The 106,463-nt window shown below is 41.6% G+C and overlaps 2 protein-coding genes and 1 long non-coding RNA gene across 10 annotated transcripts in view; 1 reads left to right on the forward strand and 2 right to left on the reverse strand.

Annotated features, from left to right (window-relative positions):
- SERPINB1 (serpin family B member 1) overlaps positions 1–5,909 on the reverse strand; it is an 8,217-nt gene extending 2,308 nt beyond the window's left edge. Inside the window, exons 1-6 of the mRNA XM_027040173.2 lie at positions 5,776–5,909; positions 4,399–4,574; positions 2,485–2,622; positions 1,356–1,473; positions 190–332; positions 1–104 (exon numbers count right to left, since the gene is read on the reverse strand). The exon at positions 1–104 is cut by the window's left edge and continues 64 nt beyond it. Coding sequence (XP_026895974.1) covers positions 1–104; positions 190–332; positions 1,356–1,473; positions 2,485–2,622; positions 4,399–4,566 — 671 coding nt within the window. The 5' untranslated portion in view covers positions 4,567–4,574; positions 5,776–5,909. The remainder of the gene's footprint in view (positions 105–189; positions 333–1,355; positions 1,474–2,484; positions 2,623–4,398; positions 4,575–5,775) is intronic.
- A 36,773-nt stretch (positions 5,910–42,682) lies between these two features.
- On the forward strand, positions 42,683–49,479 carry LOC113593911 (uncharacterized). Of its 2 annotated transcripts, none has more exons than XR_003414269.2 (3): positions 42,683–43,037; positions 43,361–43,516; positions 49,338–49,479. It is a non-coding gene; the product is annotated as an uncharacterized LOC113593911 (long non-coding RNA). The 2 variants fall into 2 exon arrangements; XR_008298683.1 differs by lacking the exon at positions 49,338–49,479 and adding an exon at positions 43,830–45,481.
- SERPINB9 (serpin family B member 9) lies at positions 45,063–103,996 on the reverse strand. Of its 7 annotated transcripts, none has more exons than XM_015073568.3 (7): positions 103,858–103,996; positions 54,092–54,269; positions 51,969–52,106; positions 51,516–51,633; positions 49,845–49,987; positions 47,524–47,679; positions 45,063–46,182 (listed from the first exon to the last, which is right to left on the reverse strand). In XM_015073568.3, exons 2-7 carry the CDS (start codon positions 54,257–54,259, stop codon positions 45,778–45,780), a joined length of 1,128 nt encoding a protein of 375 aa, XP_014929054.1. In that variant the 5' UTR covers positions 54,260–54,269; positions 103,858–103,996; the 3' UTR covers positions 45,063–45,777. The 7 variants fall into 7 exon arrangements, 6 of the variants coding, with proteins under 6 accessions (XP_014929054.1, XP_053079045.1, XP_053079046.1 ...); XM_053223070.1 differs by lacking the exon at positions 103,858–103,996 and adding an exon at positions 56,922–57,164; XM_053223071.1 differs by lacking the exon at positions 103,858–103,996 and adding an exon at positions 56,810–57,164.
- Positions 103,997–106,463: the final 2,467 nt, after the last annotated feature.

The raw sequence follows: 106,463 nt of genomic DNA on the forward strand, positions 1-106,463 counted from the left end.
TTGCCTCGGTAAGGCAGTTCTAGCACGCGGCACTTAAGGTCCTCGATGTAGCCATATGGGAATCTCTTCTTTTGATACATCATTTTCACCATTTTTGTCTCTTTCTGGACAGTTGAAAAAAAAAACACTCACTTTTTATCTGCATATCCTTAGAGCAAAGAGGAATTTGAGCCAGTTACATCACCTTACCTTATTCAAGCGGAAGGGCTTATTGTCAGTGGCTTCCTTAATGAACTCCTCCTCCCAGTTCCCTTTGAAATAGATGGCATTCACTAGCACAAGCTTAGTCATGCTGTCAACCACACCTGGAGCCAATAGTTCCAGGATTTTCCCTAAAATGATAAAGTTAACTTTTAAAAAAGATCCACATATCCGAATTCCAAACTGGAACTGACATTTGATTCTCCCCAAAATGCAATTCAAAAGCATAATTCTGTACTTAACTTTCCTTTAACATGGTATTAAGTTAGGAAAACCCTACTAGCACGTTTGCACTTTAAATATGCCAAATAAAAGGGTAAAGGGCCAAAACAAGAAAATTCTCATTTTCTGGAGTTTGTGGTAAACAATGAGGCTGATTTTGTGAATGGCCATTCTTTTTCAGGAAAAAAAAATCCTTGATGAAAATATTTTGAGTCACTAGTAAATCACTTTTTCAAATCCTCTAAGCAGAAGCCTACTCTCTCTCTCTCTCTCTCTCTCTCTCTCTCTCACACACACACACACACACACACACACACACACACAACAAAACAAAAGATTTTAATAAATATCCAAAAGGTAGGACAGCTACTCCACTGAAACACAGGATCCACCTTGACCACAGCGTGGCCATGAACAGTTCTTTGTATGGAAGACAAGTGTTCGGTGCCCTGACTCCTTCCATGACTAGACTAGAGAGAGTTGTACCAGACAGTCCCAGCTACCATCCCTGATTTCTTAGACAAGAAGTTCACAAAAATTATTTATGACCACAGCAGCTTGTAAATATTCATTCACAAGTATTAGGATATTTCTTTCCATATGTATATTAACTAATTGGGGCCAGGCTGGATTTTCCTCAAATTTTTTTATTCCTTTTATTCTACAGTGTGAGTTTTAATTTTAAAATGTAGCTTTGGGAACATATGGGGGGAAATGTATTTAGCTATTTCAGTTAAATCATGTTGAAGTTTCCTCTTGGAAGAATTTCTACACCCAAACGCTGTCCAACTGGGCAGTGCAGAGCTCATTCCCAGGATGAACTCCTAGATTCCCAGAGTCAGGATGAGGGAACAGGAAAAAAGAAGGGGGAATCAGATGCAGGTGGGGAAGCTGGCAGGAGGAGAATGATTAGGTTCTGCCTGGTCTCTCACCTTCTGTCTGCCCTTTGACCCACTCATTAATCACCTTCCTTGCTTCTTCAGAGGCTTGCTGAAAATCTACACTGGCCAAGTCAGCACCATACATTTTCTGAGTTGAAGCTAAGAATTCCTGTTTAAAAAAACAAAAACAAAAACAGGAAATGTTTGTTTCCTAAAATAGTTCAAAGCAGAAATGGTCCCAAAAGGTATAAATTTCATTGTAACAAAAAAATTCTAACTTTATATTTTTTCATTATGGTAAAAAAACACATAACATTAAGTTTACCATCTTAACTATTTTTAAGTACCATAGTTTTTAAGTACTGTAGTACTGCTGTTCAGTAGTTTCGGTATTGTATAAAATTTACCAATTCTTTTCCAACCTTGGCTAACATTTTCATAAATAAGAACATACTGATTGTACTTGGAAATGAATTGTGGAATTCATGGTTTAGTAAAACAGCCAGGGTAAATCTTTTCACTGTGAAGATTATAAAATTAAACCACATGGATTAATAAGAATTCTGACTGTCATATGTTTTCATTCTGTACCATTTTTCTGGATTTTTATAACAATTAAAACTGATTTCTATGAACTTGATTATGCTAGAAAAAAATCTGCATTGTCTAGTGAGTATTTTATTGTTTTTATTTATTTATTTTTTTTAATTTTAGAGGCGGGGGGCACCTAGGTGGCTCAGTCAGTTAAGTGTCCAACTTCAGCTTAGGTCCTGATCTCACCGCTTGTGAGTTCCACCCCCACAATGGGCTCTGTGATGACAGCTCAGCGCCTGGAGCCTGCTTTGGACTCTGTGTCTCCCTTTCTCTGCCCCTCCCCTGCTCGAGCTGTCTCTCTCTCTCTCTCTCTCTAAACATCAAAAAAAAAATTTTTTTTTAATTTTGGATAGAGAGAGAGCATGCATGAGCAGGGGAGAGTGGGGGAGAAGGACAGAGATAGAGGTGGGGGCAGGGGGAAATCTTAAGCAGGTTCCAAGCTCAGCACAGAGCTGGACATGGGGCTGGATCCCACAACCCTGGGATCATGACCTGAGCTGAAATCAAGAGTTGGACACTCAACCAACTGAGCCACCCAGGTGCCCCTGTCTAGTAAGCATTTGAACATGAAGTGCAAAGTACTCACAGGGAGGAAATTATAGTTCTTGTCTCCATACAACCTATTAGCAAGTTTCAGAATATAGGAGGCTCCGCGTTTGTTGATATCAGCATTCAGACTCTGAAATCTTGAATGAATCTCCTCAACTGTATCAAAATGAAGAGCCTAAAATAAAGAAAACATTCTTTCTATAACCATTTGGTTTGAAATTATAAAGTGATTCCTTGGCATTTGCTTCCATCATATTAAATTAATGGGTTTTTATTACTGATTATTCATGATCCCCAGCCCAATATTGTATTACTTTCTCATTGGAGAACAAATAACAGAGAATCCAAAATGTATAGTTTTGTGAGACACAATAATTACAACACTAGAAACTGCTTTTACATCACTTTTTGTTAAAATTATAGCTCTGCAATATGAGGGGTTAATAACCTAAATATTTATACAAGTCTGCTTTTTTATCCAAAGAAAATTCTAAATGGTATGTTTATGTCTTATTCTGAATCTAATATAATTTCACTGAAATTTCTCAGAAATAAACAGTAAAAATAAGAATCATTACCTATGCAGGAACACAAAGATATTACAGATAGAGGGATTTTTTTTTCTTATACCATTAGCATCAGTAACTCACTTATTTAAAAATAACTTCTTTAAACTTAACATTTGGCAAAAGTTTAATCCCCCATGTATCAGTTACAAATCAAAAGTCCCTTTATGGTTTTATGAGGCCTGGGCTGGATCCTTGCTCTTAAGACACAAAGAACAAACCTATACAGTGTACAAAGTCCATTCAATCACCAAGATATGGAATGTTTGCATAGTTGCTATGCGCAATCTGCTTCAATTGAAATGGGGGGGTGGCGCTTAAAACTATTATTTACTGAAGTCATAAAATCCCTGGAAAGCCTCAAAATGAAGCTGATATTACCCTGCAAGAGCAACTAACAATTAGTACCAGGGGGGTAAAAAAAAAAAAGTGGATTTTTGAAAATTTTTAAATGTTGTCATATCTGCACTGATAAAGATGACTGGTTCTCCATAAAGTACAGCAGTAGAAGCTTTGTAGCTGGAACAGGTCCGTCAGCTTGAATCCAGGGCTGGACTGTCCCTAGCTGCAGGTGCTGTGCACTTTGTGACTGGTATGTTAGACCACTTTCAGCATTCCTTTTCCCTAGATTCCGAGCAAAGCCAGAGTTCCCCTCTCAGAATTAAAGACTATCTAGTACAGAAGTGCCCTCCCCACCCACTAAGGACAGGAGGAGGGCGAGGCACTGCAGCTGCTTCTCCTGCTGTGCTAGTGACCTGCCCTTAACAGCTGCTACGCTTCACTTGTCTCTCCCTGCAGGGCCCTCCGGCTCACACAGCCACGTCACAGCCCAGTGAGCCACACTTGGTGCCAGGCACAGGTGCCAGCAGAGGGAATACAGAATCTCACAGTTGCCTTGTCCCCTTAAAAGCTGACCCCTGCCAACTTCACTATGTGTGTTTCCCATGTGTCATTATGCTGGAAAGTAATGTTACATAATAGACATTACTTATGAGGAGCAGGGCATCACATGCGAGGCAGAAACTGGTAAATCCTAGTTCAGGAAGAGATGCGATGGCTTACAGGAAAGCCCACTGGACTACAAGGGGCACACTGCAGGGGCTTTGTCGGCTTTCTTCCCTGCTGTTCCCTCAGCCAAACAAAAACCGGTGGCTGGCACATAGCAGGTGCTCTGTAAGGACCCGATTGTGAATGAAAGCCTACATACAAATGGATTGTTCTTGGGGATTCTTCTGATATTCTGACCTCACAATGTATAGTTGTGGAACACAGAAGTACAGTTTTAAAAACACACTGTAAGAACTCAAAGGCACTTTTCAGTAGAGACTAGCCATCAGCAGGGAGATGGAAGGAAAAGCAGGTTGTCATTGGGTGTTTCTGCTGACCTTGGACACCTGTACTGCAGTAGCACCTTGAGTCCCCAGAAAGATCATGGCCAATGCTGATGAAATGCTTAAGGGAGAGAAGAATATATTCCCAGTAGGACTGTCCTCATTCATAGCGTGGAACATGTCCACCGCGAACTGGGTGTTTGCTGTGCTCAGCTGCTCCATGGTGAAGACTGCAACACAAAACAGAGGCCCCAAGTTGCCCACTGCCCACACCAGCAAATTAGGCAACCGCATTTCCCCATGTCCTCCTCAGGTTGTACCAACCGCCATGAAACTTGCACTTTCTCTATCTCTCTCTCTATTTTCAGGAGAGCATGTGCACAAATGCAGGAGTAGGGATGACTGGCCAGGGACTCAGCAGGGACACAGGATCGGGACCCGGGTTACCCTAAAAGGCTCTGAGCTTGCAGACTGGTGAGCCTGAGGAGGGGCCCACTCTGGGCCTTTCCTAAGTTTAGGAGCACACACATTTCCATGCTCCTTTGGTTCAAGCCTCTCAATCCTTTGGGCAATGAATCCACCGCCCATATTTACCTGAAATAAGAATGTTTCTAATTAGAAAATCATAACTACCTACCTATGCACTATAGCAAACTCCACTAAAGGAGATATAATTGTCCTCATTATTGAGATTCAGTCTAACGTTTCCAGAGGTTAAGAATCCCAAGTCTCATAGCTAGCGTAGGATGTGGGAGTTGAAAACCCCAACGCAGGTCCAAGTTAGGCAAAGCAGCCCGACAGGGACAAGGTGACAGGCTACTCCTGCGAGGCAGCGCACAAGTAGGTGCACCTGACCTCTGGGACCAGCCACCCACTTAACCATCGTGACTTCTATCAGAGCCTCAATGTCCCCGCATGTAGGCAGGGAAGACTACTAGCTGTGCCGGCTGCTTAGCGTGTAAGTCATTAACTACATTTTTGTTGTTGATAAAGAATCTCTAGGATCGCACTGGTCTCCTTTCCCCTCCATCCGCAGAAAGGAGAAGCCAGAAACAAGCATCAGCCCGGGCCGCCTGGAAACTGTCACAAACAGACCAGGGAAAAAGAGAGAACAGGAAGGAAAACATTCTGATCTCAGGCTACGGTTCTGCCGGTTCTGCCGACAAGCCCGACCTCAGTCTCCAGCTGGCCCGCCTGGCCTGGAAGCCCAGCCGCGGTGGAGGGTGATCGGTGGCCCCCGGGGGCGGGGCGCACGGCTGGGGGCGGTGGCGTCCGGGGCGCAGGAATGCCGCGCCGGCAGCGGTCGGCGCGGACGGGCGGAGCCTGCGGAGATCACTAGGCATCCAGAGTTCCGGGCCCTTCGGAGCCCGGGGCTGGCCTGTCCCGCCCGGCCCACCTCCCCATTGCGCGTGCCCCTGGCCCTGGTCTTACCGGCTCCGCACTGGACGGGCTCCGGGAAGCGGGGCGCGAGGTGTAGGAAGAAGAGCCGCGGCCAAAGGCCTTTATAGTTGCGGAAGGGGAGTGCCGCCGGGGTGGGCAGGGCGTTGGCTCTTACCCCAGATGACGTCCTAGGAGTCTGTGTGCTTCCATAGAGGCTGAGGTGACTGTGGGCCCCGCGCCAGGAGCAGTGTCCTCCCCAGGGAATCAGCATTTCTCTGAGTTGTAGGCAATCTCAGATCCCTGGCAGGGATCTGATGGGCCATTTCTTACTAAAATATGAATGACTGAGATGATTATAATGTGTCACCTCTTAGAGGGCAAATTTTGGAGTCCCATCTATGTATGATATACTCCAAACTCTGAGGTTATTTGTTTGTATTTATTTTTTGGTGTGGAGAACAAATTTGGGACCTCTTGCCTAAGGGAAAAAGGGGGCCTCCGGGATAAGAGAAAACAGAAACCGCTCCAAACAGCATCCTTGATGTCACTCACTGTCTTTCTAGTACCAAAGTGAAAACTCAGCCCCAATACTTCCTCACAGGTGATGACTACACCAACTGAGTCAGCTCACATATCACACATAATGACAACTCACATCTGTTTGAATGAAGTATTTCTTAGCCACTATGCTAAAGTGTAGACTCATCAATTTTTCTTCCTGGACTGTTAAAACAGACTGGATGGCTATGGTTGAATAGTAAAGGCAATAACTATTTCTGTGGGGCTTTTGTTTCTCCCTTTAAAGATCTGGGTATGTAGTTTCACCAAAATTTATAGTATTGAGGGTATGAAATAATTCTGCATCATGGAACTTCTCCCCTGTTTTTTGTTTGTTTGTTTGTTTTTTGTTTGTTTGTTTTTTGTGTTTTGTTGGTTTTTTTTTTTTTTTTTTGGCAAATCTCAACATGAAAAGGGGGCAGAGGAAAAATCCTATTGTTTTGTTTTTTTTTTAACGTTTTATTTATTTTTGAGACAGGGAGAGACAGAGCATGAACGGGGGAGGGGCAGAGAGAGAGGGAGACACAGAATCGGAAGCAGGCTCCAGGCTCTGAGCCATCAGCCCAGAGCCCGACGCGGGGCTCGAACCCACGGACCGCGAGATCGTGACCTGAGCCGAAGTCGGACGCTTAACCGACTGAGCCACCCAGGCGCCCCCTAATTGTTTTATTTAGTATGGATAATATAGTGTGAATGGATTTGTAGATTTTTTTCAACTGTGAGAATTTATTTATAATGAAAAGGAACGAAGAAATCACTGTATTACAGTAATGAGTAATAAAAATACTCTCCCTAGTAATAAAAAAGCAGCGAGAATTTAATAATTAAGATTGTAGAGTGCTTTATAGTTTATTAGAATAAAGAAACCAACATTTATTGAAACCAGTCACAATTAAGTTGAAATGATTTGATCACATCTGGTAACCTGTCCATCATTTCATACAGATTTAAAGAACCACTTATTAGCTTCTGCTAAGAGGTCAATGTAAGATAGTCAAGAGTGCAAAACTTCACTGAAAATGTGTTAAATGACAATCAGAGACACATAAACAAACAAAAAAAAAGTTCTGAATTTTTTTTTTCTCCTGGTATTTTGCATTTGTACTTACCTGGAGTTAGTAATCTGGGTCAAATATAGAAGGAAACCATTCCTAAATCAATACATTTACTATCTAAGGTCAAGACAAAGTAACTATTCTGTTGAATAACACTGGAGTGTTCTACTTGTGGCTTTAAGCTGTATGGCCACTACCAACCAAAGTTCATGTAGAGATACTCTCATACACTCTGATGGTATAGCCAGTTTGGACAATATTTGCCATTTCTACTAAACCTCAAACATGTTTACCCTAACTGTGATCCAGCAATTTCACCCCCTGGAATATACCCAGTGAAAATGTGCTGTGAGCACGTGCACCCGGAAATATGTACAAGAATGTTTATAGCAACATTATTTATGTTAGACCCAAACTAGAAACCACCTAAATGCCCATCAACAGAAGAAGAGGTAATTTTTTTAAGTTTATTTATTTCTTTTTGAGAGAGAGAAAGCACGAGTGGGGAAGAGGCAGAAAGAGAGAGAGAGAGAGAGAGAGAGAATCCCAAGCAAGCTCTGCATTGTCAGCACAGAGCCTGATGTGGGGCTCGATGCGGGACTCAAACTCATGAACCCTTGAGATCATGACCTGAGCCAAAGTTGACCTGCAACTGACTGAGCCACCCAGGTGCCCCAGAAAACTAGATGAATTAACACGACAGAATAATACACTACATGTATACACTACATGTGGAAATGAATACACTACAGCAATACACAACAACATGACTGAATCTCCCCCATACACTGTTGAACAAAGGAGTATAAGCTATATGGTTCCAGTTATGAAAAATTCAAAAACAGGCAGAACTAACTCATGGTGTTTGAAGTCAGGAAAGATGCTCTCTCTGGGGAGGAAGGAGTATTATATTGACTATATTTTTCTTATTTTCTGTATTCTTGGTGCTCTGGCATTTGAGGCCCTGATCCTGGAAAGACTGCCCCAACCAAGGCTAGCTAATTTCTAGAGATTGTGAATGATTACCCTGAGAGTGAAACTTTGGCATACAAACCAACCAGTTGGGTGACCATACTCTCATCTATCTTTTTTATCAAACTCCCACACCCCAAGCCAGGGCTCCCCCTGCCCTAAATCACCCCAGGGCCAGGTACCAGATAGCTAGAAACCACCTAAATAGCCCAGAGCCCAGTAAAATGATTTAAATTACCCAATCCTTAAGTTTACTTAGAGTACCTACCTTGCCTTGCCCGTTCCTTCCCATGAGAACCCCAATAAAGGCTCTGGGCCATGCTCTGCCCTCTCGCCTTCTGCCTCCTGGCCCAGGTCCTACATGGTCTGGCGTGGTGTAGCCTGGTTTGCCTTTTATTTCTAGGGATCTGTGAGTATAAATTTCCTTCATGATTATCATTTCCATACCAGTGGTCTTACCATAACTGACAAAAACAAATCGCAGTTTCATGTTTAACACAAGGGTGGTGAGTGGGAGCAGCACACGGTGGGGAGGGTTCTGGGGTGCTGATAATGTGGCATTTCTTGACATGGGTAGTGGTTACACAGATGTATTCATTTTGTGATAATACATTGAGTTCTACACATAATTTTTGTGCTTTTCTGCATGTATGTTATACTTGAATAAAAATTAAAAAGTAGCAATGAAAAATGTTGGATGTTACTGATTATCTTATTTCCTGTCTCCCCTTTCTCCCCTGCCACAGGGTCAATCAGCTTGAAGCTGGCTGGCATGTCATCCAGCGTGTCCACCCCCTAACTGTGATCAGTGGCTTGTGCCCAAGGGATGAGGTGTAAGCCGCATGCCCTTCCTGTTCTCCCACGTCCAGCAACCACACAACTCTCCAAATCCAGGTAAAAAGCCCTTCCCGTCTATGCTGTCATGTGGGAACACATCAACCACTGGTTCAAGGTGCACAATAAACGAGATGCAGTATAAATTTTTCAAAGATACACAGCCACGTTCATAAAACCCATGAGAAAATCTCAAAGCAGCACCAGTAGATGTTTGAGAACTAATTGTCTATGTTATTGACTCCTAGGTTAATTGTAGTGTGATTAAAGAACATGATCTCTGTATTATTTTAATCTTTAGAAGTGTTTTGAGACTTGCTTCATAGTCCAGGATATGGCCAATTTTTGTAAATATTCCTGTGGATTATAAGAAAAGATATCCTAAATCCTTTAGGGGCAGTGTTTTATATATGGCCATTCTGATAAGTGCACTAATCATTTTATTCAGCTCTATACTTAGATTTACCAAGCATATTTAGCAAGACAATGACTAAAATATCAGTATTTCTATTGACTAGCAACAGACAGGAAATGAAACTAAAAGAAAAATACCACTTAAAGCACCATCAAAAAATCAAGCAAAGGGGTGCCTGGGTGGCTCAGTTGGTTAAACGTCCAACTTCAGCTCAGGTCATGATCTCAAAGTTTGTGAGTTCGAGCCCCGCATTGGGCTCTGTGCTGACAGCTCAGAGCCTGAAGCCTGCTTCAGATTCTGTGTCTCCCTCTCTCTCTCATCCTCCCTCACTCATTCTCTTTCTCTCTCTGTCTCAAAAATAAATAAAACATTAAAAAAAATATTTTTAAATCAAGCAAAGACTGTTGTCTGTGTGTGTGTGTGTGTGTGTGTGCGCATGTGTATAACTTATACAGATCACAATAAAAACTTTTAAAAAGGCAAATAATTTGAATAAACCCTTTCAAAGAGAAAAATCCAAATGGTTTATAATGCATAAAAAGGTGTTAAATACAAATTTTAGTGAAATACCTTATATTGACAAAAATTTTTAATTCTAACAATTCCAAGTATGGGCAAGTATATAGAGCCACTGGAATCCTCTCACTCCTTGGGGGATTATGAACTGATAATAGTACTTTGGAAAATAGTTCAATGTTATTTAAGAATGTTGACCTGGCAATTCTTCCTTCTTCTAGGGAAATTTGTTCACATTTACATCAAAGACATGTACAGGAGTGTTCAAGGTAGCTTTACTGGTGAGCTACAAAGATCAATAGTACAAGAATAGATACAAGAACTGATATGTCCATCCAGTGGGATGTGAAATTATTACTGGGTTCACAACAGGGATAAAATTCCAAAACATAAGTTGAGCAAAAGAAGATCAATTCAAAAAGACTACATTTCAAGGGGCACCTGGGTGACTCAGTCAGTTAATCATCCAACTTCGATTCAGGTCACAATCTTATGGTTTGTGAGTTTGAGCCCCAAGCCAGGCTCTGTGCTGACAGCTCAGAGCCTGGAGCCTGCTTCAGATTCTGTGTCTCCCTCTCTCTCTCTCTGCCTCTTCCCTGCTTGAGCTCTGTCTCTCTCTCTCTGCCTTAAAAATATATAAACATTAAAAAATGTTTCAAAAGATTACATTTCAACATTATTTCACTTATATAAATCTCAAAATCAAGCTTAAAGCAAATTGTACTGCTTTAGAGAAAAGCAAGGAAAATGATTTCAAAAGTCAGAAGAGTTGTTACCTATTAGGGGAAGTGGGGGCTGTTATCTGGAGGGGCCACTTGGAGGGAAGAGTATTTGATTTTTTGACCTGGGTTACTTGGGTACATGCCTTATAATTAACTTTTCAATTATCCTTATGATCTGTGCATTATATTTTACTATAGACAAAATAATGTCAAGTGATCTAACAGACTAGTGTACCTCCAAATGCCTGACAAGTCACTGTATTTATAATTACAGAGTTATATTGAGAAAGGAGTAGAACGTATGAGCAAAAGATAAAGGAGTCCTGGGTAGGGACAGGGGCAGGTGAGCTAGTTTTCATGACGACTCTTCTCCCATGAGATTTGTCCCTTGTGCTATGTGACAAGTGGTCCCGTGCTGGAGCACTCTCTGATAGACACAGCCCCAGCAACGACTGTAAGGAGTCAGTCCCCAGCGGGCTGGAGGAGACATTGAGGCTAGTCCTGTAGGGGCTTTGCCAGGCGGTGGTGGAGTTGCCTGAAGACGAGGCCAGCCCCTGTGCTCTGAGCTGTCTGCCCAAGTTGGTAGTACCATGCAGTAGTAGCTGAAATTTTTACAGTCTTTTTCATTTTGTGCAGAAGTTTCCGGTCAGATAAAAGCCGGGCTTGAGTGGGGAAACACGTGCTGCATTCATTGGAATAAGTATAAACGAATCCACAAATTTGGCATTCTTATGAAAGAGTATGAAGACTCACCTGTAAAGACCACCAGACTTGAGTAAAGTCATCTGAAATGCCAAGTCACTGTATGAAAAGCTCAGTGCTCCCAAATCTATGCTCCAAAGCAAAGTAGAATTTCTAGAAAAGGAACTGAAAAAAGTGAAAATCAGATGCTCAAAACAAGATGGACTGATAGAAGGCATTATAAGAAGGACACTGTCATTGAAAGTCAATCAAAGTCCATTAGACTACAAGTGCCCTCTCCACGTAGAATGCAAGGGACTCCTTCCTCGGTTTGGGTTTGAAAGGAGAGCTTCCCCGAGTGTTCACACAGATTTCTCCAATGCTGTGTGCACGCTTCTTTCTCCCAATCTGAGGTCTCAATGCTGGTGGGTGAAAGGGAGCTCTTCCTAACAAGAAGACGTCTTCATGCCTCTCATCTTGGGTGCTGCCAGCATTACTTCCCACCGAATCTTCCTGCCCCAGCTTGACCTACAACAGTAAGGAGCATCAGTCCTCCATGGGGTTATCCTCATGACCCTTCACCTGCACTTGAATTATTCCTCCTGCCCCACATCCTGAAAGTAGAAGGGAGTTACTCTTACACTTGACCTTCAAACAAGCTGATCATTGATCATCCAGCACTCCCACAAAAATCTTGATTTTCCCCCCTCCCTCTTTTCAAAAAGCTAATTTTGAATTAGCTTGTTTGGCCATTCAATTTAAAAAACTGTGGGGTGACTGGGTGACTCAGTTGGTTAAGCATCCGACTCTTGATTTCCACTCAGGTCATGATCTCACAGTTGGTGAGATTGAGCCCCATGTAGGGCTCTTTGCTAACAATGAGGAGCCTGCTTGGGGCTCTCTCTCTCTCCCTCTCCCTCTCCCTCTCCCTCTCTCTCTCTCTCTCTCTGCTCCCTTTGCCCCTTCCCCAAGTGTGTGCTCTCTCTGTCTCTCAAAAATAAATAAACATTACAAAAAATAAAAAGAAACTGTAATTAAAGCAAACTGTTATACTTTTAATCAACATGAAGCTTGAAGGAGTTATAAGTCTCACAACAGTGTTTTGTGAATATGTTAAATGTGGTTCTTACAAGTAAATTATTTCCATGTTATTGTGCTCTCTGGATATTTTGTTTTAGATAATCAACCTTTAAAGACATCAACAAAATTTACAGTATTCCATGAGCATTGAAACATTTTAAACTTAAAAAGTTAATTTTTGCATACCAAGAGCTGTATTTATTTTAAAAGAGAAATGTGACAATTACTATCTACCTAAGGAATTATTAAACTTATTTCAATAACTTATTTTTAACTTGTTAAAACAAGCAAAATGACTCAAAACCACTCTGCAAATAATGTTTTCCTATAAATGGTGTGACAGCTTTAGGTGAGACACAGCAATTTCATGACAATGAATAATTTTGGCCCTTGGGCTGTGGCTGCAGGTGTCTAGATGCTCCTGAGAAATTCTGCATTAGCTACATTTTCATCTCTTGGGCAGCTTAACGATTGAGATTAGAGACACAGATAAAATGACCTATGAAAATTTCTTCTAGTCCTTTTATTTTCTGACAAATAATGACACAAACCTAGTGTTAAAATGTCAGCTGTGTAACATAACTTTATCCACTAGAGGGCCAAATGTCATCATTATTTTAAAAACCAGTCATCTTCTAAGATGTTTAATGCCAGGAACACTCCAGTAGTTCTCCTTCCTCATGTAAGTTCAGTTCCCCTTACCAGGATAGCAGAAATATTCATAAAATTAATTTTCTCTTAGAAGTATACCTGTCAGGGGGCCTGGGTGGCTCAGTTGGTTGAACATCCAATTCTTGATTTCTGCTCAGGTCATGATTCTGGGGTCCTGGGATCAACCCCTGTGTCAAGCTCTGCGCTGAGTGTGGAGCCTGCTTAAGATTCTCTTTCTCTGGGGTGGCTGGGTGGCTCAGTCGGTTAAGCGCCCAACTTCTACTCAGGTCATGATCTCTCAGTTCATGGGTTCAAGCACTGTGCCAGGCTCTGTGCTGACAGCTCAGAGCCTAGAGCCTGCTTTGGATTCTCTGTCTCCCTTTCTCTCTGCCTTTCCCCCACTAATGTTCTGTCTCTGTCTCTCAAAGGTATGAATAAATGTTAAAAAAATTTTTTATTTTTTTTTTTAATTTTTTTATCTTTATTTTTGAAAGACAGAGTGCAAGCGGGGAAGGAACAGAGAGAGAGGGAGGCTCAGAATCTGAAGCAGGCTCCAGTCTCCAAGCCATCAACACAGAGCCCAACATGGGGCTCGAACTCTCAAACCATGAGATCATGACCTGAGCAAAAGTTGGACACTTAACCAACTCAGCCACCCAGGTGCCCCCCCCAAAAAAATTTTTTTTAAAAAGATTATCTCTCTGTCCCTCTGCCCTTCCCCCTGCTTGCGCCTGCTCTCTCTCTCTAAATTAATTAATTAATCAATTAATTAATTTTGAAAAACAAATATACCTGTCAGTCAGTGTTTTTTTGACCTCACCAACCCCCCCCCCCCCATTTCCTGGATCTGTTTTCAATATCTCAAAGATATTGAAAGATGTCCCACTTTCTTCCATATCTTTGTTGCTGCTACTACCTCTTCCTGGAATGGCTGACTTCTTGTAAGTCTGGTCTTTGCTCAGTGCCACCTCTTTGCTGGGACCTAACCTGGCCCCTAGGCCTCTGCCCTTGTTCCAAGTTACTTTCTGTTTGCTTTCCAGCCCCCGTTGCCATCACAAGTCATCATGTTTATGAATGCATTGTGTCTTTTTCACAAATTGTCACGTGGAAACAGGGCTTTGACCCTGTTTTTCACTGCCCTATCCCCAGTATACAGAAAAACACAAAACATATAGTAGATGTTTAACGAATATGGTAGAAAAAAGCCTGGATAGATGACTGAAGTTTATAGTCCAGAATAAATCAAGCTGTGTGGACAGATGACATGATATTCAGTAAAGTTTCTTGATGAAAGGTGAGTGGAAAAAAAGCCTTTTCAAAGCAAAAGTTAGGCTAACTCTAATTTAAATGGAAATGGAGCCCAAACAAGAGGGGTATAAGTCCCAGGACAATCAACTGGAGCACAGAGAGGAAACGATATACATGGCAGAAGAAGGTGTAAAGAAATTGGCCCTGGGAACTTAGAACTGAGAAAGAGGCATTTACCAAAGCCTGTGATTGTCATGTACACCAAAGGAGTGTTAGATGTTTATGGAAATGACCTAAAAGCTGGCTCACTTGAGGACTGAGGTCTCTGGAGGTGTGCTGCAGGGCTCTGCCTTTGGTATGGTCCTGTCTTACTCCCTCATAAACAACTTCGGTAGTCACAAAGGAGCCAAAGAATACATTGACAAAAAGCACAAATCTAATGTTTATTCAAAGGAACTCCCATGACTGAAATGTTGTCCCAAACCAATATGAAAAAGTGTAACAAAGAAAATATAGATGTTTTACATTTAGATTTTAAGAAATCAATTTTTCACAAATACCAGAGATAGGAGGCCTGTTGTAGTAGCAGTTCACATGAAAAAAAAATCTGAAATTGTAACTGACTGCAAACTCAGTGTTCGCCAGTGAAGGTCCCAGTAGACGCATAGTCCTCATTCAGTGACAGAGAGTCCCACTGTCCCATGCTCTGACCTGATCTATTTAGAGAATGGCTTTAGATGTGCATGCCACAGATATCCAGAGGAAGATGAGGGTAACACTCCGCTAAGAATTTTGGAAGGAATTGTGGCACAAGAACAGACACACAGATCAATGGAACAGAATAGAGAACCCAGAAATGGACCCACAAACGTATGGCCAACTAATCTTTGACAAAGCAGGAAAGAATATCCAAAGGAATAAAGATAGTCTTTTCAGCAAGTGGTGCTGGGAAAACTGGACAGTGACATGCAGAAGAATGAACATGGACCATTTTCTTACACCATACACAAAAATAAACTCAAAATGGATGAAAGACCTAAATGTAAGACAGGAAGCCCTCAAAATCCTCAAGGAGAAAGCAGGCAAAAACCTCTTTGATCTTGGCCGCAGCAACTTCTTACTCAATACATCTCTGATGGCAAGGGAAACAAAAACAAAAATGAACTATTGGGACCTCATCAAGATAAAAAGTTTCTGCACAGAGAAAGAAACAATCAGCAAAACTAAAAGGCAACCGACAGAATGGGAGAAGATATTTGTAAATGACATATCAGATAAAGGGTTAGTATCCAAAATCTATAAAGAACTTATCAAACTCAACACCCAAAAAACAATAATCCAGTGAAGAAATGGGCAAAAGACATGAATAGACACTTCTCCAAAGAAGACATCCAGATGGCCAACTGACACATGAAAAAATGCTCAACATCACTCATCATCAGGAAAATACAAATCAAAACCACATGAGATACCACCTCACACCTGTCAGAATGGTTAAAATTAACAACTCAGGCAACAACAGATGTTGGCAATGATGTGGAGAAAGAAGATCTCTTTTGCATTGATGGTGGCAATGCAAACTGGTGCAGCCACTCTGGAAAACAGTATGGAGGTTCCTCAAAAAATTAAAAATAGAACTACCCTACGACCCAGCAATTGCACTACTAGGTATTTATCCAAGGGATACAGGTGTGCTGTTTCGAAGGGGCACATGCACTCCAATGTTTATAGCAACACTATCAACAATAGCCAAAGTATGGAAAGAACCCAAATGTCCATCAATGGATGAATGGATAAAGAAGAGGTGGGATATATATACAATGGAGTATTACTTGGCAATCAAAAAGAATGAAATCTTGCCATTTGCAACTACGTGGATGGAACTAGAGGATATTATGCTAAGCAAAATTAGTCAGAGAAAGACAAATATCATATGACTTTACTCATATGAGGACTTTAAGATACAGAACAGATGAACATAAGGGAAGGGAAACAAAAATAATATAAAAACAGGGAGGGGGACAAAACGTAAGAGACTCTTAAATATGGAGAACAAACAGAGGGTTACTGGAGGGGTTGTGGGAGGGGGGATGGGCTAAATGGGTAAGGGGCATTAAGGAATCTACTCCTGAAATCATTGTTGCACTAAATGCTAACTAATTTGGATGTAAATTAAAAAATAAAAATTAAAAAAAAAGACAAAAAAAAAAGAATTTTGGAAGGAATTGGATTTGTTCAATTCAAAGAGAAAATGGGCAAGAAGGAAACTTGAGGGTGATATAGGCAGTTCAATATGACATCTTTGAAAGAAGCCTGGTGGTAAGAGGACCAGTGCTGCCTCTTCCTGGCTGAGTCCTTGAGGCAAACATCTCATACCTTCAGGGGCCCCAGCTACATTATCTGTAAAAGAAGAATCATAATTGCAACCTCCTAGGGTTTTTGCGTGGATTTATTGAAATGTCTCTAAATGTTAGAATAGATTCAGATAAGGCACAGAAGGTGGCCACAGCAGGGCCACCTGTATGCACACAATAACTGGATATTACAGTTAAGAATTAGGACATCTAAGGGAGAACCTGGGTGGCTCAGTTGGTTAGACGTCTGACTCTTGGCTCAGGTCATGGTCTCATGGTTTGTGAGTTTGAGCCCCACGTAGGGCTAGGTGCTGCTGGTGTGGAGCCTGCTTGGGATTCTCTATCTCTCCCTCTCTCTCTGCCTCTACCCTGCTCTCTCTCTCTCTTTCTCTCTCTCTCTCTCTCAAAATAAATAAGCTTAAAAAAATTTTTTTTTTAAAGTTAGGACATCTAAGGCTGCGCAGGTGTGTTTAGGGTATGGTGACAGGAAGCTTAACACAGATGAGAGCCTGTCCCAGGAACCACAACCTCTAATTTCACCCATAATGACATTAGTACAATTAATGGCAGACATTCACCAGTCAGACCAATGAGCCTCTGGGATCCTGGGTGAGGAAGACTGGAAGTGCTCACTCCAGCTCTGCCAGGTGGGAGTGTGGGGATGGGGACACCCAGCCAGCCTTCCACAGTGTGAGTGCTGTTCCAGCAAGCACGATCTCAGGGAAGACAGGCTCGTTCTCAGCTCTGGAAACTAGTGGATTGGGTGTTACAGAAAAGTAACTGTCAGTGCAACATCAGGGACTTTCTCCTCCACAAATGTAAAGCCCTCATGGAAAAGTGATGCACATTTTGTCACTGCAGCCAATGTGGTCATCTACTCAGGGATAGTGAAGAGGAAATTTCTACTTTGAACAGAGTTTGATGAGTTAACATCAGAGTTCTGATTTTTGTTCTGAGTCTAAGTGTCTGAGAAATCAGCAATTTGGGCTGCACTTTTTGTCAAGAACCCAGAGACTACTCACCACTCTGGATTCTGACAGAAGTAGAGGTAAGGAGCAAAGTAGAGATGGAAGCATCTGCTTCTCAGAGCGGACAGGGGCCCAGTAGTGACCGCATGGGGTGCTGTGTAAGAGCTGCCTTGGAGGGGTGGCTTCCCCCTGAGCTCAACACCAGAGCTCCCGCCAGGTGACACCTTGGCACCCTTCCCCCACCTCTTCTGACATTCCCTTCACAGGAAAAGTAGCACAAAGTATGTAACTTCTTTCATTTTCCTCAGCACTCTCTTCTTAGCATATTTCCATATTGCCAACCATGGCTCAGAAAGATGACATTTTAAAGATGTTTGCACCCCACAGTCATCTACACACAGGGAGCTTCCACCAGCTTTACTTTCCAATGCAGCAATTCTGCAACACCAGCTGGTGTCCTGCCACTCAGCCCCTTCTGACACTAACTACCTGGACTTAGTGCAGATGCCTCAGTCCCACAAGACTGCCCCACCACTCACAAGTTCCAAGTGGCCACCTATATTTCTGACCAACCATCTATATATTCAGGAGTTCCCACAGCCATGTCTTCAGGTTCAATCATGGGCTAAAACGACTCACAGAATCCAGGAAAGCACTTAGCTTACTATTACAACCCAGGACCAGCTAAATGGAAGAGCAGTAGGATGGGGTCTGGGGGTGGTGGTGAAGCATGGAGTCTCCATGCCCTCTCTGGGCACACTACCCTCCCAGAACCTCAGTGTGTTCACCAGACTCTCCAAATTTCATTGTTTAGGGTTTTTATCAAGGTATGACTGACTAAATCATTGGTCACATGGTTTGAACTCAATCTCTAGTCCTTCTCCCCTCCCTAAAGGCCCATTATGAGTCACTTCATTAGTGAAGTGCTTCATAACTTCAAGCAAGTTTGAAAGACACTATGAATCACCAAAGACATTCCTTAACACTCAGGAAATCCACAGGTTTTTGAAGCTCTTTGCCAGGAGCAGGACATAGGCCAAATATGTTTTGTTGTATCACGCCTAAACCCACAGAAAACTCAGCTCTTACAGGCATTGACCTTCTGGGTCAGACTGGATCTGTTGGGGAAGGGGCTGAGAACCCAGGAAAGTATAGACTTGCAGATCCATGGTAGAATTACAGATGTCCATACCCAGCATGCAGTTCAGCTCATTTTGAGACACCTGGTACACACAGAAGCTCAGAGACTCTTGCCCAAAGTTGCCCTGTTGGTTAACAACAAAGCATAGTAACATCACATACAAGCTTTCTCTGCAGTAGGTCATAGTTTCACAGCTCTGCCATCACGGAAGAGATTGTTCTCACACAATCTGGTGCCCATCCTTTGTAAAGAAGCTGGTATGTTTAATCTCCAAGCAAAACCTCCTTGACGACACCATTCCCAGGAACCTACCTTAGCTGAGAGTGCACTCTGCGTCATTGACAGTTAAATAACCTGGGAGGTAGGTAAGACACCTCCTTGAGTTACTTGGGATGGGAAGTGGGAGTGGGTGAAATCCCCAAAGGGCAATGTCAAGAAACAGAGAGGGGTGCTTTCAGAAGAGGCAGATCCTATCAGGAAAGGATTTTGTTGCTGTTGAGGTGAGCATGCCTTGTGTGGACGTCATATGTGAGAAGGGCTGAATTGTCTTGCCGTCAGAGCAGCAGGGAATTCAGAGCTGGAAGGGCAGCTGGAGAATACAGAAGAGAGAAGAGGAGATAAGAGGCTAGCTCCTGACCAGGTGGGGGAGGGAAAAAAAAACCCAAAACACTTCTGTGGGTGTGGCTAAGGTGGGATTTAAAAGTCAGGGGTAGGGGCACCTGGGTGGCTCGTGGCTCAGTCAGTTAAGCTTCCGACTCTTGATTTAGTTCACGTCATGATCTCATGGTTCCTGAGATCCAGCCCTGCGTTAGGCTCTGTGCTGTCAGCACTGACAACATGGAGCCTGCGTGGGATATTTTCTCCCGTCCTCTCTCTTTTCCTCTCTCCTTACCCCTCCCTCTCTCTCCCTCAAAAATAAATAAAAATAAACTTAAAGAAAATGAAAAATAAAAGTAAGAGGTACAGCCCTACCCCCCTCCCTGTAGCTCCTTTCCCACTTTCTTAACTCTCTCCCTCAGTCCCATCCTCTCCCCTCCCCCACCTTCTGCTACAGCCCCTCCCTGTTCCCCTGACCCCCTCTTGCATTTTCTCTTAAACATCTGCTGCTACTGATCTTTTGTGCGAGTGGGGTTTTTTTTGTTTTAATTCCCAAGAGCAGAAGTGTCTCTCTGACTCCTAGACACTGTTTTCCAGGGCTGAGCTGATTTGATTAGTTCTGTTGAAAAGACTCTTCCAGCTGGACTAATTCAACATAAAGTTATTAGGGCTCTTACTAATGTGTCTCAAATATCCCTTTTCCTTTGCCATTTAAAATAGCATAATCATGGGTGTCCCAGCCCTCATGGTTGCTGGTCCCACCATCATTCAAGGGGATGGGATTTCATCGGGTCTGGAAATGTTGGGGGCCATCTTAGACTTCTGTCCCCCCCATCAGCTGAAGTATCACTTGCCATTTTCAATCCCTCTACATCTTCTCAAAGTACCAAGAATCCTTAACATCTGTAATCCTTGGTTGTTGTTTTTTTTTTTTTTGAATATGTAATGACCCTATTCCTCTCTTGCTGTACTTTCCCTGTGTCCTGTTGCGTTGGTCACTATTCTTGATTCTCAAGTTCTTAATCTACCTGAAGATAATGTAAGAAAAATCCTTGTGTGCCACAAAGGGGATACTGTAAATTCCTTGTAATTATAGGATGTTTAAGGGTGTTGTCTCCAATAAAAAGCCTGTCATAGCTTCACTAAATGAATGCTTGTAACATCACTGTTTCATAATGGACCCCAACGGAAATGATGTAAATATCTATCAACAGTAGAATCGACAAATCCATGTGGTATAGACATACAATGGCATTATATGTTGCAATGAGAATAAACTATAACTGAACTAAAAATTATAGAGGAATTTCTTGCCTAACATATTTAGGGGAAAAGCCACACACAAATTTGTGAAAACAGTAGGATTACATTTAAATAAAGTTCAAAAACAGGCTAAGCTAACTATCAATGTTCAAAATCAGCATAACCCTGGAGGGAAGAGTAACAATGATTAGAAGGGAAGTTCTCTGGTGTGTATAGTTAATGTCCTATTACTTGGTCTGAGTATTTTTTATATGAGTTAGTTTAATGAGTGAAAATTCATTGGACTCTATGAATTGTATTATTTTCTGCATGTAATTTATATTTCAATAAAAAGTCCAAGGATACAAAGTAAGTGATAACCACAAGAAAATATATGGATGTAAAATATCCTCAAATAAGTTACAAACAAAAGATTAATAAGACTGTCATTCACCTAAAAAATATGTTTGTGATAATGTTTTCTGCATGTGCGATGCTATTGACTTTGAAATTATTTTACAAATGAAGTCAGGTTACAAAGAATTTAGAATTACCTATCAACTTGTACATATTGGAACATAAGCACATTTTCCAGAATAAAACTATCCCTTTTGTCTCCCACAGATCAGGCAGAAGTTCTGTCCTGAGGCTTTTGTGCTGTCACATTCACTTTTTTTTTTTTTTTTTTTTGGAGCCCAACATGGGGCTTAAGCTCATGACCCTGTGATCAAGTCAGACACTTAACAAATTAAGCCAACCGTGTGCCCTGGTCACATACACTTTAACACAGAGGTTTAGGTTAATTATGGTGGAATTGCTATATGTCCTATAGCATCTGAGCATATTTCAGTGGGCTTGGCATTTTTGTTTGTACGTATCATTATTAAGGTGCAAAAAGTAAGTATTTAAAATATATAACCTCATAGTTTATTTCCAAACATTTTATTTATACAGAACAAAACAAATTGCAGCATACCACATTTAACATAAGAGTAATCTTCCCTAAAGATGTGTGTGAATGACATTATGTTAAGTGAGTAGATATCATGAGCACAGATACATGAATATTAATTGTAATATATCTTAGAATGGCATTGATTTTATTGATTTTGGCTTGAAATCTACATTTCACATTTAATTCGGGGAACTCTTTGTTGACATAATACTTTCTTTTATCTTGTGTATGTATCAATTACTGGTGATAGATTTCATCATATCTGTGGTAGTTTTGTGTTGAGATGGATTAAATACAAGGTAGTTTAAACCAATGATATCAGAGGTCTTCAATAGTTAATATATTTACATGTTGTCCTTCCTGGTTCTGTCCTAGATTTTGTATCTTCTCATTTTATATATCCTCCCTAGGTGATCCATTGCTGTGCTCTAAAAAATCTACATCTACACTCCTGACATTTTTTTTTTTTATTTTAGGGCACCGCATATATGTAGACAAATCATGTACAAAATTCACGAGTTTTCTATCTCTGCAGATGTCAATAACCTTGGAATATTTGTCAAAGACTTAATTACTGCATTGCCCTTATTCAAAACATTTCATACGTTATTGTGTCATATTGATTTTTTCTTCATAAAAACTCTCCAATCCATCCTTTTTTCATGATTCTGGTGACCATTTCTCTATCTCAAGCCATTTTCTCACTCCTGAAATAAAGCCATATCTGACTTACTCTCCCGGATGTCAATTTTGACATTTTTTAATATCTGATCAAAATATTTCAAAGATGATCTGTAAAACAATATTTTTTCTATTTGATTCTCCCCCCACACACACACACTTAACAACACTTTAGTGTCTCTCTTACAATAAGACAGAAACTTCTTTTTTTTTTTTTTAATTTTTTTTTCAATGTTTATTTATTTTTGGGACAGAGAGAGACAAAGCATGAACGGGGGAGGGGCAGAGAGAGAGGGAGACACAGATTCGGAAACAGGCTCCAGGCTCCGAGCCATCAGCCCAGAGCCCGACGCGGGGCTCGAACTCACGGACCGCGAGATCGTGACCTGGCTGAAGTCGGACGCTTAACTAACTCCGCCACCCAGGTGCCCCAAGATGGAAACTTCTTAACAAGGCACATGGATATCTCTCTCCACTTAGCTGCTGACTAGCAACAAGCCTCATTTCTTTCCTCCTTCCTTCCTCTCTTTCTTTCTTTCTCTCTCTCTTCTTTCTTTCTGTTTCTTCCCTTCCTTCCTTCCCTCTCTCTCCCCCTCCTTCTTCCTTCCTTCCTTCCTTCCTTCCTTCCTTCCTTCCTTCCTCCCTTTCTGTCTTTCTTTCTTTCTTTCTTTCTGGTATAATTGACATATAATATCATATTATTTCCAAGTGTGCAACATAGTGATTCAATATTTGTACAGTTACTAAAGCTTTTTGTGTGATGATTTTTCTTAAGATTTTATTTTTAAGCAATCTCTACACCCAACATGGGGCTCAAACCCACAACCCTGAGATCCAAGAATCACATGCTGCACTGACTGAGCCAGCCAGGTGCCCATGATGAGAACTTTTAAGACCTGCTCTCTTAGCAACTTTCAAAAATACAATACAGTATTATTAACTATAGTCACAATGTTGTATGTTACATCCCATGGCTTATTTATTTTATGACTGGAAGTTTGTACCTTTTGACCTCCTTCACTATTTATACCCATATACCTTCACCCCTGCCTCTGGCAATCACCAGTCTGTTCTCTGTATCTATGACTTGGGGTTTTCCTGGTTGTTTTTTGTTTGCTTGTTTTTTGTTTGTTTGTGTATTTTTTGTGTTGTTGTTGTTGTTTTTAGACTCCACATACAAGTGAGATGCGGGATTTGTCTTTCTCTGACTTACTTCACTTAACATAGAGTGCCCTCTAGGTCCATCCATGTTATTCCAAATAGCAAGATTTCATTCTTTTTGTGGTTGAATAATAATTCATCATATATATACACCACATTTCTTTACCAGTGCACCCATTGATGGACACTCAGGCTGCTTCCACATATTGGCTATTGTAAATAATGCTGCAGTGAACATGGGGGCATGTGTATCTTTTCAAGGTGGTATGTTCATTTTCTTCACATAAATACCCAGAAGTGGAATTACTGGATTGTATGCTATTTTTAATTTTTGGAGGAACCACCATGGTTATTCAATTTACATTCCCACCAACAGTGCACAGGATTCCCTTTTCTCGACATCCTTGCCAACACCTGTTATTTCATGTCTTTTCATTCTAACAGGTGTGAGGTGATATCTCATGGTTTGGATTTGCATATCCCTGATGATTAGTGATATTGAGTTTCATGTACCTGTTGTCTGTCCATCTGTATGTCTTCTTTGGAGAAATGTCTATTCAAATCCTCTGCCCATTTTAAACTAGATTGTTTTTTTATAGAGCCATATGAGTTCTTTATACATTTTGGATATTAACCCCTTACCAGACATATTTGCAAATGTCTTCTCCCATTCGGTAATTTTTTTTAATTTTGTTGATGATTTCCTCTGCTGTGCAGAAGGTTTTCAATTTGATGTAGACCTATTTTTGCTTTTGTTACCTTTGCTTTTGGTGTTGAATCCAAAAAATCATTGCTATGACCAATGTCAAGGAATTTATCACCTGTTTTCTTCTAGGAGTTTCATGGTTTGGGGTCTCCCATTCAAGTCTTTAACCCACTTTGAGTTAACTTTTATGTATGGTATAAGATAGTTGTTCACTTTCATTCTTTTGCATGTGGCTGTCCAGTTTTCATAGTACTATTTACTGCAGACTGTCTTTTCCCTATTGTATATCCTTGGCTACTTGGTCATAAATTAACTGAGCATATATGTGTGGGTTTACTTCTGGGTTCTCTATTCTGTTTCATTGATCTATATGTCTATTTTTGTGCCAGTCCTTGACTGTTATGGCTTTGTAATAGAGTTTGGAATCAAGAAATGTGATGCCTCCAGCTTTGTTGTTTCTCAAGATTGCTTCGGCTATTCAAGATCTTTTGTGATTCCATAAAAATTTTTGGATTGTTTATTCTATTTTTGTAAAAAATACCATTGGAATTTTGATGGAGACTGCATTGAATCTGTAGATTGCTTTGGGTAATACATACCTTTTAACAACATTAATACTACTGTTAATACTAACATTAATCTACTGAGCCACTCAGGTGCCCCAAGTTGTCTTTTAGTTTTTTTGTTTCTTTCATTGTGCAAAAGCTTTTTATTTTGATGACATCCCAATAGTTTATTTTTGCTTTTGTTTCCCTTGCCTCAAGAGACATATCTAGATAGAAGTTGCTGTGTCCAGTGTCAGAGGAATTAGTGCCTGTGCTCTCTTATTGGATTTTTATAATGTCAGGTCTCATATTTAGGTCCTTAATCCATTTTGAACTTATCTTTGTGTATGGTATAATCCAGTGGTTCAATTTCATTCTTTTGCATGTAGCCATCAGTTTTCCCAGCACCAGTTTCATACCATGTTTTTGAAAAGCCTTTTATTTGAAATGATTACAGATTTATAGGAAGTTATAAAAAATGTACAGAAATATCCTGTACACCCTTCACCAGTCTTCTTCCTGGTACTGTGGTACCATCTTGCATAACTGAGTACGATAGCAAAGCCAGGAAATTGACATTGGTACAATCCTCAGGATTTATTCATATTTCACACATTTTATACACATGTGCTCATGCACGTGCCTATGCATTTGTTGTTATTGTTGTGAGGGTAGATGCAAATAAAATCAAAAGATTAATTTTGCATGATACAAAAAAGAAAAGAGACTCTTCCCTCACCCCCTTCTCTTTCAGAGCACTTTTTTAGAAAAATTGTCATTATACATTCTTTCACTATTCCTTTGAGACATTTGTAAACCTATTTAAAATCTGAATGAATTTCTCACCAGCTTTACAACCCAGGACTTTCTCTCAAGGACTTAGGAACCATATCTTTGAAATGCAATCATCAAAGAAGACAGCATTTCTGTCTTCTAGTTCCTATGTGAGAGCAGCAGCCTACCTTCAGTGGGCATCTCCTTCCACGTTGCAAACCTACCTCTAGCTCTTTTTCCCTTTTAGTCATTACAGATGTCCACCCCACCTACCAGGTGAATTTAGAATGAACTATGTGTAATAAATGGTACTTTTAGGTCCTTCTATTTGAGGACTACTGAGTTATTGTTTATCCAAGAACCTGTGTGTAATGGATTGTACCTGCCAGGTTATGACTTTTACATATAAAAGGCTAAGCTATCTTTCTATCTTTGCAGTCTTTTAGTGGATTACCTGGGATGCATATCACATTCTGGTTCAGTAATAAATTGTTTTCTTTCTCTTCTACCTTTGTAATGATGTTTTCTAGATTGGCAGGAGATTTTGTTTTTAATTATATTTCCTCAATAATGTATGGTTTTGTGCAATTTTATTTATTTAATTACCATACATACATAAAGGAATTGTGTCAACAATTCCTTTACCACAAAGCTCTCTCTTGCTGTCCTTTTATAGCTACCCAGAACACCCTGTCCCCTTCTCCCAACCCTTGGCAACCACCAATATATTCTCCGTATCTATAATTTTATAATTTCAAGGAAATTATATAAATAGAATTAAACAGTATATAACACTTAGAGATTGGCTTTTTTTTTCACTCAGCATACTTTTCTTGAGATCCATCCAAGTTGTTGCCTGTATCAATAATTCATTCCTTTTTATTGCTAAGAAGTGTTCCAGGGTATATGGCTTTTTAAACAATTCATCTATTGAGATTTTAGGTGATTTCTAGTTTGGGGCAATTAGAATACAGTCACTATAAACATTTGTGTTCAGGTTTATTTACAAACAAAAGTTTTCTTTTCTTTGGAATAAATGTCCAAGCTACAGTTGTTGGGTCATATACTAAGTATGGGTTTAATTTTTGAAGTTTGCATCCCTACCAGCAATGATGTCTGAGTGATCCAGTTTCTCCAAATCCTTGCCAGCATTTGGTGTTACAACTATTTGTTATTTTAGTCATTCTGATAGGTGTGGAGTGATATCATATTGTGGTTTTAGTTTGCATTTCCCTAATGGCTAAGGATACTAAACATCTTTTCATGTGTTTATCTGCCACCTGTAAATCCTCTCTATTCTAATGCTGATCGTGACTTTTGCCCATTTTCTTATTTAAAAAAATTTTTTTAATGTTTATTTATTTTTGAGAGAGAGAGAGAGTGCCAGTAGGAAAGGGGCAGAGAGAGAGAGGGAGACACAGAATCTGAAGCAGGCTCCAGGCTCTGAGCTGTCAGCACAGAGCCTGACACCGGGTCAAACTCATGAACCATGAGATCATGACCTGAGCTGTAGTTGGATGCTTAACTGACCAAGCCACCCAGGCACCCCGACTTTTGTCCATTTTCTAATTGTATTTTTTGTTTTGTGGTGAAATTTTGAGACTTTTTATACATTCTAAATACAAGTCATTTGTCAGACATATAGTTTGCAAATATTTTCTCCCAGTTTGTAGCTTGTCTTTTCATTCTCTTCACAGTCTTTGGCAGAGAAGAAAATTTTAACTTTGGTGAGGTCCAATTTATCAATTTTTCCTTTTATGGATTGTGCTTTTAGTGTCAAGTCTAAGAACTCTTCATCTAACCCTAGGTCTTGGAGATTTTTCCTCTTTTTTCTAAAAGTTTTATAGTTTTACATTTTACATGTAAGTCTATAATCCATTTTGAGTTTATTTTTGTATTAGATGTGAGAGTTAAGTCTAAGTTCCTTTTTATTTTTATTTTTTGCCTATGGATGCCCAGTGTTCCAGCATCATTTGTCAAAAAAGCTATCCTTCCTCCATTAAATTGCTTTTGCACATTTGTCAGAAACCAGCTGAGTGCATTTGCATGCATCTACTTCTGGGTTCTTTATTCTGTGCCATTGATTCATGTATTTAACCCTCCACTGATACCACACTATCTTGATTACTGTAGCTAGATAATAAGCCTTAACACTGGGTAAAATAATTCCTCCCATGTTAATCTTTTTAAAAAGCTGTTTTAGCTATTCCATGTCCTTTGCCTTTCCATACAAATTTTAAAATAAGCTTTCTATGTCTACAAAAAACCTTGCTGGGATTCTAATAGGAAGTCTCCAAAACCTATAGATAATAGAGGAGAATTGACTCTTTACTAAGTTGAGTCTTCCAATTAATGAACATGGTATGTCTATCTATTTATTTAGACTTTTGATTTCTTTCATCAGCATTTTGTAATTTTCAACATACAAATCTTACACATGTGTTACTACACTTCAACCTAACTATTTAATTTTATTTGGAGTGATTATAACTGACTTCAAAGTGACTGAATTCATTTATTAGTTCAGGGAGGGCTTTCTTTCTTAGATTCCTTTATAGTTATTACACAGACAATCATATCATCTGTGAAAAAAACAGTTCTATTTTTCACTTCTAATATATATGCCTTTTATTTTTTCTTGCCTTATTACACTAGCTAGGACTACTATCACTATTTTTAGTTGACATGTCTCCTAAGTCTCTCTTTTAAAAAAACAAAACAAAACTTTTTTTTAGAATAGTTTTAGATTTACAAAAACTACTATAGAAAGAAACTACAGAGGTGATTTTACCCAGGGAAGGGAGCAGTTTGATTTCTGTAGCATTGTAAAGATCTGAAAAGTTGTAAAGATGGTACAGTTTCTCTTATTCACATCTTACATTAATGTGGTACATTTCTCACAACTAATGAATCAATACTGATTCATCATTAAAGTCAATAATTGATTCATATTTTCTTAGTTTTTACCTAATTCTCTTTTCCTATTCCAGGATCCCAGACAGGACACAACATTATATTTAGTCCTCACATTTAGTCCTCAGGCTCATCTTGGCTTTGACAGATTTGCAGACTTTCTTTGTTTTGATGATCTTACCAGTTTGGAAGAGTGCTGATCAGGTATTTTGTAGAATGCCTCCTCAATTGGGATCTGTCTGACATTCTTCATATGGTTAGATAGGGGTTATGGGCTTTGGGGAGGAAGATCACAGAAGTAAATATGTAAAGTGCTATTCTTATCAAATCATATCAAGGACACATGTCATCAACATGACTTATCCCTGTTGATGTTGACCCTGGTCACCTGACCAAGGTAGTGTTTATCAGGTTTCTCCACTGTATCTCTCCCACTCCAACAATGAGAAACCTGTTCCCACCATCCACCATCTATGTACTTAATTGTTTATTAGTAATATTACTTTTAATCGAGAGAAGCATGCAGAGAGTCCCTCAGATTCTTTGATACTGAAACCAGGCAAGAAATGTCTAGGCACAATTCCTCAAGTGAAACCCCCTTGGTTTTCCCATAGTTTCATTTCTTTATCTTCAATCTACCTAATATCTGAGGCTGCTTAGTAACCTCGGCAGTGAGAATACATACGGCTAATGTTGAAACTGGAAAGTTTGTGTGGATGTCAATGTTCAAATTTTTTGACATTTCCAAAAAATTCACACAATTTCCTGTTCAGTTATAAGGATCAATCTGAACTTACACTACAGAACTTACACTACAGAAATCAAACTTCTTCCCTTCGTGGGTAAAATCACCTTTTGTAGTTTCTTCTTATAACTTATAGTCTATTGTGCTTATGTAGATGTGCAAACAGTCTAAAATTCCGTTGTTTCTTATTCTGTGTAAAGCTGTGTTTGAAGATCCTGTGCCTTACAGAGAACCAGAACAGATAACCAATGCCAAACAGAAATCTTGGCCAGTGGCTTCCCTCTTGAGAATTTACTGCAGTATGACCACATTGCAGGCCAGGCTGGTAAATAAGGACATAACCACGGGACAAATTATAATTACTCCTGAGAGAAGAATCAGAGTCCAGCCAAGTGAACCAATGGGTCAGGAAGTTCTGTTAGGTTTTACAGTTCCCTTAGGTAAGAACCTTCTCAAAAACAGGTCGATCAGCCCTTTTATCTTTCCATATATCAGAAGGAGAGATGTTTCAAGTGCATTTTCAAGCTGTTTAAAAGGGTCAAACAACAGGGACACCTGGGTGGCTCAGTCAGTTAAGTGTCCAACTCTTGATCTCAGCTCAGGTCTTGATCTCAGTGTCGTGAGTTCAAGCCCCACTTAAAAAACAGGGAGGTGTGGGGGAGGTCAAACAACAGAGGTATCTTTATTTGTGATCTTTATCCTGAAAGCAGAGGACATAAAGTGTCACTACTGAGATGAAACAGTAGGTAGTTTGAAGCTTTGGAAGGCCTTGGAAGAGTCAAGATTGAATGCCAACAGTTAGGCATTGGAGATCTACCCTTTGTAGAGAAAACTGTGAATAGCCATTTGCTCCTCCAACCTGAGAATAGGCATTTTCTTTCTGAACCCAAATTAACATTCTGCTCTAATAATGCTCTAATTTCCAGTGTACCCTCAGAACATCCTAAAGTTGTTGAAAATCACAGCATAAAGTGTAAGTGCACATATTGTTAAGTTCTGAGCTCAGAATTTCAGTTTTTTTAATGTTTGTTTTGAGAGAAAGAGAGAGACAAAGCGTGATCTGGGGAGGGGAGAGAGAGAGAGGGAGACACAGAATCCGAAGCAGGCTCCAGGCTCTGAGCTGTCAGCACAGAGCCCGATGCAGGACTTGAACCCATGAATTGTGAGATCATGACCTGAGCTGAAGTCAGACACTTAACCAACTGTGAGCTCAGAATTTCAAATGAGCTTCTTTATTAAGGTGTTCTCCCTCCTGTGGGGCTGAGGTCAACACAGGTATATTGTAAAGGGAAAGAAAAGGATAACAGAACAGCAGCCAGAGGGACTTGGCTTATGGAGAGGAGAAACTTCCACAGAAGAGAATCTTCTTTGTTCTGTGATGCTAGACAGAGAAAAAGGAACAGGTGATCAGTATTCAGACTTTAGGGTTTGTGCATTTTGCAACCTTGACCACAGAAGCCACTTCTGTGCCTTCCTGATTGACCTCCACAAAAGACCTGTGCACAGACTTGGACCCAGACCGTTCTGTCTTGGACAACATGCCAGAAAAGTCAGGCATGCTATTGTCAAAAGCATTAATTCCCTAACCGCCAAGAACAGATCCTATACCACAGTTTTCTTTGTTGTCCATTGCTCTTGACTTTGTCCACTTGCTGAGCTTTTCATGTGTAAGCTCATTTTCCACCTGGAAAATAAGAGGAGACAGCCCAAGGGTCCATTTGGTAGGTCTGCACTGCCACCCACCCCCGTCCCGTGTAATTACTCAGGACCATGGCATCATATATTCCTCTGCCCATGAGGTAAAGCCTCATAGAGGTTTAGACAATGCCCAGGCCAATATCACTTTTTGAGTCTCCTGGTTTAATAAAAAGAATTTTTTTAATTAAGAAATACCAAGCATTATGGTATGTTTTTAAATTTTATATTTAACAAATGGATGCTTTTAAAAATGCAGTGTAAAATTGTTGTGCTATCCCCAAGTTAATTATAGGATTTATAAAACATTTTTATGGAGCACCTGGCTCAGTCAGTTAAGCGTCCAACTTCCACTCAGGTTATGATCTCACAGTCTGTGATTTCGAGCCCTGCATCAGGCTCTGTGCTGTCAGCTCAAAGCCTGGAGCCTGCTTTGGATTCTGTGTCTCCCTCTCTCTCTCTGCCCCCTGCCCCTGCTCATGCTCTGTCTCTGTCTCAAAAATAAACAAAAACATTTTAAAAAACATCATTATATGGTTTATTTTATGGGACATGAGCTAAAATTTTATGATTAAAGTATTCTCCATCTATCTTTTCAGTGTATCTCTGTGACTCTACATATAATGACATTAGAAAATAATTTTAACAGTTCGACTTTGAGGTAAGTGGCCCCCCATCCCAGGCTCTGCTCCTGGCATCCCAAGGCCTGGAAACTGAACCAGGTCCCCGAGTACCCTGATGTTAGCTCCCACCCATCACCTGGGCCCTGTAGGGAGGTGTTTACTTATAAGCGACAGGTCAAAATGGAGTTAAAATTCAAGAATATGTGAATTTCCCATCCCCGACAGCTGGTTTAAGATGATGGTCAAGTTGATTTCAAATTACTGTATTTTGCTTGTACTTGCTTGCATTTTTATATTTTATTGGCTACTCTGAATCTATTCATGAATTACTGTAGAACTGACAGTCAAGAATTTCTCATCCCATTGCAAAGAGTTTAGCCTACATCTTTGTGCATGTCTGGAGTTTTTTGGTTTTTTGGTTGTTGTTTTTTTTTTTTTTTTTAATTCCAGGGTAGTTAACATACAGTGTTGTAGTTTCAGGTGTACAACATAGTGATTCAACAATTCCATGTATTACTCAGGGTTCATCATGATAAGTGTACTCTTAATCCTCTTCACCTATTTTACCCATCCTCCCACCCTTCCCCTCTGGTAACCATCTGTTCTCTAGAGTTAAGAGTCTGATGGGGTATCTGGGCGGCTCAGTCGGTTAAGCATCTGACTTCGGCTCAGGTCATGATCTTGTGATTCATGAGTTTGAGCCGCATGTCAGGCTCTGTGCTGACAGCTCAGAGCCTGGACCCTGCTTTGGATTCTGTGTCTCCCTCTCTGCCCCACTCACACTCTATCTCTCAAAAAAAAAATTTTTTTAGTCTGTTTTTTGGGGGCACCTGGGTGGCTCAGTGGGTTAAGCATCCAACTTCAGCTCAGGTCATGATCTAGCAGTTCATGAGTTTAAGCCCCACGTTGGGCTCTGTGCTAACAGCTCAGAGCCTATAGCCTGCTTCAAATTCTGTGTCTCCCTCTCTTTCTGCCCTTCCCCTGCTTGCTGTCTCCCTTTCTCTCAAAAATAAATAAACATTAAAATTTTTTTTTAAAAAGAGTCTGTTTTTTGGTTTGTCTTTTTTCCCCCTTTGTTCATTCATTTTATTTCCTAAATTCCATATGTGAATAAAATCATATGGTATCAGTCTTTCTCTGGCTTATTTCACTCAGCATTATATTCTGTAGCTTCAAAAGATTTCATTGTTTTTATGGATGAGTAATGCATCATTGTATATGCTTACATACTGCATCTTTTTTGTCCATTCATCTATGGATGGACACGGGTTGCTTCCATAGTCAGACTATTGTAAATAATGCTACAATAAACATAAGGGTGCATATATTCCTTTGAACCTTTATGCAGTTTTGCATCTGACATTTGAGTAATTTTGAAGTGTTAGGATGTTTTGTTCTTAGTATATTTTCTTTCATTCAAATGAAAATGAAACTTGATCCAGAAAGTTTGTGCTATGATAAAATAGTCAAATAATGTACACAAGGAGGGAGTTAACTGTGTACTATTAAATTTTCAGAAAAAGAACAACTAGCTTTTATGAGTTAAACCCATAAGGCACTTCCATGGAAGGTAGGGGTAAGAAGCCTTATTTTCACTTGACTTACCTGAAGAATCTTCATAAGGAGGCCAGCTGTTGCATTCTTGAACAGTCTGTGACAAGAAATCCCCTTGGGGTACAGAGATACCTCAAGGAACTCTGACAGACACTGGGGCCAGAGGAAGACAGGCCAGGGGCAGACAGCAGGTCCCAGGATGTCATTGAAAAGGGCACTGGTTGTGCTGTCTCGATGTTTTGGCCAGGGCACAGGAGGTAAAGGCTCTGGGGTAAGTTTGGAGAGGGAGCAGAGAGGAACTGCCTTGGTGGAAGCAGAGAATGGGAGGTGGTGTGGAGAGTGGGTCTGCTAACAGCCTGAACCAGGCTGGAATGATCCCTGATCCCTGGAAAACTGAGCAAAGGAGAAGCCCAAATACCTTTTTTTCAAACAGGGTTCCTGAGTGAGGATGTGGAGAAACTGGAATCCTGTGCTCTATGGGTGGGAACGTAAACTGGTGCAGCCACTGTGGGAAAGAATACGGAGGTTCCTCAAAAAATTAAATATAGAATTACCACATGACCCAGGGATTCCACTTCCACGTATACACCCAAAGAATTGAAAGCAGAGACTTGAAGAGATACTTGCACACCCGCGTTCACAGCAGCATTATTCACAACAGCCAAAGACTGGAAGCAACCCACGTGTCCTTCAGAGGATGACTGGACAAAATGTGGTGTGTGTTTATACCATGGAATATTATAGAGCCTTAACCAGGAAGGAAGTTCTGACACAGACTACAATGTGGATAAACCCTGAGGACATTGTGCTAAGTGAACAGAGAGAGTCACAAAAGGACAAATACTGTATGATCCCACTTACATGAAGTCCCCAGAGTCATCAAAGTGGAAGGGTGGGTGCTGGGCCTGGGGGAGAGGGAGGGGGGGGACAGTGATTAATGGGGGCAGAGCTTCAGTTGGGGAAGATGACAAAGTTCTGTGTGTGGACGGTGATGATGGATGCACAACAGCATGGATATTTTCGACCCTGAACTGTACACTTAAAATGATTGAGATGGTAAATTTTACGTTGGGTGTGTTTTACCACAATAAAAAAAAAAGGAAAAAAAAAAGATTAATAAAAGAGTTCCCAAGATGTGGCCTCAGCAGTATCAGCTAAAGCACACCTTTCTTGCTTTTCCTAAAAAATGTTATTTAACACATAGATGGGTGGGCAAGCTGGCCGCACTTTGTGTCTTTGCTTCTAACTGTTCTCACCTGGGTCCTCTGTGAAGGGCAAGGCTGGATGGCGGACAAGTCAAAGTGCTGATGTGGCTGTGGGGCCACTCAAACCACGCTCCCCATGCCCCACTCACTAAGGGCTGTCCCTTCCACCACATTTAGTGGCAGGAAATTTTGTGGCCCAGGTGCTCATGGATGGGAAAGCACCTTTCCTTACATAAATATAGAAAATGGAAACTGTAAGTGCCTAAGGCATCATTTTAGGTAAGAGGGGAAGTGTTAATTCACTATTGATAAAAACCTTTTGTGTTAAGCTCCACTTTGGTGTTGGATAAGATGGCCTCTGAACCCTCATAGAGCAAGTGGGTGGGAATTTAAAACTGTGGGTAGAACAGAGCCATTTGAGAATTGAGGAGGAGGGCCAGGGGTTATGGGAACACACGGTGGGGTCCCAGTCCAGCCAGGGTGTGCCTTCCTGAGAAAAGGGGAGTTGAGACTTGGAACAGCAAATCAAAACAAGTGGCTATCAACTAGTTTCTTATCTGCATGAGGGGTGACCTGAAAATAGTCTGGAATTAAATTCCTGAAGTAGGAGGGGAAATTCCTACTGTGGAGGGGGGAAACGGACAGGAAAACTTCACCTTAGTGGGGCTCAGCTGTTTATAGTCAAAAAGGCCAGGATAGAGAACAGGCCTTAAGAATTTTACCTGCCTTCCCTCCTTCTACCTTCCTACGAAATGGAAGGTTCTACAAAATGGAAGGTTTTTCAAGAAAGAGGGTGGGGCAAGAAAGTTGCTGGCCAAAGGTAAAGATTGTTCTGGGCAAGGGCCCTTTTCCTTAAAGGGAAAACTAAGGAGTCTTATCATGCATATGACCTCATCTTCCTTTGGGGATGGAGAAGGCCCCTGTGATGGAAAATTTTCTGACTGGCCAGTTAAGACAGTATTTCTAGGGAAAAATGAAACTGCAATTAAGTCAGGTATTGGGACACCTTGGTGGCTCAGTTAGGCACCTGTCTTCAGCTCATGTGATGATCTCATGGTTTTGTGAGTTCAAGCCCCGCATTGGGCTCATTACCATCAGCACAGAGCCCACCTTAGATCCTCTGTTCCCCCCCTCTCTCTGTCCCTCCCCCACTCATGCTCTCTCTGTCTCTCTCAAAAATAAACAAACATTAAAAAATATATTATTAAGCCCCAGTTTGGGGACTCAGCCCGAGTAATGCCATTTGGGGCTTGTGGTTTTCTTTTTAACAAGGTCCATCCTTCTCTCTTGTTTGTCTCTTTGATTACACCTACATTTTATTTATTTATTTTTAAATGTTTATTTATTTATTTTGAGAAAGAGACCATGCAGTGGGGGGGGGGGGGGAGAGATAGAAAGAGAGAGAGAGAGAGACAGAGAGAGAGAGAGAGGATCCCAAGCAGGCTCCACACCGCAAGTGGAGCCCGACATGGGACTCAATCCCATGACCCTGGGATCATGACCTGAGCTGAAATCAAGAGTCGGGAGCTTAACACTGAGCCACCCAGGTGCCCCACACCTACATTTTACTCCCAGTGCTACCACTCACTGTCTATGCCATCTTAGACAAATTTCTAAACCTTTTTGTCCTAAGTTCCTCATTTGTAAAATGAAGATAATGGTTCCGGCTTTGCCTGCAGCCTAGAGCTGTTATAAAAACCAAACACCCAAATGGATTAAAAGTGTTTTCTAAATTGCAAAATTATTCCATGCACATATTCCATTATCACATTCTCCCTTGTATTAAACATAAACTTGTTTTTCTTTCATCCATGGTTAACTCCTTGCAGAACAGGACCATGTCTGAACTGTCTTCATGTTTCTTACAGTCCCTCACACATTTCAGCAATGCCTCAGGTCTCAGCCAGAGGGCCAGGGCCACAGGGTTCCCAGGTCTGGGGAGGGCACGGCTGGCACATTCAATGTGGATGGCTTGCTCTGGAGTTTTGCAGACAAACGAGGCCCTCTCCTCCCCCAGGAGAGGAGCCTAATGTCTCAGAAAATGAGTTGTCCTTGCTCTGCCACAACCTAAGTTGCATTTCATTTTTAAACCATCTTTTTCTCCCAAGAACTGGTGCTCGGGCAACACTGAGCACGCAACGATGAACAATGACTCACAGCGTTTTGAGCTCCATTGATGTGAGGGAGCGGAATAGTTAGTTGGAAGTCTCACCTGAGGGGAGGACACTCTGTCCAGGACCCTCAGTCAGGACTGTTCACTGTGGGGCTTCCTCAGCCAGAAGGTTGGATGTTGTGAGTACCCGATTTGATAAATTAAGCCTTCTTTTTTCTCTACACTTCTTTCCCTCTTTATGTTTACTCTAGTTGTTTGATTCCTTATTTCCTTTTCCCTTATGATTAAAGTTTTCCTCTATGAAACCGAAAGAGTGGCTATCATGAATTATTCAGAACCCCCACCACAGGATGCTAAGAGTAATGGAGCTTCTCAGAGCTGCCTGCTGGAAAGCAGGCTTGAGCTGACAAATGTAGGAGGACTTTCCACTTGTAATGTCAAAGACCACAGCCAAGGTGAAGTTTGGGTTGTTGTTATGTTTTTTGTTTTGTTTTGTTTTGTTTTGTTGTATCCTCATCTTCTGGGCCAAAGTCAACAACATTCTTATTTTCCTTAAACTGAGCTGAACCAAAGGAAGCTGCCTCAAATACCTCAGATATTTTGGCTGCCACGAGCACATTACTGAGCTATGAGACACACTGCTGCTCATTAAATGGGAAATGCAGAGATAACTAAAAGATAAATTATTTTCTGATGACTATTGCCATAAAGCTTGTTTTTATAAGTCTCCTGGATTAATAAATTCTCATGAGAAGAAAAGAGCTATAAAAGATATTTTCAAGACCATAGGGAAAGTTGAATAGGGATTGGATGTGAGGAAATAACTGTTCATTTGGTAAGTGTGAATGTGGTATTATAATTATGTAGGAGAATATCTTTTTAAGAAATAAATGCATACTGAAGTAGGGGTAAAAGTCGTAAGGTATTCATTGATATTTTTTGTGGAAATGTCTAATCCACTGTTAAGACCATCTACCAAGTTTTTTATTTCAGGCTTTTCAATTCTAGAATGTTCTTTGTGTGTGTGTGTGTGTGTGTGTGTGTGTGTGTATTTAGTTTCTGTTTCTCTATTGGGTTTTCACATCTGTTCATTCATTATGCCATGTATTCCTCAAATTTTTTAACATATTTATAGCAGTTATACTCTTTGACTGTTAATTTCAACATTTGTATCATTTTTGTGTCTGTTCTGTTGACTGCTTCCCTCCCCCCTCGTGGTTATAAGTCATATTTACTTACACTTTCATATAATTAGTAATTTTTTACTCATTCTAGACATTTTTTATTAGGTTGCCTTCTTTCAAATACAGTTGAGTTTTGTTCTTTTTCATTTTTTTAATATTTAAAAAAATTTTTTAATGTTTATTTTTGAGACAGAGAGTGAGTGGAGGAGGAGCAGAGAGAGAGAGGGAGACACAGAATCCAAAGCAGGCTCCAGGCTCTGAGCTGTTGGCACAGAGCCCAGCATGGGGCTTGAACTCACAAACCACGAAATCATAACCTGAGCCAAAGTCAAACGCTTTACCGACTGAGCCACCAGACACCCCAATTGAGTTTTGTTCTTATTTGGTGGCTCAGCTTGATGTTGCAGAGGTTAGGTTTCTAAGGAAGGGTCTACATTAACCCTTGTTCTTGGGCTACGTTAGCCACAGTACTAAGGCCTGGGCTTCCTGGACTCTGAACTAGATGCCCAAGTTGTTTCGCAGGGGTTTCTTAACTCTGTAAGGTCAGAAATCTAACAATGCAATCTAATTGCATTGCAGCACCATGCAATCTGGAATCTTGGTTCATCCCTCATGACCCAGTCTGGCTCTGCCAAATCTCACAGAATCTTGTGCTTGCAGCTTAGTATTCATAGACTCAAGGAAACTCCTGTGTATGCTTTAGGAGAGACTTTGTGTTTCTTCCCCTTCCGTGGCACCATGTTCTGCAAATGCAACTTGCACCAGCAACCATGGACTCTGATCTTTGTCCCGCCCAGAGGAGTTTGGGCTCCTCTTCCTGTGCTACAGTTTGGAAAGTACACTCAGGCAGAATATAGATCTCATATTAAATGTTGCCCTTCTTTCAAAGATCACAGACTTGCACCATCTACCCAATACCTGAAAGCAGCTAGTTCATATATATTGTCCAGTTTTATGGTTAACTACAGTAGGAGGGGCAGTTCCAATACTTGTTACTCCATCTTGCCTTAGAACCAGAAGTGACGTCAACTTGCCTATTAACCTCTGAGCTTCATGTTCATCCATACCTGTGGCATGAGGAGTTGGGCTAGATCAACGATTCTCAAACTTTAGTATGCATCAGAACCACCTGGAGGGTCTTATCCTCAGAATTGATGAGGTCTGGGGTGGGGATGCATAAGAATTTGCATTTCTAACAAATTCCCAGGTGATTGCGATGTTGCTTATACAGAGACCACACTCCAGGGAACCACTGGACTAGATCTATGTGTTTCAACCCTGGTAGTACATAGAGGTTTTTTTAAATACCATGAGGTACCAACCTAAAAGAATTAAATGAAAATTCCCAGCAGAAGCTAGGCATGGGATGTTTTTGTGTTTTGTTTTTTTGTTTGTTTTTTTGTTTAATAGTAGACCTGTCTTTAACCTGTCCCATCCATCCTCACTCCTTATCCAGGAAGCCAAGGAGAACTAATTTTATGTACAAACTTCAATGTGCACATCATTATTATCTTTTTACTGATTTAATTATGTTTATTGTTAAAACTACATTTATGATAAAAAGTCAAACACTACAAAGGAGTACTCTGAAAAAAAGGAAAATATCCAGGCCTAGATAACATTAATAGCTCCCCAGGAGATTTTCCTATGCAGCCAACATAGAGAACCCCTAGTCTAGATGTTTCCAGTGGCCATTCCAGCTCTGACTTTCTGGAATTCCATGACATACAGGCGGGAACTTGAAGAGCAGAGGGAGGGACAAGGAAGTTATTCACCTAGGGGAGAGAACACAAGATGGTGAAACAAAGAAGTCTTGCCAAGTAGAATCCCCAACTCCAAAAGAGGAGACACATGAGCACCTGAGCAGAGATGACATCCAAGAGAGGACTCTCAAAATGGAACCAATGTGAATGAGGCAGAAGGTCCTCACACTCTTAAAGCTGTACATCTGGTGTATAATTCTGTCCATCTTCAGAACTATTTCTCAGGCCAGCCAACACTTTCTCCACCTACAATATGGGTTTCCAGTGTAAAAATTGGATTTGTTCTCTTGAAAAACCTCTTCTGCAGTCACAGAAACTTTTTGAACTAGAAAAATCTTCAGGTGTTATACAATCAACATTTGTATGGCTAATATAAACATTATTAAACAGTTTATAAAGCAGTTTCACATACATATTTTACTAGATTACAAATGTCTCATGAGGCAGTAAGCCACACTGCTGTTATCTCTTATAAGGTTCTGAAAAGTTATGTGTCTCAGGAAAGTTCTTTAGTGGATCAGAGGCAGAGCCTAGACTTAAGAGCTGATTGACTTACTCCAAGCCTCGGGCCTTCCCATGAAACAACACCCCTGAGTTTATGTGAAAAGTGAGCCATGGAGGAAATTATCTTCAAGGTCCTACCACATTTTTCAGTTCCTTTCTCATTCCAACAGTACTGGAAGAAGTCCTCGTGAGCAGCTCTATGAAGGTATGAAAAAAACTAATGTGTGATTGTATCAGTCAAGATAGGCTTGGTTACACTGTGGTAACAAATAATCCCCCAAATCTTGGTGGCTTAAAATAAAAAAGAGTCATTTAATCTTCAGACTGTATTTCCATTATGGATAGGTTGGTGGTAAACTGGGGAACCCAGGCCAGTAGAGTAGCTGTCATCACAAATGTTGCCCATACCAACATTGGACAAAAAGAATTCTAGAGGACCTCAAACTGTTGGTTAATATTCCTGTGTGTGTCCCTTCTACACATAACCCAGAGGCCAGAACTGGCCATTTGGCCCCACAAGGGAGCCAGAAGAAAACAATTCTGCCATGTGCTAGAACGGAGGAAACCCAGACACTTTTGGTAAATGATTCTAATGACAACACACAATTCCTCCTCCATCTGCAATTTGGGCAGTGGTATTTCCTTTTGCCCCCAGGAAGATCATGGCCAAAGCAGAGGAGACATTCAGGGAAGGAAAAAAACACATGGTGTGAGGGGTTTTCTTCCCATAGTTTCTTTAAAAGATGGATAGCAAAGGCCATTTGCTTCAGAGAGGGTACCTGTGGTGGGGGGTTCTGCAACCAGAGCACAGAGAGAAATGTGTTTTCTGTGTTCAACAGTTGGTTATCCTCAAGGGCAGGTGGCTCCTAAATAGAGTCAGCAGAGTGTTTAAAGGTGTTGGAGGGGAGGAGAAGCTTGGCTGCTATACTGCCCAGGGAAGTGGGGGAGGAGGGGGGTCTTGAGTAGCTGCCTCTTCCCTTTTCTACTCACTCTCACCCAGAAGACTCTGCAAAGCAGGGTGATGGCCAGGGAAGGTTGGGTGGCAATGGAGCAGACAGTTATGCCTGCCAAGGGAGGGAGCTGCCACTGGCATCACTCAGATGTCAGAGGCCATCTGACAAGAAGGAGGGAACGTCTGTCTGACCTAAATCACCGCTCCTTTTTAGCCCCTTCGCTTGCAATCACACTTCTCCCCTGCCCTGCCCAGCCCTCATGACCTTCCCTTACACTGCCTCTGGTTGTCCAAAGATGGCCCCATAGGGAGCCCCAGGTCCTTCCCTGGACCTACTTCCCTGGATCTTACATTAATTCATCAATAAAGGCCCATCTCTTCCTCCTTCCATTTCTTTCCTTCACCATCTGCCCATAAAAGGTTTCATTCCCCATTTATAGTGGCCTTCACTATGCATTAAGAGGAGAACAATCTGATTAACTTGAAACAGTAACAGAAGCTAATATTTACTGAGCTCTTACTGCCAGTCACATATTGTCCCAAGTATATCACAACGCTAATTTGTAAAATACCCTTTGAGATAGGTATCCTTCCAGATGAGGAAATCCATCATGGAGAGCGGCAGTCACTTACTTAAGATGTTCCAAACAGTAAGTGGCACAGTAAGAGTCACACCCAGGCTGTCTGGATACAAAACTCAGGCACCTAACCACTATGCTGCCGTTGGGCTCTGCTACTATGTAAGACTGATCAAAACAGTCTCAGAGGATCTTGAGTTTGGAATTTCAGGCTACTCGGGGGCAGATTTATGCTCGGCCCCCAGCCAGAGCACTCCTAAACCAGGGTCTTCTTGTGGACCCCACTGGGTCCTCCTGCTATGCCAAGGCCCCTCCTCTCCTTGCCCTGGGTAAGTCCAGAACCCTGTCCCAATTCTTGTCCCTGCAGGACTTGAGTCCCTCCCAGACCTTGCCAAGAGAACCAGGATGGACTTGAATGCCTGCCTGTGAGCTCTGCTTCCTCAGGCTCTGGACTGAGAGGAGCACAGAGCTCTCTCCTTGGAACCCAAACCTGGACTGGGTTGCCATCTTCAGCTTACCTCTGGGAAGCCCCACTGACCAAGGAGAGGGTGCTTCCTAGGAAGTGGGGGGAGGGGGTCATAGAGCTGACCTTAAGGCAGGTCCCAGGCAGTGGTGAGAGTATCCTGGGCAGTGGCCAGTCCGAATAAATGCTGGCCAAACACAACCAATGAGACCACACTGGTGCATATTTGTTAAATATTAGTCTCATCAGGCTTCTCTCCCCAAATCAGTGACTAATTCCTATCTAAAATCAGTGCTCATATAAGGACATAACGTCCTGTCTCTCAGAGCCTGCCCTGCTGACCCTCCCAACTTCTACTCTGAAGTTCTCCCTGAATAGGAATCAAGAGCCCTGGCCTTCTCAAGAAAGTGGACAGTGAGGGCTTGTCCCTGCTAGTGCACCTGCAGTTACTAAACAACGCAGCCCGCTGTTTTCTATCCAAGCACACACCAGATGCTTAGATTCTGGTGTTCCTTCTTTGTCCCTTCCCAAAGCCAAAATGACTCCCCTCGGGCCCCAGGTTCTCAGGGAGACAGGAGCCAGCTGGCGGCTGAAAAGCGAAATCAGACGCCCAACTTTGCCTTTCTCCTAAAGCTTCCAGCAGCTCCTTCCCCTCCTCTTCAGTCCAGTCCCAAGGGCGGGAGAGGAGGGCGGGGGGGTGGGGCTTCCGGTACGTTGAGGGGGCGGGGCGAGGGCGGGGCCGAGACAGAGACTGCCCCGACGCGGCGGGTGGGGGCTAGGAGCTGGGGGCGGGGTCGCGCTGGACACCCCAGAAAGCTCGTCCACGTCACAAAGCTGTTGTCCCCTCTCCCCCATCACAGCACCCGAGGTCCGGACCAACTTGGCCTCACTCCAGGGATTTTGCTAGACCGTATACCGCTTCATGCTATCCATCCAAGGGCTCCCAGAATGGTGGCACGGGGCCTGGGGCACCAATGAGCCATCCTTCCTTGGAGAGATCTGGTTTGGGATCCCAGCTACTCTCGCCCTCCAGCCCGCCTCGCTTGAAACTTCCGGCAATAGAGACTCCTTTGACGTTTAAAGAAAACAAGGACAAAACACTGGCAGCACAACGTTTCCACTGTGGAACAGCTAAGCTGCTGGGATGGCGTCTGGGCAAGGCGGGGTGAGCAGTGAGCCTGTGCATCTTGGAGTAGAGGGCGTGTGTTTCACAGAGGCTCTCCCCCTCTGGCCTCTGGCTTTGGGGTCTGAAAGCTCTGGCTTCATTTCCTCTGCCAGTCTCCTACTAGCTGAATGAATTTGAACGAGTTGCCTAACTTCTCTGAACCTCAGTTTCCTTATCAATCTTCCCAGGTTGATAGGAGGATCAAGTAAAATAATGTATCGTGCAGTGCCTAGCAGTCTCTGGCACATAGGATTTAACAGATGCTATTTCCCCCTTCCCCAAAACGAGGAAGGGATTACTAGATCTTCTTTTCTCTACCTCAGTTTTTCAATGGAGCCTGCCTCTCTTTGGAGTAGGTGGCTTAGGCTGTGCTGATGCCATCTTTGCCTGGTTGTCAAAAAGAGATCCAGAAATATAGGCTTGTGGAATGTTGGAGCTGGAAGTCTTGTCCAACTGAACTTATTTAACAACCCTGGAAGGTGAGTACCCAGCTCCCACAGCAGAGAGTGGGGAGGGAAGTATTAGGAGTCAGCTTTCAGGGTTAACATCATGGGTCTGGGACTGGAAACTTCACCTTGTCCTGTCTACATTGTGCAAACAACCTTAGGTCCTGGGAAGTCAGAGAAGCAGTCCAAACCCCCGATAACAAAGAAGAAAGGCTGTTGGTCCCAGCAGTCAGCACTCCCTTTTAGAAGCTTGGCAATATTTCCAAGTGCTTTTGCCCTTCACTGTTAAGTGGCCCAGCTCTGTGAACCTTCTGCACCCTCAGGTAACAAACTGTTCTTTTTACAGGCCAGAAGCTGAGCCCAGAGTGGCCAGGAAACTCTAGTTTGGCCCATTTTGGTTTGTTGGAATCAATATTTGCATTTCCTGGACATTTCTCCTGAGCAGTATCCAAATGCCTGGTATATCCAGGGGACGCGAGTCAGCTCACTTACAGAGTCTCTATCTCTGTCCATCTCTGTCCCTCTCTGTGTCTTGCTCTCTTGATGTCTCTCTCTGTATGAGCCAAGCTCACTTAACAGACTCTGTCTCCCCCTGCTTCCCCCCTGCACAGGGGTTGGGGGAGTGGGTACTAGCACTACCACAGCTGTCTTAGGAAAATTTTCTCCCAAATACCCTTTTAAAAGCTTCTCGCTAATCCCTCTTTTCTGGGAGAGGTCTAGAGATCTGGGTGATTTCCCTGGGGGAGAGACATCAGTCACACATTCCACATGAAAGAAATTTCCCCCTTTCTGCAGCTTGCCTGTACCTCCTCTTATAATTCATCACAGCTCATCACAGTGCCCTGGCCAGTGAGGCTGATAAGGGTCCTTGAAATCTTAAGTGACCGTCTCTGAACTCTAGGGAGAAGAGAATGGGGAGGAACTGCTGAGTGGGCACAAGGTTTTCCTTTAGGGCGATGACAATTTTTTGGAACTAGATAAAAGTGATGATTGCACATGTTGCACTGCATTGTTCACTTTAAAATGGTTAATTTTATGATATGTGAATTTCACTTTAATAAAAAAATTTCTTTGAAAAAAAAAACAATAATGGGGCACCTGGGTGGCTCATTAGGTTAAGCAACCAACTCTTGATTTTAGCTCAGGTCATGATCTCAATGATTTGTGAGTTCAAGCCCCACATCAGGTTATGTTCTGACAGTGCGGAGCCTGCTTGAGATTCTAACTCCCTCTCTCTCTCTGCCCCTTCCCCACTCTCTCTTTCTCTCTCTCTCTCTCAAAATAAACTTTAGTAAAAAAAACAAAAAAATAATATCACTGACATCTAATCACTTTTTTAAAAATTACAGAGTTCGTGTGTGATCAAATTACTTCTAACTGCATTGTATGTGGCACACACACATGTAAAATACATTCCCAACCCCGGAGGAATTTAAGACCTAGCTGGAGAACAGAGATGACTAATACATCAAACAACTTCCATAAGAGCAATGCCCTTCCTCTGTGTGCAATTGAGAGTTCGAAGACGCACCTCTGCTAATGCAGAAAAGGAAAAAGTTCTTGGAGATGACATTGGAAATGAGCTTTAAGAGTTGAATGAAATTTTTACTGTTAGAGTTGGAGGTGGAGAAATATAATTAACAGGAAGAATGTCTGATCCCTACAAGGGGGTCACATGATACATTTAAGGACATTACCTAGTCCAATCTGGCTGTCATAAAAGCTACATCATTCCAGCATGAGTATTAAAGACCAGATGTCAAAAGACCATGACTCTGCCCCTTTGTCTCCAATGCCTGATGCCCTGTTTTCCACATACTTGATGATGCATGAATGTCAAAGATAAAATAAAAATGTGCATTAAAGAAACTCTAAGAAGCACATGTACCAGGAAAACTATAAAACAGTTGTCTTAGCTAGAAGCATGTACTACTACTGAAATAGGCTAAGACAAGTATGCAACAAGTTTTGAGGTACAAGGCAGAACATGGTGTAACTGAGTTACATGTGGAATGAGTGGGGAAGAAGTCTGGAGCCATCTAGGAAAATTTTGTATGCCATCCTATGGGATTTGGACTACATTTTAAATACAACAGGGAATCATTAAGTTCTATTGTCCCATGATCTCGACTAAGTAGGGCAAATGAGTGGTCAGTATGGAGAGAGCTGAGTGTGGACAAGCATGAGATTCAGATGGATGAGGAATCTGCCCTCATCACCTAGGCACTTGGCTTTAAAGACCCATGTTCACAGGGCTGTGGTACAAGACAGGAGGACACAGGAAACGCTCACCCTTAGGGAGCAGAAAACCTGCCGCAGAACAGAATGCTGTTGGCTGCATTGTGCCTAATGAAGAAAAGGAAGGGATGGTCAGCACAGAACCTTGGTCCAGATACCATGCAACACTCCACGACCACTACGGCTGAGGCAGCCGCGGCCTCTGTGCCTTCCTCATTCACCTCCACGACACTCCTGTGCACAAACTTGGACAGACACAGATCTCTCTCAGCTGACATTGCTGACAAGTCAGCCTTGTCCCCCTGGAAGGCATCAACCATTCCCAAACGCTGAAGCACAGATTCCATGTCATAATCCTCTTCCAGTTTAAATCTTGGAAGGAAAACTTCCACTTCGGTACTCTTCATACAGTCTGACTTGGTCCAGGCTCTAAATTTCTCATAAGTGAGATGTTTTTCCACCTGAAAGACCAGAATTCGATTTTAAAATTCATACTTTAGTACATATTTACATACACACCCACATACTCTTCCTCCTCGCATAGATGGGTATTGATTGTCACGCAAGACCAGCAGGCACCGTTATCTGCCAGGAAATCTGTGAGATCTCATACTTGTGCTATTAAATACATGGGTGGCTTCCTTGCCAAGCAGGGAAGACTTCAAACAGCCCAGAGGCACAAAGACAGTGGCTGTTCCTCTTGTTGCCCAAGAACGTCTAGGAGACAATGCCCAGCTGACTATGATTTTCTTTTTTTTTTTTTTTTATAAACTGTGCTTATTTTTTGAAGATGAGGCATTGCTGGTAAGAAAAATGATTGGGAGGGGCCCCTGGATGGCTCAGTCGGTTAAGCATCCAACTCTTGGTTTCAGCTCAGGTCAAGATCTCATGGTTTGTGAGATTGAGCCCTGCCTTGGGCTCCATGTGCTGACAGAATGGAGCCTGCTTGGGATTCTCTCTCTCTCCCTTTCTCTGCCCCTTCCCAGCTCGTGTGCGCATGCACACACTCTCTCTTTCTCAAAATAAACAAAATTTAAAAAAAAAAAAAAAACCTTAAAAAAAAAAGAAAAATGGGAAAAGGCTCCTGGTGGAGTCCACCCAGAAGAACAATTTGCCAGAGGCGCAATCCTGCAATCCTGCACACATTCTGAAGAAGAGACACGGTGGCGGGGGGGGGGGGGGGGGGGGGGGGGGGGGGGGGGCGGGGATGGACAGAGACACAGCCAATGGCTGCAGCTCTGCTCACACAGGCCCCTTAGGTCATGGGAGCACCAAGTGCCACTTAGTGCCTGTCCCTAGGAGCTCCTGGGCTGTGGCTGACTCTCATACTAGGTAGGGATCCATGCTGAAAGGAAGCAGAGTGAGTGGGGAGTGGCATTTCCAGCTGTTTCTGGCTCTGCCCTCCTGAGTTTCAGGTTCTTAGTATTTAAAATATAATGCTAACAACAATGACTATGATAATAATAATGAATCACATTTATTCAGGGCTGATGATGCACCAGACAATGTGCTAAGCTTGTCCCTGAACTATGCCCATTTTATCCTAATACTAACTCTATCAGGAGATATTATCACCATCCCCATCTTAGAAAACAGAGTAATTTGGCAAGGTCACATAGGTAATAACGGGAGAAGTAGGTCCTGAATAACAGTTTGGTTCCAAAGCCCGAGTACCTGAATACTCTGCTCTGCTGCCTGGTTGACCATATCATCAACTTAAAAGGTAACACAAATGTTGGAAATGGTGCTTGAGTTCTATCCTATCAGGAAGGATGTGAAGGTTGTCACTGGATTCATCTCACCGAACTTAAATCCACGTTGTCATCCGGGAGCAGAATGAGCATGCTCAGCTCCTCACCCACATAGGGCACCTCCAGGACCTGGGCCTGCACCTCTTCAATATAGGCAAGCTTAAATGTAGCTTCCTGAAACATCATCTGCACTGGCCTCTGCTCCTTCTGATGGGAATAAACAGAGGAGCATGGAATTAAAAACAGATTATTGAAAGAGGCGATAAAAGTTTCCAAAAGACGTAGAGTTGACTCCAGGAGTGTTTTCAGTACCCGTGATGGGAACAATATTCATATGCTAATTCTGACTCTTTCCTGTCACCATTACAAGGCATCTCTTGTAAACAGGTATCCTAAGAAAGATGTTCTACTCAGCAAAATAAATGTGATACTCTGCATTTTCCGGAGGAGGAAATCAGATTGTCCTCATTTAAACTATATCTAAGGAGGGGTGTCTGGGTGGCTCAGTCAGTTAAGCATCCGACTCTTGATTTCAGCTAAGGTCATGATCTCATGGTTTGTGAATTTGAGACCTGTGCCTGGCTCTGCACTGACAGTATGGAGCCTACTTGGGATTCTCTCTCTCCCTCTTTTTCTGCCCCAACCCTGCTCGCACTGTGTGCACTCTCTCTCTCTCTCAAAATAAATAAACTTTAAAAATATATGTATACAAAAATAAAATATATCTAAGGAAATGATACAGTCACATAAAATTAAATAGAAAATTATTTCATTTTAACTAGAGAAAAGTTTTGTGATAAGGTGGGAAGAAATTTAAAAGTTTCACAGGAATGTCACAGGTAGTGTATGGACACACCCTCTCAGAAAGCAATCTTGCCCGCAAGTAGAAAGAACTAATATCTCTTCATGTATTTAAATCCAGTTGTTCTGATTCTGATACTCTAATCCAAGGAAATAACTTTTTAAAAATGTAGAAGCGGTGGGGCACCTAGGTGGCTCAGTCAGTTAAGTGTCGGATTCTTGATTTTGGCTCAGGTCAGGATCTCATGGTCACAGGATCAAGCCCCACATCAGGCTTGGCACTGAGCATGGATGGAACAGCTTAAGGTTTTCTCTTGCCCTCTGCCCCTCCCCCACTCTCTCTCTCAAATAAAATACAGAAGAGGTATATGCATGCAGAAGTTAGAGTATTATACTTATTTTTCTTTTTTTATACTTATTTTTCAAATTGATACAGATCAGCTATTATACAAATTAGAAAAGTTTCTAAAATCAATGCTAGAAAAGTTCTCCCCCTCCCACCTTTGTACCTCAAGGGCTGATTATGTAAAGTACACCTTAAGCCCCCCAAACACCTATACAGTGTGTTTCCAGATTACATTAAAATGGTATTTTTGTGGGGGGTGGGTGGTTTGCTGGGGATTTGGCAAGCTATTTTAATACCTGGCTGAAGTTACACCTCAATATCAAGACTAAGATTTTTGTCAGTTTTAATATTAGAAATTTATAAATACTAAATTAATAATGATTAATTAATATTAATTCAAGTCAATACTCATTTTAATTTTTTAAATATCTGATTAAAGAAATATTCACTCCCAGGGTTGATGGGGGGGTGGGAGGGAGGGGAGGGTGGGTGATGGGTATTGAGGAGGGCACCTTTTGGGATGAGCACTGGGTGTTGTATGGAAACCAATTTGACAATAAATTTCATATATTGAAAAAAAAACAAATAAATAAATCATTAAGCACTTTCTGTCTTTAAAAAAAAAAAAAAGAAATATTCACTCCCTCTATCCACTCCCCCAACACACACACATATCACACTTTCTTTCCTTAACACTTGTTTTTTGCTTTCTGTTTAGCAACTTGGGAATAGAAGAAAGTCTTCTATGAGAGTTTCCAGAACTAGGTGGCAGCAATGAAGATAGGAGAGATTATCAGAGGCAGAAGGAGCAGTAATAAAATGCAAAAAATTATAGACAGCAAATAATTTTTATTCCTCTGTTCTTTTCTACTGAGTTTAAAATTCCATTTATAAATATGTTGTTTCAAAATTTTTTTAATTTATGTTTATTCTTTTTTTGAGAGAAAGAGAAACAGAGCAGAGTGGAGGAGGGGAAGAGAAAGAGGGAGGCACAGAATCTGAAGCAGGCTGCAGGCGCTGAACTATCAGCCCAGAGCCTATTGCAAGGCTTGAAACCATGAATCGTGAGATCACGACCTGAGCTGGAATCAGATGCTTAACCAACTTAGCCACTAGGTGCCCTTCAAAATTATTTTTAACCAATCATTTATGCTTTTACAAACTTAGTTTTTTCCATTCAATTTCTTCTTGAAACACTAGCAGGATTTCTGAAAGCTTCTCTCACCTGGTTTATTTTAAAAGGCATTTCACTTGTGTACATTTTGTTGAACTGTTCATTCCACCTTCCTTTGAAGTAGATGGCATTGACAAGAACCAGCCTGGTCTGTGCATCAATCGAGCTATCCGGCAACAGGTCTTGAATTTTACCTTCCAGGAAAAGTAGAGAACACATTCAGGTGATTTTTATAGAACATGGGATGAATAAATCATGATAAGGTTTATTGGCAGACCCTTGGTTACTAGTCAAGAACCAAACATTCTTTTCATTTTTCAAATTTGCTCAGTTTGGATTGTTATGTATAGAAATCAAACACAACACATACACATGGTGTTCATGGTCAGGTCACTAAGGCCTTTCCAGAAAGCTGAAGACGGCAAATGATTTCTAAATCACTCAAAGAAAAACACTACATGCGGTCAGACAACGAGGCAAGCAGGTCTGGAGGGCTGGTCTGGAGGGACCTGGGTTATCTCAAGAGGTGAAATGGGATTGTTTGGTTTAGTGCAGCAAAGTTGTAGCCAGTGCTAACATTCCACAACTACATCCACATGTCAGAGGCAGCCAGAATGAACGGCTCGACAGGGAAAGAGCTGATAATGGGCAGTCTGGGTGCACTGAAGAGCTCCTGGAAGCAAGTAGAAGAGATTTTACTATTTTGATCCTCTAAACAAACAGCAGACATTCCTGGAAAAGGTAAGGTGGGCAAGTGAAAGATACTCCCTTCTTCCCCTGGATATCAAACTGCCTTTCTGATGAACTAAGAGCATCCCTGTTAATTCGCTGCCTCCAGATAGCATAAGTGGCAAATATTCCAAGAAATGGTGGCAATAACTGCTAACTCTTTAAAGAAATACAATGTCTATTCTCAATTGTCTGATTTATTGACAGAAATAGGACTGCTCCTAGTGGTACTAAGTAGAAATGGTACAGAGGGTCCTGAATGGTTCAAACATCATACATCATTGATCATGGCGGCCAAGATCAGAACGTGGCACTCCATAAAACAAAAGAATAAGGCTCAATGCCAAACAAAGGATGATTTCGGTCTGCAGGATTGATCAGCCCTGAGAGACAGTCTGCAGTTGACCTATCAAATCTAAGCTTACCAAATCTAATTAAGGGAGTGGAAGTGGAAAACATGAAAGAAGCAGAATAAGTAAGCTTAATGTGTAGGATAAAGCTGGTGGTAGGTCCACATAGAATTTAGAAAGAGGAAGCCCAAGTGTATGACTCAGGGGAGATCTGACCAGTAGTCTCCTTCCTATGGAGGTGATGAACCCACCCAACATGTGAACATCACAGGCCACATGAAAGTACGCTTCAGTGTAAGTTACTAAACTGGAAATCTGGTCTATGAATTTCTTTTGACATTTGTATCAGTCATTCTGGTCCCCGGAGAATGGAAAAAATTAAGTCTCCGTTGTTGAAAACCTGAGCTTCTGATCAGAACCACTGTGAGTCCATTAAGGTCCAAATACGCCATGAGGCCCAGCCTGTCAGCATGACTCTGACCATCTGAAACACTAGTAAAATCTGAACAGCAGGAAAAGCAAGGGGAGGAAGAGGGAAGGGAGGAAAAGGAGGGGAAGTAGGGGAAGGTGGAGGGAGCAGGAAACAGAGAAGGGGGAGAAGGCAAAAAAAAAAAAAAAAAAAAAACAGTAACGTAATTCTGACCTTCAGTCTTTTTTGAGACCCAAGTGTTGATGTGTTTCCTGGACTGCTCTGCAGCTTTGGCAAAGGAAAGCTGCTCGAGTTCAGCATGGTAGAACTGAAGACAGGATTCCTTAAAGGTCTTTGGAGAGAAAAGTGTTCAATGTGGCTATATTCCTAAATAAAGTTTCCAAAAATTTGTATATACTTTTTATTAAAATAAGTATACATCTCTTAAAAGTGATATCTTAGCCTAATAGGTACTAAAATATCAGAGTTTATAAATAAGTCCTAAGCCATAACCAACCAGAAATGGAAAAATGAATTTTATAAGTAGTCAAATTTTAAATAATTCAAGGCACAGTCGTAGAATTATGAGTTTTAAAAGTGTCCACCATTAATTTTGGTTCTCCAGGATCTTTCTTTCAGACTCTATATTTTAAATACAACTTTTATTGTTCTGCTGACTCAACTCACTGAGAGGAATTCACACGTCTTTTCTCCAAAGAGCCTGTTGGCTGTTCTGAGCAAGTACTGGGTGCCAGGTTTGTTCACTTCAGTAAGAAGTAACTGGAAACTCTGATGAATATCTTTCTCTGTGTTTAAAGAAAGCACCTGTTGAGAAAAATAATTTTAAAAATTATCAAAATGGGGTGCCTGGGTGGCTCAGTCAGTTAAATGTCTGACTTCGGTTCAGGTCATGACCCCACGGTTCATGAGTTCAAGCCCCACATTGGGTGCCACACTCACAGCATGGAGCTTTCTTGGGATTCTCTCTCTCTTTTCCCCTCTCCCTCTGCTCTCCCCAACTCACACTTTCTCTCTCTCTCAAAATAAATAAACTTTAAAACAAAAATCAAGATTGTTCTTTGATCTCAAAAACTCTTTATAGAATTTTATAGAGAAAATTCTTTCTCAAATACTCTACAAAATTTTCCTTTAAAAGAACACTGTTCTCATTTAAATTGCAGATTTAATACATACTAGAGCAATACTATGTGGAGGTGGGGAGAAGATACAGAGAGAAAAAGAGAGAGAGAGAGGGAGAGGACAGAAAACAGAGGAGTAAGAGTTGGCTTTTCTGCCTAAATAGATCTGTCTTGTTTAAAAATAAGTAATAGGGGGGCACCTGGATGGCTCAGCCGGTTAAGCATCCAACTTCAGCTCAGGTCATGATCTCACAGTCCGTGAGTTCGAGCCCTGCGTCGGGCTCTGTGCTGACAGCTCAGAGCCTGGAGCCTGCTTTGGATTCTGTGCCTCCCTCTCTCTCTCTCTGCCCTTCCCCTGCTCATGCTCTGTCTCTCTCTGTCTCAAAAATAAAGAAAAACATTAAAAAAATAAGTAATAGGAAGAATGACAAGGAGAAGAAGGATTCAGAAAAGGGGCTATTATAAAATCTTGCATCCCAAGAAAAACATAAGTATGAAATATGCCTAATAGAGGAAAATTTGCTTCTAAGATTTAAAAAAAACAACACAGTTAAAAGCATGATAAGTTCAAGAAGAAATGGGCATAAATACAATCAGTGGGCAAGGCAATCTTTGTCAGTTTATACAGAATCCAAACACTAGTTCTTTAAAAGAACTTCCCTTAATGCTGTAAGTAGCAATGCATATTCAGCATATTGAGTGCCATTACTGTCTAGTTGAGCACAGAAGGATAAGGAACTTTTGATGTCTCTGAATACAAGGTAACTGAACAATCTTGAGGCTCTCAAAAAAACCCAAAAGAACAAAAAAAAAAAAACACAAAAAAAACCTCCCAGAAGGATTCATCAGCTAGCTTAAAACACAGAAAAGTTCGGTAAGCCCAAAGAAGCCCCTCTCTACACATAAACCTTCACTTCTCAGGTCACAAGCTGAAAAATGATTCAGATAAGCAATTACCCCAGAAAGGGTTGTCAAGAGAAAAGAAAGTGGTATTGAAACAAAGAGCCACACCAACCCTCCTGTAGTGAAGGTGTGCGCAGGGAGCATGAGATAAGCTTGTAGGTTTTATCTTAGGCACATGTCCTCTGCCTGCTCTATAAAACCCCCTCAGGACAGGGATTGATTCTTAATCATTTTCAGATGTTTGCTGAATGTTTGTTAAACTAGTCCACACACAGTCTGTATATGTAATAAAGACATGCCTTTTCATCCACATTTGCCTATTTTTGTTCATCCCCTTACCAGGAAGGCATGTTGGTGTATTAATGACTTGAAAGAGATATTAACCTACCCTTTGTTACCAAAGAATAATTACAGTTATGAAGTCTTTACTTCAAAAATGAGAGATCTTAACTGCTTAGATTTCAAATAATTTCAGTTTCATTTTCTAAACAAAGATAAGATGCTAGGACAAGATTTTAATAGTCTTAACCAAATTATTAAAGGACTTTTCCCCAAAAAAGTCTCAGCAAAAGAGACTCCCAGCCCTGCCCTTTGCGTCTTGTTCCCCAGGCAGCCCCGCCTGCCTGATATAAGCATGTACGTGTGTATGCACGAGGACCCCTCCCCATCCTGCTTCGTGGCAATTCTGCAGTATGAGGTATGAAGCTGGGTGATGGAACATAACAACTGAAAGGACAGTCCCTTCTCCTGAGTGACAGGTAGGTTTACCTGGGCCATCTGGGCAGCAGTGTTTCCTTTTGCCCCCAGGAAGACCATGGCCAGGGCAGAAGAGATGCTCACAGGAGAATAAAACACGTTGCGTGAAGGGCTGTCCTGACACAGCATCTTTAAAAGGTGAAAGGCAAAGGTGCCATTTGCTTCAGAAAGGGCATCCATGATACAGGCTCTGGAACCAGAGAATAAAGAGAAAGGCTGCCTTAATACACCTCTGAAGGCTATTGATCAAATATCTGGCAATCTTGGAATTGTACTTGTTTTAAAATAATAAAGCTCATAAACATTTTAAGTTGGAGGAAAACCCATTTATTGTTGCTCCCCATCTGAAAAGTGAGTCCCCATTTTAAGGTAAATAGAGAAGTATGGTACTGGCAGAGATCAAACCAGCTTGAGAGCCTCAGGAATTAACAGCACTAATTCACTGGCACAAACACACAGCACTCAGTCTCCCAGGAGCAGTGAAGTCCAATCCTTTCCCATAAGGACCAGCTCTTCCCACCTGACAAGAAGGACATCAGGGAGAAGGAGGATGGTGTCAGGGAAGCAGGGGAGGGGGAGGAGGGGGAAACTCCTACTGAGTTTCTAGTTTCTCTAGCCTGTTCTCTAGCCTGGTCTCCATAATACTGTTTCTCCTTCTTCTGCTTGTTTTTTTTTTTTTTTAATGTTTATTCATTTTTGAGAGAGAGAGAGAGTGCATGAGCAGGGGAGGGGCAGAGGGAGACAAAGACAGAGGATCTGAAGCAGGCTCCGTGTGCTGTCAGCAACCAGCTGGATGCAGGGGCTTGAACTTAAAAACCCTGAGATCATGACCTGAGCCAAAGCTGGAAGCTCACATGACTGAGTCACCCAGGTGCCCCAATACTGTTTCTTCTTTCATACATTTATGAAGAGCACTTTTGAGAGTTTCAGCTATGCAAAAGGCCACAGTCTCCCTATCTGTCAGCTGATACTTGAGAAATGTTTGAGATTCTGGTAAGAGATGACAGACAGGCTGCAGGTGGGTTTAAATTGACTGTGAGGCAAGGACCTTTTATCTACAGTGACTGGTCATCAACCAGCTAGGGAGAGCCAGTGTGCTCTCCAGCTACCCCCTAGATGGCCAATTAACTCCCAATAGCCCATAACCCAACTCAGAGTGCCCAATGATCCCTAGCCTCTAGACATCACATGACCTTCAAACACTGGAAAAGAGGCTGAGAAAACTTTGCTTTTGTTTTGTTTTATAATATTTTGCTAACTTAGCAAGATTTGAGAGTTTTACTCTCAAGATTTGGGAGTTTTACTCGATAGAGCAAAAGCCACTAATGGAGACTGTGCACCTGAGGACGAAGACCAGCCCCTGCAGAACACCAGAATAGAGAGGCGAGGAGGAACGGAGAAGGGTACAAGAAAGAGCAAAACTACCAAGAACAGGGAGGCCAGGATCTATGAAGCCACGGAGATCAGAAGTGTCAATGTTAGTGGGCAGGTTTGCTGACCACACAGCTGAACCTGAACACATGGCCGCCACCATCCCCCAGCCCACCAGGCAATTAGGTAAGGGTGGAAATGAGACCCTCACTCACCCAACTGCCATCTCCCTGACTCCTTCCTGCGGCTCCTCATCCCCTCACACCCATCACCAAGTCCTGCCTTCTGCTGCCCAAATGGCTCCGGAACCCATATACTTGTGAGCCTGCACCTAGTCTAGACCACCTGCTCCCTCTCCCTGCTGCCTCCTCGGAACAAAACGACCCCCCCCCCACCCAGTTCACTCCATTTGGACAGCCCTCCTCCTAAATTTCCCATGGCTCAGGGTGCCTGGGTGGCTCAGTGGATTGGTTTCAGCTCAGGTTATGATCTCACGGTGAGATCCAGCCCCACTCCAGCTCTGCGCTGACAGCAGGAGCCTGCTTGGGATTCTCTGTCTCTCTATCTGCCTTCCTCCCCTGCTCGCTCTTTCTCTCTCTCAAAATAAAGAAATAAACTTAAAAAAAAAAAATTCCCCTGGCCCTTAGGATAAGCTCAAAGCTCACTTCATTTAAAGGGCTTATCCTCCACCTGACCCCCTCGCCTTGCTCCAGCATCAGCCTCTAGCCATCCTGACCGCCTTTCACTCCCTCCAAGGCACCCCTGGGCCAAGGAAAACACCGTTTATCCACCACCCCGACACCTGCACTGGCTAATGGCACTCAGCTTCCCTCTCCACCCAAACACCCCGGTCTCAGAAGGCTTCCCTTCACGAGCTCCACCCACCCTGGCGGCTGGCTCACTCTTCTCTGCAACTCCGTCTCTCATTGCTTGTGGTCCCACTAGGCTGCAAGCTCCCGCGGCAGGGGCGGTGTGGCACCGCGCGCGGGTCCTGCGGGCCTGGAAGAGCGCTCAGGGAAAAGGAAGGGCTCCAGAAGTTTGTGTGGAATGACTGGAAGAATTAGGATGGGTAAGTAGTGCTCGGATTTACAGCTGCAGAATGGTGATTTCAGCAGGAAAGAGGAGAGGTAGGGAGAGGTCAGTGCGCGGATCCCTAGGAGAGAGATGGGGTGAAGAAGCAGGGCGGCGGGGTGGGGAGGTGGAGGGAGGCGGCTGGAGAGGAAGAGACCTGGGAAGCGCAGAGACAAGACAGTGGAGGAGGGAATCAGGTGGCCTGGGCTCTGGGACCGGCCACAGCTGCACCACTGTGCGGCTGCGATCCAAAGAGACTCTGTTTCTGTGAACAGGGCGAGGCACCACCTGATCCGGTTCGCTTCTACAGAGATGGCCCTCGCGTCCAGTGTCTGAGCGCGAGCGCTGGGGGCTCACGTCCTCCGCCGTCCCCGCCCTGCCCCGGGGCGCCCCCACTTGCCACCTTCGGCACCGCCGCGCTCCTCCCGTGGCTGTCGTCCGGGCCTATGCCGACCTCTCCGGGAAGAGCCGCTCCCCGGGTCCAGCTCGCGTCGGGAGGGAGCGGCCGCAGAATTTTATGCTCGCCCCGGCGACCTCCACGCTTCCTGCCCTCCGCTGGGGGCGGTGCGTGAGCTGCGCCCCCGCGTAACCGCCGGCTGGGCGCGGCCAGGGTCTAGTCCCAGGCCAGCTTTGCGGCCTCCCCCCACCCCCCCCCCCCCTCCGCGGCCCCGCCTCGCGTGTGAGGCCCTGCGGGGGACCCTGGAAGGGCTGACTGCCTCCCAAACCTATTGTGAAAGGAAAAGCACTTTCAAACGGATAGGTGAGTCAGGCTGGTACCGCCGCGCTGGCTCACAAGTGGAGAACACCCCGGGGACGCGAGCGAGAGGCGACAGAACTTAGCCTGGGCTTGTGTACTTCCAGAAGCAAAGGTGGAGGGACAGGCCTGTGGGTCTTATTCAACACCGCTCATCCTACACAGATGAAAGAGTCAGCTAGAATAAAGTATCTGCTCAAGATCCCACACTAATTAGCTGTTCTGAAGCCAGACACAGAAGCCAGGCGGCCTACCTTCTAGGACCTGAGCCCTTTTCCCCTGCTGGTGTTTGGGCTCTGGTGCTGCTGTGTATGCAATCGCTACCATTTATCTCCAAAGTGTTGGGAACAGACAGACTGAGCCGGACTGCCTCAGCACATGGGGGTGCTGACGCAGGGCGGGCTTGCGGATGGTTGATTCGGTTGTTCAAAAGGTCATCAGATACCCACACTCTTCCCATAATGCCTCGTGGCCAGTGACCAGAGACCCCAGCAACTAGAAGCCTTTCTTGTTGATGTGATGATGTCAGAGGAAGAGAACAGATTAAATGACTTTCTGCAGCAGATTTCTCTTCCTATTTCAAATTCAAACCTGAATTAGTGCATTCTCCTGAGGGTCTGAATTAGGGAGAGAGGCAAGCCAGGTAACTAAATGTAAAGAGGCACACACTCTTAGGGGTTAACCCCTGTACTTAATGTGACCCTGACAGTGAGTGCCTCCTTAAATTTCACACCCTGGGTGCCTCCCTTTTCAAAAACTAACAGCATTATTGAGACCTGTTAACAGACCATAATATTCACTCTTTAAAAGCATACAATTCGGTGGTTCTTAGTCTGTTCACAAAGTTGTACAACTATAACCACTATCTAACTCCAGAACATTGTATCACCTCAAAAAGAAACACCATGCCCATTCATGATTTTCTCCATTCCCTCTTCCCACAGCCCCTGGCAACCACTAATCCATTTTGCCTAGATTTGTCTATTGTGGGATATTATAGATAGAATCATATATAATATAGTCTTTTGTGACTGCCTTCTTTCACTTAGCACAGTGTTCTCAGGTTGATCTTTGCTGGTTCAAGGTAACAGTGATCTGTATTTCATTTCTTTTAATGACTGATGACATAATATTGTGTGTGTGTGTGTGTGTGTGTGTGTCCATTTTATTTATTCATTCATCAATTGGTAGACATTTGGGTTTTTTCTCTCTTTTGTTTGTTATGAATAATGCTACTATGAACATTCACATATAAGATTTTGTTTAGATGTATGTTTTCATTTCTGTTGGGTCTATACCTGGAGTGGAATTGTTAGGTCATATAGTAACTCTGTATTTAACTTTATGAAAAACTGCCAAACTATTTTTCAAAGCAGCTACAAAATTTTATTACCATCTGTGTACATGGGTTTCAGTTTCTCGAGATCTATGGTCTCTTTTTTTTTTTTTTAACTTTAGAGGGTGTGAAAATGGTATTGCATGATGTTTTAGAGTTGTATTTCCTTGATGACTAATGATGTTGAGCATCTTTTACCTCCCCATGTGGTTACTGGCTCTTTGTAAATCTCCTTCAGGGAAAAATCCATTCAAATCTTTGCTCATTTTCAAATTAGATTATTTGTCTTTTTATTGTTGAGTTTTAACACTGTAGGTTTTTATTCACTTCATCATCATACTGCATGATCAAACTGCTTAAAAGACAAAAAGAAAATCTTAAAAGCGATCCAAGAAAAAAGATACAGAAAAACAGAGATGAAAATGATATCCGAGTTTTCTTGAGGAAAAAATGCAAGCAAGAATACAGTGCAGAAACATTTTTAAAATACTGGGAGAAAAAAGAGAAACCATCAATCTAGAACTCTGTATGTTTCAAAAATACCTTTCGAAAATGAAGGTGACATAAAGACTTTTTCAGACATACGAAACCTGAAAGTTTTCACCACCAGCCAACCTTGCATGTCAAGATGTGTGAAAGTAATTCCTTCAGGCAGGCAAAATAAAAATAATAAAGGAACAAGGATGTACCCAAAGGAAGAAGAGCACTGTTAATAAGTATCAGATAAATACATAAGGCTATCTTTCTTATTTCTTAAATGTCTTTAAAAGATAATATTTTAAATACTATTTTTTTTTTTTTATTTATTTTTTGAGAGACAGAGAGAGACAGCGCATGAGCAGGGGAGGGGCAGAGAGAGAGGGAGACACAGAATCAGAAGCAGGCTCCAGGCTCCGAGCTGTCAGCACACAGCCCGACGTGGGGCTCAAACCCATGAACCGTGAGATCATGACATGAGCTGAAGTCAGACGCTTAACTGACTGAGCCACCCAGGCTCCCCTAAATAGTATTTTAAGTGTCTTTAAAATAATAACAATGTATTGTGGGGTTCATAACACATATGAAAACAACAGCCCAAAGGTCAGCAGAGTCTAATTCTCAAATTTATAGGAAAAAGCAAAGTACCCAACATAGCCAAAACAATTTTGAAAAATGGGAATAAAATTGGAGGGGTGCCTGGGTGGCTCAGTCTGTTAAGCAACTGACTTCGGCTCAGGTCAGGTCATGATCTCACGGTTTCTGAGTTCAAGACCCATATTGGGCTCTCTGGTGTCAGCACAGAGCCCATTTTGGATCCTCTGTCTCCCTCTCTCTCTGCCCCTCCCTCCCCTGCTCATGCACACACGCGCTCTCTCTCTCTCTCTCAAAAATAAATAAACATTAAAAAATGTTTTAAAAAGAATAAAATTGGAGGACTTACATTACCTCAAAACTTACTATTAAGCTACAATAATCAAGTATTGTGGTATTGGCACCAAGATACACATTAGATCAACAAAATCAAATATAGTCCAGAAATAGAGCCATGTATATATGATCAGTTGATTTTTGAAAAAGGTGGAAATGCAGTTCAGTGGAGGAAGAATGCTCTTTTCAACATATGCAAAATGAGCTCAAAATGGATCATAGGCCAAAACATAAAATGTTATAGTATAAACTTAAGAGACATTCTCTCTGACTTTGACTTAGGCAAAGAGTTCTTAGATAAAGCACAATACATAAGCAAAAAAGTTTAATAAATTGGACTTCGTTAAACTTAAGAACTCCTCTTTGAAAGATGCTGTTATCAAAATGAAAACTCAAGTCACAAGATTTGTGAAAGTATTTGCAAGTCGTGTGTCTGATAGAGAACTTGGTATTTGTAATAATGCTCAAAATTCAATAAACAAACAACCTCTCCCCAACAAAATAATAAAATATGGGTGAGAGATTTAAAAAGGTACCTCACCAGAGAACATATATGGATTGCAAACAGACACATGAAAAAATGCTGAACATTAGAGAATTAGAGAATGCAAACTAAAACCTCAATGAGATAACATTATACACCGATTAGAATGGTTAAAATTACCAACACTGATCATACCAAGTGTGGGTGAAGATACAGAGCATCTGGAACTCTCATTTGATCTACTGGGTACAACTATCTTGGAAAACAATTTTGCATTTTCTTAAAAATTTAAACCTGCCATATGACTCAGCTATTCACACTCCTATGTATTCACACAAGGAAATGAACACATACATTCATACAAAGACTTTGCAAATGAACGATCATTGCAATTTTATTTGTAATAGTTAAAATCTTTGCAACAACCCAAATATCCAGTAGCAGATGAATGGAAGCAAACTGTAATGTATCCATACAATGGGATATAACTTAGTAATTAAACAATGAACTATTGATGCACACTGTATGGATGAATCTCAAAATAATTGTACTGAGTGAAAGGAGCCATACCCAGAAAGTACATGCTGTATGATTCCATTTACATAATACTCTATAAAATGCAAATTAACCTATAGTGGCAGAAAGCAGAGTAGTGGGTGCCTGAGACTGAGGGTATGTGGGTAAGATGGGGCAAGGAGGGATGGGAGAGAAGGACTGAAAGGTATAAGAAGAGCCTTTAGGGTGTGATGGATATGCTAATTATCTTGATCATGGTGATGGTTTGACCAGTGCCTACAATATCACAACTTATCCAATTGTACATGTCAACTATGTGAAGTCCATTATATTCATTATACCTTAATAAAATTTTAAAGTAATTTTGTAGAGGACAAAAAAAAATTAAAATTTGTAGATGCCTGTTTTCTAGTCCTGTGGATTAATTTTTTCCCCAAATCCAGTTTAGAAAGCATGGTCCCTGAAATGGATGTGGTCTAACCAGGAACATAGTCTAGCTTGGTAGATTTTAATAAGAGCTGTAATGTAAATGGCTCAGGTAACAGACCAATGAGCCGTGAATCCAAAGTAGAAGCAGGAGCAACCATGATTCAGTCCAAGTCTTAAAAAATAAGCCAGGCAGCAGTCAGTGATGGTGTAAGTGGGAGTGTAAATCAGTTATTTTTTGGAGACCAATTTGGAAGAAGCCTTAAAAAATGCCCAACTTTTATCTCAACAGTATTATGTTTAGGAAGGCTTCCTTTAAAACATTAAGGAATGAGCAATAGTACAGTACATAATATAACAGTGCAGCATGTAATATAAATAATTTAAATTACCCAAATTGTCTACAAGTAAATAGATCACAAGAAATATGGAAAATCATACAAGTCAATTAAGGTTCATAGTAAGTAGGTGCTATAGAAGTCTATGATTAACTTGTGTGAAAGTTTAACTTGTGTTTGTAAGTTTTTATTTCCATACATATTGTTGGTTGGAAACCCTCCTAGGAACTTCCTTGGAAGAATATGAAACCAGCTCCATGCTCGGAGGGCAGGGAGAGACTGAAGAAAGAGGCAGGCCACTCCAGGTTGGTAGACAGGTGGCAGTTTTATTAAGCTTGGCTTGTATTGGGTGGCAGCAAGATGAATGGATCCCAGCACCCACCCACCAAATCTTAAAAAGTTTCTAAAGAGACCTTAACTGAGTTCAGTCACATACACCATGCAGGTATTTTCCACGCCACATCAGTCTCAAAACCGTGTCCTTGGAGCAGTCTCTGCAAGTGGGAAAGGTAAGTGAAACCCACATACCCAGGACAGGGGAGAGAGTGTGTGGAGCCTCTGAGGGCCTGGGTCCAGCTCACAGGTCAACTGGCAGTCATGCCAGTTGCCCATCCCAAGGAAGGGGATATATAAAAATATACACATCTCACCATCAACAGTAGTGATTGCTGGGTGTGGATTTGTGTGGAGTTATTTCTAGAGAATGTATTATATGTCCTGGAGGGTGAATGGGGATAGCTGAACTGTCAGCAAGGTTCTGGTCTAAAGGCTGTTGAAGGCAATAGCATTATGAGATACAGAGCCTCATGATCCCCCAGGGGACAGTTAAGATACAAAACCTGCTATAACTCCCTGACACTCCTTGAAACTAGATGTGCTCCCTGCCTGCCTTCACGTAACCACCAGGTGCATGTCTGGTTAATGTCTAAAGATCTTCTGTGCCCTCTTTCCATGCTGTGATCTTCCTTGATACTTCTATCTAATGAGATAGGAAATAAAGGCTGTGTGCAGGCTGCTGTGGCTGCTGCTGTCTCCCAGAGGCAGTCCTGCATGTCCGCTCACGTCTGTCTGAGAACTTCTTCAATGCGTGGCCACAGATCTGTGGACAACTTAAATTTTATTCATATTTTCTATAGTCCAAATTTCTGCCACGACACATATTCTTTTGTAATCAAAATATACATTAATGTAGGGAGATCTTTTCTTTAGCAAGAGATACGCCTGAGCCACATCGAAGCATGTGTGATAAACACGGGCCATTGTTCCCAGGAGCTGGTGAGTATGTGAGGGTTTCCTTGGGGGCTTCAGGAGAACTAGGCAGAGTTTGGTGTGTGCTTCCAGGGACAGAGATGGAGAGGGCTGCAGGCTTCTGCAGGAGTACCACCTCCTAGCCCAGTCCCAAAGCTCATTGCTAAGGCCTGGACATGTACCTGAGTTATTTCTACAAGGGACTCTCTGAGATATGGAACATGCAGGGCTGTGTGTGGCACTGAAGAAGACACTGAGGGATACTGCCTCAATTGTTGAAGAGACAGACCCTGGGTGGCTGCAGGGTTAACATGTCAAGATCTCTGGCTTTGTGAGCCACAGGGCCTGGGCACTGGCATTTCCTGAGGAGGTTGGCAGGAGTGGGTAGCAGAGCTCTGATGTGATCCCAGGACAGAAGAGCAGAGGACTGGTCCATGGATCCCTGAGAAGCTCCAAAAACACCCACAAATAGTAAGCACAGTCTGAGAGGGGAGCCATCCCAGATTATAGAGGGAGGGCAGAACCACTCAAGGACACCTCAAATATTGCAAAACAAGCATCAGCCCCAAACATCACACATCCAAAGCTTCAGTTATTCAAGCAGCTGTGGAATGCTCCCAACAAACATTCACAAACCACCCAAGTGCACACATTTTATTTTGCCATGCAAATTGCTACACTGATTTGGTCACTCAAGATTTAAATCAAGGCAAGGTAGGCAGAAGGGGAAGGGAGGACATGGCCAACAACTGTGCCTTTTTATGGAGAAGAGAACCCACTACAGAACAAAATGCTGCCAGTTTTGTGGTGCCGGAGGAAGAGAAGAAAAGGACCGTCCGTGAAGTCTGGGTTCTGTTCTGTGGCCCAGGCAGTCCTGAGCACAGACACTGCCTCTGTGCCTTCTTCACTAGTCCCCTTGCAAGGTTTCTGTGCATTACCTTGGACACACACTTCTTATTAACATTCCAGGAAAGTTGGCCTTGGCTTCCTTAAACACACCAGTCCTAAACCTCAAAAAGACTCCAAGCTGTAAGTCTCCTCCAGCTTTAATCTGTGGAGGAGAAATTGAACTTTCTTTAGTCAGCTTTTTTGGATTTGTCCAGGATCTGAACTTCTCAGATGTTAGTGTTTTTTCCACCTGGAAAAACAGAGTTAAATCCTAGAATCCAGACAACATAATGTGCCCACGCACACATGTATTATCCCCCACCTGTCTCCCAGCACCCACACCCCTGGTGCAACTACGTGGGAAGTTCTGGTCCAAGACAATGCACAGATTTTTTCTTCTTATAAACACACCAAAACTCTTCCCAAATTCTCATGTTTTCCCTGTCCTAGGGACACAAGAGTAAAACAGCTACAAAACAACTAAGGCCAGCAGAGTTTTTCAAAAAGAACTATTTTTCCCTAAACTCATTTAAAATATTTAATCTGAAATACCTAATTTCAAAATTCTTATAATCAATTGTTACATTTACTCACATTACTGTGAGTCAGAGGGCAGTCTGACAAAGGAGAGACAAAGATCGTAGCTCAGCTCTCTCTAACTATGGAAGAGGAGAAAATCAAAGATTATCTGTGCAGGAAAGGTGGGCTCTTCCTGAGAGCTGAGAGTGGAAATGGGAATTACAGAAGCATAACTTCCAGCATCTCCCATTTGCCCTCACTTGCAAGCTAGCTGCCTGCCCTGGAGTCAGCCTGGCCCCTAGGAGCTGTCACTCATTCTGAGTGTCCACAGGGAAGGAGGAAAGGAGATACAGGGGCTTCGACTTGTATCTGCTCCTCCCCTTACCCAGAGCTCCAGTGAGCACTCCTCTTCAATGACAACTCATGGGACATCAGCTCTGGTTCCAGTCTCTACTAATTTTCTTCAAGTAGCCATGACAGATCTCACCTGTGTCCCCACAAGAGAAGCACATTCTGGTCCCATGAGAGAAGGCAGGGAAATCAGGCAGGCCCCTCGCAGCATCCAGGACAGCCGTGAGCTGGAGCTGGCCCTACCTGTGGCAAGAGGCCATTGTCAAACTTCCAGGAACTTTGCAAGCCAGTTGTTAAAATCTTGGTAATTAAAGTCAGCCACGGAGAGAGCATTTATACCGCAGGAACCAGCAAACATCATTATTCAGGGCCTCTCCCTCCCCCACCCAACACATCCCTTTTGGATCCACTGAGCCAGTTTGCCACTGATCCTCTACCTCCCACATACAAGTTTACTTTTCCGTCCTGAACTCTCTTCCTTTCCTGTTAGAGAGAAAGGTCTCTCCTCCTAAGAGAAGTTCCTCACTTGTGGTTTAGATCCTTGCTACTCACAGTGTGGTCCATGGGCCAGCAGCATCTGTATTATGTGCAATCTTGTTAGAAATAAAAACCTTGAGTCCACACCCACACCTACTGAACAGAGTCTGCATTTAAACAAGATTGCAAGGATAGCCATAACAAGGTAGCACAGATTGAGTGGCTTGAACAACAGAAATTGTATTTTCTTGCAATTCTGGAGGTTAGAAATCTAAGATCAAGGTGTCAACAAAGTTGGTTTCTTCTGAGGCCTCTCTCCTTGGCCTGTAGATGGCCATCTTCTCTCTGGGTCTTCACATGGTTCTTCCTCTGTGTCTATGTCCAAATCTCCTCTTCTTATAAGGACATCAACCGTGTGGGGTTAAGGCCCACCCTAAAGACCTCCTTTTCACTTAACCACTTCTTTAAAGACCCCATCTCCAAATAACAGTCACATTCTGAGTACAGGAGGGTAAGGACTTCAACATATGAACTTCGGAGAACACAACTCAGCCTATAACAATTTTTAGACACATTAATATTTAAGAAACACTGCCTAGATCAATCCCTACCCTCTTTTCTAATACTCTTGTTCAATGATTACTGAGTCTTCAACAAGCGCCTCCCTTCAGAATAAAGAATAATGTCCTTATATTTTTGGCACACTCTCTTCTTAACTTCATCAAAACATGTCCTTAACAGCAATTTGATACCCAGTAGAAATGCATATACATGTTCACAAAAAGATATGCAGTGGTATTCATCGAGCACTATTTGTAATAACCCAAAGTTGGAAAGTCCCCGAATGCTGGCTTGTGGATGGAATTAGAGAAACGAGCTCAGGCTGGAATCCACAGATGCTCAGACTCACTGCTTAGGGCTTACCATGGCCAGATGGGTATTGCCGTCAGGAGGCAGAATGATATTGTGTCTTCCTATGCATATGGCAGCCCCAGGTCTGGTGTTTGGATCTGTCTATAAACCCTGTTTTAAAGTTTTTTTTTTTAATGTTGATTTCTGAGAGGCAGGGGAGGGAGACGAAGTGCAAGCAGGGGAAGGGAAGAGAGACAGGAAGACACAGAATCTTAAGCAGACTCCAGCCTCTGAGCTGTCAAAACAGAGCCCAACGCAGGGCTCAAACCCACAAATTGTGAGATCATGACCTGAGCTAAAGTTGGATGCTTAACCAACTAAGCCACCCAGAAGCCCCTATATACCCTGTTTTTAATTTATCTGGCTTAAATATCATATATACTGTTTCTTTTTCCTAACAAAAACAGGAAATCAAAATTAGATTACTGAAAAATGAGCATAGTTTACCCCCCAAAATAACACATCTAACTGGAAGAACCCCTCAGGGATAGATAAGAGAGTTTTTACCTCTGTGTTTTTATGCTGATAAATGTAAAATATTCATCAGTACATCTTAGTGTTGAGTACAAAGTGCTATTGTTCCCACAGATCAAATAGAGAGAATAGAGTGGCAAATATAGAGAGAGACATAAACTTTCTGTATTAGTTTTGGAAGGAATTGTGTTTTTTTCTCTTTTGAGAACCTGTATAAAGAAATACCCCCATGGATCTTCCAATTTAAAAGTATTTCTCAGGGTACCTGGCTGGCTCAGTTGTATAAGCATCCAGCTTCAGCTCAGGTCATGATCTCATGACTTGTGAGTTCGAGGCCTGTATCATGTTCCTTGCTGACAATGCATCTGCTTGAGATTCTCTCTCTCTCTCTCTCTCTCTCTCTCTCTCTCTCTCTCTCTGTCTCTCTCTGTCAAGGTGCATAAATAAACTTAACATTTTTTTTTCTCCAAGGGGCACCTGGGTGGCTCAATTGGTTAAGCATGGGACCCTTGATTTCAGCTCAGGTCATGATCTCATGACTCTTGAAATCCAGCCCCCCCCATGGGGTTCCGCACTGACAGTGCATGGAGCTTGCTTGGGATTCTCTCTTTCCCTGTCTCTCTGCCCCTTCCCTGCTCATGAACTCGCTTGCTCACTCTCAAAACAAATAAAATAAACTTAAAAAAAAGTATTTCTCCAAGTTAAGAGGATCATCAACTAATATTCCAACCTTTGGGGAAAAGGTTCTGGTGAGAAAAGGTATTGTTGGCCAAAGGGAGTTATCCTTCCATCCTGAAGTTATATCATATAAATATAACTATATAACTATAAAGCTTAAAAATGTATTCAAATATATTTTATACTTTTATATATTTGAGTAATATGTATATTAAGTTGATGGAGGCCAAATCCAAGCTATTGATCCCATCCATCATCACATTCAAAAGGGAGTGTAGGAAAGGGTTTAATGTTAGCCTTAACAGTCTTAAAAATGGTAACACTTTTTTCCTGAGCTCAGAATTGTAGAGTACTCAATCTTAAGACAACAAATATGCATCACTGGGACTCAGGGCCAAGATGGCGGAGCAGCATGGAAGTTTTTTTTGCCTCTCTCATCCCTGAAATGAAACTAGATCAACACCAAACCATATTGCACACCTAAAAAACTGATCTGAGGATTAACACAACAATCTGCACAACTGGAACCACAGAACTCAGCAGGTATAGGGTGGGAGAGGAGAACTGGGAGAGAGAGAAGCTGCGAGGGTAGTTGCTTGCAGAGAGAGGATGAAGACAGGTGGAGAGTACAGAAAAAGCAATCCCCGCCCCCCCCCCCCACAGAAAGCAGCTGGAGAGAAAGATAAAGAGTGGAAACAGCCATAAGAGACTTAATAAGAAAAGGAGAAGGGAGAAAGGAGAAAGGAGAGGGTTTAAATTCCATTAAGTCTCTATAAACAGCAGAGCACAGAATCTGAAACTCTGCAGAGACCTGGAGGGGGCTCTAGTGGGAAGGGTGAATCCCCAGGAGCAGACAGCCAAGTCTAAGGGGGCCTCAGGCCACACGGGGAGAGGCGGTTCCTCTGCTGAGAGGGTATTTGGTAGAGGCTGTGCGGCCTCCCCACAGGAAAAGGTCCCAGCAAACCCCAGAGAACAGCCACGTTTGCTGGTGTTGGAAGAAGGCCATTAAGGCACCAGAAGCTGGGCACCAGATATGTGTTGTGATTTACCATAATCTTTGCAATGCTGCTGCTACATGATCCCGTGAACTTTTTCTGGGGCTAGATGGCACCTGGCCACAGTCTCTGGGCATGTGCAGCAGCACGGTTGTGCAAACATTTCTGGGGACTGGCTGGTACCCAGCCATTGATCAGCAAGACCCTCCCCACAAAGAATCAGAGCAAGTCAAAGCAACAGGGTCCTCAGAAGTGAAGGGTTTAGAAACACAGCTCCATCTGAGATAATACTCAGGAGGGAAGTGCCACCTGACAGGCTAATGGTCTGGTAATGGACAGAAGCAGAAACAAAAAGGGGTGGTTGATTACCTGTGGGGGGAGCACAGAGTTCTGATACTAGAGACTGGGTAGCTGGATAACGCCATTTTCACCCCTCCCACGCATGTGCATACACGCCCACACACGCCACACATTCCACTCCAGTAAACTAAGCATCACCATCTAGTGGAGAACGGAGCACAAACCACGCTCTAGAGGAACACTACAAGTCTCTCCGCCTGTGTAGTTTACGGACTATAAAGTGCATCAGTTTGACTTCTAGGGGAAACTGGATGTAATTTCAATCATATTTCATTCTGTTCACTGGTCCATCTATTCAATTTTTTTCTTTTTTTTTCTTATTCTTGAACACAGAAAGAGAAAAAATGTTTTTATTTTCCGTTTTTATAAAAAATTTATTTTATAAAAATTTATTTTATAAAAATTTATTTTTTATAAAAAATTTTAAATTTTTTTTCCTAATATATTTTTTTACGTTTCTGGAAATTTTTTTTAAATTCTATTTTACTTTCATTTCATTTTATTCTATTTTACTGTATTCATTTTTTTAAATTTTCAAACGTTTTCCTTTTTTTCCCTTTTCTTCCCCTTTTTTCTCTATTCTATCAAGCTTTTTTCAACAACCAGACCAAAACACACCTAAGATCTAGCATCCTTTATTTGATTTTTTTGTGTTGTTGTTAATTTTTAAATTTTATTTATTTATTTTCATTTATTTTTTATTTCATTAATTCTTTTTCTTCCTTGAAAATGACAAAACAAAGGAATTCACCTCAAAAGAAAGAACAGGAAGAAATGACAGCAAGTGACTTAACACAGATACAAGCAATATGTCTGAACCAGAATTTAGAATCACAATAATAATAATAATACTAAGCTGGGGTTGAAAAAAGCATAGAATTCCCCTCTGCAGAGATAAGAAAAGTAAAATCTAGTGAGGACAAAATTAAAAATGCTATAACTGAGATGTAATCTCAAATTGATGCCATGGCATCAAGGATGGATGAAGCAGAGCAGCGAATCAGCGATATAGAGGACAAACTTATGGAGAATAATGAAGCAGAAACAAAGAGGGAAACTAAGGCAAATGAGCACAATATAAGAATTAGAGAACTACAATGCATTCTGACGCATTAAAAAGGAATAACATCCAAATCAAAGGAGTCCCAGACAATGAAGACAGAGATAAAGGGGTAGAAGGTTTATGTGAGCAAATCACAATGGAAAACTTTCCTAGCCTGGGGAAAGACACAGACATCAAAATCCATGAAACACAGAGAACTCCCATTAGATTCAACAAAAATTGACTATCAACAAGGCATATCATAGTCAAATTCACAAAATACTCAGACAAGGAAAGAATTATGAAAGCATCAAGGGAAAAAAAAGTCCTTAACCTGTAAGAGAAGACAGATCAGGTTCATAGCAGATCTATCCACAGAAACTTGGCAGGCCAGAAAGGAGTGGCAAGGCATATTTAATGTGCTGAATTGGAAAAACATGCAGCCAAGAATTCTTTATCCAGCAAGACTGTCATTCAAAATAGGAGAGATAAAAAGTTTCCCAGACAAACAAAAATTAAAGGAGTTTGTGACCACTAAACTAGCCCTGTAAGAAATTTTAAGGGCCACTCTCTGAGGGGAGAAAAGATGAAAATATAAATACATACATACATACATACATACATACATACCAAAAGCAACAAAGATTAGAAAGGACCAGAGAACACCACCAGAAACTCCAACTCTACAAGCAACATAATGGCAATAAATTCATATCTTTCAGTATTCACTCTAAACGTCAATGGACTCAATGCTCCAGTCAAAAAATGGAAAAGAAATCAAGATCCATCTATATGCTGTTTACAAGAGACACATTTTAGGCCAAAAGACACCTTCAGATTGAAAGTAAGTGGATGGAGAACCATCTGTCATGCTAATGGTCACCAAAAGAAAGCCTGAGTAGCCATACTTATATCAGACAATCTAGATTTTAAAATAAAGACTGTACCAAGAGATGAAGAAAAGGGCATTATATCATAATTAAGGGGTCTATCAACCAAGAAGATATAACAATTGCAAACATTTATGCTCCAAAGGTGGAGGCACCCAGATGTATAAGTCAATTAATCACAAACATACAGAAACTCATTGATAACAATACGATAATAGTAGGGGACTTCAACACCCCACTTACAACGATGGACAGATCATCTAAAAAGAAAATCAGCAAGGAAACAATGGCTTTGAATGACACACTGGACCAGATTGACTTAACAGATATATTCAGAACATTCATCCTAAAGCAGCAGAATACACATTCTTCTCCACTGCACATGGAACATTCTCCAGAAGAGATCACATAATGGGACACAAATCAGCCCTCAACAAGTACACAAGATGGAGATCATGCCATACATATTTTCAGATCACAATGCTATGAAACTCAAAATGAACCACAAGAAAAAATTTGGAAAGACAGCAAATACTTGGAGACCAAAGAACATCCTACTAAAGAATGAATGAGCTAACCAGAAAGTTAGAGAGGAAATTAAAAAGTACATGGAAGCCAATGAAAATGATAATACCACAGTCCAAAATCTCGGAGACCCAGCAGAGGTGGTCATAACAGGAAAGTCTGTAGCAATCCAGGCCTTCCTAAAGAAGGAAGAAAGATCTCAGATACACAACCTAACTTTACACCTTAAAGAACTGGAAAAAGAACAGTAAATAAAACCCCAAAACAGCAGAAGACAGGAAAGAATAAAGACTAGAGCAGAATCCATTACTATAGAAGCCAAACAACAGTATGACAGATCAATGAAACCAGGAGCTGGTTCTTGGAAAGAATTAACAAAAATGAAAAACTCCTAGCCAGTTTGATCAAAAAGAAAAAGGAAAGGACCCAAATAAATAAAATCAAGACTGAAATAGAAGTGATCACAACTAACACTGCAGAAATACAAACAACAATAAGAATATTATGAGCAATTATACACCAATAAATTGGGCAATCTGGAAGAAATGGACAAATTCCTAGAAACATATAAACTACCAAAACTAAAACAAGAAGAAATAGAAAATTTGAAGACTCATAACCAGTAAATAAAAAGAATTAGTAATCAAAAATCTTCCAATAAAACAAGAGCCCAGGGCCAGATGGCTTTCCAGGGGAATTCTACCTAACATTTAAAGGAGAGTTAATACCTATTCTTTTGAAGCTGTTCCAAAAAACAGAAATGGAAGGAAAACTTCCAAACTCATTCTGTGAAGTCAGCATTGCCTTGATTCCAAAAACCAGACAAAGACCCCACTAAAAAGGATAACTACAGACCAATTCCCCTGATGAACATGGATGCAAAAATCCTCAACAAGATACTAGCCAACCAGTTCCAACAGTACATTAAAACAATTATTCACCATGACCAAGTGGGATTTATACCTGGGATGCAGAGCTGGTTCAATATCCACAAACAATCATTGGGATAAATCACACCAATAAAAGAAAGGACAACAACCACATGATCCTCTCAACAGATGTAGAGAAAGCATTTGACAAAATATAGCATCCTTTCTTGATAAAAACCCTCAAGAAAGTAGGGATAAAAGGATCATAACTCAAGATCATAAAAGCCATATATGAAAGACCCACTGCTATTATCATCCTCAATGGGGAAAACCAGAGCTTTCCCCCTATGGTCAGGAACACAACAAGGATGTCCACTCTTGCGACTGTTATTCAACATAGTATTGGAAGTCCTAGCCTCAGCAATCAGGCAACACAAATAATAAAAGGCATCTGAATTAGCAAGGAGGAAGTCAAACTTTCAGTCTACGCAGATGACATGATACTCTACAGAAAACCCAAATGATTCCACCAAAAAACTGATAAAACTGATCAATGAATTCAGCAAAGTCACAGGGTATTAAATCAACCCACATAAATCATTTGCATTTCTATACACCAATAATAAAGCAACAGAAAGAGAAATAAAGGAATTGATCCCATTTACAATTGCACCAAAAACCATAAAATATCTAGGAATAAACCTAACCAAAGACGTGAAAACTCTATACACTGAAAACTATAGAAAGCTTATGAAAGAAATTGAAGAAGACACAAAAAATTGAACAATATTCCATGCTCATGGATTGAAAGGACAAACATTGTTAAAATGTCAATACTACCCAAAGCAATCTACATATTCAATGCAATGCCTATCAAAATAACACCAGCATTTTTCACAGAGCTAGAACAAATAATCCTAAAATTTGTATGGAACCAGAAAAGACCCCGAATAGCCAAAGCAATCCTGAAAAAGAAAACCAAAGCTGGAGGCATCACAATGCCAGACTTCAAGATGTATTACAAAACTGTAATCATCAAGACAGTCTGGTACTGGCACAAAAAAAAACCCCTCAGATCAATGAAACAGAATAGAGAACCCAGAAATGGACCACAAATGTATTGTCAACTAATGTTTGACAAAGCAGGAAAGAATATCCAATGGAATAAAGACAGTCTCTTCAGCAAATGGTGGTGAAAAAACTGGACAGCAACATACAGAAAAATTAAACTGTACCACTTCTCACACTATACACAAAAATAAACGCAAAATGGATGAAAGACCTAAACATAAGACAGGAAGCCATAAAAATCCTTGAGGAGAAAGCAGGCAAAAACTTCTTTGACCTGGGCCACAGCAACTTCTTAATCAACACATCTCTGGAGGCAAGGGAAACAAAAGCAAAAATTAACTATTGGGACCTCATCAAAATAAAAAGCTTCTGCACAGCAAAGGAAACAATCAGCAAAACTAAAAGGCAACCAATGGAAAGGGAGAAGATATTTGCAAATGACATATCAGATAAAGGGTTAGTATCCAAAATCTATAAAGCACTTATCAAACTCAACACCCAAAAAACAAATAATGCAGTGAATAAATGGGCAAAAGACAGGAATAGACACTTTTCCAAAGAAGACATACAGGTGGGATGCCTGAGTGGCTCAGTTGGTTAAGCGTCTGACTTTGGCTCAGATCATGATCTCACTGCTTGTGGGTTCGAGCCCCACATCAGGTTCTGTGCTGACAGCTCAGAGCCTGGAGGTTGCTTCAGATTCTGTGTCTCCCTATCTCTCTGCCCCTCCCCTGCTCATGCTCTATCCATCTCTCTCTCTCAAAAATAAATAAGCATTTAAAAAAAAGACATCCAGATGACTAACAGACACATGAAAAATGCTCAACATGACTCATCATAAGGGAAATACAAATCAAAACCACAATGAGATACCACTTCACACTGATCAGAATGGCTAAAATTAACAACTCAAGCAACAACAGATGTTGATGAGGATGCAGAGAAAGAGGATCTCTTGCACTGCTGGTGGAAATGCAAACTAGTGGAGCCACTCTGGAAAACAGTGCGAGGTTCCTCAAAAAATTAAAAATAGAACTACCCTATGACCCAGCAATTGCACTACTAGGTATTTATCCAAGGGATATAGGTATGATGTTTCAAAGGGGCACATGCACCCCAATGTTTATAGCACCACTATAGACAATGGCCAAAGTAAGGAAAGAGCCCAAATGTCCATTGACAGATGAATGGATAAAGAAGATGTAAGATATGTACGTACGTATATATGAGATATATATGAGATATGTATGTATACACACACACACACACACACACACACACACACAATGGAGTATTACTCGGCAATCAAAAAGAATGAAATCTTGCCACTTGCAAATATGTGGATGGAACTAGAGGGTATTATGGTAAGCGAAATTAGTTAGAGAAAGACAAATATCATATGACTTCACTCATATTTAAGATACAAAACAGATGAACTTAAGGGCAGAGAAGCAAAAGTAATATAAAAACAAGGAGGGGGACAAAACATAAGAGATTCTTAAATACAAAGAACAAACTGAGGGATGCTGGAGGAGTTGTTGGGTGGGGGTATGCACTAAATGGGTAAGGGGCATTAAGGAAGCCACTTGTTGGGTTGAGCACTGGGTGTTATACATAGGGAATGAACTACTGGAATCTACTCTTGAAATCATTATTGCACTATATGCTAACCAACTTGGATGTAAATTAATTAATTAATTAATTAATTAATTAAAATAAGAATAAAGATATCCATCACAGGGATTCACACACTGATAAAAATTAGAAAGTACCAATCATTTATCCATACTGAATTAAATAAAGATGGTACATTTATAGGTGGAGAAAAAAAGGCAAATAGGCATCATTGTCACCTACATTGCAAGAAAGTGAGTAAATGTAGAGCATGATAGCATGATACACACATGCTGTCTCCGTGCTCCAGGGCTGAGAGGAAACTTACCTCCAATCCAAACCACACTGTCAAGGACAGAAGATGGATTTGACTAAGGATGAAAAAACAGAACTTTGAATATGAAAATGATTTTAGGTTTTTTTCTCTCTTCCCCCCAGTAAAAGATACACAGGGGACATGAAATCCATTCAGCAAAAGATTAAGAATTGAGATGTTTTGAAATAAGTTAATTATTTTTGTCCATCAAAATCTTTCCCATCTTATTACTTTAAGAAAGTTGTAGTATCTGAAAAATATTTCCATGTCTGGTTGACCTTTGAGTCCTCCCAGATAAAAAATAAACAGGGTCCCAAAAAGGAAGCACTTTTTAGGGATTTCCCAGTGCTGTCCAGAAGGGAGGAGGCTTAAGTATTTTTTGAAAATCACTATTTCATGACCTTACAGACCCAAGACAAATAACAGAATTGTGTTGCTGGCCTGGGGATCCAGCAAGCACACACAAACAGCCCTCTGATAACCGAGTCACAGGGCTAAACCCGAAAATACTATGCATCAGCCGGGCATAGTCCCTCTTTCCTTCCTGACTCAGAGACCCCCCAAGCTAGCATCTCACACCATCACTGTGTGACCGAGCTACTTGTCTTTTCTGTGACTCTTCTGTATCCTTAGCACAGGACAGCCTCTCTAGATCTGCCTCAGGGAGCTCTGAGAGGATTCCTTACAAAGAGCACAAATACTGAGTGGGGCTCTATTCTGTAAAAGTTTCCACAACTTTGAAAACACTTTTTTCCCCTCTTACCATGTTTCTACCATAAATACTTGCATAGGTTATGCTGCATTTCAAGATTCATTAACTCAATTAACAAAAAAGTATAACCATCTACTATCTGTCTGTCACTGTGCTAGGTGCTTGGCATCAAGTTCAAGACACAGTATCTGACTTGAGGTGACTCAGAGCCTGATGACAGAGGCCGAAAGTACAGAGAGGTACGTTCCGGGTGTTATGAGAAAATGGATGGTGGCAGCTATGATCCCCCAATGCCAAGAATTTCCCTGTCCCACACTTATACTCCATATGGACTCCATTAACTTCTGTCCCCCACACCAGACTGTAGGCCTTATCATGGCCTCACTTTCCTACACTCATTTTCTGTCAACAGCATCAACCACCACAGTGTCTGAAATATATTTGTGGAATGACTCAAAGGCTTCATAGTGGGATGTGATCATTTAAAAATATAGGTCTCCAACTGGACAAAAAGGGAAAAAGCATTTTAAATCTGGATCGTCATGGTAACTTAAGAGAACAGAGAGTAAGAAAGGTCTTCTGGGAATGGACTGGAATAGGTCTGGATGTGTGTGTGTGTGTGTGTGTGTGTGTGTGTGTGTGTGTGTGTGTGTTTTCAGGGTAGGGGTTAGGGAGAATGCAATGGCAGGGAATGATAATTGAAAATTAATTCTGAGGCCAAATCAGGAAAGAACTATAAAATCTACAGAGAACTCCCCATAATTATTTGTTTTCAGATATAAAGAGCTTGGCAATTGGCTCCCATCTTCCCGCTCATCACGTGTTTTCAAATATTTCAGCTTTTATAGAAGAAAGAGGAAGTACGGTGAAAGAGAAGCCAAGCAACCAAGAAAAGTGGCAGGTAATTCCCTGTGCCCCTAATATTCTCCAATATTGAAAGATCAGGCTGATGTTCAAAAATGAACATTAACCAGACATTTCCTGGAATCACCACAGCTAATCCTGGAAGACCCAGCCAGCCAGAGGACACAGGATTATCGCCAAGGAGACTTAAGCCCAGAGCAGGCAACCTCCATGGCATGGCACCACCAGGGCAAGGATGTATTTGTGACTTACAGAACAACTCTGGGTACTGCCAACCAGTCAGGTGGCCAGGATCATTCTGTCAATTCATTAATCTCATAATCACATCACCCTGTATATTATATGGTAGTTTTATTTTTTTGTTTTTTTGCTTCACTTACTGCATTAAAGAAGGGTTTTTATGGACTAAGAAATTTTATAGAAGCCAGCCCGATTCAAAGGTCTCAGTTTCACAATAAGATTTTTATTTAGAAAGACTATTTTTGCCAGTAGTGCAGATTTGTGAGACTGAGGAAAGGACCAGGCTGTGCTTGGAGGACCAGTCAAGTAGCAATTAAAATAATAGTGTAAAAGATACAGTGAGACTCTGAACTCAGGCAGCAGCAGTGTGACTCAGGAGAGGGGGCAAATTAAAGAGATCTTGCAGGGGAACCAGTTCACCGACCAGAGGTTAAGACCAGGGAGGACTCCGGATGGCTGAGCTTCTGACTCCTACAGCAGGGTGGGGGATCGGGAGGCAAGGGGTAGAAGCAGGTATGGGTGCAGGAGGATGGACATACTGAGAGTGACACCAGAGAGAGATGTGTCAGAAAACAATAAAAAAGAAAGACATAATTCAGAAATAGTATTAAAATTCAAAATTATAAAAGTGTATTTCTAAGCACAATTTTAAGGCAGTGGAGTTATACAGACAGCCCCCATCTTACGATGCGTTGGCTTATGATTTTATTTTACGTTGGCGCAGAAGTGACACGCATTCAGTAGAAACCATATTGGGAATTTTGAACTTCTCCCAGGCTAGCAATATGCGGGACTATCCTCTCTCATGACACTGGGCAGCAGCCGCAGCTCCCAGGCAGCCACACGGTCACCAGGGTCAATAACCAGTATGCTTACAACCACTCTGTGCCCACACAACCATTCTCGTTTTCACTTCTAGTACAGTATTTAATAAATTTCATGAGATCATTAACACTAAAATAGGCTTTGTGTTAGATGATTTGCACAATTGTGGACTAAGCACAGCATATTTGGAGCACCTTTAAGGTAGGCTAGACTAAGATATAACACTTGATAGGTTAGGTATATTAAATGCACTTTCAATTTGGGATATTTTCACTTTATGATGGGTTTATTGGGACATAACTCCACTGCAAGTCAAGGAATATCTGTTCATCATTCTCTGCTCTTCTGTAGTTTCTCTGTTATTTTCCTTTACACACTTTTTCTCCAAAGGCTGTCGGTAGTTCTGAGAAAACACTGTGTGCCATGTTCATTAGCTTCATTGAGAGGTGAGTGGAAACCTTGGTGAATATGTCCATCTTTGTTTAAACAAAAGTGTCTGTTAACAGAAAACACCACCAACTGCTTTGAACACTGCATTCTAATTCCCCAAAGAGTGACCTCCAAACAAATCTCTGTACCAAAGATCAAGTGGGTTCCTTTTTGAAAAGGAATTTAATTGTCTAGCACAGGCTTTCTCAACTACAGCATTACTGACATTTGGGGTCATATGATTGGTCCTTCATTGTGGGGGCTCTCTGTGTGTTTTAGGATGTGCAGCAATATCCATGACCTCTACCCACTAGATGCCAGTAGCAGTTTCTCAATTATGACAATCCAAAGTGTCTCCAGGTATTGCCACATGTCTCCCAAGGGGATACAGTTTCCTCCCACTGAAAACCAGTGGAGCGGAATTATTCATATCCAAAAAGCATGATAACAGGACGCAGGAAAAAAAGAAAAAAAGTCTTTGGGATTGAATCTAACATGGCCTCAGGGAACAAGAGAAAAAGCAGAAATAAAAATGAAAATGTTTCACTACAAATTTTACAGACCAGATTGGAATTTAAATGTCAAGTCAGAATGAGAATATAGGTTTTTCCCATGTCTCCTACTCCCAACCCAAAGCCTCCGTCCTTCAGTAAACTGGAGAACAGAACCTCAGGGAAACTACAACTGGGCTCCACAGTTGCGCTGCAGGGGTGGTGTTCAAATACTCCTGATATTATGTGTAAAAGGTTATGCAAATGGAAATGCTCTGGGACACATTCATGAGATCATCAAAGAAACCTAAAACACAAAGAGGCTAAGAACTATTCCCCTAAAGCATGACCCATTACCTCATTTGTACAGAAGGTCACACATAACCCTCTTTGGAGCAGGTTCTATATCCCCTCTAAATAACTCCAAAAGATGGAAGTTCAACTTTGTGTGGCATTCTTCCACTACACATAACCACATACTAACAATACCCACTTACGAGTTCATTTAGATAACTGCATTCTCCAATTTTAAATAGGTTTTTCACAAAAGTTTAAAATAAAATTGAAATCCTTTGCCTTTTTGTGAAAGAATTACAGTTTTATTTTACTTATCAAAGATGCAATTTTGCTCTAATATACCGATGCTTTTGTCTGCTTTTGTTACTGAGACGTTCATGTGGGCCCAGCTGCTACGTCTCATGGCAGCTGTATGACACACACTCCCACAGAAGGAGTAGCAGGATTCATCCATCATGCACATGGAAAGTATGAAAAGATGCCCTCCAAGAGAAGGGCCTGGGTGGCTCAGTCGGTTAAAAGCGTCCAACTTCAGTTCAGGTCATGATCTCACAGTTCACGAGTGAGTCCCCCACTGGGATCTCTGCTGTCAGCACAGAGCCCACTTAAGATGCTCTGCCTCTCTCTCTCTCTCTCTCTCTCTCTCTGCCCCTCCCCCATTCTCTCTTTCTCCCTTTCAAAATAAATAAACTTAAAAAAAAGTTACTACAGTTTACTATTCGTTAAAAGAAGTTTAGCAAATTATTATAAGGTCTCAACAAACCTTATTTAATAAGAAGTGTTGATTTTTGACTGGACTACTATTCAATATAATATTGAAGTTCATCCATGCCTCCCTGAGTTGCTTTGCCATTATAACTGAAAACATTTTGGGGAATAAAGGGACAAATCATCTACAGTACCACAGCTCTGCAATCTGCTTTTCTCTATTATTTTATTTGTTTTTTACAGGCATGTATATTTTTACCTGAAAAGCTTTATTTCATTTTATTTCATTCTGAAGGCAGAGTTGGAATTTTATTTATTTATGTTTATTTTTTTATTTAAATTCAAGTTAGTTAACATACTGTATATCACCCAGTGCTCATCCCAAAAAGTACCCTCCTCAATGCCCATCACCCATTTATTACCCCTTCTCCCTCCACCACCCCTCCAGCAACCCTCAGTTTGTTCTCTGTATTTAAGAGTCTCTTATGGTTTGCCTCCTTCTCTGTTTTTATCTTATTTTTCCTTCCCTTCCCCTATGTTCATCTGTTGTGTTTCTCAAATTCCACACATGAGTGAAATCATATCTGTCTTTCTCTGACTTATTTTGCTTAGCATAATACCCTCTATTTCCATCCACATTGTTGCAAATGGCAAGATTTCATTCTTTTTCATTGCCAAGGTATATAAATACCACAACTTCTTTATCCATTCATCAGTCAATGGAAATTTGGGCTCTTCCCATACTTGGCTATTGTTGCTACCACTGCTGTAAACAACAGGGTGCATCTGCCCCCTTTGAAACAGAACTCCTGTATCCTTTGGATAAATTCCTACTAGTGCTATTGCTGGGTCATAGGGTAGTTCTATTTTTAATTTTTTGAGAAACCTCCACACTGTTTCCCAGAGTGGCTGTACCAGTTTGAATTCCCACCAACAGTGCAAGAGACTTCTCCTTTCTCCACATCCTCACCAACATCTGTTGTTAATTTTAGCCATTTGACAGGTGTGAGGTGGTATCTCATTATGGTTTTGATTTGTATTTCTCTGCGGATGAGTGATGTTGAGCATCTTTTCATGTCTGTTAGCCATCTGGATGTCTTTGGAAAAGTGTCTATTTAGGTTTTCTGCCCATTTCTCACCAGAGTATTTGTTTTTTTGAATATGAGTTTGGTAAGTTCTTTATAGATTTTGGATCTTAAGCCTTTATCTGATATGTCATTTGCAAATACCTTCTCCCATTCTGTTGGTTGCCTTTTAGTTTTGTTGATTGTTTCCTTTACTGTACAGAAGCTTTTTTATCTTGATGAGGTCCCAATAGTTCATTTTTGCTTTTATTTCCCTTGCTTCTGGAGATGTGCCAATTAGAAGCTGCTGTGGCTGAGGTCAAAGAGGTTGCTGCCTATTTTCTCCTGTAGGATTTTGATGGTTTCCTGCCTCAAATTTAGGTCTTTATGTTTTAAATTTATTTTTGTGTATGGTGTAAGAAAATAGTCCAGTTTCATTCTCCTGCATGTCGCTGTCCAGTTCTCCCAGCACCATTTGCCAAAGAGACTGTCTTTTTTCCACTGAATACTCTTTCCTGCTTTGTCAAAGATTAGTTGGCCATATATTTGTGGGTCCATTTCTGGGTTCCCTATTTTATTCCATTGATTTATGTGTCTGTTTTAGTGCCAATACCATATGGTCTTGATGATTACAGCCTTGTAATACAGCTTAAAGTCTGGAATTCTGATGTCTCCAGCTTTGGTTTTCTTTTTCTTTTTTTTTTTTTTTAAATGAAGATTTTTCAACGTTTATTTATTTTTGGGACAGAGAGAGACAGAGCATGAACGGGGGAGGGGCAGAGAGAGAGGGAGACACAGAATCGGAAACAGGCTCCAGGCTCTGAGCCATCAGCCCAGAGCCTGACGCGGGGCTCGAACTCACGGACCGCGAGATCGTGACCTGGCTGAAGTCGGACGCCTAACCGACTGCGCCACCCAGGCGCCCCTGGTTTTCTTTTTCAACATTTCTTTGGCTACTTGGGGTCTTTTCTGGTTCCATATAAATATTAGGACCATTGGTTCTTAGCTCAAAAAATTTTAAAGCCACATAAAAAAGATAGTGTCCAGGGGCCCCTGGGTGGCTCCGTCGGTTAAGCATCCAACTTCAGCTCAGGTCATGATCTCACTGTTCGTGGGTTCAAGCCCCACATCAGGCTCTGTGCTGACAGCTCAGAGCCTGGAGCCTGCTTTGGATTCTGTGTCTTGCTCTCTCTGTGCCCCTCCTCTTCTCATGCACACCCTCTCTCTCTCTTTCTCTCTGTCGCTCAAAAATAAACATAGATATATGAAAGATAGTGCCTAGTTTAAGAAATTCAAAACTAAGTAAAACAAGGTTACTGAAAACTCTATCCAGATATAAGGTTCATCATGCACAGATTTGAGGTTTTTAATTCTTTTTTAATTATGGTAAAATACACATAACAAAACTTACTGCCGTAACCATTTTTAAATGTTCAGTTTAAGGCACTGTCACATTAAGTACATTCACACTGTTGTGCTACCATCCGTCCATAGAGCTCTTTTCATTTTGCAAAACTGAAACTGAAAACCATTAAAAATTAACCCCCCATTCCCACCCTTGCCCCTGACAGCCACCATTCTACTTTCTGTCTCTGAATTTGACTATTCCAGATAACTCACAAAAGGAGAATCATATATTTGTCCTTTTGTGACTGGCTTATTTCACTGAGCATAATGTCCTCAAGGTTCATCCATATTTCAGCATGTGCCAGAATTTCCTTCTTTTTTAGAGACTGAATAATATCCCCTCGTATGTATACAGCACCTTTGGTTTATCCATTCAACCATCTATGAACACTTGGGTTGTGTCCACCTTTTGGCTATTATGAATAGTGCTGCTATGAACAATGATATATAAATATCTGCTTCCTGCTATTAATTCTCCTGGGTAAATACCCAGAAGTGAAATTGCTGGATCATATGGTACCTCTATGATTAATTTTTGGGGAACCACCATACTGTTACAGACTCATTTTCACAGATGGGTCATCATCTGATCTTTCATCTTCCTGTTTCCCAGGGGGGGCTACAAAGTGATGCAGTTTTGAAACTGTGCTCCATTAAGCCTTAAGAACAGTCCTTTGAGTTTATTAGGGCACAGTGGGAGGAAAGCAGAGCTGGGTGGATGAGACTAAGGGATCTCTGTTTCAATATGAGCATCTCTACAGTTGGATGTTTTGTGGTAAGCTTCCTCCAAAAATAGTTTAAGAGGGAGTGTCTAACATTAAAAAAAAAAAATGTGCAAAGGCCATTCTCTAAATAAAGAACAGCCAAAACCAATATAAGTTGTTTTAAGTCTCAAAGGATGTGTGAAAATGTCAACCAAGAAAGCATAATAGTGACATAGATCATGTTAAATGTTAAAGTTCCTCAACTGTCCTCATATCACAAAGCCCCTCGGGATCCTTCAGCTGCACTGATTATACTTGAAGGCTGTAGTTTCTAGAAGGCTGGTGTGTTGGCCATGGGCAAGCCCTCGGCGGAGCAGAGGCCAGCCTCTTCCAGGCCTCTTCCAGTCCACACGACCTCACCTCACACCTAAAGACATTTCAGGAAATAAAGAAAGAGCTGAGAGCCAGAAAGAGCTATTCAAACTTCAAAGCACTGGGGTCCACCAACTAGAGAGGACCAAAGAAGGAGAGAACTAGGTGAAGCAAAGAGCAGAGACACAAATAAAATTTGAATTTGACCTTATTTGAGCTTGAGAGTTTTGCTATCTAGATGAGGCAGGCATAAACCTAGGCTGGTGAGCATGTGTCTGTGTGTGTGTTTCACTGTCCTGTCCGAATTGGTGAAAATGAACTCAAATATCCCATCAACCTCACTTTTAGATGTTAACTACTTTTAATGCCTTGTTTTTGCCTACTTCTAGTTTCTCCTGTCTTTTCTCTTCTTTCATCTCCATTCCTCATTCCCAATCCTTTTCAGCATCCAGGCGCTGGTCAGTGGCATGATATCTCCCATCATTATCTATTCCATAGCCATGATACACAGGCATGCACACACATTCACACACAGTGTGCCTCTGGGGTGTGTCTCAGCTCACACCAGTGTCAGTAGGGTGGGAGGGAGGTAACAGAATAACTCCTTCTCCCACTTTTTCTTGGTGGTCCAGTCCACTCTCACAGTAAAGTTTTTGAGAGAGCTGGAACTTCAAACAATGTGGACCTCCCCCAAAAAGTCTAAATAGGAATTCATTTCAATATGACTAACACAAATAATACCTATAAATGCCAGGGCCACAGTGCTACAGTGTCATAAATACTGGACTGTGGAAAGGTTTGACTTCCAGCCATTAAAATGAATTAGCATCAAACTAGTTTTCCTTTTACAGATGAACAAATAAGACCTGTGACAATGAAATTACTGTCCTCAGGTCTCACAGAAAGAATGCCACATCTCAAAAGCAAGGCTTCTTCTCTCCAGTATGTAGGAGCTTCCTGGGACCCTTGTATGCCTGTGAATTCCCCGCTTCTCTACAAACTGCCGTAAGTGAGTTTATTCAAAAAGCAAATATGCAGACCTTTCCTTACATGTTTTGGGGGATGAAAAATGCAAACTAGGTGCTCGAAGTCCTCACCTGGATTTCGGGCCCCAGGGGAGAGGAGATACATGAATGCACTGCTGGCCAGTTAGCCATGAGCTCTGTAACAACAGCGGGAAGACCAAGTCCACGCAGGGCCTACGTGAGTGGGTCTGCAGGGTCCCCTGTCAGAGATGTGGTTGGAGACCCAGGGGGAGGCCCCTCGTAGCAGGTTGTGGAGTCTAAACTTGATCTATGGTTTAGGAAGTCATGCATAGTTTTAAACAAATGTTGGACAGGAGTAGTTTGGAATTTTAGCAAAATAATGTGGCCCATCATCCACTGGTGAAAGCCCCTGGGGAGCCTGTGGGTAGGCCACTACAACAGACTAGCAATGGCTGGAATGCAGAGGAAAGAATTTTGGTGGAGAAGTAGGAGAGAAAAGTGCCAGGCCAGGTGACTGGCCACATAGGCTTAGGGAGGAGGAGGAGAAGTCAAGGACTATTCTAGTTTGTAGCTAAATTTATACTTAGGGTCAGCCAAGAGCCACAGGGCCAGTTTCACAAGGAAGCTGCCTCAGAACAGGGAAGATGATATGTTCCTTCTGAGGTTAGTGGGACCTCCCAAATGAATGTGTCACCAAGGACACCAAGGATGTCGTGAAAACAGGCAGGAGCCTCAGAATTAGCAGTTAATTCTAGAGTGAGACATAAGGAGCCATAAGCATCCCTATTCCAGGCAGTTCCATGTGAATGGATGAAATTACTAAGAATGTATAGTGAAGACACAAGGAAAGAAATTCAACTAGTTCTGGGTACTTTCCAATATTTGAAGGTACTAAGAAGAAGGAAGAGGAGGTACCTGTGACGCCTCTTTGGGAAATGGTTGATCTGGGAGGTTTGTATGAGGAGGCAGGGAGGGCATGAGGCAGGGGAGGTGGCTGGGGGGCAGGTGTTTCTGGAGTGGGTGGGCCCAGCGGTGGGGGCCGAGGAGTATCTGGGGTGAGGAAGTGGGTTAAGGGAGCTCCTGCGACGCACCACAAAGGGCAGCCAAGTGAAGAAGCATTTTTTCCAAGTTGAGGGGAAGTGGTGGATGAAGGCGATAAGCTCAAATTGTTTACTTCTGTTTAATCAGAGAAAAAGCAGAACATGAGGTTGCCAGTAAGTCACTAGCAGAGGGACCAGGCAGATGGGTGGCAGGGACTGACCCCAGGGAGGCCATGGAAACTCCAGGCCACCAAATCCAAAGCAATGTCACCACTGGCCCCCCACCACCCACGAGCCTGAGGAAAGACACCCCTGCTCCCACTTCTGAACTACCGGCCCACAGGACTTCTGTTCCAAGGCTAAGAAACTGCAACTCTAGCGCCTGGCCTTGGGGGCCCCACGTGATGCCCCCATCCCCACAAGGCAGCAGGGTGTGTGTGATGACCCCCAGCACACCCCCACGACACAGTGGGCACGCATGAGGAGCCCTGGCCTCCGCACCCGTCCCACTCTCCTCTTTCCCTATGTCCTGTTGTCACCCTCCTATCTCTTCCTCCGGTTGCCTGTGTGGGTTCTCCCTCCCCCACCTCTCCCCCTGCTCACCTGGCGCTCCGGGGGAGGGTTTTAGCCAGGGGCTCCTGACTGAATGAGGTCCCAGCACCTGGCCTGGTGACAGGTGCCTCTTTATTCCAGCTCTTGGAGGAGTGGCCAACTCTCCTTATCTGACCTACCATGTCTCTACCCCTTCTGTTTCAAGGAAAGCAGACCCCCTCCTCGTTCCCCAGGACATGGTTCCATTAATTGCCTTCTCTCCTCTATCTTTAATCTCTTGTAGTCCTTTGGAGTCATGTTATTCACATCTCATAAATATGCCCAGTCCCTCCTATGTTAAAAACCAATTAACCACACTTCTCTTATTTCTCATGCCTGTAGCTACCATTCTATTTCTCATTCTTCCACTGACAGTTAAGTTTCTTTAAAAAGTATACATTGCAGCTGTACCAGTTTGCATTCCCACCAACAGTGCAAGGTCCCCATTTCCCCACATCCTCACCAACATCTGTTGTTTCCTGAGTTGTTCATCTTAGCCATTCTGACCGGTGTGAGGTGGTATCTCAATGTGGTTTTAATTTGTATTTCCCTGATGATGAGTGATGTTGAGCATCTTTTCATGTGTCTGTTGGCTGTCTGGATGTCTTCTTTGGAAAAGTATTCATGTCTTCTGCCCATTTCTTCACTGGATTATTTGTTTTTCTGGTGTAGAGTTTGGTAAGGTCTTTATAGATTTTGGATACTAACCTTTATCTGATGTCATTTGCAAATAGCTTCTCCCATTCCGCAGGTTCTTAGTTTTGTTGATTGTTTCCTTTGCAGTGCAGAAGCCCTTTTTATTTTGATGAGGTCCCAATAGTTCATTTTTGCTTTTATTTCCCTTGCCTTCGGAGGCGTGTCAAGGAAGAAATTGCTGTGGCTGAGGTCAAAGAGGTTGTTGCCTGTTTTCTTCTCTAGGGTTTTGATGGTTTCCTGTCTCACATTAGGTCTTTCATCCATTTTGAGTTATTTTTTGTGTATGGTTTAAGAAAGTGGTCCAGTTTCATTCTTCTGCATGCTGCTGTCCAGTTCTCCCAGCACCATTTGCTAAAGAGATTGTCTTTTTTCCATTGAATACTCTTTCCTGCTTTGTCAAAGATTAGCTGGAGGTTCCTCAAAAAATGACCCAGCAATAGCACTACTAGAAATTTACCCAAAGGATACAGGAGTGCTGATTCATAAAGACACATGTACCCCAATGTTTACAGCAGCACTTTCAACAATAGCCAAATTATACAAAGAGCCCAAATGTCCATCAACTGATAAATGGATAAAGAAGATGTGGTTAATATATACAATGTAATACTATTTGGCAATGAGAAATAATGAAATCCTGCCATTTGCAACAAGTGGATGGAACTGGAGGGTATTATGCTAAGTGAAACAAGTCAGTCAGAGAAAGAAAACATATCATATGTTTTCACTCATATGTGGAACTTGAGAAACTTAACAGAAGACCATAGGGAAAGGGAGGGGGAAAAATAGTTTCAAACAGAGAGGGAGGTAAACCATAATTGACTCTTAAATACAGAGAACAAACTGAGGGTTGATGCAGAGGGTGGGAGGGGGAAAAAAGGTGATGAGCACCTGTTGCATGAGCACTGGGTGTTGTATGTAAGTGATGAATCATGGGAATCTACCCCCAAAACCAAGAGCACACTGTATACACCGTATGTTAGCTAACCTAACAATAAATTATGTTTTTAAACAATAATAAATAAATAAAAATGTTTTAAAGTTTACATTAACTGTTGCCTTTTTCTGATCTTCTGATTTATTCCTCACCCACTGAAGTTTGACTTTCACCCCAAAATTCCCCAAAACTGCCCCCATAGGTCACCAATGACCTTCTAATTGTCACAACCAAAAAAAAAAAAAAAATACCCTGGCTCTTATTTCATTTTATGTTGGCAATGTTCTGCTCTTTTGTTGTTGCTGTCTTGCTGGGATCTCCAGAGGACTCTCCTAGTCCCTTTCCTTTCTCTCCAGATTCCTTTACTTCAACCTGAAATGTTCCATTATTCCATTCTAAGCTCTCTTCCTTTCATTCTGTAATATGCTCTTCTTGGATGACTTCAGCTATATGTACAGGTTCAAGTTTTGACTCTTACTGATTATGTCTCTAGCCTATATCTTGAGCTGCATGCAGGCTTTTCCAGTCTCTGTACTACTAGACATCTCTCAGAAACCTGGAGGGAGCCCTCTGCCTCACCCCACAGCTAAATGATCAAAGGCCCTGTCACTTCTATCATCCTAGCATCCCTCCCATCCACCCTCTCCTCGTCACCTCCACTGCTTGGATGAGGCTCTCCTCCTTTCTCTCCTTCACCTGATCCATGCCAACCTGCTCTCCACACTGGATCCCAAATAATCATTCCAAATCTGATCATCCTTCATAACACCCTCTTATCTCAAAGATCAAGTCCAAATTGTCAATCAAGGAGCATAAGTCTCTTAAGATCTTGACTCTGTCTTCTTTCCTTTCCAGCTGTGGTAAACTTTTTGTCATCCCTCCATATCCTACATGCATATTCCTCTACACGTACACATAGGGTGCCTGGCACCCTAGTTGCTCTGTCACAATTCAGTTCAAACAGTGCCTCCTCCAGGAAGCTTTCCCAGATACCTGCAAGTAGTATTTGCCTCTCCTATTTCAAAAAACTCCTATGGCCATTCTGAACCCCAAATCAATTAAGGGAGGATCACTTGAGTGGAAATCCAGGCAGTGGGATGGATTCTAGAGTGGGGCAAAGGTTGAGGACCATGGACCATTGAGGGAGAGTTCTCTCGATCTTTCCCCATGCAATTATGGAGGCTGGCAGTTCCAAAATCTCTAGGGCAGGGAAGAGTTGATGCTGCAGCTCAAGTTGGAAGGCAGAATTCCCTCTTCCTCAGGTAACCTCAGTCATTTTCTCTCAAGGTAAACTGACTGGATAAGGCCCACCCATATTACTGTGAGTAATCTACCTTACTCAAAGTCTGCTGATTTAAATGTTAATTTCATATTTAAAAATACCTTCACAGCAATACTCAGACTGGTATTGACCAAATATTTCGGTACTATGGCACAGCCATAGGTGACACATAAACTTAATCATCACACTGACTTTCCTCTTTGTCTCGTGGGTTATGGGGAATCACCAAAGGATCTTAAGTGGGGAGACGTGTAGCCATTTCTGGCTACACTTTAGAATAATTTCTCTGGCTGCATTATGAAGAGTATATTGTGGGAGGCCACCACCACGAGCAGTGAGGCATGATGTTAGGCAAGCACAGTGAAGGTGAGAGATGAGGAAGTGTGTCACGGGGTTGAGGCAGGGGATACAGAGGCCTTCCCCATCAGTGTGGCCAAAGGTGCCTGATGAGAAGTTTCCAGTCATGATTCAGAGACACTATTCTCAGTTTCACATTCTGCCCTTCTTAACCCATACCTCATTTTTCACACCTCTTCAACTAATATTTGTATTATGTATGGTTCCCAAGCCCCAACTCCTTGATGTGGTTTTTCTGATTGCCTTGGCTCAGAACTTTGGAGACCCCAGGAGAGATATACCCCAAGCTCACTTTCTGGCTGAACTCCAGGCCCTCCATCTCAGACTTCTGCTTGTCCGGGAGGGCTGGGGAGTCCAGGCACAGCCAGAGTTCCTACAGGTTGAGATCCTGTAGTCCGTATCGTTAGATGTGGTAATATTTCACACTGAAAAGTTTGCTGGGAACTAATTGTGAGGAGGCCTTCTTAGCCTTCACTGGGAGTTGGAATGTCCACATTCAGTGATCAGCCATAGACTTCAGCAACAACACCTGCACTTCCCCTGACTCCCCTCCCACTCTCCCGGCAACATTCCCAACAGGTTTTCATGGTTTCAAGAAGATGTGGAGTGAAAACAATGCATTTGCCTCTGTTAATTCATCCCAGGAGAACAGAGATAGCATCATGAACTGTCAGAGCTAGAAAGCACATAGACTGCTTACTCTACTCCTCATGTTTTCCAGCGGAGGAGAGGGAAAGAGATGTCATTTGTGTGGCTCACTGTGGGTCCCACAGACAGTTCATGCAAGAAATAAGGCTGTGGTCCATAGGCCTCTTTTCCTTAGCAAGCTCTTTCTGCCATACCCTGTAGTAACAATATTGTCACAAGACAATATTAAAGAGTGCCAGGGTGCCTGGGTGGCTCAGTCAGTTGAGTGTCCAACTCTTGATTCAGCTCAGGTCACCATCCCAGCGTCACAGGATCATGCTCCATGCTGAGTGTGGAGCCTGCTTGAGATTCTCTCTCTCTCCACTGCCCCTCTCCTCAGCTTGCTCTCAGGCTCTCTCTAAAATAATAACAAAAAAGAGTGTCCCACCCATCAGTGAGGGAGGAGGAGTTTAATTATGGTGAACGAGTGTCACTAAGGATTAGGGTGTGGTTGTGTGAACGCTTAGGGCACGGAGTTTTCACTTCCTGAGAACAGACTGAAGGGTTCTATGCAGTCATCTTCTCATTACCTGTGACACTGCTTTGCTGGAACAAAACTTCCATTTCAACTTGAAAACGATACTGTGTTTTGCCCTTTCTGTTGAGTTCAGTGTACCCATCTACACCAATGCATGGGTTTGACTTGCCGAAGTCTCTTCTCCCCAGTGTCCCCACCACTGCTCTCCATTCAAACTGACCTAAAACTGGCTATTTGGCCAGTCCACAGAGTTCATGAATCACTATGTAAGATCTATTTCTGTCCTATTTCACTACCCTCCCACAATGCGACTTGTACTGCTTCATATCAGCATGATCCTAAATCCAGAATACTCCACTCTCAAATGATCATGCAGATAATCGAAAGCATGCTCATATTCAAATGTTTAGAGGACTACCAAAATGAAAGCATGCTATTAGAAAGAAATGTTGTGGACACATATGGACCTAGGAATGTGCAGAAACAACCCGGTACCTCAATTTCAAAAGCATCACATTAATTAGTTTGCCAGGTTTTGTATTTCAATCAACTTGTGAAAGAAACAAGCATTTGTGACATAATAGCAACTGCTAACTGACAGTAGTGCCTGGTTAGGGCACTGTCATTCCCTCCCTTAATTTTAAGGGTGTTATTTGCAAGTCCAATCAAGCTCTGAAGAGCACGGGATTAGGGGCACCCCCCCCAACCACACAGCCAAAAATCTGTGTATAACTTTTGACTCCCCCAAAACTTAACTACTAATAGCCTACTGTTGACTGGAAGACTTATTGATGACATAGTCAATTAACACAAATTTTGTATGTTATTTTGTATTATATACTGTATTCTTACAATAAACTAAGCTAGAGAAAAGAAAATGGTATGAAGAAAATCATAAGGAAAGTATATTTATAGTTCTGTACAGCAGTTACTGAAAAAGATCTGCATATAAATGGACCCATGCTGTTCAAACCCATGCTGTTCAAAGGTCGACTGTATTATCCAGAAAGTGAAGCCAGAGAAGAAGAAAGTGTTAAAAATGTGAGAACATTTTTTAAAATGTTTTCCCAGAAATTAAGGACCTGCCTTCTAGACTTAAAGGGTTTACCAAGTCCCCTTGCACACACTCATCCCTACACATCATCATAAGAATACAGAACAACAGATAAAGCAAAGATTGTACATCTCAAGAGGAAAACAAACTCCCATACACAGGTGCACAGGACCGAATATCAGAATGTCTTTAGACTTCTTAACAGCAACATTAGAAGAGAGAATTCTAGAGCACAACATCTTTAAGAATTTGAGGAAAAAAAGTTTCCAAACCAAAATTATACTCCCATTCAAAATAGTAGCCAAAATAATGGTAAAATCAAGACCTTTTTATACAAAGAAGTCTCTGCTTCAAATTCTGTGTCTCCCTCTCTCTCTGCTCCTCCCCCGCTCATGCTCTGTCTCTCTCTCCTTCAAAAAAAAAAAAATTATACAAAGAGGTCTCCAAAAACATACCTCCCATGAGACAATTTTGCAGAAAGCTCCCACAGGATATGCTCTAGCAAAGCAATGATGCACACAGTAAAAGTGGAATTGAGGGCCCAGGAGATGATATGCACACACGCGCGCACACACACACACACACACACACACAAAGTTAAAGACTCAGAATGACTCCTGTGTACCAAGCAGTTAGTCTTGATTGCATAAGGATGAATCAAACCAAATTTTGAGTACTGTCATTACCAAGAGACCTACTACTACCATTGTTCAAAAGATCCTGAGCTCATTTTGTCTGGAAAAAAAAAAAAAAAGGTCGACTTTATTAAATGATAAGGAGTTGTGTGACAAATAATTAGAGCAGTCTGTTTGTCTCCTAAATATGTTCATTCCTTTTCGGGGGGCTTTGACTAGCACTGCAGGTAGTAAGTTAAATAGAAACATAACCCTCATATCCTCTAGGAACATGGTATAGTATAATTCATACATCTTGGTTTGCCTGGGACAGTCCCATTAATACCTATTGTCCTGATTTCAGACCATCTGTTCAGCATCTGTCCTAGCTTTTTCATTTTTAATGGATTTCTGCTAATAGTTACATTAAACTAAACCAGGAGAGGCTTGGTAGACCTTTGTTTAGTATGTAAAGATTCTGCCATGGTCTTGGCTGACAGTGTGTGACTCTCATGTGCAGTATCGGTCAAGGCCCACTTAGGAGACATAGCTACCTCCATTATTTGAACAGGGGAATCAGTATACAGAATTGCTCATTAAGCAAAGGAGTGAAATGGGATCCAGGAGAGCAGAAGCAGGCAGTGCAAAGGGCCAGCTGCTACCTCAGGGCTGAGAAGAGTGGACAATGAAACACAACGAAAGGACCAACGACCTGGGAGAACCCTACTGAGGTCCAGAGCTCTTTGAAGAGGGGGTGACTGCCACAGGAACACAAAGCCAGCCACCGGCCAGAGGGCATGGGTCAGAGCTGGTCCAGAGACGCTGTTGCTGGTGGGAGAAGCTGGTCTGTAGAAGCAAAATGCCAGGATGGGATACAGTTGCCTGGGTTGCAGGTTTAATGACTGCAGAATGGGGTTGTGGGCTTTGTGACTGCAGAAAGGCCACTGCACAGGGAAAGCATGGGAATGCAGGTAGAAACGGTCACTGTGGGTTGCTGGCCCCTGCACTGAATAACCATAGGAGGACCAGCATCTGGGAGGGAAATCAGGGCCTTCCACTGCTGTCTCCTCGAACTGTCTCTCCAGCGCACCCTACTGACGAATCCAACATTGTACCTGCTGGTGAAGTAGTAATACTGATTCAGTGAACAGTGGAGATAGAGCAGAGAGTAAATTGGTAACTGACGCAGCAATTCATAGAGTTCGCACTACTCACTATAACCTGAGGTTAAATCTAAAAGGCAACTAGTGAATTTCTTTTTTCTTGACCCTTTCCAAGCCCTCCCTTTTTTCAAGCACATCATTCAGGCAGACCTCACTTTACTGCGCTTCGTTTTATCACACTGTGCTTTACTGAGCTTTGCAGATACTGTTTTTGTTTTAAACAGATTGAAGGCCTGTGGCAACCCTGCATCAAGCAAGTCTATTGATACCATTTTTCCAACAGAATTTGCTTACTTTGTGTCTGTGTCTCACATTTTGGTAATCCTTGCAATATTTCAAACTTTGTCATTACATTGGTAATGATGATCTATGACCAGTGATCTTTTTTTAAAACTTTTTTTGATGTTTATTTAGTTTTGAGAGGGAGAGAGACAGAGTGTGAGCAGGGGAGGGGCAGAGAGAAAGGGAGACACAGAATCCAAAGCAGGCTCCAGGCTCCGAGCTGTCAGCACAGAGCCCAACATGGGACTCGAACTCCCAAACTGTGAGATCATGACCTGAGCCAAAGTTGGACACTTAACCGACTGAGCCACACAGGCACCCCTAGAACCAATGATCTTTGATGTTATATTGTAATTGTTGGGGGTGCCACCAGCCATGCCCATATAAGATGGAGAGCTTAACTGATAAATATTGTTGTGCTCTGACTGCTTCACTGACTGGCCATTCCTCCATGTCTCTCCCTTCTCGGGACTTCCTACTCCTTGAGACACAACAATATTGAAAATATTGAAATTAATCACTGTTCAATGGAAAGGAAGAGTTACACATGTCTCACTTTAAATCAAATCTAGAAATGATTACAAGAACGAGCAAAGCATGTCAAAAACCACGACAGGCCTCTTGTGGCAAACAGCCAAGCTGTACACACAAAGGGAAAACTCTTGAAGGAAATTAAAAGTGCCAAAGCAGGGAGCACATGAATGATAAAAAAGTGAAACTCCCCTACTGCTGATATGGGGAAAGCTTCAGTGGTCTGGATAGAAGATGAAACCATCCACAACCTCCCCTGAAGCCAAAGCCTAATCCAGAGCAAGGCCCTGACTCTCTTCAGTTCTATGAAGGTTGAGAGAGGTGAGGAAGCTGCAGAAGAAAATTCTGAAGCTAGATGGGGCTGGTTCATGAGGTTTTCAGCAAGAAGCCATCTCCGTAACATCAAAGTGCAAGGCAAAGCAGCAAGTGCTGCAAACTATCCAGAAGATCTAGCTAAGGTCATTAACGAAGGCAGCTGCACAACGTATTTTCAATGTAAACAAAACAGACTTCTATTGGAAGAAGATGCCATCTAAAACTTGCATAGCTAGAGAAGAAAAGTTAATGCCAGCCTTCAAAGCTTCAAAGGTCAGCTAACATTCTTGTTAGGGGCTTTGCAGTTTGTGACTTGAAGTTGAAGCCAATATTCATTCGCCATCCAGAAATCCTAGGACCCTTAAGAATTATGTTAAGTCTACTCTGCCTGTGCTCTAGAACAACAAAGCTTGGATTACAGCATATCTGTTGATAATGTGGTTTACTGAATATTTAAAGGCCACTGTTGAGACCCACTGCTCAAAAGAAAGGATTCAAAATATTCCTGCTCGTTGACAATGCACCTGGTCAACCAAGAGCTCCAACAGAAATGTACAAGATGAATATTGTTTTCACACTTGCTAATACAACATCTATTCTAAGCCTATGGATCAAGGTGTCATTTCAACTTTCAAGTCTTATTATCTAAGAAACACATTTTGTAAGGCTAGAGGTGCCATAGAGCATGACTGCTCTGATGGATCTGGGCAAAGTCAACTGAAAAACCTCTGGAACAGATTCACCAAACGGCATTCAAAACATTCCCGATTTATGGGAAAAGGTCAAAATATCAACATAAGCAGGAGTCTGGAAGAAGTTGATTCCCACCCTCATGGATGACTTTGAGGGGTTCAGGACTTCAGTGGAGGACGTAACTGAAGGGGGGGCAGAAACTGCGAGAGAACTAGAAGTGGAGCCTGAGGATGTGACTGAACTGCTGTCATCTCATGATCAAACTTGAACGGATGAGAAGCTGCTTCTTACAGAGAAGCAAAGAAAGTGGTTTCCTGAGATGGAAGCTTCTGGTGACGATGCTGTGAAGATTGTTGACGTGACAGCACAAGATTTAGAATATTACATAACTTAGGTGATAAAGCAGCGGCAGAATTTGAGAAGATGGTCTCCAATTCTGAAAGTTCTTCTATGAGTAAAATGCTATCAAAGAGCATTGTATGCTACAAAGAAATTGCTCAGGACAAGAAGAGTCAATCAATGCAGCAAACTTCATTGTTAAGTTATAGCCACAGCACCCCAACCTTCAGCAACCACCACCCTGATCCATCAACTGTCATGAACAAGAAGGCGAGACCCTCCATCAGCAAAAAGATTACTCACTAGGGGCACCTGGGTGGCTCAGTCAGTTAAGCATCCGATTTTGGCTTGGGTCATGATCTCATGGTTTCTGAGTTCAAGCCCCGCATCTGGCTCTGTGTTGACGGCTCAGAGCCTGGAGCCTCTTTCGGGTTGTCTCCCTCTCTCTCTGCCCCTCCCCCACTCATGTTGTCTCTATCTCTCATAAATAAATAAACTTAAAAATTAAAAAAAAAATATTACTCACTAAAAGCTCAGATGATGGTTAGCATTTTTAGCAACAAAGTATTTTTAAATTATGTACATTTTTTAGATATAATGCTATTACTACACACTTAATAGACTATAGTATAAACATATCTTTTATATGCACTGGGAAATTAAAAATTCATTTGACTTGCTTTATTGCAATATTTGCTTTAGTATGGTGGTCTGGAATCCAAACCTCAAGATCTCCGAGGTATGCCTATATAAGGAACTACCGTACTGATAAAACCACAGCATATCTGTTGGCAAGGTGGTATGCTTGGTCATAGCAGCTAGGTACAGGTAAGTCATTCTGGTCTCCAGCGTCAGTGGGAAAAGTATTTGGTACTTCTTTCCTCATCTGCCACTTGGTTGTGCCATGGTTCATACAAGGCATATGAGAGGCCACCATATGGCAAGTCAGTTGGAAACATGGAAAATTATAGTGTAGACATATGTAAAATATGTACAGGGAAATAGAGGCTGGCCAATCCAGTTATGATGTATTATAGAAAATCTGGTTATAGAGATTATAGAAAAAAAAGTCTAAGCTCTCTGGCAACAGTGACTTTATCATTCATTATTGAGTGAAAACCTACAGACATTTTTTGTGTGGTTGTACTTCTTTTTTTTTTAATTTTTTAAAATATTTATTTTTGAGAGAGAGAGACACAGAGTGCAAGTGGGGGAGGGGCAGAGAGAGAGGGAGGCACAGAATCTGAAACCGGCTCCAGGCGCTAAGATGTCAGCACAGAGCCCAACACAGGGCTCGAACCCATAAATGGTGAGATCACACCTGAAACGAAGTTGGACACTTAACCGACTGAGCCACCCAGGCGCCCCATACTTCTTTATTTTGCAATAAATCATTTCAGCAAGTGGTGGGCTCAAAAATTAAGTACTGTGTTTGCTTATCTCAAGAAACAGAGTGTGTAATGTGCACAGATTGGTGTGTACCACCCACCATAGTGGGTAGCACAGCGAGATCCCCAACCATGTGAAGACCAAGATACTATCCAAAAGAAAATACCAGCGCTGGGTGGCTCAGCTGGTTAAGCATCCAACTCTTGGTTTTAGCTCAGGTCATCATCTTACAGTTCATAAGTTGAAGCCCCACATCAGGCTCCACACGCCTGCTCGGGATTCTCTGTTCCTTTCTCTCTCCCCCTCCCCCACCTGTGCGCATGTTCTCTCTTGCGCGCGCACTCTCTCTCTCTCTCTCACTCAAAGAAAATACCAGCATTTCCTTCAAAAGGCAGTAGTTAATTTAAGAAAATTCTACCCACAGATGACAATCTAATAAGTGGAGCTCGGGGGGGGGGGGGGTGGGTGATTGTACATGTGACTTTGTTAAAGCAGACTTTTCATTTGATCAAATGACTGTTACTCTAAGTTAGTTTCTGCCATTTTCAAAAGGTAAACCAATATGTGAAAGTGTTAGCTCCAGTACCAGAAGACAAATTACATATTTTGAAAGCCAGTTTCATCAAGGCTTCAAATAAAAAAGCAGTTTAAGTTTTTCATTTCATTCATCGATAGAATCAAAGTTAAGCTTTTGGGAGTTGTGTCTCCCAGAGGTGAAATATGTAATACTCTGTGAATAAATGCTGTTATTAACTTAGTTAAAATGTGTACCAGTGAAGATTTTTGTAATGGCGATATGAATCAAATTTTGATGGAACATACCCTGTGCAAAAACAATATTCTTACTAAATTAAAAACCTGTGGAGAAGAAATGACTTGGAGCTGGTTATAATATACACACCGATCAGACTGCGATAACAAGTTGCAATATTCTTCCAAGAAACATAGTATGTAGTTGTGAAAACTTAAAAATATTTTTTATATCATCACAACCACAAACTATTTGTGATGAAGCTGCTGATGAAGACAATACACACGTCAACGTGGAAGTACATGCTTTTCCTCTTTGGCATCTAGTACATGCTTTTCCTCTTTGGCGTCTATCAGCAGATGGAATATAGTTACATGTGCTTTATGGAAGAATCATCTTAAATTAGCCTAAATGTCCAATGATGATATTAACCTTTGAAGTGAGTCTCCTAAATGTCACGTGCATTTTGTTCAAAATCAATTAGAAATGTTTAATCAAAGTATTCACAGTGGAGTCTTTAAAATAAAATTTTGATGATATGGAAATTGTCAAACACAAAATTCAAAGTTGTACCTACAAGAACACGCAGAAAGTGACAAAATAACCTGAGCTCAACTGTATACAGGACTGAATTCTGAAAGTCTATAACTGAATTTTGGAATATCCTGGCTGCAGGGGGGGAGGGAAGAATCTTTAGATAGAGTTTCTATTTTTAATTGGATAAATGTATACTCTATATAAGAATCCAATGAAACTGGGTCCAAAAGTTTGTAGCATATAAATTTGTTGAAAACTTGAAAAGAATTATATAGACAAATCATTTGATAAGTTTTGTCCTATAAAAATATTCAGAAAAGAAATACATGTTGTGTGCAGGCAAAACGACCGCACATATGGAAATATTCCCACTGAAATATTTACACATTTACACATTTTGTCAACGCAAAATGAACAAAATCTTTTAGAATTTCTAAAAAAAGAAAAGGATGAGAGCTTTATTTCAGCTCAAGGAAGGACGACTATTGGGGATACTAGATCTTCACGAAGAGAGTGCTGCAGGGAGGCCATGTGCAATACAGAGTTATGTATGTTTTTTGTTGCATCAAGAGTTACAAATCATCATAACAGAAGACATTACAGAAAATAACAAACTTTCTCTTATGCTTTTAGCATGTGCAAGGTTCAGGCTTCCAGGTATAGATGGGAATTTAGGGAGACTTTTGCTCTTACTTTTAGTTTGAAATGTCTCTTCTAGGTTATTTGCTAAGGAAGCAGATGTACAATGTGTGCTGGGGCAGAAAGAGAGCTCATGTTCTGGTTTGGTGAAGTCATTCTGACCTTGGTAAAAGTTCAAGTAGAGCTTCCCTGGGAGCCCAGGAGCAGGGCCCACAAACTTATTAAAGGTTGAAAATTTGCTTTATCAATTTTAATATGAAAAAAATAGAACTGCGAAGATCCTTATTTTTCACAATTTGCTCTAAACTTACCTAGGTCCCTCAGCACCTGAAAAAAGAGTGTTTTCTCAGTTAAAAAAAAAAATGCTGTAATCTACAGCAGTTCTGGTTACATAATTTGCAGGATCCAGTGCAAAATGAAAATGAAGGACGCTCTGATCAAAACTTGGAGATTCAAGATGATAGTAAGAAAGCATTAAACCAAGTGTGGCCCTTCTGACAAGGGCTCAGAGTGGCTGTAAAGGCCACGTGCCTATGAAGCCAAGAGGCCGTCAACAGACCAGAGTCGATTGACGATGACAGTAATTTCAAATTTGCTAATAATACAATGGATGAAAAATTGTCAAAAATTTCTAATAAGATCATATTGAAAAATAAATGTTTGAGAAATATACCAGTGACATTTCAGCAGATTCGGCTAAGAAGCAAAATATAGGTAGCAAGAATACTCTATTTATTTTTTAAACATTTAGATAATCAGTATATTTTTTAAATTTTGCTTTATGTTTTTAATTTATGCTACTTAATTTATAATCTTTTGAAAAAAATATATTTCTATTTTTTAATGTTTATTTTATTTTTGACAGAGAGAGAGAGAGAAACAGAACATGAGCAGGGGAGGGCAGAGAGAGAGGGGCACACAAATCCAAAGCAGAGAGAGAGGGAGACACAAAATCTGTCTGTCAGCACAGAGCCTGATTCTTTCCTTTCTTTCCTTCTTTCATTCATTCATTCTTTTTTTTTTTTAGAGAGAGGGAGAGATGCACAAGTGAGCAAGAGGCAAGAGGGGGTGGAGGGGGAGAGAGAGAGTGAGAGAGAGAAGTGGGGCTCACCCGATGCGGGACTTGAACTCATGAACCCTAAGATCATGACCTGAGCAGAAACCAAGAGTCGCATGCTCAACTGACTAAGCCACCCAGGCGCCCATGATTTCACACTTTAATATTTCACGTTATACAGATGTGTATATGTGTTACAAAGGCTTTAGATACTAAAAGAATAATTCTAGGTTTTCAGAAAAATATGTGAATGGTTCTCTAATTTGATTTCAGCTGTGTGTTGATCTATTTCTTCTAAGAATAGGGGAGGAAAAGGAAATGTTACTTCTAAAAAAGAATATTTTTAAGTTAGCTACAAGCTCACAGAGAAGTTCTGACACCTACTTTCAGCATTCATTTCCCTTTGCAGCCCACTACTTTTTAGGAGAGTTACATGTATGCCTGTGAATTTCAAGAAAACTGTAATATAATTGCCCTTGGCATTCTAAGAAAGTATCTAAATGACTGTAAAAAGAGAGGGTTTTTAATGAGATTTGGAACACTTTTCTAACCTTGAGAAGAAAACTTATCTAAAGTTTTATCTACATATTAAAATAATAACAGCAATATATAAGTGGCATTTATCTCAAAAGAGAGCAATGGAAATTAAGTTGGTGTATGTAAAGGGCTCTGCATTTGCTCTAGCTTATCAAAAAACAACTATCAATAAATGGGTCTATTATTGTATCAATTAGCCACTGTCTTCCACTGTCTTCTCCTGTAAGGTTAGATAGCTATTTCTGCATCTGCTATTAAAATTTTTCTCCTTTGTTCTAAGAATGAGACACAGATGATGTTAATTTTATCACGTTGCATTGACTGGATTCCTGGGATAAATTCAACTTTTCCATACTATCCTTATATTATCAAGGCTGTGCTAGCCATGTGCAATGAGTCATTTTTTTGTTTTGTTCTATTTTGTTTTGTTTGATTCTCAGCATATTTTGGCTAATATTGATTTGTGTCTTGATTGCTACATATAGTTTCGCAGGTTCCATCTGACTGCAAGGCTTGCCCTGTTTACCAAGATCCAAACTGTCGCAGCAAGGAAGTGAATAAAAACATGGCCTCAGTACATTCACAAAATAGTTGGGCCTTAACTGATGATTCCATTCTCCTTTCCTCAGACCATGTATGAAAGCTTCAGAAAGATTAATATGAAGTCAAAGTATTTTATTGAAATAAAGATACTGAAATGCATCCAAGGACAGGCATCTCTCCTGGCTCTGGCCACCATCTGCATGGCCACTGTAGGCCAACTGGCCAAATTCAGACAGGACTATTCCAACCACAACTGTGCCTGCACTGATACTTTAACACTGAGTAGTTTGAAAGAATGAACTGATATAAGAACTTGAGGAGGAAAGAGAATAAGATAGGAGAAATGTGAGAGAACATCCTTGCAGGTATTTATGACGACTTCAAAGGAAAGAACATCCCCAACAAAATATTAGCAGAATGAATTCAACAGTACATTAAAGGATCATACACCACAATCATGCGGGGTTTATTCCAGGAATGCAACATCCAGAAATCAATCAACGTGATACATCACATTAACACAACGAAGGATAAAAATCATATACTCAATCCAATAGATGCAGAAAAAGCATTTGACAAAATTCAACATCCATTCATGACAAGTGTTCCTCAACAAAGCAGGTGTGATGGGAACACATCTCAACATAATAAAGGCCATATATGACAAGCCCACAGCTAAAATCATACTCATTGGTGACAAACTGAAAGATTTTTCTCTAACATCAGATGTCAACTGTCAGCACTTGTATTCAACATAGTACTGGAAGTGCCAGCCAAAGCAACTAGGCAGGTAAAATTGTCTCTATTTACAGATGATATGATATCATATATATATATATATATATATATATACACACACACACACACACACACATACACACACACATACATATATAACCCTGAGGAGTCTACACACACACACAAAAAGAACTGTTACAAATGGCAAACAGATTCAGCAAAGTTGCAGGATGTAAAATCAATATACAAAAATCAGTTCTGTTTCTATACACTAATAACAAATGATCAGAAAGAGAAATTAAGAAAACAATCCTATTACAATTGCACCAAAAAGAATAAAATACCTAGGTATAAATTTAGCCAAGGAGGTGAAAGACCTGTACACTGAAATCTATAAGCCATTGATGAAATAAATTGAAGACACATAAATAAAATGACATTCTGTGCTCATGGGTTGGAAGAATTAATACTGTTAAAATAGCCATGCTACTCAAAGCAATATACAGATTCAATGTAACCCCTATCAAAATCCTGGGGAAATGTTTTGGAGAAATAGAACAAACAATCCTATGATGTGTGTGGAACCACAGAAGACCCCAAAGAGTCGAAGCTATTTTGAGAAGAACGGAGCTGGTGGCATCACACTTCCTAATTTCAAACTATATTACAAAGCTATAGTAATCAAACTGTATGGTATTGGGTCTGAAAACAAAACCAGACACAGATTAAAGATAGATTAACAGAAGATTAACATGGATATTAACAGAAACAAGCCCACATATGTATGGTCAATTAATTCACAACAAAGAATCCCAGACTACACAACAGGGAAAGAACAGTCTCTTCAGTAGTGTTGGGAAAACACAGCCACATGCAATGAATGATTCTGGACCGCTATCTTACACTATACACAAAAATTAACTCAAAATAAGTTAAAGATTTAAACGTAAGATCTGAAACCATAAAACTCCTAAAAGAAAACATGAGGGGGGGGGTGAGCTCCTTGACATTGGTCTTGGCAATGATTTTTTTGTATATGACATCAAAAGCAAAGACAACAAAAGCAGAAACAAGTGGTACTACTTCAAACTAAAAAGTTTCCATACCATGATGGTAAAGGAAACCATCACCAAAAATGGTCTCCTATGGAATGGTATGAAAAGGTACGACAAGGTAACCTATAAAATGGGAGAAAATATTTGCAAATCATACATCTAAGAAGAACTCATATCTATATATCTATCTACCTCTATCTACATATAGATATGTTTTATATAGATAGATAGGTAGATAGATAGATAGATATAGGTATATATATGACTCATACAACTCAACAGCAAAACAAACAACCCAATTCAAAACTGGGGAGAGTAACTGAATAGACATTTTGCCAAAGAAGACATCCAGATGGCCAACAGACAACTGAAAAGATGCTCAGCATCACTCATCATCAGTTAAATGCAAATCAGAACAATGAGATAATCAACTCATAACTATTAGAAAGATTATATCAAAAAGATGAGAAATCCCAAGTGTTGGCAAGTATGTACAGAAAAGGGAACCCCTCTGCACTGTTAGTGGAATTGTAAATTGGTGAAACCATATGCTTCAGCAATTACACTTCTGGATACATACCCAAAGGAAATGAATCACTATCTCAAAGAGATATCTGCACCCCCATGTCCACTGTGGCATTATATAAAATAGCCAAGACATGGAAACAACCTAAGTGCCCAATGATGGATAAATGGATAAAGAAAATGTGGTAAACACACACACACACAAACGAATATTATTCAGCCATAAAAAAAGAAGGAAATCCTGCCATTTGTGACAACATGGATGGACCTTTAGGGCATTATGCTAATGAAATAAGAGAAAGACAAATACTATATGATCTCACTTAGAGAATCTAAAACAAGGGGTAAAACCCCCAAATTCATAGATACAGAGAACAGATTGGTGGTTGCCAGAGGTGAGGGCTGGGGCAAAGGTGAGTGAAATGGGTAAAGATGGCCAGACTTCCAGGCATAAACTTCCAGGTATATGAAATAAATCTTGGGCATAGAATGCACAGCATGGTGACTATATTCTTTTTAAAAGGAAAGAACAGACCCCGCACACCCTACAAATTCAATTCCACAATATTTAAATGTAACAAAGCATTTCTTTCCTGTACACAGTTTTTAAATAATTTTTCCTGATTATGTAAGAACACACATTCGTTGTAGAAAAAATTTAAATATGTATGTATATATATACATATATATGTATATAAACACATATTTTGCTTATTATTTTTTGGATATATATCTATATCTATAGATAGGTGATAGATAGATATAGATATAGATATCTATAGAGATAGAGATAGAGATAGAGATAGAGATAGAGATAGAGATAGATATAGATATAGATATAGATATAGATATAGATCTACAATCCTGGAACCTATTTTAAACATGTTAGCGTGTAAATTTCTTGCAGTTCTACTCACCTGAAGCCAACGGGATTTTGGATCTGCTCAAGATGATCCTAACAGCCAGATTCTGGGTCATGCCCACTATGGAACAGATCTTAAGAAACGGCAGTGAAATCCCAGCATGGAAGGGAGCTCAGTAGCGCGCGACCCCACGACTCGGGAGACATTCCTAGATGCACCCAATCCCTGCTCCAATGGCCGCGCCTCCTGGGATTCTTCATCCCCGGTGCGCTGGTCCCCGCCTCCACCTGCCAGGAACGCCCGGCTCCGTGCTGCCCACCAGCGGGCATGTACGATCAGGATCAGCTGGTGCGCGACATCCGCAGTCCATCCATTTCCACCCAGGCTGTGCGGCCCGGCCGCCGCCTCCCTGCGGTCAACGCGCAGAGGGGGCCGCTGGTCGCCACTACCCGGTGCGCAGGGCCTCCAAGCTTCCGACGCCTACAAGCTCAGTGAGGCCACGGCCCTGAGGCCCCTCCTCTGAGAACTGAGGCTGAATCGAAGGAGGCGGGGCCTCGCAGCACCTTCCCTCCAGCCGTCCTGGAGGGGTGTGCGCCCTAGCGGGTTGCCTGGAGCCCGGCTCCAGTTTCACACTCAGGGCCCTTGTTCAGGATCCAGTTTCATGTGTTTTCGGGGCTAGAATTGTCCCAGCCCCGCTTTTCCGGATGGTAAAACAGAAGCCAAGAGGCGAGACTTCCCGTTGGAGGCTGGAACATTTCCGTCTCTCTGGCGCAGCTTTGCTGATTGTCTGTCCTGGCGGGAGCTTGGGTCTCCACTCAGCCCACCAGAAGGAGAAGTTTGGAGTTCTGTCCCTTTGCTGGTTGCAAGAAATTGTTCACGTTACTTAACTTGCTGGGCCTCAGATTCCTCCTGGGTTTATTCATTGCTGAGGATCAAATAAAATAATCTATGTAAAACACCTAATGCAAATCAGGTGCTTGGTAAACCTTTGTGAATGGGTGGGACCAACTTCTTCCTAGAATTAAATTCTGGGAGGATTTTATGTTGTAGATCCTTACAGGAAACTGCAGAACATAATGGAAATGTCTTCTGGTGCAGTTTCATAAAAGATGTGGAAACATTATTCAGGTGACTGTGCCTCTTACTAAAATTAGATATTGAGTGACCATTCAAAGGCAATTTGATAGCTACAGTTTTAGAGACAATTCTGTGGGAGCTCTTAGAGCAGCATGCATGTTGTTTATTCTGTGTGCGTTGTGACTTTTCACATGGTTAAGGCCTTACTGTATTATAGGTCTATAGGTCTAGTGGTCTGACGGCCAATGTTCACGTTTGTAACTTACTACTGACACAGCCTGACAGTTCTCCAGAGAGCAGCAAACACACACAGTGCTGGGGCACGGCAGGTGGGGGGGTGGGGATAGGGGTATGACAGTGACCCAACCAGCAACCCCACATAGCCCCTCTTTTGTCTTCTCAAACCACTCATAACATTGTTTCGTTCAGACCCAGCTGATGAAATTATGAAGCGTGGTTTGTGAGCAAATGGTTAAGAATTCTTGAGACGTTTTTGGTGCAAAAAGGTGATTTTTATTATAGCATATAGAGAGGACCAGTGGGCAGAAAGAGCTGCCCTGGGATTGTGAGGAGTGACTGATTATATACTTCTAAGTTTGTAGGGGGAGGGGATAGAGATAAGTTTTTAAGGAATTTTGAAGCAAGGCTTTTAGGACCTTGAGGGGCTAGCTGCTAAGATAAGGTTGCTTTTCACTTTCATAAAACATAAACATTAAGGCACTAAGGCAGCATGAATTTCTTTAGGAAGGTCACACACTCTGTACGTTTCAGGTGTTTACCAGCCGGCTGCAAGCTGCAAGGAGTTTTAATTTTAAGCTACATTTCTCTTGCCTTTGTTTCCCTTATCACCAGCCTCTCCCCACGGCTAAGCTGTTGGCTTGGGTACAATGGAGAAAGCGGACCAGCAACAGAAGGGAAATACGAATCGCATCAGTGAAGTTCTGATTGCATCAGGATAGGTCCTGGACGAAGTCCTTGAGGGTGTCTCCAAAACACAGCACAGCCCTCCCACTTGAACCTGAACCTCACCTGTCGATAGGTTCCAGTGTCACTGAGCACGGTGATCATGTTTCTAGCAAGTAACACAAGTGGCCACAGAAACCTTAGCCACCTTGTCTCTAATACTTGCAATAAAACAAAATTGTCTGGTATTTACAACTCAGGATGTGGACTTAGACTGCACCACTGTGAACAGAACCTGCCTAATCATCTCCGGCCCCTGGTGGCAATTTAAAATGTTCAGGGAGAGGTGCCTGGGTGGCTCAGTTGGTTGAGTGTCTGACTTCGGCTCAGGTCATGATCTCATGGTTCATGGGTTCCAGCCCCACATTGGGCTCTGTGCTGAGGGCTGGGAACCTGGAGCCTGCTTTGGATTCTGCATCTCCTTCTCTCACTACCCCTCCCCCTCTCACACTCTGTAACTCTCCCTCAAAATAAATAATAAAAACAATTTAAAAATTAAAAAAAAAAAAGTTCAGGGAAACTGGCTGTTGGCCATCTGAACAGGTGTGTGACCACAGATCTCTAGGATTGCAAGCTACAATCACAGAAAAAAAGCAGAAACACAGGTGGCCAATGGGACT

The sequence above is a fragment of the Acinonyx jubatus genome, chromosome B2 (assembly GCF_027475565.1).
Source record: "Acinonyx jubatus isolate Ajub_Pintada_27869175 chromosome B2, VMU_Ajub_asm_v1.0, whole genome shotgun sequence".
Taxonomy (NCBI): domain Eukaryota; kingdom Metazoa; phylum Chordata; class Mammalia; order Carnivora; family Felidae; genus Acinonyx; species Acinonyx jubatus.

What these genes read in the sequence shown, in the direction of transcription:
- SERPINB9 (XM_015073568.3), bottom strand. Translation starts at nt 54,259, where the DNA reads ATGGATGCCCTTTCTGAAGCAAATGGCACCTTTGCCTTTCACCTTTTA. An exon ending in CTGCTGCCCAGATGGCCCAG is followed by an intron (nt 52,107 to 54,091) that starts GTAAACCTACCT and finishes TTTTCTCAACAG; the next exon opens with GTGCTTTCTTTAAACACAGA. An exon ending in TGCCTTTTAAAATAAACCAG is followed by an intron (nt 47,680 to 49,844) that starts GTGAGAGAAGCT and finishes TATTCCCATCAG; the next exon opens with AAGGAGCAGAGGCCAGTGCA.